At 39.6% G+C, this 116,722-nt stretch overlaps 2 protein-coding genes across 6 annotated transcripts; both read left to right on the forward strand.

The window, feature by feature from the left end:
* The first annotated feature begins 5,776 nt into the window (after window positions 1–5,776).
* On the forward strand, window positions 5,777–19,114 carry LOC135707153 (zinc finger E-box-binding homeobox 2-like). Its single transcript, XM_065228891.1, has 4 exons — window positions 5,777–6,329; window positions 15,373–16,314; window positions 16,378–17,172; window positions 18,698–19,114. The coding sequence occupies exons 1-4, from the start codon at window positions 6,195–6,197 to the stop codon at window positions 18,863–18,865; spliced, it is 2,040 nt and encodes a 679-aa protein (XP_065084963.1). The 5' UTR covers window positions 5,777–6,194; the 3' UTR covers window positions 18,866–19,114.
* Window positions 19,115–27,796: 8,682 nt separating this feature from the next.
* On the forward strand, window positions 27,797–116,444 carry Naprt (nicotinate phosphoribosyltransferase). 5 transcript variants are annotated; one of them, XM_065229230.1, is made up of 11 exons: window positions 27,797–28,363; window positions 62,335–62,505; window positions 62,565–62,691; window positions 62,753–62,836; window positions 62,914–63,041; window positions 79,186–79,326; window positions 79,392–79,563; window positions 88,039–88,623; window positions 103,591–103,856; window positions 103,929–104,338; window positions 115,636–116,444. In XM_065229230.1, the coding sequence occupies exons 1-11, from the start codon at window positions 28,252–28,254 to the stop codon at window positions 115,711–115,713; spliced, it is 2,274 nt and encodes a 757-aa protein (XP_065085302.1). In that variant the 5' UTR covers window positions 27,797–28,251; the 3' UTR covers window positions 115,714–116,444. The 5 variants fall into 5 exon arrangements, with proteins under 5 accessions (XP_065085302.1, XP_065085310.1, XP_065085320.1 ...); XM_065229238.1 differs by having other exon boundaries at window positions 27,799–28,363; window positions 79,392–79,609; window positions 88,352–88,623; XM_065229248.1 differs by having other exon boundaries at window positions 27,799–28,363; window positions 79,392–79,609; window positions 88,355–88,623.
* The last annotated feature ends 278 nt before the right edge of the window (window positions 116,445–116,722 follow it).

Here is a 116,722-nt window from a genome sequence, read left to right on the forward strand (position 1 = left end):
AAACGTGATGCATCATGTTTGCAGGCATCAGAAGAGATGTCGCTATCTGCGTTGTTTGTTTTTTTTCTTCGCTTGTGCTCCCGGTACAGAAATTTGTGGTGTCGCGAGTGATGGTTTTTGATTTCAGTTTGTTTACGCGTTGTATGATTTTGTGAGCGATCGCTTCGTGTTCGCGTCATGGAGCAATCGACTACATTCCACCAGAGGATTGATCCTCGTAGGGCGGGTCTATGATCGGAGCTACTACACCAAGCGTGACATAGCTGCTTGCAAAGGATTCAGTTGGACTGATTTGGTGAGATTGTTCCTTTTTTCTACTTTTGTCTATTTAAACTTAATTTCTATGAATGCGTATCGTTTGGAATCATTTGATTCGGATGAGACTCTTAACTTTTATTTTTTTACATTGTGTTTCAATCGGTATTCTTAAGAAATTCACAAAATAAGGTCCCAATATTTAAATTGAGCAGCTCGACTAGCCTGGTGGCTGCCGCTTTTGCTTACTGAGTAGAAGACCGTGGAGGATCCACATTGTAAAGATTCCCTATTTTCAGCATTTCTACAGGCTGGAGTTGTTGTTTGAACCATTTAGTTTATTAATTTAATTTATCTGTATAAGAATTATTAACAAGCATTCTTCCAGGTTGATTCAAGAATAGTTTGATGATGATAAATCTTCCTAATATTCACATTACAGTTATGACCCGATCCTGTCAACCTTTCAGCGCATAAGACTGTTATTTTTATATAATTCCACATAATTGTAATTTCATACCTTCCTCCTTCAAGATGAATGTTTAAGGTACACATACTTTGCTAGCTGACAAAATGGGGTCATTGCTGTATAATTATTCTCTTTTTGCAGCCTTCATTCAGACTGGATCTATTGATTTAAATTATTTGAGTTTTCTTCCAGCTCTTTGATGACGGAACATCATTAGATTTATACTGTAATGATTCACTCTTACAGCTTTCACCCTAGTTTTGTCTGTTGATTTGATTTGTTTGAATTGGTTTTCAGCTCTTTGGTGTTGGCAGTCGCGGGCGATCAATTTTGCTCATGCTCATGCTCTAAGTTCATTTTCAGCATTTCGATGATGGAACGTCTTCAGATTTATATTATAATGGGGCTTATTACGGATGTCACATCACGGTGAAAAGTTGTCACTTGTCGTCACGGTGAAGTGATTCCCATTTGATTTGTACGGTAATCACGGCTCTTATTCTGAGTATCACTTGCTTATCACCGTGTAGTGACACCCGTAATAAGGTCCAATGATATACCATTTGGTTTTGGCTTCGGGGAAATTCAAGTATAATGCATGATAACACTGATTCATTTAAAACCATGGTCGCATCACTTATCAAGGTGAATCCTGATCCAACGAACCCAACTTACTAACAAAATCTCCTTTCCTGTGTCTTTTGTTGGGGTGCAGAGGTAAACACGGCCCACAAACAACAAAGGTCACTCTTCCCTACTCCCACCTGTTTGCAAGGACGTGGCCGGCGCCGTATCATATAGAGTCACTGAAACTTGTACAATGAGAATGGACAGTCACTCCCAGGCCCATTCAGTTGATTCATTGTACAATTTCACTGATTCTGATCAATCACGGAGTAGCAACCATTGATATGTGCAGTCAATCTAAGCTAAGCTAGCTATTGGTTATCGTATATGTTTAGTGTTTATAGTAGTTATTGTTATTGACTTTACATCATTTAATATTATTGTAAATTACATTTTATATACTTAATTCTTAATGTTAGCTATTATGAGCGACTCCAGGGAAGCATAGTGCCAGCTTGAAAAGAAATCTGAATCGTTCATTATCTGTTTTGTAAAAATCTTGTGTTTATTGTATCTTGTTACATGGCATTATAACGCATTTTCAATATTATATTACATTTAAATAAGTATTAACCCGGTAACACACATTTCAGGTTATCCAGGTCTTAAATAATATGGGATCCGTTCCTTTTATCAACAGTTGTGATATTGTATCATATGCTGAAACTATATGAATTATCGCGTATTTCTGTTGTTCATTACAGACCAGGTGAGGGCTTAATCATGTTTTGCCGTGGAGTATTTTTGTTTTGAGATGCTCGATGACCTTAGAGGGATCGGTTTTGCTTAATGAGCAGAATATCATGGGTTTAATCCCAAGCTCTCCCACAACATAACACAACACAAAAATATCAAGTATCATTATAGCTAAAAATATTTATTTGCGTAATATAATCTGGAAATTTCAGGGTTACATCTTCCTTATTGGGAGCTGAGGAGACATAGAGCTGCATCATATTGTATGTAAAAAAAATATTATTTTCATTGCAGAATACCAGTTTTTTTTTTATCCATATAATTGTATTTTCATTATTACGCATTTTAATGTTCTGATATATTTCATGTCTCCATTTGGGTATCATGAGGGAGCATCAGATTATCATTTGACCTGGAACTGGACGATTGGAGTGGTATGACAACCGGAGTCTAGGAAGGAATAAACACTATCATTTTCTTTATCCTACCGATTCGATTGTGATGGTGTGAATTCTACTCCAACATTTTCATGGAGATTGACGCGCCCTTCTTAACAAACCATCCTGTAGGAAGCTTAATAAGTATTGCGAATTGCGTTATTCGATTTGTTGGATCGTATCATTGGAAGGAGATTCGTACATTTCGCGTAAGTGCCTCTGCTTACGGGTCCACCCCACCGTTTTTGGCCCTTCATACAGCGATATTGTGAATTCAGATCGGTAGCTCAAATTGATCTTGCTATTAAGTGGAGCTGCATACAAGACAAGATCTTCGAAGGGATGGTGGCTACCTTACATACATACATACAATTGATATTTTAAAGCAATAATCAAAATAAACAGACAATACATGAAAAGGCTAGTTGCCAGTTGCTTTCAAGGCTAGTTGCCTCCCTAACTCTTCTGTTAATCTACTTAATGCTACTAGGCTGTCTAAATTTTCTTATTTAAGTTTGTTTGATGATTATGATATCTCTAGTCTAATTTAATAAATAATTGAAATCTCTAATCTACCTACCATGCTTTATTAAGTACCTGCACTTGTGAATGTAATCTAAAATTTAACGTGTTTCAAGTTGTTTTTGACTTTGACCTATATTTAATATATATTAGTTCGTCCCAGGTGACACCTTCAAGTGACTAAAATGCTTCACTATGAAGTTAGTTTCTTAGCTGATTTTTAAATTACATAGGGTACATGCTTCAACTACGCTCACACGTTTCCACTATGTCGCACCACAAACATACGTATGTCACAATAGAAGCACGCCACAGTGGAAATCCCGAGCCATAGTTCAAACACTTATCCCAAATCAAAATGAAGCACATATAAGATTAGTTGCAATACCATGTACAAAAATGGTGTTTAATATTGTTCCCTGAGCAATACCTCAATGAAAACAACAACGAAAGCTTGTCACGCAAGTAGAAGGAGCACTGTTGGGCACTTTCTGATATATTTCAATAGTATAATTCCCTTGCAAACCCAAATAAATCTATCTGTGTAAAAATAAATAAAATAAGAGTGATTTGCGGCAAAACCCGCCAGTATCGCACCCAACGTCAGTGCCTATACGTAAGCGTACTACAACGCGGCTTTCAAATAAAGGAGTAACAAGTGTGATACTATCACTTCAGGCTAGAACTTTGGTTCTCTTATGCAATGGTTCATCAGAGAGGGGAAGCTCAGTAATCCTCATCGCATGCTCATGACGCTATTTTGTCACGGCATGAGCCAACGATGCCGGACCTAAACCAACAGTCTCCAACGCTCCACTATGAAGCATAAGACTAGGCCCGCCCACCAACGTCCAGGTTAAAAAACTAGCCAAGGGGAGGGAAATCAGTGAAAGATTTAAATATCTGGAAATTTATTCTGAAAATGTACGGACCTAGTTAACCCCATTCAATGATACAAAACAAATTTGTCGATTTGATTGATTTCCTTCGAGTAACGGTCATTTGAAATTTTTCCTATTTTTTCAGCTGTTCAAAACCCTGGAAAAATTTACCGACTTCGGTGATCCGAATTCAGTGTGTAGCCAGTATTTTCTATGCATACAGGTCCAGCAATCGTTTCTGTTTGGACCCGAATGCAAACATTAACTCTAAACACACTTTCTTTCGCTGATCCATGTTTCTTGGGTGGGGAAATTGAGACAAGTAATATTGACTTTAATACATTGATTTTTACATCAACGCTTCTTTTGCCATTAATGTTGTCAATACTCGTATATTGATGATATTGATGGCGAAATTGACGGCTTTTTGTCAATACATTCTGAGTATTAATAAAGTGAAACTAAAATCAGCTTTTTGTCAATACTTGTCATCAATCATCGTCTTCAATATCACCTTTTCAATAATATTGTCGGTATGTCAATATATTGTAAATATATTGATATGTGTAATGGGCGCTTATAGATGCAGCGTGAGTAAATATGAGAATGAGAGAGGGAAAATTAGAGAGAAAGAGAGCGAGTGAAATAAAGGTAAAAATTATTACAGTAAACTCGTTGTACCTTTATCATAACAATTAATGCTGGTTAGTTGCTGTAGTAACTGGAGCACCTAGGTTAATATAAAATGTAATTTATTTTGAATTTGGAACAAATTAAAAAAAAATAAACATGACTCATGGAAAATTTGAACACTAGTTTTTTTTTTTTTTTTTGGGCCAGTCTAATCCGGGTATCCGACGATCCGGAAATCCGGATTTGGTATCCGGATACCGGTTGATCATGATTTTGAATAACTGTCGTAGGGGGCGTGTTCCAGCTATGGCACTAGTGGTCCTCTAATTAGCCATACGGCCTTAATTTTTTCATAAAATCAAAATTTCTTCCACAGGAAGTTAGTCTACGTTGAAAAAATATCGAAAAACTTATTTTGAGCATGAGTAAGGCCGTTAGAGGAGCACTAGGGAGAACTTATATTTGTATTCGGATATCCGGATAGCTGCAGCACAAATGGTATCACTGTGCTTGCCACACAATACACAAATACAAAAAAAAGCTTTCAATTATCAACTGTGCCAGTGCTCGTTCAGTGAACACAAAGCTGAGAGCAGGGAGTAAACCGATTGGGTAAAATTGAGATGATCTAGCCAACTGGCTAAACATATCAATAATAAAAAAATGGGTAAAACAATGTCCCAAAAAATATGAAGGGGAATATCGGTTCGTTTCCAAATTACATAATAATAACCATAGCAATCATGCATGCATTCAAATACCAATGCATAGAGCAACAACATAGCAAAGTTACAATGGAGACCCACTATCCACCAACACGTGTTAAGAACCATGCGCTCCGTCAGCAGAAAAACAAATCTCACCACCAACATCCAGCGCTGCTTGCTATCGTTCATTACATCGATTACTTACATCGAAACGGATGACACGTTGCTCTGTTATTGCGAGTGTAGCTCTTTGTGTAGCGGCCAGCCCCAAACCTCTGCTCCCATCACCAACACCAACATCCACCCCGAAACCTACCCCGTTGTTGTAGGTGGTTCTCAATCTCGCATTCAACGGTAGTATTATTTGCCTCCATCACATTCACTACCAACGTAAATTGCAATTTTACATTGTAAGTTGCACACTAAACGGTGAGTGAGAGACTTTCAATCCACTGCGAACGAAATGAGAAAAGAGTGAATCTCATCGCACACAGCAGAGCTGATCCCCTTTTGTAGAAATTTACCCCACACATTCGAATCGTGCTCAATCGTTTGCTCACTCTCGCAGCAGCAGCAACAACAAACTGGGGGCGCAATTTTCATCAACGATTTCGGTGCATATTCTGTAGGACCATTTTTTGGCGGACATTTGTGGTCAGTGTCAAGTGACTAAATGCTTGGAAAATATCATTCGTGGAAGTGTACAGGTCTAAACAATTGTAAAATCGAAGAAGTTTCGTGAAATTTTCCTTCTAGGATACGAATCATAGTGATTTTCTGTGCAACGAGCAAAAACCTTGAACTATAGAAGAGCAGTGGGATACCAACAAAGCAAGCACGAAGAAAGCAGCATGGTGGTGCAAGCAGCACTCTAGCAATAGTGATAAGGCCTGCTGTGATGTAATAGAAGAAGTAGTGTTGTTGTTACACCCTTGGATTATAAGGTTCAAACAATTCGCATAGAATCATGAGTTTGGCGCTAAATTTCGAGCGCAAGTGTCGCACCTGTGGTACGGACATCTTGGAGCTAACGTGCGGCATACCAATCTTCGGCAGCGGACTTCAGCTGGATCATAAAATTCATCGCTATCTGGGCTTGAATGTAAGTAGCCTAGAATGGAAGGACGAGGAAAACGATGCCATTTCGAACTGCGTCATTGGAAAAGCGCACTTCTTGTGCCACTTACATTCACTTGCTGTGGGGTTTGCTATAGTCTGTATGTACGATCTTCTTGGGGAGTGCTACTAGTGAGAGAAAGAGAGAGAGGAACATGCTGAATCCTCACTCAGTTAAACGTGCACTTGGTGGTGTGTTGGTGGTGTTAGTGTGGGTGGCCTTGATTCAAAATACCAGTCGCAATGTAAATTTGATTCCATATCATTCGAGAGAAGTCATAGCGTTTGCGAGAATGTCATGCAATTTTTTCTTATGTTAGTGTATTGATATGCTTCAGTGAAATGTTTTGGACATCGTCAGGTGACGTACACTCGCAAAGCAAATAGTTGTTCACAGCATAAGCCCACTATGACCTCCACTAGCATAGTTCTCTCTCGTTCTCTGGTAAACAAGGTAGGCATTGCTCGAAATGCAATCAAACGAACGAACGAACAAACGAACGTGCGCCAATGTTTACTCTCACGTTTCGTATTGTCGTTATTGTTGTTGTATTCTACTATACACGCTTTAGTAAGAAAATGTTTCTTTGCACGTGTGCTAGCTGTTGCTCCTTGAGCGCGAGGGATACCAATACCACTACAAAACTTCGTCAAGATCGTGGACCAGTTTTTCATAACAACTTTTAAACACAGCACCCACCTATGGCTACTCTCCAACTGCGCGTTATCATGAGTTTTGCACTGACGAACGACGATGACGACGACGACAGTTTATACTGAGAGAGGTATTCAGCATGTTGTCCTCTATGCAAATGCCATAACTAGAGAACTGAGCGGAATGCTCGTAAGCCCTGGTCCATGTGATTAGAGGTGAATAGAGCATGCTTGCATTTTGAAGTCTTAGCAGCCCATGATTTCAAATTACTAAATGAAAGTTCATTAATTGTTAAACGGACAGCAAGCTACTGAAGCAAAAAACGGCTACTGTTGTCCTGTCCTTATTGTATTTCCAATCAGTTCTACGCAATTCTTCTAGGATTACTATCATTCAACTTTGATTCCCGAATTTACTTTTATCTTAGGTCAATCAGCAACTGCCGAAAAAACCAATCTATAGGGAAAAGCGCTATTTCGTCGTAATCGTCCATTTCCGTTATATCGAGCAGAAATAATCAATAATATCAATGATTTAACTGTGCACAAATCGATAAAACGTTTGTCCCGATCCGTTAGTTGATAAGCCACAACATAAACCCTATTATAGCGCATTGTATGAATATTTACACTCATTATTGCGTCGCTTTTCAAATACACTAATGTAACATATCCACCATTTTGAGAAAATCGAAATTTAAGTTCGACAGATTATTATTTTAACTGTTCAGAAACAATACATTTCGCAATACTTTTTTTTAATTTAGTCAGTTAATAATAACGTTGAAAATTCAGTAGAAACGGTAAAATCACAATTTTACTTTGAATTCCATGCTACAATATAGAAAAAAAACTACATACGACGTTTTGACAAGTCGAGTTGTATATCAGACATGCTACATTGGACGATTTTTCTAAATGACATAATCAATGATTGTTATATTGGACGTTTTGTCTACATGATACTAGATTCCCTTTCACAGATTTCAGAGTAGAGTACCTAACTTTAGATTGGCCCCGCCTTTGGAAAATGAGCACCAATCATGTTAGTAACAATCATGTACCCATCAATTGTACATTGGACAATTTTTAATCTATGAAGATAATCAGTAAATATATATCTATGAAGATAATCATAATAAATGAAAATAAATTTGGATGGATGTTTTTGTATCACATACAATGATAGAAGAGCAATAGTTTGAATCGGTTAACTCGATTTGTTTACATTTGTTACTTAGGACCTTTTGAAAAAGGACGCGAGCATTGTTCTCAAAACAAAAGAAGCGCTGGCAAATCCACTTTTTCTCCCATCATCAGTAGAACGAAGAAAATCCAATGGCGTTTCAATGCGTTAGTACGGAATTGAAACTCGTAGGACGAATTTAGAATCAAGAAGCAGTGTTAGATTTTTTTAATAATATCTCAAAATCGTTTACTCTTTATCAAATGGAAAGGCATGGAAAGGTGAATAAATTTAGAAGTTATCTTTGGTGAAAACATTCCATGTTTTGTTCAAACCCTTTAAAAAAGATGTAAAGGACGGGATGTGCTTAGTAGGGCGGAAATTAATTCAAAAACCCTATTATGAAAAAAAAAATGCTTATGGAGTTTTAATAAGGTACACCGGGGCGTAGGGAATTTGAAACGGGTAGCTTATCTTAAAGCGGAGTGAATATTCACTTTGACCAGTGATGCCAACATTCCAGTCGCTTCGCAAATTTTAACATGACTTTATCTCATCGTTCACAACCATCACAAATGGTTTTTATGATGCAAAGTAGACGTAATAATTATTTAAAAATTAAATTTCGGGTTTAACGGACCGTCCGGTATTCGAAACATTGCGATATCTTGAACATTTTCGTAAGTAAGCCCAAAATGTATGAAAATTAGTCTTTGTGCACTTTGCCATGATTCAGGTAGAAATTTTATTAAAAAAAATCATTGTTCTAGAATTAAATTTCCATTCCTATGCCTGAGATAGAACTGATCGTTAAATATTAAAGATCTCAAAAAAGTATTTCGATTCCATCTAGCTCTGCTGTCATAAATTTTTTCTTAAGTTTGAGATCCTTAAAATTCCGAGTGCTATGTGATTTCATTACAAAAACCTTGAACAAACGATCATGGCTTAGTTGGAGATGCTTAACGTCAAATATCAGACTTAATGTGGTCATTTTATACGATAAATAGATAAGGAGATGAAAGTATAGAATTGCCGTTAGAGTACGGCAATGTGAAAATTGTGTATAGAGATTAAAAATCGAGCAAAGGACAATTTTGAGGAAGGTACGAATCGGGTTGATCGTCCCCTTTATCAAACTCGCTCGTTGGATATCATTGCTTGTTCAAAATCAGTTTGCTTTTAAGGCTACCATTATCGAGGTAGCAAGCGTTGTAATGAATTAAATATAATAAAATTGAATGTTTCACCATTAAAATAATAGTTAGCCTCACTATAATAGGTTAACCGTAGTTTAACAAAACAAAAAATGCAACAGGCCTCCCTTAGGCCCCTCCAGTAAAATTTTCAAACTACGCCAATGATCTTCATCTCCTCATTTTGCTTAGTAGAATTCCCTCAGTTTTCCAGGATTTTCTGAACTTTTACGGAAAATTTCCAGGTTTATAAGAAAGCTGTTTTCTAATTGCGTTAAAAAATATGTAATTTTTGATAGTTCAACAACTTTTTTCCACACACGATTTTAAGGCATGGCAATCAATTTTTAGAGAAAAAAATTACTATCAAAACTTAATATTTACTTATGATTAACATTAAACATTTACTTAAGTTTACAAAGTCAAACATCTCATAACAAATCAAAGCCTTGAAGTTTTGAACACCAAGTTCAAGATTTTGAAAATTTTCAGAATCCCAGAACTAGAAGAATGAAGTCTCAGACATTTGATTAATTTCAAGTTCGCATATCAAATATGTATGCTTTTAGTTTTGGATCATGAAAACTTCTCATGTTGTCTTATCCTGGGAATTTCCGAGGGGGACTACTCTATCTACGATGCAGAAAAGATTGTGTTTTGCTGTTGCTAGCTGCACGCACGCTGAGTAGATAGAAGGAAGATTTATGTCGATTTTGAAGATTTCCTGCAAAAAGATGAAGCACGATGCAAGTAGATGCGAGAAATGAAAGATGATTTTTCGAAGATTGATTCGCTAGTGTGAGATTTTTTGAGCATCTGGAATTGAGATTTAGATGTGTCGCCCCCCTCGGGAATTTCTTCATATCCGGAATATTTCATTTTAAATAAAACTATCTTGAATGCTGGATCATTCTATTTTCAAAACATCAATCTAAAAAAAATCGAAACAAATTGACAGCTTTGTCCCATACAAAGTCCCACCGAAGGGCGCTAAGATGGCGATTTTTGCTAATGTAATCGCATTTATTTAAAATAGTTCTAATGCATCAAAAATTATGAAATTTTGGATTTGATCAGATCCACGCCTAACAGATCTTAAAGCTTACCAGAAAGTCTGAACTTTTTTTTATTGTTCCTGGAACATCGCTGAAATTATTGGACCCACCCTTAGGATCTCTAAAAAAATTCCCAAAAAATCCCAAGACCTAGCTTCTCGAAGATACTTGGAACTTCTTTAAAGTTTCAAAAAAATACCTCAAGTACTCTCCTCTCAGATGTTCTCTTGATTTCCCTGAAGTTATCTGGATATCTCTGAAGTTCTCATAACTTCTTAACACTTCGAATACGGTGGGTAAAAAACTTTACGCCGACTATGAAGCATCCGAAAAACGTGTAACGGCAAATTAACAATATTATTATTATTATTATTATAGTCACTTTAACACTCTTGGGTCATTCGTGACTTGTCCGGGGGTGAGATTTGAGCTCGTGACTTTGGCGTGAGAGGTATGGATGTTAACCACTACGCCGGGATCGCCTGTCATTTTTGCCTGTGGACTTGGAGACATACTTCAAGTCCCCGCGTACATCGTACGGGTTAGGCAAAAATGTGCGTCTATCTTGAAAAACTGTCGCTTTAATGGCCCTTCGCTCATTTTCAACTTCTATTCAATTTTCATACTGCCGTACTCTAACGGAACTATCCACCTACCCTCTTCTAAAGATCATTCTCTAGCTAATAAATCATCACACTAAAGCTTCATGTTAGCATTTCCAACCAACTCTGAAAATCGTTAACTTCGCGTATGAAGTAACATAAAAAACACTTTGAATGTAATCAATAAATGGCTAAGCTATGCCATTGCAAACTTGCCGTTACACATTTTTCGGAGGCATCGTATTTGGAGTGTTAAAAGATCCTGCAGTTTTACTGAAACTAATGGAACCGCCTTAGAATTCTTAGATTTTCCAAAAAAAAACCGGATCTTCCTTTATGTATGTTCTCGCAGGTTGTTTCTGAAACTTCTATTAAATTCTCGACATTTCCTTTCATTCCACAGAGCGTTTTTAAAGTTCCTACAATCTTAGAGAGGATAATGGGACAGTTCTGAAGATCTCTTATCTTTCCTGAAGCTCAGGGAACTTCCCTGAAGTTCTCACAATTCTCCAATTCATGTTCCTGCAAATACCCTGAAATAAATGGAACTGCCCAAAAGATTCTTCAACTATCCTGAAGTTTTCTGGACTTTCATGAATACCTTGGATCTTCCGAGGCGGACGACTCTATCTAAGATGCAGAAAAGATTGTGTTTTGCTGTGGCTAGTTGCGCGCACGCTGAGTAGGTAGAAAGAAGATTGCTGATGATTCTGAAGATTTCCTGCAAAAAGATGATGTGCGATGCAGATGCGAGAAATGAAAGAAGATTTTTCGAAGATAGCTAGTGTGAGATTTGTTGAGCATCTAGACTTGAGATTTAGATGTGTCGCCCTCCTCGGGATCTTCTGTGAAGTTCTCGATTTTTTCTTAAGTTCACTAAACTTCTCTCAAGATACTTGGACTATCAATAAATGATCGGAATTCTTAAAGGTTTCCGCTCCTATTATCCTGAAATCATGTAACTGCCCTGAAGTTTTCAGAATTGCCATGAAGCTCACTGAAAAAATCTTGCAATTTTCCTGAAGTTACCAGAACTGCACATTGGTCTTTTTTTTCCATTGGTTTGTTTTCCGTCGATCTTGTTTTCCGTGCTGTGCCACGCCAGGGATGCAGCTCCCACACCTGAACCCTACCTATCGACCCATCAACTCATGAACCGGGGACGGCTTTACTTACCTAGGAAGGCGCCTTATCTAGGAAGGCGTGATCAGAGATGTTATGCCTCAGAACATCACGCTTACCACTACACCACCGGCGCCGTTACACATTGGTCTTAACTGAAGAGAAAAAAAAATCCCCAGAATGAACCATTCCCTATTATTTTTTGGATGAATAGTTGTTATCCGCTTATAATGATTTTTGCATCATATTTTGGCTTTGTAGGCTCAGAAAACATTGAAAATTAGTTGTTTGAGTCAAAGTTTTTCCCGTCAATGGATGGCAATCGATGTCCGTCGGTGATTGGCACTAGATTGCGGAACAGAGACCGACGTTAAATAAAAGAAAGAAGAAAAAGAAGAGTTTTGTTTACCTCGTCCTCCTCCTCCTCCTTCTCCTCCTCATCCTCGGTGGTGTGTACGAATTCAAATACTTGCGACTGTGACACTTAAAGTTTGACAGCTCTTTACTGAGTGTCCAGTACTGTTTATGTTAGCTGAATTTTTCGATAAAATATCGTTTGCTGTTTTTCAGTAAAGCATTTTTGTTTTGCTGATCATGACCCAGCAAACCGTTTAACTGATATTGAACTCTAAAATTTGGTGTGTAAGTCTCATTATTCTTAAGGTACAAATCAGATTGGATTCACCCTTTGTATATATTAGTATGCTTTAGCGATTTGAGCTTATGTATTGGTTATGGTGCAAGGATACTAATACAGATACTAAACTCGTGTTTATTTTCTGAAAGGTGGGAAGTATTGTAATCTCGCAGATTTAAATTTAACTATAAGATTATCTGAGAACGTAATGGCATGCGTTAAGTTCAGATTCAAAACAAACTGATACATGTAAGAGGTCGTTCACTTATTATGTAAGGGTTTATATGGGGGAGGGGAGACTAGGATTTTCTTATTTTTAGGATTTGTTTTGACATTTCTCGAATTTGTTAGGAAAAAATCAAATACTGAAATAGTCTTACGTAATTAATGGACGGCCCCTAAATAATAGAAATAAGCTTATTGATACTACACTCAAATAATTTGTCACATAAATTTCACTGGAAAAACACGTAACCTCAGATATTAAAATTTGTCCGTAAAGTACATGACGTTAATAAAATTTATTACAAATCGCATTAAAAGCAATGTAATACGCTTTGAAACTTAGATGAATATATATAAGTTTCAAATGAATTTCATGTAAGATAATTTCACTTAGATTCTACATGAATTTATAGTGTGAAAATTTCTGAGTGGTGATGGCACAAACAAAACCTAACATGCACAGCAAAAAAAAAATGTAATATCGATCAATGTAAATCAAGCTGATGTATGAAATAATGATGTAATAGCAGAAAGCAGATACAATATTACATCAATGGATGTAATTTTGTTCGCAAAATCGATGTACATCGTACAACGTTATATTACACAACCGATGGATCGACCTGGTGCTGAATGCTGTTAAATTGCTGTTGAAGAAACTTATTAAAATTTAAATTAAAACATAATAAAATTTACTTAGAAAGTACCATAAAATCTATGTTGTTTTCTAGTGGATTGGGCAAAGATCTTTTCACTTTGAGTAATTTTCACTTAGATGCTACATTAAAATAAAGTAAAATTTATTTCCAAATCCTATACTACCTATTAGAGTTGTATGTGGATTTAAATTAGAACTTTCAAACCAATCCACATATGCAAAACGTAAAATTTACGTGAAAACTAGATGGAAAAAATCTATATATGTTTTCATGTAACATCTAAGTGAAAAATTTTCTGAGTGTAGTATAGACACATCAAACACCATGGCACAAACTGTAGTCAAAACTGTTATCAGAAACCCTTCACGGTAAGAAAAAAGTACCCAACGGCCAGTTCACTTTTACCTACTTTTGACTAGTTTGTCTCATTTTCTCCTTCTAATGTTGTCAAAAAAGAAGGAGCAAAACCACCCAACAGGGGTAGTAAAGTGTGGGAACCCAACGTTGGGTATAATCATATTTACCTACTGTTGGGTACAACTAACTTACTTTTGGTTAAAAAGCTAGTGGAAAATTCCATACGAACTGCACACAAGTAAATCAAAATTACTTTGACCCGCTTTACCTACTTTTGGGTTCCTGCACTATAGTGCCGAGATGAGTGAAAAGAACTTAATTTTTGGTACTTTTTTCTAACCGTGTTCGAGCTTCTCCTCACTTCTGATTTTTTTTTTAAACTTTCCTTTTAATTTCTTTAAATTCTGTTATGCATCATCCTTAGTATTATTTCGAAACTATCTTCTTATGTATTATGTTTGTAAGTCTCTTTTAACCTTCATCTGAACTCTCGGAATATTGATTGACATTAATCATCTATTCTCCTCACAACCAACAACTTTTTTAGAAGCAGCTATAAATTCAGCTTGAGGTTCCCAACAATCAAATTGAGCTAATTAAAAGCTGAATAAGCTATTTTTTTAGCAGGATCACTATGCTTTATTCTATCCCCATTGCTAATATAAATCTGCCAGCAACGTTTACCGAACGTATAGCTTTACCCTCCCCACTAACAAACCTCCATACTCCTAGGGCCCTGCATTAATCATGTCACGCTAAATCGAGGAGAAATTCCCCCCCCCCCCCCCTATCGTGACGTTTTTTTCTATACCTAATGCATTGCTTGTCACAAAATCTTAGACAACCTAATCCCCCCCACCCCACCCTAGAGCGTGACACAATATATGCATCAACCCCTATGACAATTATGAGATCGTAGAGTTCTCTGCATCAATACATTGATAGTGTTGGTAAAAGATCATATGACGTGGTAGTAATTATCAAAGCATTAACTCTAAACATCATTTTTCAGGTTTTATCTTGAAGAGAATTTCTCAGCTTGATAACTCCTTCCGTTTTTTGGCTTTTCATCTGTGCCAATTATTCCTTTTATTGTAGGGGAAATGTAGGTAATGTCGGCCTACATGTCCCCAATTTGGGCCCATCGCTAAAAGTTTGCTATTTATCAATTTTATCTAGATGAACGCGTTATAGGGACGTTACTAATTGATATTTTTGGTTGCTATTGAAAATTAAGTTGATTGCTGAATTTATGTATGGGTCCAAATTAGGGACACTTAGGCCGACATTACCTGCATTTCCCCTATTAAATCATATGTGTACCCATCTCTTCCAGGTCACCCTGCACGACGATCTCCCGAAATTCCTTTGCGCCACCTGCTTCATCAAAGTCGAAAGCATAGACAAATTTGCCATCCTTGCCAAGAAGACCGAGGAAGCCTATCTCGGGTGGTTCAAATGCATCCGTGCCAATCTGGCCAGGCACGTCAATCCCATCCCTCCACCGCTAGCACCGGTGCAGCAGCTTACCCATATACCACCTCCTAGTTCCCCCAGGTCATCGCTTCACATCCCTCCGAAGATCGATTTCAGCGCCCTGAAGCAAGCCGTCGACGAACAGATCAATCAGAAGGATGCGCCGCTGGGTACGGCTCTCAATCCGATTAGGTTGATCAAACCGGAGATTTCGATCGTTTCCTACAGCGATCTGAAACTGGGCCTGTTGATCAAGGATCAGGAACTACTCAAATTGATACTGAAGGCCCTGCGGTGGGCTGAACATGATCAAAAAGCGACGTTTGAAGTGCTGATTCAACGTTTGAAGAATACAACATTTAGGGAGATTTTGTCCAATCCGAACCTTTTGAGGGACAGTGATCTCACGCAGCTCCTGAAGTCCTACATTGGACAGGAGGCGTTCAATAAATTTACCGGTTCCAACAGTAATAGCCATAATGGTGGTAGTAGTATTGATCTCGGTAATAGAGGTGTCACGATCAAACCGATAGTGCACATTTCTTCCGTGAAATCTAATCTTAGCCCGTCGGATATGGGAAGTGTTTCATGTTCCAGGGCTATGCCGATGCTGAAGAAGGAGCATTTTTCGTTCAGTGAAGATAGTGTCACGCAAATGGAAGTAGGTGTCGATCCCAGTTTGTTCTTCGATGACGAAGAAACGCAGACCAAGCCGAAGCCTGAAAGTACACAGAAAATGGATAGCGTTGTCACTATCCAACTCGTTCCGGTAAACCTAGCCAACAAGAAATCTAGCGATAAGGTGGGTATGCTTCGTAGATTTTAACGAGATATTTACTTATTCCTACTTACACTTGTTACTTAGATGATCCCCGCAATTCTCAAGTGTGACGTTCGAAGCAACGGAAGTCAAGTTTGCTCAAGCTGTCCCAAATCCTTCACTACCAGCACTGAACTGCAAAATCATGTCGTAACGAAGCACTTGATCAAACCTAAAAAATCTCTGTCAGAAGCTCCAGCCGAGAAGAAAGTCATTAAAATCAGAGTGAAGAAAAACAAAGACAAAACGCAACTTGAACCCTCAAAACCTCCCATCCCACTCAGTGCTGCGTCGATCCCTATCACCATTCCACCAACGACGACCATTACCGTGATCCCGGCCGCAACGAAACCGTCTGAATCCAAAATACAAATCCCAACGACAAGTGTTCCCAGCAGCAACTTGCAGAAACCAACCGCACCTACAAAAGTGCAAACCGTGAAACCCAAACGGAAGCGTGACGTCAAATGGACGCTCAAGATCGATGCCAGCCTTGCCAAGCGAACCCGCAGTCAGGTCAGCTTGGCGAAGCATTCCAAGCTGTCGTGCACGGTTTGCCGAAAACGTTTCCCCTCCAAGAGTAAGCTCAGCACTCACATGGAATCGCACGGCCCAAAGGATAACTACACCTGTGAAAAGTGCGATCGGGTGTTTCGAACCGCTTCCAACCTGGCCAAGCATAGGCAATTTCATGGTGGAGAGAAGTTTTCCTGCGATCGCTGCCGAAGGGTTTATGCGACCAGCAGTATGCTGAAGGCTCACAAGATTACCCACAGCGATGCCAGACCGCACCGGTGCACGATTTGCGAGAAAACGTTCAAGCGGAATCAGGATTTGAAGGTGGGTATTTTGCTCCTTGGGAGTACTAATTTCGCATTGTTGCTCTTGGGGATGATCGGTTGTCTGAAAGTCTCGGAACTACCAATTATTACTGTGACCTTGTATAATTTCTTAACAACTTGATGGACAGCTCTGAACATCACATGAAAATCCTCTGGGCATCTACTTCAAGTCCTCTTCGTAGAAGTCGTCTTAGCATATCTTCCAAGTTTTTTGGAAGCCTTCTAAATAACTTTCTGGACATTTTGTACAAGAAAATTGCTGAATCTACCTGTAGTACGTTAAACCTTTCATCAAGCTTCGTAGCTTCGTCTGATTATCTGTATATCCTGTTTATATCAGAAGTCTCAGGGAACACCTCATCTGACCTATTATTTTAAATGTTTTCGGTTGCAAATTCATCCATGGTTATGTTCAGTGCTGTTATGGTAAATATAGAGCTGGTTACTATTGTCGCACTCATGTTAAATTCTCATTTGGTGACGGTCGAAGCACGCCGCTCATAAGCGCGCTGCAACCCCGCCCATATGGATTCTACACAGGTGTGTAACTTAGATAGTATTTTATGGCAGCGGCTTGAGGAGGGAATCCTGGATAACGAGCCACCGTGTGTTAAATCAATGAGCGCAGTCGTACGGCTGTAGACCGTCATCAAATTAGAATTTAACATAAGCGCGACAATATAATCCCATTTTGAGAAATTATCCTGCCACACACAATAACTAAATCCCAATTGAGTGCCCCCACCCAACCACAAATCCATGTGCTCCTTTTAAAAAGAGCCCACAATGAATCATATCTTCAGGCCATTTTCCACAAAGATGGCGCTGTTCCACTGGTAGAAAGTAATAAGAATTCGGATATTGTGTGTGGCAGGATAATTTCTCAAATTAGTGTGAGAAATGAACGAGCATCTTTTGAAAGAAGGAAAACTAATGTGATGGCATATTTTATTCGTCATGTCAAAATTCACGAAACCCGTACAACTCGAAAGAACTGCTCATGTTTGAAGGAAATAACAATACTTTAAAATATTGCAGTTTTGCAATTATTGCTTACCAATTTGAATCTTTTAAATTTTAGTGTTATGTATTAAATTTCTTCTATTCCGGATAAACCAAAAATTGCAGTCCTAGATCTCAAAAGGTTTTACAAGTATGAATAGTCTCGAAAAATATCTTAGTGTTGAAAAGCTCAAAAACATAACTATGTCAAAATGTATTAACAGCTGGGTAAGCTGGAAACCAAAGACCAAAATTTACCGGACTCCGTCATTAACAACCCTATTTGGCTTGAAACTGCTCAATAGACTATTTGAGCCCCCACTTAGAACATCAACATTCTAAACAAGATTCACAGTAATTTTGCTAACTAAAATTTGAATAAAGAACTCGCAGCAATTTTTTATTTAAGATAAGAAATCATTAAATGATTTTTTAATCAATTTCCGTAGCCTTTGATTTCATTAAATCCAGCTCTTCAACTTCAGTTGGAAAAACAAAAATAACGATTTCCATTCTTCCAGTTTCACCTAAACCAGCATACAGGAGCGCGCCCATTCAAGTGCCCCCAGTGTCCGAAGTCCTTCGCCAGTTCGGGAAACTGTTTCGCCCATCGCAAGCGCATGCACCCCGCCGAGCTCTCAGCAGCTGAGGAAAAGGACGCCCAAAATTCCAAACCCGGAAGAAAGTAATTAGCACCTTGGTGCCCCGTACCTTAGCCATTCAATCTCAAAAGTTGGTAACCGCAAAATCCCCATCCTCTGTGATACAATAAGTACAATACAACGGTAACAACCCGCAAAATTTCGAAAATGTACAAAGCAAGATTGAAAATTGATTCGTTTAAAACATATATATTATATTGCTAAAAATATGTTCTATTTCTAGCTTTAGCATAACGAAGCGTGAAATGTGTTGAACTTTTTTTTTGTAAATAAGGAATAAACGGAATTTGAAACAGCTCTCCTGGCGCCACTGGCGTTATTTTTCCGAAACCATCTCCCTGCACGGCAAATGAAGCTATTAATATTTGAACCCAGTTCACTCGAATTCGTACAAGTATACACGGTAAGAATAAAATACCCAGCGGGTCAGCTCACTATTACCTACTTTTGACTTGTTTGCCTCCTTTTCTCTCTTTTTTTGGAGTACAGAAAAATCAGTGCCAATATTTCAAAGGGGCGTAATTGCATTTGTAAACAATGGCTTTAGCCATAGATTTCTCGCAAATAAAAGCTCACTCATGAAAAATAATAACACCACCAGGTAGAGGAATGTTATGCATTGTAATTTTGGAGAGGTAAGATATCATTCGCGAGAAATTGACGGCTAAAGTCATTGTTTACAAAAGCAATTACGCCCCTTTGAAATGTTGACACTGAAATAATAAAAGCAAGTACGGGAACAGACCTACTAGGTTGGTTTTAAAATAATAAAGTAGGTGTCTCGACTAAAAAATAATAAACATTGCCACTGAGAATAACTCAGAAAGAGAGTCACTTTTACTCAGTTGTATGAGAAAATTTCTAAAAACTGCAGGTACTCAGAGCTAAGTTCCTGTAGTTTTTAGGAATTTCTCTATACCTTTGAGTAGAAGTGACTCTCTCTATTCGAGGTATTCTTAGTGGTCGGTAGTAGGGTAGGGTATTTTCTATTTAAGATTTAACTATCTTTATTTTTGCATATTTGAAATACTTTTATGATCAGCCATGACTGAACTCAAATTTGGGATGATCTCATTGGCCGTGTACAATGAGATCATCCCAAATTTGAGTTCAGTTTACTCATAAATCGCAAAAAGTGCAGGAACTCAGCGATGAGTAAAGGCCGGCGGACAATAGACGAGTGCACGGATGGATTTGAGTTCACTCGCTCGACAAAAAGTTACACAACAGCGGGGCCCTGTTTACTTAAAATGAACACATGAATAATACTCGCGTAACGTTTGAAACGGGCCTATCAACTTTTGTACACAAAACTTGTTAAGCCCTCTTCGCGCGAACCGAATACGCCCACGCAAATTAACAACACCAGCGGGTAGGAGAAATTCTCCCCTTCCCGATAGTGCTCTTGGTTTACGTAAGCATACTTCGGTTCTCGTGAAAAGGACATTGCAAGTTGTTCAGAAAAATTGATAATCTATTTTCAAATGTTATGCGAGCATTATTCATGTGTTCAATTTTAGAAAACAGGGCCCCGCTGTTGTGTCACTTTTTGTCGAGTGAGTGAACTCGCAAATTCATCAGTGCACTCACGGAAAGATGGAACAACTCAATATCGAGATAGAAAAGTACTGCAAAATAAGTACTCCGCTATCACTGGTCTTTTGGATGAAATTTCGTTCTCATTGATGGATACTTTTAACTTACTCTGAAGTATAACCAGAACACTTACTTTTCGTTAATTTTACTCAAACACTAGTCTGAAGAGAGATCTTATTTATGAGGACATTTTATCTCGATTTTGAGTTAATTTTTTTTCTTCGCTTCGAAAGTATCCAAAATCAAGTGTTGCGATTGCTCTTAATTTTGGATGAAAATTCGCAGCGTACGCCATATTTATTTCGTTTTCGATTTATATTCTGGCGGAAGCAACAGAATTTCGTGACCTATAATCGGTAGTGCATAAGGTAGTTAATTTACGTTACCATTGAACTGACATACTGTTCGATGGGGTAAGTTTTCAACATTCATGTGAATTGATCGAAGTGTCCAGTTGTGGAATACCTCAGTCTGGACAACGAACATCCACACATGGTCAATATGGAGCACAAAATGGGTATCTACAGCACCAGCTAGGACGCACCGTGACGAAAAAGGAAAAGTTGGTTAGAAGAAGAAAATTTCCAAAGAAAATATCAATGTTAAATTTATGTATCGATCCTTAATTGTGTACAAATTGATAGTAATTAATAAAAATTAAGTTTTATTTATAAGAATGCTTAATTTAAATATTGAAGAGAAATAATTTCATCCAAATTCTTGCGATAAAAAATCCTGAGATAAAAACCCAACTTTAAGTATTTTTTACCTAATAGTCACTCTTTATGCAACAGATACCTTTTAAGCAAGCATCACACGGGCAAAAATATTGTCAATACTCAAAAGTATTGACAATCATATTGATACAAATATTGACGACGGAAATATTGATGAACATATTGACGTAAAATTAGAAAAGTTTGATTTCATGTTTCAATATTTCCCCTCATTATCTCCTTCTGTTTGACTACAGCAGCAGATGGTGCTTGTTTCTTGGCAACTTTTGTCAAGGTGGTTGTGATTTGACTCGCAATATTCCATCGGATACATAAATGTTAGTGAGGAGCGACCCTGTATTGATGAACCCCAGAAAATATAGTAGAAAATATTGACATAAAATTATTGATGGAAACATTGACAAAACATCTGTCGTGTGGGGTGCACTTTACTCAAAACGTTGTCTTTGCAAAATACTTAAAATTGGATACTTGGCAAAGAACTCAATTTTTTCTGGTTTTCTTGACACCTAAGATGAGTGCAAAAGACTTAATTTTGAGTTGTTCCGTCTTTCCGTGCTAGTCTATGGATACGTTTTTAGGTTTTTTGACAGTTGCATTATCTGTCAAAAACCCGAAAACGTATGCATTGTGGGCCGGCCTTAACTTTGCCTCATGTTTTCTTGTGTAAAAACTTGAAAATCTGTCGGAAAATTCGGAAAATTGACGAAAATTTTCCCCAGTCTAGGAGTAGAATGAGCTAAGCCAATCTTGACTTTTCTCATATTCGGGATTTTTTCCTGGAAAAAAAAACTGGAAAAACTCAGGAAAATTTACTCAATGCTGAGTTCCTGTCTTTTATGTGATTTATGAGCAAACTGAACTCAAATTTGGGTCGATATCATAGGCCTTTTGTCTAAATTAACTTTAACTTTTGAAATGTCTTCGTCATCACTTCTTCTGGTGCCGTCTCTATAGTCGCTATATTCATAGCCTGGCGGATACAATCTCGGAAACCAATTAACCACTTTATTCGAGCACTTAAAATGACGTTTACTACCACTCGAACTTTGAAATAAAACATTATTTTGAGATTTTCTCTTCTAGAACCTCGAGAAAAGTAGCCAATATTTGTGCGTTTAATAAAAAAATATAGAAATTATTTGGTCCAGTTTTGTGAAATCGCTGGTAGAAAGTCATGCTAAAACTGATTGACAAAGTGGTCAATTGAGCTGATTAATAATAGTGGAACCAATCGAGCAAATCACGACCAACATCAGAAAAGAGCACATAAGCTATTGCGAACAAAACTTCGGAACCCCTTTCTCGTGATTCAAGGCTCGCCTACGCAAACTAAGAACATCTTTGGGCTGGGGAAGTTTTCCTTATCCTATGATGCTAGCAATTTGCGTACGATTGGCGAGGAAAGAATAATCAACGCTTTGTTTATAAAAGTTGGTTGCACCTTTTCAATTGTTTGGCTACAATATATTGGATTGATTCCGCTTTCTGATAGATCGAAATTCTATCCGCCAGACTATAAAATAGCGACTAGAGTTCGTGAAATCAAATTTATTTGATCACTGGTGCAGAAAACTTGTGAGTATTTTAAAGTTCATTGCATGCATTTTGTCAAATGTAAAATTTACCGAATTTTAAATGGGTTAATTTTATTCGTTTAAATATACCTGTCAAATCATTGATTTCAGGGTTGCTTCCACTCACTTGCTATAAAATAATGATTTTCTGAATTTTGAAATTATTAGATGTTATAATGATACTTTGTCTTTGTTAGATACAGTGTTCGGAAAATCATTCTCAAATCTCATTCATTGAGCCTCCCTACGAGAATAAACTCGCGTGCGAATGCGGCAAACAAAAGTCACGCTTGAGATTCGCATGCATATTCACGCACTCACACTCATAACACCGAAAATTCATTCCAGCTTTAAACTCATAAAAACCACTCAAACGTCAATTTATATCATGCCTATGCATGTTGTGTTAGTTTTTCAACCCCTGATGCACAAACAATAGTAATGATGATGAATAACGCCAACATATAAAGCAATGAATTTTTGAACCTAAAAACTCATCGGTGATTTTTGCGACGTTGAATTTTGCAAGGCAAAACTCATACGCACATAAACTCATGCTTGACATTTGAGTTTTTGAGTTTTTCCGAACACTGGTTAGATACAAGAAGAGGCTGAAAGGCAAGTGTTTGACACATGAAACCAGTCAATTTCACTTCCAGAGTGTTAAAGTCAGCAATTTTATGATTCGTGAGCGCTCACTCAGAGTGAGCGCTCGCGAGTCGTCAAATCGCTATTAGTGATTATTTGAAAGCAAATTTGACAGGTTTTATGTGTCAAACACTTTCCTTTCAGCCTCTGTTTGTATCTAACAAGTACAAAATAATGAGATAGAGAAGGATTAGTATTTTCCATTTAATTCCACTACTTTATTTGCTTATCCTTGACAGATACGCGTATTTCGTCTACAATGTGCAGACTTCTTCAGTGTCTTGTACTAAAGTTCGACTCGAGTATTAGTACAAGACACTGAAGAAGTCTGCACATTGTAGACGAAATACGCGTATCTGTCAAGGATAAGCAAATAAAGTAGTGGAATTAAATGGAAAATACTAATCCTTCTCTTTCTCTCATAATACAGGTATTCCACTAAGACGCCCACATTCATCAGGAAGTACAAAATATCATTATAACATCTAATGGTTTCAATAATCAAAAAAATCATTTTTTTATAGCGAGTAAGTGGAAGCAAGCCTGATTGATTTTCAAGTTGTCCTGTTGTGCTTGTTGTTGTGCTTGTTCCATGAACAACTTGCGAGTGTTATGTCTGTTTGTCTGTGATGAAAATATGACATATAATACCGATATTTTTATTTGCAAGATACAAGAAGGGGAGGTAAAGTTTTTGCATGAGACAAAAACTTATCAATTTGACTTCCAGAGTGTCACAATAAGTGATTAGCTACCCGAAAAAAATAACCATACAATTAGCATAACATAAAATTTACTCACAACAAAATAAATTGCCAACAATCGATCTTATTGCATGTATATCATACAAGTAAATTGAAAATATTTTTATTACAATAGATCTACAATACATGAAATAGTAAAAAGGCTCAAGTTTGTTCGCGAAAATTGATTTTTTGTACGGGTAAGATACATAACAACCCCTTGTTCTATTGTATATGTTCCCGTTTACCATAGATTCTACTGTGGTCCACAGTCTGTGGAAACAATAAATTCTTTAATCATTTTATCGTTGTGAACCATACGATTTAATTTAAATTCAATAAATGATATTGTATGGTTACAATACATTTAATCAAGCTTGCAAATGCTCATTACATCTAAAATGCTATTTTTCGGGTTTATGAAGCTATGAAATATTTTATTGGTAATTCTTATTTACAAGATGCGAAAACAGAAGGTAAAGTATGTGTATGACACATAAAACATGTCAATTTTGCTTTCAGAGGGTCATCACAATAGCGATTAGCTATAAAGGGCCACCCACAATAGTCCGTCACCGTCACCGTCAGTGTCAACTGACAGCTTGGTTTGAGCCAACGCTATTCAGTTTAGCAACCCACAAAGATGCGTTGCGCTCACTGCGCGCTAGTACTAAAACGCTGACGCTGTGCTAAATTTTGAAAATTTTCAAAATTGACGCAGCGTCATGTTGCTGTTTTGTCACATCAGCGTAATCAGAAGCGTATGTTGTGCCGTGTTGCTTTGAACACGTCATGGAAAACATTGTTAGTAGGAATTTGCATTTGTAAGAAGAACCAACCCCAATTCCCATTTTTTTTTTTTTTTTATAAAATACAACTAGTGAAATAGCTTTGTATACAATTTAAACTATTGCAATGTTTTATGTATCCTTTAACAATATTGCGTGAATAAATGTTTGGCCATCACATTTCGGTTAACATATGCAGATCGTGTCACATTGTTGCCTCTCTGAAGGGCCGCAGAGGATCAACTACTATAATGTACGTCATTCACCAGGTTGACTGACGTTCCCATCACCATCCCTCCTGGCTCTGGACAGCCGTTGATTGAAGTAGTCTTGAATTGGAGGTAGGTGGTAGGTGTTGACCGGGATATGGCCGGAGCAAGTTATTCTTAAAAGGAAATGCAGCACCCCCAACAATGAAATACGGCATCACTTCATTTGGTAACCTCTGGTAACTTGCCCGGTACTGGCAAATCCAACTCGCTATTCACCAATCGCCTCCCAAATTTCGAATGCTCGGATTTTTTTTTTAAATATTAAATCTTCTACCAAAACAATACTGCGTCAATGCGCCCGTCAGCATTTTTAGTGCATGACGGATGCGTTGAAGCTGAAGGTGACGTTGACGTTGACGGACTATTGTGGGTGGCTCTTAACGATGAGCAACGCGGTGAGCGAGCAATCAGCGATCATAAAATTGACAAATTGTATTAGGGGAAATCTCGGGGGAAATTGCTCTAATGTTGGCCTATGGATCTAAGATTGGGCCCATCGCTAAAAATCTGCTATTTATCAAATTTATCTAGATGCAGGCGTCATTGGGACGGTACTAATGGATATTTTTGGTTGCTATTGAAAATTTAGTCGATTGCTGAATTTATGTATGGGCCCAAATTAGGGACACTTAGGCCGACATCACGATGGAAAATGAACAGGTGGACAGGAACTCACAGTCTCCCAGTGTTGGTGAGTTCTTTGCCGTTAATATTCACGAAAAGTTCACTATTTTGCTATACAGAAATTCAAAACAAAAATTTTATCTGCGGATTTGAACAGTTTTTGACCTGTTTCATACTACCGGAAGGTGTATGCTGGTCACAAATGCCGTGCCAAACTGATTTCCTACTCAATTAATCAATCTTTGATGTGAAATTCGCTAATAAATACGAGGCGCATTTCGTATAGCAAACATGCCATAACAAAATGGGCATGGTTCATTTAAGTAAACAAACTAACACTTCTTCCGACTGTTACACCTATGTATTAGCCGTCTCGGGCCGACATTACATACATTTCCCCTATATCATATTCAAACTTTACCACCTCTTCTTGCATATTACAAATAAAAACGATCATTATACTATCCTATTGTTTCATAATAACGAAAAATAGCATTTTAGCTGTAATGAGCAATTGCAAGCCTGCATTTAATTGTACCTCTATGGTTCTTTTTTATTATTTTTTTGATCTTCTCAAAACGACTCGTGATTTACTAACCTTTCATTACCGGTGGATTTGATTTGCTAAAGAGTACCTAACGAGGGGGAAGTCAGCTTTCATTTGAGTACCTCTGTTACACAGAGTTTCTCAGAGTTACTCTGATTTGCTCCCATTTGCTCTGTTTTGCAACTGAATGATAATTCGTACACGCTATTTCAGAACTACGCAAATTTGGGTAGAATCCACCCAGATTGGTAAAAACTGAACCTACCCAAAAATGGGTAAACTATGTTGGGATTGACAAATGGACAACATCGATTTAATTCCAGTCAACGTTGTGTATTTGTCAACTTGTCACAACATAGTTTACCCATTTTTGGGTAGGTTCAGTTTTAACCGATCTGGGTGGATTCTACCCAAATTTGCGTAGTTTTGAAATAGCGTGTAGGGCATGTAGTCTTGGTACACTCAAAAAATTCCACACATTTTTATTGATGAATTTCCATGTGAGATTCCACATGATTTTCATGTGTCCACACATAAGCAAAATTCACTCAGAAGTACACATGAAATGGATGTGTTAAAGGAATAGTATGTGTGGTCACACATTACTTTTAAGTCTCATTTGTTGATCACATTGCAAAAATCCATGTGTGGGACACATAAAAACAATCGGTACCTAATATATTGTACATGCATATTTTATTAAAAATATATCACGGATTCTTGAATTCAATACGATTCACTTCGTCATGCGGAGGAATGTAAAACGGGATACAAAAATGGATTCCGTAGGAGTGTTTCATTTGTTTTTGAGACTTTCCAATGTTGCTTTTTAAACTTAAGTATCGTATCAAACGTCGGAATAATTGATTTTGTTGATGTTTTCTGATCAATAAAACTTAAATAGACACATATGTCGAAGTGGTTACGTACCCTATTGGCAACACATCCAAGTCGCAAACCAGACAAACTTTGCTTCAAAGTGTGACAGCCCATGAGAAGGGACGTCAGATGTGACCTTCAAAATACCTTCATCGCAAGGCCGTCGTCGCTCCGGAGCGTGGTGGAATACTTTCATGCATTCTAGCAAATAACTGTTATTTGTTTGGGCACTTTGTGCAATGGATGAAAATCAAATTCGTTAAATTTAAAATGCTTGGAACTTCCCAGCAAAATCGCTAACAATCACCATTTTGATCCGAATTTTACGAGACTTTTAATCCAGCCCAGCCTACTGCTGTCATCACACACGCTTCCCAAGCACGTTCGGCAGCCGTCCGTAGGAATCTTGAGCTCGGTCGTCGCCAACGTCGCACTCATACAAACATAACAGAGCGCGTAGTAAAACAACGGTGTTTGTGCACACATAAACCAAATTTGCAACTTTCATTGACATTCAGTCGTGCTTTCGATTTCGTTCGGTTCGGTTCGCCAAAACATAATCATCTTCTCCGGAGCGCAGAGTGCTGCAGGCAAGGACACTCGAGCAAAAAAGGAAGCAACAAAAAAACTAGCCATACATTCCTGATAGTGGCCACTATCAGTGCTCGTCATTAGGCGTTTGATTTTGCGAATTCCAAATCTCTTTGCTGGTGTTTCGCGTTTAATTTTAGTTTGGTGATTTTTTTTTCTTGTGCTTTTTTTTATTTATTTCGTCTGCCGTGGGCAAGAGAAAAGTGTTAGTAGGTGTGTAGCGTGATTCGATCAATTCGCGAATTTGGGAAGCTGATTGTGATTGTGGAAGGTGAAGGTTGATAAATTGGCGGCAGTGTTGGTGGATCTCGGTGAAACAGTGACACAGTGTCCCAAAGGTCGTAGATTTGCAAAATCGGTAGAACTAGACATTATCAACTACTACTGTCAGCTGTTGAGCGGTGAAATTCCATGATGTCAGCCAACAACAGCGTCGATCTGTTGGAGGACGGCGCCTTCGCCTCCAGCAAAAACAGTTGGAATCGCTACTACCATAACAGCGTTGTCCAGCCACTGCTTACAGGTGAGTCCTACTTTCATCGCACTACTAAATCGTTATAATTAACTTGCTCTCTCAATGAAAGGCTAGGAGTGTAGTACTCTCCTATCAGCTTGCACTTATAGTACAGTGCCTGGCGTTCGAATGATGGTGCCCTATATTTGTCGGTTATAAAATGATTAATACGCTTAAATCTCATCAATTATAAGGGCAAAAGGAAAACTGGTATTGCATAGAGGTAAAAGAGGCTTGTCTCATTAGGCTCTATTTAGCATGTTAAACTTAAAAAAAAAACATAAATTGCAAACCTAATTTTAACAGGGTGTCTACTACCTTGAAACTCCTGGAAAACCGGGAATCCTCAGGGAATTTATTTTATCTGATTCAGAAGTTAAGTTGTCTTTATTAGGGAGGCGTTCAGCCTGAAGGTTGCCTTCAATTTATGTCATCAATATTTTTGACAATATATCTCCTAATTGTTTTATCAATATATTGATAAGTGTAACAGGTACTTTAAATCTTGGTCTATACATCATCCTCATTCTTACAATCTCTATCAGAACTGGTACATCATGAATTGGATTGAAACATTCATGTTGCTTATTTTACTAACCAGGCTAAGGCCCGGTAACTTTTTTGTGGCGGTCGCAATTTTAGATTTTTAATTTACCCCCTCTACCTTCCCGTAAGACGTAGTCTACGTCAAAATATCGGGAATTTCATTGAGGTTCATGAATATTTGGAAAATCATAACAACTTTACAGAAGATCCAAGAACATCTAGGAATTTTTTCGAATCTTCTGCTAAATCCAAGAAATTTCAAAAAAGATTGGGTGATTTTTAGGGAAAATCCGTTAGCATACTTCAGGGAAGATCAAATCAAATAAATAAGGAAAATCGTGAGAAGTTTCCTGTGGAATTCAGGGAAGTCCAGGGAATTTCTGAAAGTCCAGAGAAGTTGAAATGAATTTCAGGGAAATCCAGAGAGCATCGAAAAGTCGATAAAAAAATCACAAAAGCTTCAAAATCTTTACAGAAGTTACGTGAAGTTCGGCGAAGTTCCGAGATTTAAAGGGAAATTGCGGGAACTTTAACTCTGATCCTTAAAATTTTGGGATTTTATGAGAAGTTCCGACAACTTTAGAATAATTCTCACCAATTGGTATGTGATTTGCAAAGATGGAAATGGAAAAATGGAATTGTGCGGACAATTCCAGGTGAATTTTAACGTGAAGCAGTGAAGATGATTTTCTATTAAAAAAATTACTCTAACTAGATTTTCTAAATATTTATGGGACAAATATCAAGTTTTTCTTTTGTCACCCCCCCCCCCCCCCCCCCTTCAAAATTTTGGAATATCACCAAGGGGGAAATAAAATAAAACTTTCAGTGTATATTTTCAGTTGTTGAAAACGGATTTCATCGAACATCATTCCTAATCTTGTTTGGCAACTCACTAGGTAAGCCGCCTTCAATCTGATCGATCCCTCTTGTTCGTTGCGCACATCTTCGTCTTGTTCCAGTCGGATCACTCCAAGAACCCTTTTCATTGGGTCGTTATCCGACATTATTACGTGCCCAGCCCACCGTAGTCGCCAGATTTTTGCATTCGATCTACATTTCTTAACTTACAAACCTTCTGCAATGATACTTAAGGGGGTATTTTTTTTCAAAAAATCAAATTTTTTTTTTCACGTTTTTTTGTACTTTAGACTACATACTTTCATCCCCCCAAGCCGTTTTCCGATAAGCGAATTCGGTGTCCAGGCATAGCTGACTAATGGTAAGAACCCCCCCAAATGGTTTTAACTAAAGTCAAAACTTTAAACGCGTTTTTCTCGAAACCACATTTTTTTATCGGGCGAAGATTTTTCTCAGAAACTATAAGAGATATTGACTTGAATCTTTGCGCATTTTGTTCCTTATTAAATTCTTTGGAGCTTCTCCCACTTTCAGCCAAAAATATTAACATTTAACATTGTTTGAAGCACCTTAAAGTTGCAAAAAAGCGGGCTAAAAATCGCCTGTTTTTTCATATGGCCGCCATTTTGTTAATTTGCAAGATTTTTTGCTGCCAACGGGAGAAGCTCCAGAGAATCTTATGCAGATTATTAATTTCATCACGAAATCTGTTTCAGATGAAGCCGTTCCAGAGAAAAGTCTTCGCCCGTCCAGGCGTTTGCGGCGAACAGGGGTCTGTTTGTCGCCATTTTGTGACGTCAATAATGTCTTTTTTTATGTCGAAAAAAATTTATTTGTAAACTTTAATGTTCAATAAACAAGAATCCCAAAGAGTTAGGCGCATTACTATTCATTTTCCTTGAAAAAAAAATAATTGAAAAACAGGCCGAAAAAAGGCAAAAGATTGGGAATACCCCCTTAATGATTTACTTCTTTTCTACAGTGATTCAACAATTTCCGAGCTAAATCCAATCTTTTCAAAATTGGTTTAAAATTTTTAGAAGTGAGACCAAATTAGAAACGATTCAGGAAATTCCTAACTGAGGTGACACTTTTCAAAGCAGATTCAAAACTGAACTTTTTTGAAGTGAGTTCAAACTTTCGAATAAGTCATCAATATTTTTCTAACTGAGCCTAAACTTTTCTGTTATGTTATTCAATCCTTTGTTAAGTTGTCAAAGCTTTCCTGAAGTGATTCAACATATACCGACTCCAAGCTTTGAATAATTAGTTTTGCTTTTTCTGAAGTTAGGCAACATTAGCTGATTAATCCTTTTCCTAAATGAATCCAACGTTTCCTGCATTGATTCAAATTTTTCCGAACTAAAACCAAACTTGTCAGAGCGGGTTTGACATTTTCCTAAGTGAGCTCCAGATTTTTGTTAACTGCTTTGGCATTTGGCAAGGACACAGTCTTGCTTAGTGAAAGTGTAGAAAGTTTTCCGAAGTGAAGCCTAAATTTCCAAATGGTGTCCAACCTTTTCTGAAGTGGTTCAAAACCTTCCTTAGGGAGTCCAAACTTTTCTGTTGAGTGATTGAATTATATTGAATGTTAGTCTGAGCTTTCCTGAAGTGATTCACCTAACTTTTAACGTAGATTCCGCTCCCTTAGATCCCTTCCTCGTTCTTGTGAGATTCACATCCTTTGAAAATTAGGCTGAGATTTTAAAGAATGGACTTTCGTGTGTTCATACCTGATGGTAGATTTTTTTAAGTAAACACAATTGTTGAGAAAATTGGGTTTACATTCACAAAAAGTACGTACATATTTTTATAGAAATTTGGATTTTATCAGCCAAGTTGGATTTTGGCTCCGTCCTTTGAAAAACAGGCTTGGATGTTATAGAATAGACCTTTGTGATGGTGATGGTGGATTTTTTTGAAGCCAGGTTGGATTTCGGTTCAATCTTTTGAAATTTGTGCTTGGATTTTATAAAATGGAACTTGCTGAATACCGGAAGGACGCACCTGGTTAATATTCACAAAGGAAGGTATTTTCATAGAAAATTAATTTTTCTGTTTTGCCGAACTGAATTTTGGCTTCTATCTTTGAAAAATAAGCCTGTATTTTAATAGATGTTGCTAAATCCATACGTGAGGGTTGAATTTCTTCAAGTTTTGAGAATACCGAGTTTAAATTCACAAAAGTACGTACTTTCACAAAAACATTGATTTTCTGTTTTGCCAAGTTGAATTTCGGCTCCGATCCTTGAAAACAGACTTGAATTTTATAGAACGAACTTTGCTGAATCAATACGTGATGGTAAATTTTTTGAAGCATGCACAATTTTTTAGAAAACTGGGTTTGAATTCTCAAAAGTAAGTATTTTCATAGAAATTTGGGTTTAGCCAAGGTAAATTTCGGAGTGGATTTTACCGAATTGCTGAATCCATACGTATTTTCATAGAAATTTGGTTTTTCGGTTCTGCCAAATCTCATATCTTTGAAAAATAGGCTTGTAGTTTTTAGAATGGACCTTGCTGAATCCATACGTGAAGGTTGAACCGGGTTTGTAATTCGAAAATGTTTTTTTTTTTTGTTTTCCTTTTCTGCTAAGTTGGATTTTGACACATACAAAGCCAGGTTTAAATTGACAAAACTACGTATTTTTATTAAAATTTGGTTTTTATGTTCAGCCAAGATGGATTTTGACTCCTTCCTCTGAATATTACGCTTGAATTGTTGAGAAAACTATAACTGGGTAGGGAGGAAGTATCGAAAACAGAACGTTTTTTTTTCATAAGAACTGTTACGTTTGTGGTATTCCGCTTGATGGTTTATCCGGAATTTATCAATACCCAAAAATCAATTACTTTGATCCTTTTCATCTACATTATTGAAAGGATACAAAAACTTATGCGCGAAATGTCTTGATGATAACTCGAGTGTTACACATAATAAAGTCAACATTTGTGGCCTTAGTGTCAACAATCACGGCTTCAAAGAAGTATAAGGCTAAAGCGAAGGCTAAGAAAAATGTTAGCGTTTGAAATATACGGTTTGGATATAATGTAAAACGATTTTCAAATTTTTTTTTTTTCTTGGTTTATTTTTTATCCTCCCCCCCCCCTCGACTGGTGCTGCAAGCCCCGAGTGACAAAAGAAAAACTTGTGATTTGTTCCGGCCTAATTATTCAGCGAAGTCTAATGTGGATTTCAAGATAGTTCTGAGTAAAATTCCAGGCCAATTCCGAGGAGTGTTCGATGGTAGTAAATCTGAGGAGAGTTTGTACAAGAGTTTCAAAACATTTTTCGTGAATTATTCCTATGCAATTCCTTGCAGAATTTCAAGGCAACTCATACGAGAATTATTTGAGAATTTAGCAGAGAATTTCGCAGTTATTTAAAGCATTGATAAGACACCTTAAAATAATTTAAGAATGACTTTCAAGAGTTACCTGTAGATAATTCCCACAACAATGTGAAGAAAATGAAGGAAATTCCATAGCGCGAAACAGTCTCCAGCAATAGTTTATTCCAAAACTTAGAGAACCTACCGGTTCATATTGATGGTTTGCGATGGCGGACTTCGGTTCGCGACAAAATGGCCTTACAAAATTTGTTTACAAAATAAAGTTGAGGCCTTTTCAATTGTTGGTCTTGATATATTCAAAATGTTAGAATTATTCCAGGCCGCACATTTACTTAACTTGTTTGTTTTAGAGATCTCCATTAAGTCCCAGCATTGAAAAATTGGTCCAATCTTTCAAATTTATCCCGGAAATAATTTGTAATCCCAACAGCTCTACTTTCAATTACCATAGAGCTGATTGAGAGCAGTATCGAACATTTATGGAATATAACTTCGATCCAAACATTCCTTTGCAAACCAAAGATGAAATTAATTATGCTCTTGAATCTCTGACTACTTCTATAGTTGAAGCAAGAGCTGCCTCAGTACCAAAATACGAGGTTAAATTCGATTCAATTATAATAGACGATGATCTTCAGCTATTGATCCGTCTTAAAAATGTCCGTAGAAGACAATTTCAAAGAACACGCGATCCTGCCATGAAAGTTATCTGGCGGGATTTGCAAAAACAAATTAAAAAACGATTCTCTGCCCTGAGGAACAAAACTTTTGAAAATAATGTCACATCTCACCAACTTCGCATTTGTGGAAATTTTTACAAATCATTGATTCCTGTGACCTACGTTTTTGTGAATTTACGTGAACGTGGTTCTCATATTTTATTTATTTGTCGTGTATGTCCACGGCCTTTCCATTTTGGAAAATTTTCATCCTTCTAGGATAATGAGATTTTTTCTTGGACTACTATCTATAAAAGTTGTGTAGATCCCAGAGTTATGAAAATTTGAGGTGTTTCAAAAGTTTCTATATCCGAGTTTGATTTCTAAAAATTGCCAACATTTGTCTTGATCGCAGACTTTGAACATTTTTCTCTGTGCCTCAATTTTTCGTTCTAATCACCACAACTGAACCTAAAATCATCTTAGTAAAAATGAGCAGCGTGAGGAAATGGACAATGCACTTGAATTAATAAAATTATTTTTTGATTGCCTTGAATATGGCTGATGCAAATAATATTTTCATTTTATGTCCGACATCAGGGGTATATATTCAAAAACAAGGGAAGAACAATTTTCAAATTTTCGTTTGCAGCGGGTTTTCCCGTAATTTTGGTGATTTTACCGGTTGTTTTGAGCCAGGAAAATTTCTGCTTGCTAAATTATAACTAATTTATCCGAGTGATCTCTTGGGCTCAATCGCATCTGGTTACATGCTTAACTTAAATGTTTGTTTCTCATCAAGAAGTCATCAAGCTTCATCGAGGTTTGAAGTATCTTGCAGAAGTACAGGATTTTTATGAAATGTTCTCAAATTTCCTTTGAATCATTTGCCATCACAGAGCTATTTTCAGAGTTTCTCTAAAATTTATATGAGATTCTCTTCGAGAGACACTTGAAAATACACCATTTCAGAACACTTCGAAAAATTCGAGAAATTGATCCTAAGATTCGCTTCGAAAGAATTCACTGAAGCTTCCTTGCATGATTCTATTTAAAATTAGCCAGGATTCTCCTTATGATTTCCATGCAATTTTTCTCAGAATTGTCATACAATTTTGCTCATAATTATCTTGGAACATTTTTTCTGAAAATTTTTTTGAAATTCTTCTCGAGATGCTATTGGAATTATTCTCGGGATTCTTATAAAACTCATTTCAGAATTCTTTTGGAATTGTTCCCTCAAAATTCGATCCCCATTGGTATTTATCGTGAGATCCTTGTAGCTCTCTTTAGAATTCACTTGAAACTATCTTTAAATTTTCTAAGAATTTCCTTCGTAAAATTCTTCTAAGAACTTATTTTGAATATTCATTAGAAATCCGCTTCACAATGGTCATGAATTTTCCAAAAGATCTACCTAAGCATTCTAATCTGAACGCTTGAGGTCCCACAAATGACTTGGAGTTCTAGTCAAATCTCTCTTATGGTGGTAAGCTCCAATCGGTCTTATCCTCGGATTAAATTCCGATCAAGAATTTCCGGCTGCTTTGATGTCGACATCAGCTTTAATCAACACGACTCTAAGCAAACGTTTTGCAGATTATCGAAACAGAGACGGTATTTAAAGTTATTCCGAGTTGGAGCTTACTATCTTCAAAAAAATATGTTGGTATCTTTTTAAAAAAAAAATCATTCTAAAATCTCTTAAAAATTATGATAATATTCGAAATCCTCGATCAAGGCAAATAGAAGCGACGGTTGTCCAATTGTCCATCCATGCAACGAATCAGCATGCATCGAAAGTTGGCATTAGTATCATGCAATATAAGCTTCGACTAGACATATACCGAACTAATGAGTATTTACCTGCAAAAACAGTTACTCCGACTGATTCGGTGCTCCAGTATAAGCGGTGAGGTCCTCCAACAATGGGCGATATATTCCAAACTCAGCCCTGATGATGGTGGTTTTGGCGCAATGCAGCTGTACAAAGCCGTTATTGTCCTCGGTGAATGGCGATCCTTAACAAAACCTTGTTCCGTGCAGTCTAGAGAACTTTAAAGAAACTCAGAAACGTTTATTCAGGAACATCAGGAAAGTCTACATTATTGAAGAAGTATTAAATTAGTGTCGATAATTTAATAGAAGTTTCATGAACATTAGAAACATCTTGAAAACTTCAGTGAAAATCATAGAACTATATTAATTATTTCGTTCTAAATCCATAAAAATTGCGGGAGCACAAAAGTTCCACAAATTTAGAAAAACTTCGAAAACTTCACTGAACGACAGTGGTCTTCAGAAACATTTCGAGAACTTCATAGAAATCTATGGAGCTTAAGGAGAGATTCGCGAACTTAAGGAATTTTTATGAACATTAGCAAAATGCGGGAGCATTTGAAAGAAGTGAAGAAAGCTCCGAAAATTGGAGGAATTTCGAGCGGAGTTCAGTTTCATTAGTTTCAGAATTTCAAAATTTAAAGCAGTTCCCAGATTTGAGAAGTTCACGGAAGCTTAAACATTTTTAGGACGGTGCAATTAAATTCAGCGCAGTACAACAAGCTTCATGAGAACTGCAAAAACTTTAGAGAAGTTTTGAGAATTTCAGAAAAGAACAGAGAACCTCAGAGCAGTTCCGTTAACATTAGAGAAGTCTCATAAATTTTTAAGAAGATTAGAGAACTTCAGCGAATTGTTAAACCTTTAGAGGAGATCCATGATCATGATCATTAGAAAAAAAAATAGTAAACTTTAGGAAGTCCTGAAAAGTTCAGGGAAGTTTAAGAATTTGATGAGAAGTATTGTGAGGCTCAGGCTAGTTTCTCAAACTACAAAAGAAGTTCAAGGCAGTTTCATTAACTTCAGGTTAAATTTGGGAACTTTCAGGTAGTTCCTTCAGAATAGTCCATTCCATATTCAACGGAGATTTTCATTGAAATATTCCTCAAATTTTTGATGAAGCTATCCTCCGATTTTCTTTAGTTTTCCTCGGAACTACCTTGAAATTCTCCACAATATGAACCCTTTGGAAAGATTCTCCGAATATTCATTGAATTCATTTCCGATTTCCTTTTGAATCTCACTCCTTCCCTTGGTATTCTACTCACATTGATTCGATTTCTTTTCATAATTTTGGCAAACTCTCCTGAATTTAATTTCCGAATTCCTTTGAAGATGTCCTGCAGTTGTTCTCAGATTTAATTGTAATCCTACTTTTAGTATTAAAAAAACTTATGTTCCGAATTTGTTTTCTCCCACAAACTTTATGAAATTATACTTGGAATTTTCTTTTGAAGTTCGCTAGAGTTGTGCTCCTCAGAGATTCCTACGAGTTTTCATAAAAATTTACTTTTAATTCAATTCAGGGTTTCTTAAAATTCTACTCAAAACTATCAGGCTTCAATTGAAATCTAAAATTCCTCAGTATCTTGAAAGCAGATGTTTTTCTCCAAGATTTTTTTTTTCCCAGAACTCCCTTGCAATGAGGTCCTTAGAAATTATAATAAAATTCCACGAGCCTTTAAAACTGTGCATGGAATTTGACTCTAGATTCTTGAAAATTTCTTGAAGTATCATAGCTTTTAAGTCCAGAACTAGTTCAAATTTAAAATTTCTGGGAAATATGCATGTTCCAAAACAAAAAAAAAAAGCATTTCAAGCTTCTGTTTTCTTTTTAAAGCTATTTGTTACTTGTTTTTTTTTCTGAGACTAAGGATTCCCGGTTTTCCAGGTTTTTGAAGTTAGTAGACACCCTGACTAATACCGTGGGTTTGGCTATAAACTTTCTATAGAATCTTTCACTTTGAAGGTTCATATCGTACATAAGTGTTTCAATATACTAAATAAATATACCAGTGAATAAGTCTAAAACATCAAACATTTATTTGGTGGCCATCATAACGACTACTTTTCTTCTCTTAGGTCACTTTTTAGTCACTATTTTTAGAACCAGAAGTCACTATTTGGTCACTTATAACATGGTCACTAAAATCACTATTTTTAACAGCAGTGATTGCTACCAACCCTGAACTATAGAATCATGAAATAAGCTGTAGTTCAGCATTTGAGATTGGAAAGAAAATTTATCGGAAATTGTTGCTCCGTTTTCAGATTTAAAAAAAAAAACAGTGTGCGTTCATGCGAATGCCAACCACTGTAATGTGTACCGACCGCGACCCAGCCGAGGATGGTGTGCAAAAAAAAGTGTGTATTCTGTCTAAGCATGTTATTAGTATTAGTCCCACCACCCGAGCAAAGCCGGTTAACAAAATGAAAGCACATCGATATTAAAGATTGCAGTTCCTATCATAATGAATACTCATTTTGATTACAATTGTCACGACATTAGTCTGATATCATATTGTGCTTTCATTATGCAGTCAAGACATTTTAAATGAAAGCAACTTAACTTGAAGTTCTGCTGTTAACGTCTTGTTTAAAATTTAAGTTAAGCTTATCTGTCGTTGAACTAATGATTATTGTTTAATTGTTTTGTTTAACACATTTTAGGTCATTCGTAACCAACCCGAGGTGACATTTGAGCTCAAGTCTTTCAGCGTGAGAAGCTTGGATGCTAACCATTTACACCAGGCCCGTATTCAGTCAAACATTATGAATGCAAAATCAGTAATCAAATTGATTTCATTGAAAGCAGGATTAGTTTTCCGTTTGATTCAACAGTGTAAAATTTTGCTCTCATTTTTGATGTGTTAACCGTTAAGTCAACCAAAATGAGATCAAATGGAGTATTCAAAATAAGTTACATCATAACAGCAAATTCTGATTTCAATTTGATCTCTAACTTTGCTCGGGCATCGTCATCGCCAGTGATCGACAACTAACAACAATATTGCCACTTTGTAGCAGTGATGTTACAAAAACAGATTTTATCTGTAATGATACAGATTTTCTGGAAAATAAATATGTAATTACAGATACAGATTTTTGAAAAAGGAAACAGACAGATTCATCGGAAAAATGTAGTTTATTGAGCTTTTTCTACAGTTGAAAAAGATTTTTGAAACTCAAAATACAGATGAGGACTCGGACGAATGTGGCAGCACTGCTTTGTAGTCGGCAAGCCGAATTGTTTGTAAACATCTTTTGGCACTATGATTTCTGACCATTCTTAAACTGGTGCAGGCTTGTAACGCGGGAGCCAATCTATGCATCTGCTGATATTTTCCAAACAAAGATTTTTTTGTTAGCAGGTCAATGTGCAGTGTCATGTCAATAGCAAGCGTTATTTATCTTATCGCTAGTTTACCGTCAGCGGCGTGCTGCTCCTCGCTGGAGTGCTCATTTACAAATCAGAGACCGTCATGTGTCAAGATTACACATTTTGATTAGCGCCGATTCATATTGTTGGTAGAGCATTACACTTGTTTGACATTTAATGACTGTTGCCGACCGGCTAAAGCAAAATTGATGCTGACTTTCGTCACTAATAGGTAGCTGTAACCGAATTTGAGCCGGTTTGAAGACGGCTCTGTTATCAGCAGTTTATAGCCGGTGCACTGAATGCTGTAGGTATAATGAGAATATATTTCCTTGTCCCTGATAGAGTGTAGACACAGACGTGCTGTAAATCTCCATGAGATAAAAGATGATGCACTTCTGTCATGATCCGGGTGGTAAGTTTATCTCGTGAGCGAGATTATTCTAGGAGATGTATTTAATAAACTTAAACATTTCTTCATCCAAATGATCTTTGTTGTTGCTTAAATAAAATTAAATTGTCTTTTGTGAAGACATAATCTATTATAACATGACTTTATGATGGATATATTCCACCGTTCATGAAGCTTCTGTTGTGCAAGATAAGGTGTGTACCCAATACACTTGAAAGGTCAAACATAATAAATATTATTTCAACTCACCTGGTTTTGAAATGCTAATCAACAGAATCAGTGGCGCCCAGCCTATTGAAACACGCGAGCCGTTTAGCTCTTTCTCGATAAAGCACGGTTCAAATGCATGTTGAATAGTATTTTATACCAATTCAAACCCAGTTGTTTTATTGGAAGAGTTTAATTGATTTTACAACATTTTGACGTAGGATTACGTCTTTCGGCAACATATTGGGGTGCAATTAAAAAAAAAAACCAAAATCGACCGCGTTACGAAAAGCGGTTAGGTTTTGACCATTTTTAACTCAGTCAATAGCGGCTAAATTTTAATTCTAAACAAGCCAACCGATTGGTAATTTTTCTACAAATCTGCTACAACAAACACTTTATTAATGAAAATTACACAAATGTCCAACTGTTGCAATGGCGATCAAAATTATCACCAATTGCCTGCAGAAAGCAGCAGCAGCAGGAGTGCTTTCGGTGCGTGGCTTTGAACATTGTCCTCCAGCAGTGAGCTGCAGCCCACATAAACGTAAATTCACCGAAGAAGGAGGAAAAAGCCGCACCGCTACTGATCGGATTCAGTTGCTTGTCGTGAGCCGCTGTGGACCATCTATGCCAAGCGCGTCACTCTCGTTCCAAACAACATACAGCTCGCCAGCCTCATCTGTGTTGAACACCCTAAATACTCAACCATCACGACAAAACGGTTCTATTCAGGACCACAAATCATTATTGTTGTTTAAGAGTTAATTTCCCTTAAACGTTCGCTCGTCTTGCTACCAGCCACACCATGTTGATGGTGATATGATGATATGGAATTACCACTCACTGTAATAAGACAACTGTCGGTAGATGCCCGAAAATCACGCCATTTGATACAGCAAAAAATAGCTGGAAAGGCTAGAAGGCGAAGGAAACAAAACTTGCTCAACAACAACAACAAAAACAACAATAACAACAACCACAACAACCACAACAACAACCACAACAACAACAACAACAACAACAACAGCAAAAATAACAACAACAACAATTTTGGCAACAACAACAACAACAATAACATATCTAACAATCATCGAAACAACAACACTAACCGTAACAGTTTCCGCAGCAGTGTTAGTCAGAATAGAAACAACCTACTGACACCTGATCGTGAGCTTCTTGCGGCAGCGAAAGATCGGTTTTCCAGACCGCCGCAGGCCAACTATCGACCCACAATGCAATTCAAACGAGGGGAAATCTTAAACCCCTACCCGGCGTGCGATGTTTACCCACGTACCGTTCCAGCGCACTTGCATAACGGGATGGCTGCAACTGCATCATGCGAGGCGTGTGTATGCAGGAATTCGTGTTTTGTACGAAATTGACGCACCCCTTGGAGGAAGACAATGATCCGGCAGACCCCGACATTATCCAGGACTTGACGACTTCTCTACATCAAGGAGAGGCACTCGTGTTTTCTACAAAACTGACACGCCCCATAGAGGAAAAAAATAACGAAGATCACGACACTTTACAGAACAAAACAAATTCGGAACTCTGTCATAATGGCTAATGAAACAAGTTGGGATGATAGTGTGAGAAGTGAAGAAGTTTTTGGTAACAATTATAACGTTTATAGAGACGACCGCAATTTTCAATGGTCTGGAAAAAAAATCGGGAGGTGGAGTATTAACTGACATAACCCCAAGGCTGCAAAATGCGTGTCGATGCATGTTGACATGACTGGTTCTCAGCAATACAATCACCAATCGTTATGATTCAGCCACCAATCGAAAGATATGGCTATCTAATTTTATTTTGAACAGATAGAAAACCAATTGGACCTGTGGTTGGCCAGCCGGAACGGAAAAACCCGGAAAAGTCCCGAGCAAAATGCGTGTCGATTGAAGTTGACATGACTGGTTCTCGGTGATTTGGTTACCAAATTTCAAGATTGAGCAACTATTTGAAAGGTATAACTATCTACTTTCGAACGGAACAGACAACGAACTGATTGCACTTGTGGTTGGCAAATCGGAACGGGAACACCCGCGAAAGGTGGCTCTGTGGATTCACCGATAAAATGGTCAATTCCTGAAAGTAGACCTAGAGATCCGCGATTTTTTCTAAATTGCAAACAATTATTAGCAGAGAAGAAATATACCATCAACATATCGATTCTGCAACCAAGTGGCCAGAAAACGGTCCTCTGGATATCCGGAATCACCGGAAAAATAGCCAATTCCTGAAAGTAAAACTAGAGATCCGCGATTTTTTCTAAATTGCTTACAATCATGAGCATAGAAGAAATAAACTATCAACATATCGATTCTGCAACCAAGTGGCCAGAAAACGGTCCTCTGGATATCCGGAATCACCGGAAAAATAGCCAATTCCTGAAAGTAAAACTAGAGATCCGCGATTTTTTCAAAATTGCTTACAATCATGAGCATAGAGGAAATAAACCATCAACATATGGATTCTGCAACCAAGTGGCCAGAAAACGGTCCTCTGGATATCCGGAATCACCGGAAAAATAGCCAATTCCTGAAAGTAAAACTAGAGATCCGCGATTTTTTCAAAATTGCTTACAATCATGAGCATAGAGGAAATAAACCATCAACATATGGATTCTGCAACCAAGTGGCCAGAAAACGGTCCTCTGGATATCCGGAATCACCGGAAAAATAGTAAATTCTTGAAAGTAGACCTAGAGATCTGCGATTTTTTCTAAATTGCTTACAATCATGAGCATAGAAGAAATAAACCATCAACATATCGATTCTGCAACCAAGTGGCCAGAAAACGGTCCTCTGGATATCCGGAATCACCGGAAAAATAGTAAATTCTTGAAAGTAGACCTAGAGATCCGCGATTTTTTCTAAATTGCATACAATCATGAGCATAGAAGAAATAAACTATCAACATATTGATTCTGCAACCAAGTGGTCAGAAAACGGTCCTCTGGATATCCGGAATCACCGGAAAAATAGTAAATTCTTGAAAGTAGACCTAGAGATCCGCGATTTTTTCTAAATTGCTTACAATCATGAGCATAGAAGAAATAAACCATCAACATATCGATTCTGCAACCAAGTGGCCAGAAAACGGTCCTCTGGATATCCGGAATCACCGGAAAAATAGTAAATTCTTGAAAGTAGACCTAGAGATCCGCGATTTTTTCTAAATTGCTTACAATCATGAGCATAGAAGAAATAAACCATCAACATATCGATTCTGCAACCAAGTGGCCAGAAAACGGTCCTCTGGATATCCGGAATCACCGGAAAAATAGTAAATTCTTGAAAGTAGACCTAGAGATCCGCGATTTTTTCTAAATTGCATACAATCATGAGCATAGAAGAAATAAACTATCAACATATCGATTCTGCAACCAAGTGGCCAGAAAACGGTCCTCTGGATATCCGGAATCACCGGAAAAATAGCCAATTCCTGAAAGTAAAACTAGAGATCCGCGATTTTTTCAAAATTGCTTACAATCATGAGCATAGAGGAAATAAACCATCAACATATGGATTCTGCAACCAAGTGGCCAGAAAACGGTCCTCTGGATATCCGGAATCACCGGAAAAATAGTAAATTCTTGAAAGTAGACCTAGAGATCTGCGATTTTTTCTAAATTGCTTACAATCATGAGCATAGAAGAAATAAACCATCAACATATCGATTCTGCAACCAAGTGGCCAGAAAACGGTCCTCTGGATATCCGGAATCACCGGAAAAATAGTAAATTCTTGAAAGTAGACCTAGAGATCCGCGATTTTTTCTAAATTGCATACAATCATGAGCATAGAAGAAATAAACTATCAACATATTGATTCTGCAACCAAGTGGTCAGAAAACGGTCCTCTGGATATCCGGAATCACCGGAAAAATAGTAAATTCTTGAAAGTAGACCTAGAGATCCGCGATTTTTTCTAAATTGCTTACAATCATGAGCATAGAAGAAATAAACCATCAACATATCGATTCTGCAACCAAGTGGCCAGAAAACGGTCCTCTGGATATCCGGAATCACCGGAAAAATAGTAAATTCTTGAAAGTAGACCTAGAGATCCGCGATTTTTTCTAAATTGCTTACAATCATGAGCATAGAAGAAATAAACTATCAACATATTGATTCTGCAACCAAGTGGTCAGAAAACGGTCCTCTGGATATCCGGAATCACCGGAAAAATAGTAAATTCTTGAAAGTAGACCTAGAGATCCGCGATTTTTTCTAAATTGCTTACAATCATGAGCATAGAAGAAATAAACTATCAACATATTGATTCTGCAACCAAGTGGTCAGAAAACGGTCCTCTGGATATCCGGAATCACCGGAAAAATAGTAAATTCTTGAAAGTAGACCTAGAGATCTGCGATTTTTTCTAAATTGCTTACAATCATGAGCATAGAAGAAATAAACCATCAACATATCGATTCTGCAACCAAGTGGCCAGAAAACGGTCCTCTGGATATCCGGAATCACCGGAAAAATAGTAAATTCTTGAAAGTAGACCTAGAGATCCGCGATTTTTTCTAAATTGCATACAATCATGAGCATAGAAGAAATAAACTATCAACATATTGATTCTGCAACCAAGTGGTCAGAAAACGGTCCTCTGGATATCCGGAATCACCGGAAAAATAGTAAATTCTTGAAAGTAGACCTAGAGATCCGCGATTTTTTCTAAATTGCTTACAATCATGAGCATAGAAGAAATAAACTATCAACATATTGATTCTGCAACCAAGTGGTCAGAAAACGGTCCTCTGGATATCCGGAATCACCGGAAAAATAGCCAATTCCTGAAAGTAAAACTAGAGATCCGCGATTTTTTCTAAATTGCTTACAATCATGAGCATAGAGGAAATAAACCATCAACATATGGATTCTGCAACCAAGTGGCCAGAAAACGGTCCTCTGGATATCCGGAATCACCGGAAAAATAGTAAATTCTTGAAAGTAGACCTAGAGATCTGCGATTTTTTCTAAATTGCTTACAATCATGAGCATAGAAGAAATAAACTATCAACATATCGATTCTGCAACCAAGTGGCCAGAAAACGGTCCTCTGGATATCCGGAATCACCGGAAAAATAGCCAATTCCTGAAAGTAAAACTAGAGATCCGCGATTTTTTCAAAATTGCTTACAATCATGAGCATAGAGGAAATAAACCATCAACATATCGATTCTGCAACCAAGTGGCCAGAAAACGGTCCTCTGGATATCCGGAATCACCGGAAAAATAGTAAATTCTTGAAAGTAGACCTAGAGATCCGCGATTTTTTCTAAATTGCATACAATCATGAGCATAGAGGAAATATGACATCAAAATATTGATACTGCTACCGGGTGGCCGGAATATGGTGCTCTGGATATCCGGAATTACCGGAAAAATAGCCAATTTTTAAAAGTAAACCTAGAGATCCGTGATTTTTTAGAACATGTGAAGAACCCTTAGTTGAGAAGAAATATCTCAGTGCCATACACGGAAACAAATCTGATTCCGTTTTCATGAATAAAAAATCATGAAATCAAAAAACTTGCCATCCCATGAAATCGTAACAATGATTCATGATTTCGTCATAGAAATTCATGATTTCATAATGCAGTGAAATCAAGACCACTACAAGCGTTACACGTACTTGGCAAACCGTGTTCATAAACCACACTACATAGGTATCTTTTATACGCCTTTTGTCTTCCATTTTATACAAGTACTGATAGTCTAGTGGTCTAAGTATGGGTTTAATGATCTCAAGGTTCTTGGTTCGAATCCAGTATGATGCTTTATTTTATTCTTTTCAAATTTTTTGGTTAAAAGTTAAACCCATGAATTTAGCTCATGATTTCAACTCGGATGATTCATGATTTTGGGAATGTTTGCTGCGCTACGGAAAAGTTGGTCATGATATCATGAATATTATTCATGGTGTATTTTCATAACATGAAAATACGCTGTGCTCATGAAATCATGAGTCATTTTTCTCATTTCGGAGATCGAATTTTTCCCGTGTAGTGATTCGGTCCCCCGGTGGCCATAAAACGCCCTTCTGGATATCCGGATTCACCAGAAAAATGTTCAATTCCTAAAAGTAGTCCTAGAGATTCGCGATTTTTTCTAAATTGCATAGCATCATGAGCATAAAGAAAATATGCTGTCACCATATCGATTATGCTACCGAGGGGCCAGAAAACGGTCCTCTAGATGGCCGGAATAATCGGTAAAATTATTCATTCCTGAAAGTAGCCTAGAGTTCCGCGATTTTTTTCTAAATTGCATAACATCTTGAGCTTAGAGGAAATATGCCATCGCTGAATCGATTTTACTGCCGGGTGTCCATAAAACACCCTAGTGGATATCCGGATTCACTGAGAAAATGGCCAATTCCTAAAAGTGATCCTAGAGTTCCGCGATTTTTTTCATAAATTGCACACAATAATAATCATAGAGGAAATAAGCTATCACTATATCTATGCGGCTGCTAGGTGACCAGAAAACGGTCCTCTGGATATCCGTAATCACTGTGATCAAGGGCAATTCCTGAATGTAGACCTAGAAATCCGTGATTTTTTAGAACGTGTGAAGAACGTTCAGTTGAGATGAAATACCTCAGTGCCATATTGATTCGATCCCCCGCTGGCCATAGAACGCCCTTCTGGTTATCGGGATTCACCGGGAAATTGGTTAATTACTAAAAGTAGTCCCTGAGATCCGTGATTTTTTATAAATTGCATACAATATTGAGTGAAGAGGAAATATGCCATCACCATATCAATTCTCATTCAGGGTGGCCAGAAAACGTTCCTCAGGATATTCGGATACATCGGAAAAGTAGTAATTTTTACAAAGTGGTTCTAATGCTCGGTGAATTTTTAGTAAATGTATTGATCCTTAAGTTAAGTGGAGATATCTCAGTGAAATATTAATTCGTTCACCCGGTGGCCATAAAACCCCTTTCTGAATTTGGAATCACCAGGAAAATGGTCAATTAAATTAAAAGTGGTCCTAGCGATCCGCAATTTTTGCAAAATTGCATACAATCTTCATCATAGAGGAAATATTCAATCACCATATCGATTCTGCTTCACGGTGACCACGAAACGGTCAGCTAGATATCCAGAATCACCAGGAAAATGAGCAACTCATAAAAGTAGACCTAGAGATCCACGTTTCTTTTTTAAATGTGAAAAACCCTCATTTGAGGAGAGATATCTCTGCTCCATATTGATTCAATCCCCCGGTGGTCATAACACAGAATCGATATGTTGATGGTTTATTTCTTCTATGCTCATGATTGTAAGCAGTTTAGAAAAAATCGCGGATCTCTAGGTCTACTTTCAAGAATTTACTATTTTTCCGGTGATTCCGGATATCCAGAGGACCGTTTTCTGGCCACTTGGTTGCAGAATCGATATGTTGATGGTTTATTTCTTCTATGCTCATGATTGTAAGCAATTTAGAAAAAATCGCGGATCTCTAGGTCTACTTTCAAGAATTTACTATTTTTCCGGTGATTCCGGATATCCAGAGGACCGTTTTCTGGCCACTTGGTTGCAGAATCGATATGTTGATGGTTTATTTCTTCTATGCTCATGATTGTAAGCAATTTAGAAAAAATCGCGGATCTCTAGTTTTACTTTCAGGAATTGGCTATTTTCCCGGTGATTCCAGATATTCAGGGGACCGTTTTCTGGCCACTTGGTTGCAGAATCGATATGTTGATGGTTTATTTCTTCTATGCTCATGATTGTAAGCAATTTAGAAAAAATCGCGGATCTCTAGGTCTACTTTCAAAAATTTACTATTTTTCCGGTGATTCCGGATATCCAGAGGACCGTTTTCTGGCCACTTGGTTGCAGAATCGATATGTTGATGGTTTATTTCTTCTATGCTCATGATTGTAAGCAATTTAGAAAAAATCGCAGATCTCTAGGTCTACTTTCAAGAATTTACTATTTTTCCGGTGATTCCGGATATCCAGAGGACCATTTTCTGGCCACTTGGTTGCAGAATCGATATGTTGATGGTTTATTTCCTCTATGCTCATGATTGTAAGCAATTTAGAAAAAATCGCGGATCTCTAGTTTTACTTTCAGGAATTGGCTATTTTTCCGGTGATTCCGGATATCCAGAGGACCGTTTTCTGGCCACTTGGTTGCAGAATCGATATGTTGATGGTATATTTCTTCTCTGCTAATAATTGTTTGCAATTTAGAAAAAATCGCGGATCTCTAGGTCTACTTTCAGGAATTGACCATTTTATCGGTGAATCCACAGAGCCACCTTTCGCGGGTGTTCCCGTTCCGATTTGCCAACCACAAGTGCAATCAGTTCGTTGTCTGTTCCGTTCGAAAGTAGATAGTTATACCTTTCAAATAGTGGCTCAATCTTGAAATTTGGTAACCAAATCACCGAGAACCAGTCATGTCAACTTCAATCGACACGCATTTTGCTCGGAACTTTTCCGGGTTTTTCCGTTCCGGATGGCCAATCACAGGTCCAATCGGGTATCTACCTGTATTAAATGAAAGACGATAGCCATACCTTTCGAATGGTGGCTAAATCATGAAGATTGATCATCGCATTATTGAGAACCAACCATGTCAACCATGAATCGACACGCATTTTGCAGCCTTGGGGCTTTGAGGAAGTTTTTATGGCTTGGGGTTATGTCAGTTAATAGCGATTTCGACCCAATTGAATTCAGAAATCATTATGGCTACTAAATTTAAAGAATTCGAGTAGCAGACGAAACACATGTCTTTGCTTCGGTATACTTTCCTCCAAACAATGCTCATAAGGACACGTAAAGGGTGTCCACGATGAAATTGCCACACACAAAATTGATTCGCAAAATTCGAGTTTTCATCCGATTGCCATCAAATTTTCAGGGATTGAGAAATAACTATTAAACTTCATTTTACCATTTTACTCGTATTTTATTTACAGTCCATACTCAAATGCCCGCACCTTGGCCTTAACCCCGGCCATAAGATTCTGCACAACCTGTGAATCAACCGTTTTTTGCATGTAAACCCATACTTTCTTCAGTTCCTCGACTGTCTTCACTACCTTAGGTCGTTTAAGAAGGTGCTGCTTCATAATCGCCCAGTACTTCTCGATGGGGCGGAGCTCCGGAGTGTTGGGAGGGTTGAACATTTTCGGCACGAAATTGACCTTATTGTCCGCATACCACTTCAGCACGTCCTTGGAGTAGTGGCATGAGGCCAAATCCGGCCAGAAGATTGTTGGGACGTTGTGGGCCTTCAGGAGAGGAAGCAGCCGCTTCTGGAGGCACTCTTTTATGTACACCTGTCCGTTCATCGTGTCCTGGGTCACGAAAGGTGCACTCCGCTTCCCGCACGTGCAGATAGCTTGCCAAACCAGGAATTTCTTCGCAAATTTGGACATCTTCTGAGTGCGGACATGCTCCGGAACGCTGAACTTATCCTTGGCCGTGAAAAACAGGTTGCCGGGGATCTGTTTGAAGTCGGCCTTCACATATGTTTCGTCGTCCATGATGCAGCATTCAACTTTCGTCAGCATGTTGAGGTACAACTTCCTGGCACGGGTTTTGGCGGACTTGTTCTGCTTCTCGTCGCGATTAGGGGCCTTTTGTACCTTGAACGTTCGAATCCCAGCCTTAGTTTTTGCCTTCTGGACAAAACTTCGGCGTAGGTGCAGCTTCTTAGCCACATCCCTAACGGAGGCGTTCGGATTTCGGTTGAAGGCCCCAACTACGCGGTTGTGATTTTTGTTGTTGTACGGAATACTTTTTCCTTCACTTCTGGGCTTCCGATCGGTGGTCAACCGTTCCTCGAACCGCTTAATCACTCGCGACACCGTGGAATTCGCGATTCCCAACGTTTTAGCGATGGAACGATGCGAGAGATCCTTGTTCTCGTGATGAATGCGCAAGATTTTATCACTCACGAGCTGTTCTTTCGACTCCATTTCCGCGAGTTTTGATCACAGGACTTTAAAACTTGCAGGATGTAAATAATGCACTATGAACTAAATCCACCCAAATTTTCATTAAATTCTACCCAACGGTTAAAAAGTTAGAGCAATTTCATAGTGTGGCAATTTCATCGTGGACACCCTTTATGATAAGTTTTTTGGAAAAGCGGAAGAAATTTTGTCTAATTTACCCCCTGAAGTAAAAGTTCATATATATTAGACCTGTTCATTTTAAACGAAATGTTCGGAATGTAACGGGTCAACCGTGATTACTGTTCGTCATGTTAATTTGAACTTCTGTGCAAATTTTCAGCAAAATCGGTGATGATTTAGAGGTGCTTCAAGTTAATTTTATGTTTTTAAGGTAATTTACGGCTTACAATATTTGTATCTCGAGACTGAAACAACGAAAGCTGCTGTAACAACTTTCATAGCAAAGTTTAATGTGTTATGTATCAACTTTGTAACCAAAGGTTGACTATTCGAAGTGATTTTATTGAAGTTTGACTTAGTTTCATGCTCGAAGATATCTTAAAAAGTGAAGAATTTTAAAGTATTTGTTCTATGAATTTTCCATCCATATGATATAAAAATGTGTAGTGTACGGCATAATGTTCCTCATATTGTTCTAAAAGTTTCGTTCCAACATAGTTTTCGTGTATATTTCATAGATTGAGAGATAAAAATCAGAAAAGAGGCCGTTTTAGCTAAAATTCACAAGACAAGATTCATAAATATGAATCCTCAGTAGACGTGTTTTTTTATCAAAGGCAAGTGTCACTCGAACCATTCAAATGTTCGTAATTTTATAAATTGCTGGTATGGTTCGAGTGACACTTGCCTTTGATAAAAAAACACGTCTACTGAGGATTCATATTTATGAAAAAATCATATATCAATGAAACAGTCATCGGTCGTCATTGAAAAGCAATGCAACTATGTTCTGTCAATCTAATTGACTTTTATTGGTTCTGTTGTCTTGTGAATTTTAGCTAAAACGGCCTCTTTTCTGATTTTTATCTCTCAATCTATGAAATATACACGAAAACTATGTTGGAACGAAACTTCTAGAACAATATGAGGAACATTATGCCGTACACTACACATTTTTATATCATATGGATGGAAAATTCGTAGAACAAATACTTTAAAATTCTTCACTTTTTAAGATATCTTCGAGCATGAAACTAAGTCAAACTTCAATAAAATCACTTCGAATAGTCAACCTTTGGTTACAAAGTTGATACATAACACATTAAACTTTGCTATGAAAGTTGTTACAGCAGCTTTCGTTGTTTCAGTCTCGAGATACAAATATTGTAAGCCGTAAATTACCTTAAAAACATAAAATTAACTTGAAGCACCTCTAAATCATCACCGATTTTGCTGAAAATTTGCACAGAAGTTCAAATTAACATGACGAACAGTAATCACGGTTGACCCGTTACATTCCGAACATTTCGTTTAAAATGAACAGGTCTAATATATATGGGGACTTTAACCAACGCTATGTTGACTTTATTTCTGATATGGACAATGAAAGCATCTTACTTCCAGTCGTTGGGGAAAATGAAACACTCCATTTCATTTTTGACAAAATTGCAAATTTAGGACTCAATCAAATTAACCATGTGAAAAATCAACAAAATTGTTATTTAGACCTTTTATTAACAAATACTTATGAAGATTTCTGTGTGACTGAATCGTTAAGTCCCATATGGAGAAATGAAATGTTTCACACAGCAATATAATATTCTCTATTCGTTCACATAAATGAAAGAACCAACGACTGCGAATTTGATGAAATCTTTGATTACAATTCAGCAAATTATGATAACATTAGAAATAGGTTGAACATTGTCGATTGGCAAGCAATATTAAGAACTGCAGGAAATGTTGAATGTGCAGTTGACGTATTCTACAATGTGTTGCTTGAAATAATACTTGAAGAAGTGCCAACTAAAAAAAGAAGACGTCAGAGTCATGCAAAACATCCAGTTTGGTACAACAGGGAACTGAAAAATTTAAAAAATCGACAGCAAAAAGCGCACAAATTTTATAAAAAATATCTTAGTGAAGAAACTTTGGCATACTATTTAGACATTTGCGATCAGTTAAATTTGGCCGTGAATATGGCATTTGAGGAGTATAATTTAAAAACTGAACTTGAAATAAAATCTTGTCCTAGGCACTTCTTCAATTATGTGAAAACCAAATTAAAATCTGATAATTTTCCCTCAAAGATGCATTTGGACGATAGGATAGGTGAGAACTCGGATGATATATGCAATTTGTTTGCAAATTTCTTCCAAGAGATATATACTACGTTTTCAGAAGAGGACCGTGACCGTGAATATTTTGAATCTTATCCAGAATTTTCAAGTGACATCAGCGTAAGTCAAATCAAGGTTCATGATATCTTAAAGGGTTTAAACAATTTAGATGCATCTAAAGGTGTTCCGCCAGTTTTTATGAAAACTTTAGCAATTGAACTTACTGCTCCATTATTTTGGATTTTCAATATGTCACTGGAATCCGGAAACTTCCCTAAAATATGGAAAAAAAAACTCGTTTTTAGTGCCTATCTTTAAATCGGGCAAAAAATCCGACATACGTAATTATCGTGGTATAGCTATTATCTCTTGCATTCCGAAACTTTTCGAGGCGATTGTGAATGAAAAACTCTTTCTTCAAATTAAAAACAGAATAACTACTATGCGACATGGCTTCTTTAAAGGCCGTTCAACAACTACGAATTTGCTCGAATTAAATAATTATTCCTTGAATGCAATGGATAACGGAAACCACGTAGAAGTGTTGTATACAGATTTCAGCAAAGCGTTTGATCGAATTGACATACCCATGCTTCTTTTTAAACTTCAAAAAAATGGGAATTCATTACGCACTCCTCAAGTGGCTTGAATCATATTTAACTGACCGCCATCAAATAGTAAGATACAAAGGAAAGATATCAAATCCCGTTGATGTCACTTCAGGAGTTCCTCAAGGCTCCCATTTAGGACCACTTTTATTTATTCTCTTCGTCAATGACATATCTTTCATTATTAAGAAATTGAAAGTTTTAATATATGCTAACGACATTAAACTTTTTTTGGAAATAAAAGATGCCAAAGACATCATAACATTCAAAGAGGAAATTCAGATATCCAAAAAGCCTGCTACAATTAAATGTAAAAAAATGTAACTCAATTACCATTAGTAGAAAACAAATCCTACCCGATATAACAATCACTTTAGGAAACCAGATCGTAGAAAAGTGTGACAGAGTCAGGGATCTAGGTGTTATTTTGGACTCAAAACTTACTTTCACCGATCATTATAACACAATTATTAACAGAGCTAACAACATGCTTGTTTTCATAAAACGTTTCTGCTATAACTTTCACGATCCGTATACGATAAAAACATTGTAAATTGCTTATGTAAGATCGATATTAGAATATTGCAGCATAGTTTGGTCTCCTTTTTCAATCACACACGAAGAAAGAATAGAGTCCGTTCAAAAGCAGTTTCTATTGTATGCACTCCGCAAGTTAGGTTGGACTGTATTTCCTCTGCCATCTTACACAGCTCGGTGTAAGCTCTTAAATATCCAAACATTAAAAGAGCGTCGTGAATTTGCTATGATTTCTTTCGTAAAAGATATCGTATCACATCGAATTGATTCAATAGAACTATTGCCATCCTTAAATTTATATACACCATCTAGGCATTTTTAACGGCGCCGGTGGTGTAGTGGTAAGCGTGATTACCTCTCACCCCAACAGGCCTGGGTTCAATCACAGTCGGCGCCGCCGGGATGTTCTGAGGCATAACATCTCTGATCACGTCTTCCTTCGGATGGGAAGTAAAGCCGTTGGTCCCCGGTTCATGAGTTGATGGGTCGATAGGTAGGGTCCAGGTGTGGGAGCTGCCTTCCTGGCACGTCGGTAGCATTGGTGCTCAGCACGGAAAACAAGATCGACGGAAAACAAACCAAAGGAAAAAAAAAATCTAGGCATTTACGCAATAGAAATATATTTGCTACAAATCGTCATCGTACGAATTATGCCAAATTTGGACCCTTGAACCAAATGATGGATACATATAATAAGCACTGCGATAACATTGACTTTACAATGACAAAAACCAAATTAAAGCAATATTTTAATTCCTCGCAGTAACGTCATCTAAAAGTAATGTTTAACTTGTTCTTAAGACATATTATAAAAAATATAAACAAAGACAAAATTGTAAAAATAGCACTTAAGACAACAATTGTAAAACGGTCTACACTGATTGACGACAAATAAATATATAAATAGACTGTGGACCATCCTCTCTGTTCGACTTGATCATGTTTAATAACCTCTAATTGAACTCCACTTGCCATTGTATGAAGGGCCAAAACCGGGTTAGGTGAATCCGTGGGCAACATCGCCCACGTGCATCCACGGGATAAATGAGAATCTTCTTCCAACAACAAAGTCATACAACCGGTTAAAAAACAGGCCACCCAACAGGAGGATGTCCCAATTAGTGGGAAGAAGAACCCGCCTTCTTTCCACGAAATGTTAAAAACATGGAGTTGACATTTACACTCTCCCCATCCATTTCGCTTCAATCAAGGCATCAAGGCTATTTGCAGGGCTGGTAGCGTGTCACTTTTTTGTGATTTGGTCACTTTTTTCAAGCCAGTCACTAAAAAGTCTCCTCTAAAGTCACTTTTTCTTGTAATCAGTCACTATTTTCAACTTTTTTAGCGTGAATTTATTTCAAGATTGATCATTCTAAGGCTTGTACTCGAAAAAAAATGCACCATTTTTATCCGTGTGTAACTTTTTTATCCGTGGGTAAAAATTGATGAAAATCTGGGTATAACTAGTTTGGAGTGAATTGTTTACATGTGCAAAATTTCATAACAATCGGTTCAGTGGTTATTGAGATGTCATTGAAACAAGAAGAAAATAGCCGGAGAATTTTGCGCGCCGTCATGGAAAATCCGACTGCGGCCATGAGATGGATCGGAAGACAACTGGGAATCACCCATACAACGAACCTTTCGATTCGCGACGCGGCTCTGAAGGCAAAGTGTTCCGCCTGGTTCGTTCAGCAAACCATGAAACGAGCTGGGATTCGTCAGCAAACAGCAAAATTTACCGCACCGAGTGCCTCCAGAAGCGTCTGTTGCCCTTCCTGCAGTTCATTATTTTGGCCGGTCCTGGCATCATGCCATTACGCGCGATCGACGTTGGATTAGTACAGAGACAATAACGTTGTTTTTGTACCAAAAACCGCCAACACCCCCATTCACCAGAGATTCATCCGGTGGAAAGATTTTGGGCCATAATGAAGGACAAAGTTCGAAAATCGTTCAAGGTGTTTAAGAACGAGCTGGAGTTGAAGAAATAATGGATGAAAGTGACCAAAAAGGTCGGCTCCACCATTGCACAAAATGTAATGAGGGGTCTTACGGGAAAGGTGCGGGCTTTCAGCGATGGAAAGGAAATTGAATAAAGTAATTATGCCGAAACATAATCCATATGTATTAGTTCATTCCCTGAAAGTTTCAAGAAAATCCGACTTAAAATAAATTTTTGGCGAACACTTTTGTCTGGTGCATTTTTTTCGAGTACAGGCCTTATGCTTTGTGACGTTTAATCGTCTTTATCTGTCTACAGGGTGTCTATTCGATTTTCTAAATAAAATTACCTGAGTTTTCCAGGTTTTTTTTTTTTAGAACTTTAACGGATAAATTCATGTAATAAGAATGCAAAAATATGTTTTTTTGGTAGATCAAAAATAACACCAATTAACCCAAACGTTTTTAAAACATAGCAATCAGTTTTGAAGAAACAGCTCTACAATCAAATCCATTGAATTTTAACACTTACTTAATTTCTCACTTTCATAAAGTAATATAAATAATAAAAAAAACTTACTTAATTTGAGTAAGTCCAAGATCTAAAAATATTCAATGTCTTGAAGTTTCGTATTCCATGTACAAGTTCAAGATATGTAGTGAAAAAAAAAAAATCATAGTGCCAGAATTCAGGAAAAAAAAATATTTCATGTTCGTAATTAACTTTATGAAAGATTAGAGATCGTCATTGCAGTCCCATTAACTTCACAACAATTGTAGGAGCTTTCAAGAAGTTCTGAGGAATGAAAGAAAATGCTGAGAATTTCACTGATGCTCCATCAACAAACCACAGGAACATAAGGGAAGTTAACACGCTGAAAATATGGGGAACTTACTGGAAGCTTTAAGAACCTCAAAGCTGTTCTTTTAGCATCAAAAAAATTCCAGGAACTTTTATGAAGTTCCTAGAATGTCAGAGAACTTTGCAAGTGTCAAACGAACCTGAATAATATAGAAAACTTGAGGGGTATTGTGTAATTTTTCAAGAAGTTAGATCTAGAGATCTTTGGGTAATTTCAGAACTTAATAGCAGTTAACGTAACTTTTGGAACAGTTTAAAGATGTATAATCGTAAATTTAGAAAAAAAAATCAGGATGGTTCAAGAACTCTTAAGATGTTCCGAGAATTTCCGGGAAGTACAGAGACCTTCAGAGAATTTATGAAAACTTCAGAAATATTTCAGTAACTTCACAGATAATTTCAGGGAAACTTAAATATGTTTACGGGAATTCCATTTTTTGCCGATCAGAACCGAGATCTTCAATAGAATTGAGAGCTTTAGGGGAGCTTTGAGAACATCAAGAAAGATCAGAGAATCAAAGGGCAGTTCAAATAATTTCAAGGAAATTGTGAAAACCGTATAGAAGTTTCGAGAAAATCAGGGAATTTCCGGAAACTTCAGCAAAGCTCCGAGAGAATTCAGTGCCAACATTTCAATGGGGCGTAATTGCATTTGTAAACAATGGGTAAAGACCCGTTGTTTTCTCGCGAATAAAAGCTCACTCATGAACAATAATGACACCAACAGGTAGATGAATGTTTCCTCTACTAACTAGCATTGTTACTTTAAAGTGGCGAGCTTTTAGTTGCGAGAAATCGACGGCTAGAGCCATTGTTTACAAAAGCAATTACGCCCCGTTGAAATGTTGGCACTGAATTTCTGGAACGTGATAAAAATTATATGAATATCCGGAAAATGTGAGAGTATTTTAAGGGTGTTATATCATGGAGATTTCAAGAACTTAAAAAAATGCGAAAATTTAGCTACAAGAATTTTGATACGAGAACATCAACAAAGTGCCATTAACACTAGTTTACAGCATTTTTGAACTCGGTAAGGTGTTGATCATTTCCAATGCAAAATCCTACGCTGAATTCAATGCCGTGGTCAGAAAAAATTAAAGTAGAGCCATTTTTGAGATACACAAAAATTTTGATTTTTTGAATTTTGGACAAAAGTACGATTACTAATCGTGAAATATCTTTGGAACTAGTGCACCAATTTTAAATCTTTTTTTATGAAAATGAAGCTAAATAAATTTGCTATCGTTCACTAGAATATTATGTCTTAATTAAAAATTTATTTTGAAGTAATTTAAAAATTTACAGCATTTTTTTTTAATTTTTCCTGCGAATTTTCCATAAAAATCTTGTTTTAATCAACATTTTTAATGGGATAAAAAGATTCAAAAAATCATTCCATAATTTATTCTTGAAGTCCATTCAAAACCGGAGAAAATGAGCCTTTAATGGATGAAATCGGTTGGAAATTGTCGAAGTTATAAGCATTTTTGTAAAACATTTAAAAATGTTGCTGAAATACAACAGCTTTAGAGTTTCTAAAGTTTTCATGGGAGATTCTTTTCTCTACATATCAATTTGATTAAGGCATATCAGGATTTAAAACCGAGTTGATACAAAAGAAATTTATTTAGGTTTTATTAAAAATGATTGAGAATCGAATGACTTTGTCTTCGATGTTTTGAACTTGTTTCTCGAATCAGAAACCAACAATAGTCACCCATCATTGCTTCATCCCAAAACCCTTGGTAACGACGTTCCATCATCTTCATTTGTTGGTGAAAACGTTCGCCGTGCTCATCACTCTCGTCACCAAGATTTTCCGGGAAAAAATCCATGTGAGAATGTAGGAAATGTATCTTCAAAGACATATTCACACCTGTGTTCAGTGAAATAAAAGGATTTGAAATTAATTATATGTAACAAACACAACTGGAACGATTTCCACGCTTCTTCCTCATCTGGTGTCAAAACTGTACTGAATGCGGAATCATTGAGCAGTTTTTTGATTTGTGGGCCAACAAATACACCTTCCTTTATCTTTGCGTCAGATAAATTTGGAAATACTGATTTCAAGTACCTACTGGAATGCCGGCCCTTCTTTTTGCAACGCTTTGACGAAATTTTTGAATAGCCCAAGTTTTATATGTAGTGGTGGAAGTATTATGCGTTCTTTTACCACAAGAGGATCATTTTTAACGTTGTCTTTACCAATTGTGAAATTATCCCGTTTTGGCCAATCTTTTCGGACGTAGTGTTCCTTACGAGCTCGACTGTCCCATTTACACAAAAAACACATATATTTTGTGTATCCCTGTTGCAATCCAGTCAACATGGCAACCACTTTAAGATCGGAACAAATTTTCCAATTGTGCTGATTGTAATTTATCAAATTGAGCAATAGAGCCATTGATTCATACGTTTCCTTCATATTAACGGCATGAGCTAATGGAATAGAAGGTTTCTCATTCCCTTGATGCAGTAAAACGGCTTTCAAGCTCAACTTGCTGCTATCGATGAATAAACGCCATTCAGCTGGATCATATGGCTCACCAAATTTTCAAACAAGCCGTTTACGTCATGGCAAAAACATGCCTTGTCTTGCCTTTGTAGAATAATATTTGTCAAATTTCTTGTGACGATTCCTGTGACAAGAAATTTTGACCTCCTTGCTCAGCATGTTGTGTTCTTTCAAGCGTGATGCCAGCAATTCGGATTTCTCCTTCGATAAGTCGAGATCTCGCACCAAATCATTAAATTCGGATTGTGTAAACAGTTTTGGGTTTCTTTCCAATTCCACCTCGAAGTCTTCCTCGCATTCCTCCTTGAATTCCTCCTCACTTTTTGTAACGGTCGATTCAACAGAGGGCGCTCGTTTCCGCTTTGGATAAACAGGATACGGGACCGAACTTGAATGTGGAACAGGTTTTGTCATAGAAGCCACTTGTGGATACTCAACTGTTTGTGACGTCCTTGTTGCTTAACTTTTGTCAAGCAGAAATAACAATCCGTTGCATGACAAAACGGTCGACGCCATATGGTGGGCATGTCAAAGGACAAATAGCGACTGACAGATAACAAATAAGTGAGTTAGTAAGTAAGACATTAACACTTATCAAAAATAGATGAAGTAAGATAATGTCGATCAGGAAAGAACAAAGCACTACCATGCTGTACATAAATTGTTTATATGAAAGTTATTCAAAACATCAATTTACCTTGCGCCTGACATCCACCTAGCCAAGCACGTTTTGCACGAACTACATAATACTTTTGGAATCCACGGTTCGTCAAAGTCTCCAGGATCAATTTTAAAATAAAGCCTGTATGCAGTTTGCAACGAAGCAGTGAAATTGACCGATTTTGTAAATATATAGTTGCCACACGCGTAACAAAACTTTTGAGGATCATTTTTACACTTGAATTCACGTTTTGTCGTATACATCGTTAAGCAATGTTAAAGAAAGAAAGCTGTCAAATTGAGTTGGTTGCGTTAGGTTCTCGCCGAGCGGTCTCACAAACACTAGCGTAAATTATATTGTTGAAAATATCCCATTTAATTTTGCGTGACAGCTGGTAGTGTTAGTGAAATGCACCGTATGCGTACACGTCCGCAGAAAGGCTTACTGGAAGTGGTGCATGAACCTAGGAGCGGGACAACGGCCAATCTTGGAACATTCAATTTCCATGATTTTACAAAAAAATTCATAACTTCGACAATTTCCAACCGATTTCATCCATTAAAGGCTCATTTTCTCCAGTTTTTAATGGACTTTAAGAATAAATTATGGAATGATTTTTGAATCTTTTTATCCCATTAAAAATGTTGATTAAAACAAGATTTTTATGTAAAATTCGCAGGAAAAATAAAAAAAAAATGCTGTAAATTTTTAAATGACTTCAAAATTAAATTTTTAATTAAGACATAATATTCTAGTGAACGATATCAAATTTATTTAGCTTCACTTTCATAAAAAAAAAATTTAAAATTGGTGCACTAGTTCCAAAGATATTGACATTTTAGTAATCGTAGTTTTGTCCAAAATTCAAAAAATCAAAATTTTTGTATATCTCAAAAATGGCTCTACTTTAATTTTTTCTGACCACGGCATTGAATTCAGCGTAGGATTTTGCATTAGAAACGTTGGTCAACCACTAAAGTTCACACTTTTTATGTTGTTTTGTAAACTAGTGTAATTAAAGAAAAATGTTGGAACTTTTAGCAAGCAGCGATATCTTCAAGAAATTCCAGAGAACTTCTAATAAATTTAGATATTTTAAGTTTCACAAGGTGGCAAGTGAACCAGGAAAAGCAGGAAACCTGGGAAAAGTTGGAAATTTATTTTCACCAGGAAAACCGGGAAAAAACCAGGAATTTCATAAGTCCACCAGGAAAATAATCTTGATTGTATAATTCAAATAGGTTTTAAATTTTATGTAGGGGAAAAGTTGGCTTCGGCAATACCTTAACTTATTATCGTCAGGGGTCCTAGAGTCCTAGAGCACTCAAGTTTGGCCAATAGTTGCTCTGAAACACAATGTATCCACATGCCAAAATTGAGCTCTCAAAGACGTTGTTTACCCCGCTGACGATAATAGGTTAAGGTATTGCCGAAGCCAACTTTTCCCCTATGTCAAAGTTTCTTTTTATAATCAGGTCAAAACTAACCATTTTGTTCAATCTAAATCTTTCACACAACTAAACATTGATGAACAAAATTTACCCTGAGAATTTAGTAAATATATTTTGTATTTATTTTTAATTTAATTTTTCTCTCGAATCAATTGCATGTATGATTTGTGCTTAATTGATAGCAGACTTAAGCAGTGCCGATGCGTAACTTCTTTGAAGTACTTGTTCAACATGTTCAATAAAAAAGTTCTATTTCTAAAAACTTCAGATAATGCCTTCGAACTTCATGCAAGTTCTACAAAATTCGGGAAAGCCTTACAAGTTTCAGGAAAATCCTGTAAACTACTGTGATCACCTACGACGGTCAGGAGATCTCTCCGAACCTTCAGAGAAGTTCTACAAATTTCAGAGAAGTCTTGCGAACTTCAGGGAAGTCCTTTAATCTTTGGGGAATAACTACGAATTTTACAGAATTTTCTACAGATTTAATGTAACTTCTTCGACATTTAGCCATTGCTTAAAACTTAAGGATAATCCTATGACACTTATGGATTTTCTCCGAGCTTCAGAGAAGTCTTCAATACTCTTGGGAAGTCCTCTGAACTTAACATAGTTCTAAAAGCTCAAAAAAGTTCCTAGAACTTCCGAGAAGTCGATTGAACTACTGGTAGTCCCGCGCAATTCATGGGAGCTCTCCAAACTTCAGGGAATTTCCAAGAAATAAAGGAAAGACCCACACACTTTTGGAAAACCCTTCGATATTTAAAGCCTTATGAACTTCAGGGAAGCTCTTCTAAATTTAGGGTCCTCATATATTCAGTTAAGTCCTTCAAACTTCAGGGAAGTCCTCAGATCTTCGAGAAAGTTATCCGAACTTGAAAGAAGTCTAACGAACTTCTGAGAATTTCTACGAACTTCGTGGTACTTCTACGATATTTAAGAAATTCCTATGAATTTCAAAGATCTTAAAAAAAAAGTCCTTCGAACTTAGGTCCCATGAAATTCAGGCAATATAAACTTCTATGAACGCTTCAGGAAAGACCTTAACGCTTCAGGGAAGTTCTACGAACTTTAGGGAGTTTCATGAACTTCAGCAGTCAGTCTTTTTAATAATAAGAGTTATTAAACCAGCGTTGTTTATGAAATCTTTTAAAATCATATTGAAATCAAGTTGTAATCAAAATTGCGCTAAATAAGATCCTTAGTTGTTGACAATTTGCGGAAAATTTAAACAAACTGGAAATACGTAAAATTGTTAGAAGCGAAGGTTTGTTTAAAGAGTCCTCATTTATATCACACTTCGCAATTTCACCTTGAGATAAACTAGCCCGTTGGCTAAAAATCTCTAAAGTTAAAAAAAAATCGCAGTTTCAAAAACAGAAATCTCAAGATTTAGGGGCTTATAGATTTCTAAATTTCAGACATTAGATAGCGCTCCGCGCTAGTCCGTTGTATTTCAGCCTTTCTTCGTCATACACCCCCAAAATCGCTCATTTTACTTCAGGTAAGTATAGAAAGAGCGGCGCCGGTGGTGTAGTGGTAAGCGTGATTACCTCTCACCCCAGCAGGCCTGGGTTCAATCCCAGCCGGCGCCGCCGGGATGTTCTGAGGCATAACATCTCTGATCACGCCTTCCTTCGGAAGGGAAGTAAAGCCGTTGGTCCCCGGTTCATGAGTTGATGGGTCGATAGGTAGGGTCCAGGTGTGGGAGCTGCTTCCCTGGCGTCGCTAGGATTGGTGCTCAGCACGGAAAACAAAATCAAGGAGAAAAAAAAGGAAGACTCACCAAATTTGTTAATGGCATCGTCTGAATAAAGCGAAGAGCTTTAACCATAAACGAAGTTTTAATCCACAATCCATTTTGTTTCATTTACACCATTTTCTCCCATTTCAGATCTCTATCAGATTACGATGGCGTACGCCTATTGGAAGTCCGGCAAAATTGACGACCACGCGGTGTTTGATCTCTTCTTCCGATCGAACCCCTTCCACGGCGAGTTTACGATTTTTGCCGGATTGGAGGAATGTCTTAAATTTATGGAAAATTTCCACTATTCGGAAACGGGTAAGTACGATCAAAAGGAGACTAAAGTTTGTCAATTTAGACCTGTTTTCATTCGCTAGATATCCAATACCTGAAGCATGCCCTGCCGCAAGGAATTGAGGAGGAATTTTTCGAATACTTGGGCCAGCTAACTGCAAAAGATATCACACTGTACGCCATCAAGGAGGGTTCGGTTGCATTTCCAAGGTACGGGGAAAAAAGCGTTTCCCGTGGTAAAATTATTTAATTGTGCTAATTACTCTTCCAGAGTCCCGCTCATCAAAGTGGCTGGTCCACTGATTATTGCGCAATTGTTGGAAACGACCCTGTTGACCTTAGTAAATTACGCTAGGTATGAATGACACGCCGTTGTCGCAAAATAGATCGGAAAATAATTCAAGTTCACCTTCTGTCTCACCCTCACAACAGCTTGATGGCCACCAACGCGGCCCGGTATCGCATGGTTGCCGGGCGGCACATCAATCTGCTCGAGTTTGGCCTCCGACGAGCTCAAGGGCCTGACGGAGGTCTTTCCGCATCCAAGTACGCCTACATCGGTAAGTCGTTACCGCTGCTCTTAACACACATCGTAAAATACACTTTTCCGGAGCGAAACCAACCGGATAACAATCGAAAACAATGTCAGCCGGGGGGTGTTCGGTTCGTTCCGTCTGTCGTTCTGAAGCGAAATTTGTGAAAAATGAATATCGATTTATTCGTGTTGTATCACTCTGATGAGAACCGAGTGCGGAATATCACGCGATACAAATCCAACCGCTTGAGTCCGGATCGGTTCCAGTGGCATGCTCAGGGTTAAATCAACTGAACCACACTGTGCCAATTACCCTTAACACGTCACTGATCTAAGCCAACTATGCCCCAACATGCCGATCAACCACCCATGGGGAGGAGGAACTTGAAAACCCTCCACATTTTCCGTGAAGGGCGTCAAAACTGTCAAAGATTCTGAGGATAACCTTGGCTATAGTTTTCGGACCTCACCCGCCCCCACCCCCCATTTGGGAACGGTGCAAATTGTGCTTAAATGTGTGCAGAAATGCAGTTTAAATCGAAAATAAATAACTCAACATTTGATGTGACTTAACACCCCGACCATCAGGAAGTGCCTTGACAGTGCTGTTGTTTATTCCGATCGGTTAGAGTTAGAAGGAAGGGGCGGGGGACCAAACACACTCATCGGTTTCCATGCGATGGCTTGACTGTTCGGGCCTTGTGTCGGAAGATGTTCCTCCTTCGTGTATAACTCTCTGCCAATGGCAAGGATATTTCATTCGAAAGAAGTCGATAGCTGTCATTTCGGAAATTTATGGCGCATTTTTTTGAAGCTTTGAATTGTACGAATTCATGGAGACGCTTCATCTATACTACAATGAGACGCTCCCACCTTAGGCACTTCATTTAATTCCGATTTGCCTTCCTGCATGAAGCATGAAGCAACGGGGAAGTAATTTACATAGCAAAAGTTTTGATTGCATACTTCGTGTTGCAGTTTCTGCATCACATGCATGTTGAAACTCATCAAAACATGCTCCATTGTCGGAAATACCGTTCCATATTATGAACTTATTTGAACAATTTCCTATTTCGTAGCAGTCGGATGAATTGCATGAAGTTTTTGCGTGCTGGTGTCACACACTGCAAATTATGTCCATCAATTACAAACTTCTCGGGAGAAGAATCTTTCTCTTAAATTTGTCAGTTGCAGCAGGGCACGTAATGGGTACTGAAATTGATAAAACGTTATTAACCGCCTAAGGGTTTACTCGTTCTCTTTTTTTATGATACATGCATAGATCGTGTTCGGTTACGCTTACACGACTGCTGCTTGTAAATTGGTCAAGTTTATGGTACAATGTCAAAGCGATTTGTTCTTGAATCGTAATCGAACATATTTGCATGCAACAATTTATGATATGGCTATTGGCTGTGTATGAAAACAATTTTTTGGTGCACGATTTATGAAACTTCGTGTGTCATGACATGTCGCAGAAAGAAAATTAATGTCAATAACAATGAGGAGCATACAGTGTGGAGCAGTATGGTATGCGGAAGTTTCATACATAAGTAGCGCGCTCTTTTATTCCGATTTCTCCAAAGAGTGAAATGTCGTTGATGTCTACAGAGTTTTTCGTTGCAAAAAATGTTTTGTAATAGATATACAATTTTGCCAATCATTGTTCCTTATTTGGACCGTTCGCTAAAGTCCAGAATTGAGACAACTTTTCTCTAATATTCTATGGAAAAGACATTATGCCTTTCTGTAGAGCCATTTACCTAGAGCTTGCTACAATTCTGAATTTAAGTAATAAAGGCAAATAGGGAGCATTGGCCTAATCTTAAATCCCGGTACCCTATTAAATTTATTTTTATTTAAATGCTACAAGTTCTGATTGATTTATACACTTCGTCCAATCTACATCCACACCAAACTAGTAGAAGCATCTCGGTTCTTTGAATACTTGTAATTTCTGCTCCTGGGCATCACTTGCATTCTGTTCACAGTTTTCCGAGGCATATACCTCCACCTCTTTTTCCGCCACCATCTTGTTACTGTCCAATGATGTACACACCAGCGTACGTACTGCCACCGCTGTGCTCGTCGTCTTATTTTTGTTTTGGCATTTCTGGCTGCATCCAAACCTTTCGCTTGGGTCAGCAGCGGTGCACAAGAAACACTTGTTCTTGATCCCGTCGTAGAATATGTTTCCCTTCCGATTGAGGAAATGAAGCGTGGATGGTATCTCCTTCTTCACGTCCATGTATACACCTCACCACTCGGAGGCAATGACTAGCTAATATATCAGTAAACACCATTTTCCCACATCGCATATAAATGCAGCAAATAATAACACCATTCTAATTCACTCCACATAGTTGCAGAAAAAAAAATCAAGACCTACTTTTATCAAATTGACGCAGCAATAAATGTTGCGGATGTTCCGCATCTTTCGGCTGTTCATGTGATAACCACTCGGAATCAATGACCAGCTAATATATCATAAATCACAATTTTACATCATTTAATATAGTTTTTTTAAATTACTTTATTTGTACAGGCTCAATCGACTAAACTGTACAGAGCCAAGTTATCATTTGCGTTATACCTTATTAATGTCTTGAATATAAAGTTAAAGGAATTGAACCGAATACTCACGATCTTCTCAAGGTTAATGGATGACAATTTTATGGATGGGGAGAGGGAGAAGGAGATTTGAAATTGATGGCGGGCTCATACGAAGGTTTCGTGATCGCCAAAATCAATGAAATCTATGTATGTAGTTGCTACGCACCCCCCAAGATGGACAATTGAGCAGTTCCACCAGATGCTAGATAGGCTCACCGGAGAGCTCATTGGACGGAAACCAGTCGTCATCGCAGGAGATTTCAATGCTTGGGCAGTGGATTGGGGGAGCAGGTGTTCCACCGCAAGAGGGTATAGCCTGCTGGAAGCTCTGGCACAGTTGAACGTCAGTCTGGCCAACTTAGGAACCATAAGCACCTTCCGCAAAGATAGTAAGGAATCCATTATCGACGTCACTTTATGCAGTACGTCGCTAGTGGCAAATATGAACTGGAGAGTGTGCGAAGAGTACACCCATAGTGACCATCAGGTGATCCGGTACAGTATCGGCGAACGGACACCGGTGGAAATGCGGAGGACGAAAGTAAGCGAGCGGAAGTGGAAGACGAAGGCTTCATCGAAGCTCTAAGGGTAGACAGCAGCATCCCGGGTCTAAGCGCGAACGAGTTGACCGAATCATTAGCAAGGGCATGTGACACAACTATGCCGAGAAAACTGGAACCAACGAACAGGCGGCGTCCACCTTACTAGTGGAACAAGGAAATTAGCACCCTCCGTGCTAGTTGTCTTCTAGCCAGAAGGCGCGTTCAGAGAGCAAGAACGGAAGCAGACAGAGAAGAGCGCAGGGTGGTGTTCCGAGAGGCCAGAGCTGCACTTATACGAAAGATAAAGCTGAGCAAGTCAAACAGTTTCAAGGAGCTTTGCCGCGATGCCGATGCCAACCCCTGGGGCAATGCATACCGAGTCGCGATGGTGCAGATCAGAGGTCCAACAATGCCGGTTGAAATGTGTCCCAACAAGGTGAAAGTCATCATGTAGGGACTTTTCCCACAGCATGACCCAACGACCTGGCCACCTACACCATATGGCGAGGACAATGGAGATAATGTTGAACAAGTCTCCAACGAGGAACTCCTAGCAGCAGCGAAAGGATTGAAGGCGAAGAAAGCTCCTGGCCCGGATGGAATTCCCAAGGTAGCGTTGAAGGTGGCGATCCAGACGTTCCCGGACATGTTCAGGGTGGTGCTGCAGAAATGTCTGGACGAGGCGAGGGTCAGTTCCCTGATAGGTGGAAGGTACACATGCTTGTGCTGTTACCGAAGCCCGGAAAACCGCCGGGAGATCCAGCATCGTATAGGCCAATATGCTTGCTGGATACTGTCGGAGAGGCTGGACGGGTTTTCGGAAATCGCTTAGAATCACGGCGGGAGTTCCACAAGGCTCCATTCTACGTCCCACGCTGTGGAATGGAATTACAATGGCGTGCTGACGCTCAAGCTGACCAAAGGAGTCGAGTTCGTTGGCTTTGCGGACGTCTTGACGGTAACCGGTAAGACGCTGGAAGAAGTGGCAATGCTGGCGGCCGAGGCGATATATACGATTGGTAACTGGATGCAAGGAGCGAAGCTGCAGATAGCCCACCACAAAACAGAAGTGATCAGTAACTGCAAAGCAGTCCAGCGGGCAGAAATCACCGTTGGAGAGCACACCATTGTTTCGAAGCGCGTGCTGAAGTATCTGGGAGTGATGATCGATGACCGGCTAAACTTTAACAGCCACATCGAATATGCTTGCGAGAAGGCGGCGAAGGTCATCAACGTAATAGCCAGAATCATGTCGAACAATTCTGGTCCAAGCAGCAGCAAGTCGCGTCTTCTGGCCAGTGTGTCCTCATCGATACTAAGGTACAGAGGTCCAGCCTGGATTGAAGCGCTGGAAACGAAACAGTCGACCCCTTTGGACCCTGTGACAGACACTTCGCCGTCATCTGCAAGTTGTCTGAACGTGCAGTTGTCACTAAGACTATTATCAATTTCTCTGACGTAGAAATTATACAAAACATGAGCCTTGGGGGAGACCCATATAGCTAAATCGTGAAGATGTAGAGTTTCCATGAGAAAAGCTCAATGTTCATTGACAGCAAATTGTACGAAAAGTTATTGATTAATGGAGAAAGCCCACAAGCGTGGAGTTTGCCTGAAAGGACTTCAATCGAAACTAAATCAAAAGCCCCCTCTATATCCAAGAAAAACAGAAACCATTTGCTCTTTTTCAGCAAAAGCCAACTCAATTTCTGCGGATATCAACGCGAGACAGTCGTTCGTTCCCTTACCCCTCGGAAACCAAATTGAGTATCTGAGAGTAGGCGGTTCGTCTCAACTCATTTATCCAGGCGAAAAAGGAACATTTTCTCCAACAATTTTCGTATGCACGATAACATTGCAATCTGTCGCGAATTTGCCAGGCCTTTTAATGGCTATAGCCCTCACCCGCCTCCAATCATCCGGAACAATATTGAGCTCCATGAACTGACCAAACAAGTTCAACATGCGCCTCTTAGCGACGTCTGGGAGGTTCTTCAACAAGTTGAACTTGGTCCTATCAGCCGAATTGCCTCACGAAAGGAGCGCTAGTGAGAGCTCCAGTATTGCAACGCTGGCTGATCTCGTCTACCGAATTCGTCGTTTCGCGAGGAATCAGGGCATACTGTTCGCGCGAACTTAAGAATTCAACGATCCGAGTACTCCTCGCCCTCGTTGTTTGAAGACCGCGATTCACGAATTGCCGCCAGTATCCGCGTTTCTTGGCTTTGATGAGGCTCTTGAGTTCGCGTTCAAGAGCCGAGTACGCTTCGAAATGCTCGTGTGTTTTTTTGACAGATACGCGTATTTCGTCTACTACTTCCAGACTTCATCAGTGCCAAGTACTCAACACCACTGAAGAATCCATATTTTATCTACGAGTTATAGGTACAAAAAATCAGCAGGTATCCACTGCCATGTCACAATTTACCCAACCAGGTACCTAAATTTAGTCTACAACAGGTAGATGTATGCTACGATGTGTGGTTTTAGGTAGCATGCTAAAGAGTCTCGAGTATCCGTTTCCTTGATCTCTATTACGCAATGTTGATGGATTATGTTTAAATATTTCTAAACTTTCAGCTACGTCTAGTTTCCAAGGCGAAGATTCACTCCGCAGGATATTAATGTTATCCTTTGTCAAATTGTGCCCCTTTGTAACGATATGTTCTGCAACCTTGGATTTAAATTTCTAAAATTGAGCTGATTTGTCCTGTTGCTGAATACTAAATCTAGGCCAAAACTTCTAAACTTCGGAATCGATGGTTTGGTAATGTTGTTGTCGAAAGTTACTGGTGTAAGAGTTGTCGAAATACGCCTAAAATGATCCCTTGTTCTTTTATCGTTTACTGTTTTTTCTTGATACCCATTAAGTCTAGCGATTTAAAAAATGTGAGCTATTTCCTTTGATTTGCCTGTATCGCTAAGAGGAAGAGTTTGCATCTTGTGAACCATGTGGAGAAAAGCGGCCAGGAAGAGGAAGTTATATTTCTCCAAAGGTGAAAGCCCTTCTACCGACGTTAGGGCGTCATCTATCACAGTCTTGAACTTTGTTCAATCGATATTACAGGTAAGATCGTACGCGACGCTAACGGGTTCCCACAGGCAATTGAAACTTTGATCGGCAAGTGATCGCTACCATGGGGATCTTGGATCACACTCCGCGTGCAATCCAACGATAATGTATATATATACGGTTGTCATCGTACAGTTCCCCCCAGCCTGTATCGTGGGAAATAAAATCTCACGTAATCAACCGTGGAGTAGGAAGAACTGAACAGATATCTGAAAGTTATTTTCGACTTCAATGTCAATTGCTTAAAGAGGGTCTTCACAGTAGGAAGCATTGCCAGAAAAAATTCTTTTGAGAGGATCAGAAATATCGAGTTATTTGAGGATACCGTCCACAATGTTATCAAATGAGAACAACCCAGATGAAGAAGGGGCTTCTGTTCTTAAAAATGGGCCATCAGGGGCTTTGAATGTCCACGGGAGAGATGGAAAATCCTGGTGATAGTCAGTTCTACGGAAATCTCCTTTTTTTCAACCACTTCTTTATTTGGGCAAGCTGATTTGTTGATCTTGATTTGCAACTTTCTGTGAACGGATGCGTTTTCGTTCCCATGCAAAATATTTGGGAAGAAAAAAAAACTACAAGGGACAGCCCTATGGGGTCACAACGTCAAGATCATCATAGGAGACCTAAACGCTCAGGTAGGCCAGGAGGAGGAATTCAGACCGACGATTGGAAAGTTCAGCGCCCACCAGCTGACGAACGGGAACGCCCTACGACTCATCGATTTTGCCGCCTCCAAGAACATGGCCATACGTAGCACCTTCTTCCAACACCACCTCCCCTATCGTTACACCTGGAGATCACCACAGCAGACGGAATCGCAAATCGACCACGTTCTGATTGATGGACGGCACTTCTCCGACATTATCGACGGCAGGACCTATCGTGGCGCTAACATCGACTCTAACCACTACCTGGTGATGGTCAAACTGCGCCCAAAACTTTCCATCATCAACAATGTACGGTACCGACGCCCGCCACAGTACAACCTAGAGCGACTGAAGCAACCGGATGTCGCCTTAGCATACGCACAGAATCTCGAGGCAGCGTTGCCAGAGGAGGGCGAGCTCGATGTGCCCCCTCTAGAGGACTGCTGGAGTACAGTAAAAGCAGCCATCACCGACGCAGCCGAGAGCACCATCGGGTACGTGGAAAGAAGTCGACGAAATGAATGGTTCGACGAGGAGTGCAGAGCGATTTTGAGGGAGAAGAACGCAACACGGGCGGTAATGCTGGAGCATGGAACCCGACAGAACGTGGAACGGTATAAACAGAAGCGGAAACAGCAGACCCGCATCTTTCGGGAGAAAAAACGCCGCCTGGAAGAAGCGGAGTGCGAGGAAATGGAACTGCTGTGCCGTTCCCAAGAAACACGGAAGTTCTACCAGAAGCTCAACGCATCCCGCAACGGCTTCGTGCCGTGAGCCGAAATGTGCAAGGATAAGGACGTGAGGTGATTGAAAGGTGGAAGCAGCACTTCGATGCGCACCTGAATGGCGAGGAGAACGTAGGCACGGGAGACCAGCGCAATGGAGGAAACGACTACATCAGTGCAGCAGAGGACAGAACTGACCCAACTCCCACGCTGAGGGAAGTTAAGGACTCCATTCAGCAGCTCAAAAACAACAAAGCAGCTGGTAAGGATGGTATCGCAGCCGAACTCATCAAGAGGGGCCCAGAAAAGTTGGCCACCTGCCTGCACCGGATGATAGTCAGGATCTGGGAAACAGAACAGCTACCGGAGGAGTGGAAGGAGGGGGTAATCTGCCCCATTCACAAGAAAGGCGACCATTTGGAATGTGAGAACTTCAGAGCGATCACCATTTTGAATGCCGCCTACAAAGTGCTATATACGACAGTATCGACCGCACAGAGCTATGGAAAATCATGGACGAGAACGGCTTTCCTAGGAAGCTGATCAGACTGATCAAAGCAACGATGGACGGTGTGCAAAACTGCGTTAGGGTTTCGGGTGAACTATCCAGTTCATTCGAATCTCGCCGGGGACTGCGACAAGGTGACGGACTCTCATGCCTAGTCTTCAACATCGCTCTAGAAGGTGTAATGCGACGAGCCGGGCTCAACAGCCGGGGTACGATTTTCACGAAATCCGGTCAATTGGTGTGCTTTGCGGACGACATGGACATTATCGCAAGAACATTTGGAACGGTGGCAGAACTATACACCCGCCTGAAACACGAAGCAGCAAAGGTCGGACTGGTGGTGAGTGCGTCAAAAACAAAGTACATGCTAGTTGGCGGAACCGAACATGACAGGATTCGTCTAGGAAGTAATGTCACGATAGACGGGGATACTACTTACCTTGGATCCTTAATGACGGCTGACAACAATGTGAGTCGTGAAATACGAAGGCGCATCATCAGTGGAAGTCGTGCCTACTACGGGCTCTAGAAGAAACTACGGTCAAAAAAGATTCACCCTCGCACCAAATGTACCATGTACAGAACGCTAACGGTGGTCCTCTATGGACACGAGACATGGACTATGCTCGGATCTGCAAGCACTCGGAGTTTTCGAGCGACGTGTGCTAAGGACGATCTTCGGCGGTGTGCAGGAGAACGGTGAGTGGCGGCGAAGAATGAACCACGAGCTCGCTGCACTCTACGGCGAAGCCAGCATCCAGAAGGTGGCCAAAGCCGGAAGGATGCGGTGGGCAGGGCATGTTGCAAGAATGCCGGATAACAACCCTGCAAAGTTGGTGTTCGCTACTGATCCGGTTGGCACAAGAAGGCGTGGAGCGCAGAGAGCACGATGGGCGGACCAGGTAGAGCGCGATCTAGCGAGCATTGGGCATGACCGAGGATGGAGAGCGGCAGCCGCAAACCGAGCATTGTGGCGTACTATTGTTGATTATGTCTTATCTTAAATGTGATGTTGTACAAATAAATGTATGTATTGTAAGTAGGCCCTTTTGAACGCTCACTGTCGTATTTCAGAACCTAGCACTGAAAATAAACTGACTTTTGACTTTAAATGATCTATATTTCTTGAATTTGTGTGGTTTACATGTATAACTTATCAAGTGACACAGATGCGTCTTTTCAACTTTAGTTCCTGTGAAATTTCAATTATTATTAATTACAGTTCCTAGTCCTATCAGGCCTGTTTTAGAGAATGACCACCTTGGTGGGATTGGTTTGTTTGAAAATTTGAAAAAGGAGACTACTTATAACTACTATTTACAACTACAACTAACCTACAACTACTATGTACACCTAACCAACTATATACAAATTGCTTATCAAAGCATGTTCTGATAAATTACATTTTTGTGCAAATTTAGTCTTAATTTCGTTAATTCTGGAATCTATTTTGGCAATGCCTGCCTCTTCGTGTAAATTTGTTATTCTAGTGTCAAAAGGACGATCAAGTACCATCCTCAGCACTCTATTCTGAGCGACCTGGATTTTGTTCCTGTGAGTCTGTGCACATGATTCCCACACCGGAGCTGCGTAGAGGATCGCAGGTGCTATGATTTGTTTGTAGACGGCCAGTTTGTTCACCCTTGAGAGGCGGGATCTGCGGCAAATCAGCGGAAACAGACACCTAACCAAGGCAGAACACTTGACTACTGTTTTCTCTACATGCGAACGGAAGAGGAGCTTTTCATCGAACAACATCCCGAGATAGGTTACTTCGGCGGACCACTCAACCCTTGTGCCATCCATGATTACAGTACAAGATGGAGCCGGTTTCAGTTTGGGCGATTGCCGATGGAGGAACATGATCGCTTGTGTTTTGGTGGCATTGATTTTGATTTTCCACGTGGTGGCATAATCAGCAAAGGCGTTAAGGCATCGTTGAAGTTTGTTCGTTATTTCGCGAGGCATCCTTCCTTTGACGGCTATTGCGGTATCATCTGCGAACAGGAAAAACACGCAACCGTCACCGAGGGGAGGAATGTCGGAAGTGTAAATGCTGTAAAGCAAGGGGCCCAGCAGACTACCTTGCGGGACTCCTGCTGGGATGGAAAACGTGTCGGAAAGACAACCATTCAACGATACCTTAAACGACCTTTGCTGGAGGTAGTTACGGGTGATTTTAATAAGATGTAAAGGAAAGTTGAAGTTACAAAGCTTGTACACAAGTCCATCATGCCAAACATTGTCAAACGCCTTTTCAACGTCTAACAAGGCCATGGCTGTGGACTTGGATACAGCTTTGTTACTTCGGATGTTATTCATCACCCGTACTAGCTGATGATTGGTGGAGTGCCCCTTTCTGAATCCAAACTGTTCCGGAAGGAGAATGTTATTTTCCTCGACAAACTTGAGCAAACGATTGAGAATGAGTTTCTCGAACAATTTGCTCAGCGCTGAAAGGAGGCTGATTGGTCTGTAGCTTGAAGGCAATGTTGGATCCTTACCGGGCTTGCGGATTGGTATGATTTTTGCTACTTTCCAGATGCTTGGAAAGTAGTGCAGTTCCAAGCATCTGTTGAAGATAGCGGTTAGAAGAGACTGCACTTTCATGCTGAGTCTCTTCAAGATCAAGTTGAATATACCGTCAAACCCGGGAGCCTTCATGTTCTTGGTGCATTTCAGCGCTGAGCAAATTTGTTGTACTGTAATCATATCCGCCGGAGGCACGACACAAGGGGAGGCATCTAGGTTTTGAACGCATTGCGCAACCTGATCATCGAGCGGACTTTGGATAGTCGAGCCAAGCAAATGCGATGAAGCGACATGTTTGCCGATCGCATTTGCTTTCTCCTGTGGGGTAATTAAAAGCCGATCGTCATTATTTTCGACTTTGAGAGGTGGAACGGGTTTGGGATGATTTTTCAGGACCTTGGCTACCTTCCAGAATGGTCTGGAGCGGTCGTCCAGATTCTGGACAACACGCCCGAAACTTTCATTTCGGAGTGAGTCCATTCTGGAAGCAATCTGCCTGTTCAGATCGGCCATTTCACGTTTTTTGCCCAGGTCTCCAGTCCTCTGAAACTGGCGTCTACGCACATTTCTCAATCGAATCAATAATTGGGTGTGGGAATCAATAGCAACAAACTTACCCCTCACAGGAACTTGTCGAACGCATGTCTCGTCAGCCTCGGATATGGCCTGTTGGAGTCCTTCCAACGTCCGGTCGATGTCATCTACGGTGTCGAGTAGTGGATTTTCATCGATGTTGCTGTCCACCATTCGACCGTACTGCACCCAGTTGACATGGTGGTAGTCTTTACGCAGGCAGCCTCTAGCAGGAACCACGTTGACACCGACTTCAGTCACCACCGGTTGGTGGTCGGAGCTGAGATCGTTGTGCGCCTCCGGCTTGGATAGTCCGATGTTTGACAGGAAAAAGTCTAGCGTGGAGGGATTTCCCGCTGGAGAGATGAAAGTTGGCTCGTCCGGAAATTGCACTGTGTACAGTCCATGTTGTGCGTGGTCGAACAATAGACATCCGTTTCGATTCCTCTGGTAGTTCCGCCAAGCTTCATGGCGGGCGTTCAGGTCGCCCCCAACGATGAATCGGGAGCTAGTACGGGTGATGGCGGTCAGGTCCTTCTTGAATTGGATTCCTAATCCGTTGCTTGCGGTACACTGGCGTGGGCAGTAAACAGCGATGAACCGGACGTTTCCAGTTGGTGATTCCACCTCCACACTAATGGCCTCGATGATAGAAGTGCGGATGTGGGGCAGAGTGCAAAACTTGATTCCCTTTCTGACGATGACCGCTACACCACCCCCCCTGGAGCTGGTGCGATCAAGCCGGATAATGTTGTGGTCAGGCAACCAGAAGCTGTCACCGAACTTTAGGTGGGTTTCGGTTAGAAGACCCACGTCGATGCTATGCTTGCGGAGGAAGTCGGCAAGCTCAATCTGTTTAGCTCTTACAGAGCAAGCGTTCCAGGTAGCGATGGTTAGCGGTTTAGACACCATATTGGATGATGAACTTACCGAGCACTTGGATCTGTTCGGGCTTATTGCGGCACTTACGTAGAGCACCGGTCATGTTGATAAAAATCTCCATCAGTTCGTCTGCTGAGAACAGATCGGGATTGTTTGTTTGAGCTGTTGGTTGCCTCCAGAATCCAGGGGGGGATGGAGAGCTTTGTCCAGCAGAAGATCCAGACGTTTCTTGAGGGGGCGCGGATCGCACCCTGGGATTCGCTTGTCCACGAAGAGGTGGAAAGTCCTCTGTCCTGAAAGCCGGGGCCTTATCCTTCCTTCGTGCTGGTTGTTTGTTGGTGGACGCTTGATTTCGGATGCGCTTGAAATCCTCGCGTTTAGGGCACTGCTTGTTGGATCCTTGGTGAGCACCACCACAGTTGGCGCATTTGGACGCCACAGCTTCATCCGCAGCACATTCGGAGGTGGCATGGTCTTGAGCGCAATTTCCGAAGTTCAGACACCGCTGGCACTGAGTCACATCGCGATGGCCGCCACGGTATGGCTCCCAGCGAACGATGATGGAATTGATGGACCGGATGGCTTTGAGTGCGTTGAGCGTCACCGTTCCCTTCTGGAAGTGTACCAGGAAAAGGCTATCCGGATACGCCTTCACATTCTCGTCTCTTCTTGTCATTCGATACACGGCACTTGGGGCCAGCTTGTACCGGTCCCTGATTTCTGATTCGATAAACTTCGGGTCGAAGTTTGGTAGGCCCCTGATGACGACCTTGAACGGCTTCTCACCGGGAATGTCGTGGGTAAAGAATTCCACCTTGGAAGTCCTCAGGTGGGCGACGACCACGTCAAACTCCGTTTTGGTACGGAGCATCACTTTAGTGCCGACTCTGCCCAACTTGTATTCGGCTTTAACACCCAGCGTCGCTAGATCCGCAATGAGCACATTAAGATGGGCATTTTTCACTACCAATGGAAGTAGCTTCACTTTTGCCGTGCTCATTTCGGCAGTATTCACGGTTTCGGCAGCGTCACCGAAATCTCCAACATCGCTGTTGTTCGTCGCAGTGACATCGGACTGGCCTCGATTCTTCTTCCTCTTCTTACTGCGTTTTTCCAACACAGCTGGCTGGATATTCCCATCCATGGGGAGAACAGCAAACCTGTTCGAGGTAGGCACACCGGAGCTTCCTTCTCCGGGGTTCTGGACCTTCGCCGGGCTTCGTGACCGATGCTTCCCCATTACGGGGCACACACACACGCACGACAAACCGCGAAGGAGAGAACACGAACACTATCGCAATGAACTTTTCAAACAACTCGAGAGAGCGAGCTAACACCGAACTGAACTGCTTGACGATCAAGCAGAGAATGACTGACTGAAAATAAACTCGACGGTACCTCTATTTATGCTAAGAGATAAGCATTGCAAGTCCCTCCTACTTGAAGAATTATGCAAAAAAAAAAACAGGGGTTGTATAAACCGTTCTATAGCATAATTTTCCAAGTAGGAGGGACTTTCATAGCTAATCTAAAAGCATAAATAGAGGTGCCGTCTTATAATTTATCACATTTATCCTTTTTATCACCACAGAAACACCCCGTTTCCATTTTCTTATGCAAAATAATGAATGTGCGTTCACAAAACGCACGAAATCTTAAAAAAAAATATTATGATTTTTTTAATTCAATCAATAGATTAAAGACGTACCAAGAATTAAATGGAGGGATTTCAAGCTAAAATGTTCTGATCGCGAAATATTGACTATCAATACCGAAATTTCGCATAAATGTCCAACCCATTTTGTGTGGTGTGTGCTGCTGTCTTTCAGTGTTGCACAATGATTAGGGAACTTTCATAAATAACGTAGTAGTTGAGGGAGGAGAGGGGTTTCAGAAGTTGGGACCGGCCATGTATTAGGTGTATTGCAAAACATGCTCCGAGGAGGAAGGGAGGTTAATTGGTCAAAAATATACGTAATTTATGGATGGCCCTAATGTTACTGCCAAGGCTGTTACAGATGAGTTATCGAATAACCCTGCTATCCGAGCGTGGTTATTTCGGACCGACTAGAAGTTAAATTTTGGTAACCGTGCCTGAGTTCTGTTTGAAAACTGATCAATTTCCGGAATTTTCGAACATTGAAAATAACTTACGAAATGTCACGTTTAATCACGAGCTAAATTTAACTCGGCAATTGGTACACAGTCCAATAAGTATTTCTCGATTACTTTTTCGAAGGAACGTATCAGCTTTTGTAAACAACGCATTTGATCGTCCACTGGTAGCTCGCCTACGCATGCTAGTCGAGGCGACGCCGCTACCAGAAGCCAATGATCTCGACGGGAACGACGCGCAAAGTTCGAGGTGCAAAACTTGAACTCTGCGCGCTTGACAGGAACCGCCTTCCTACCGCTGCTACTGCTACTGCTGTTTCTACCTGCTTACTCGCCGTCCGAAGCGAAAATGAGTTGAGGCTCATTAGCAGCGCTGTTTTATAACTTTTCTGATTCAAGCAGCACGATGTGCAACCAAATTGTACTTGATTATGAGGCCTGGGTTTAGGGAGAACGTTTATTTCATGAAAACAGTGATAAAATTATCACTTTTTATTTGTCTATTTTCAAAGTTTATTATGAAAAATTAAAAAAAAAAGTTTATTGCAACACCTTACGAAAGGTATTTCCTATCGATTGGTGTATTCGGATTTTAATTTCATCTATAAATAACAAAGCTTATAGCGTTCAAAAAATTACACCTTTTCGTGACGGTCGCAATTTTAGATTTTCGATTTACCCCCAGTACCTTTCCGTAAGACGTAGTCTACGTCAAAAGATTTTGCAGTAGTGGTGAACGTTTCAGTTGATACCAAATAACCATACAACAACCTGTCAATACTTTGACCACTAGACCTATTTGTGTATGTAGGAATCATTTGACGTTTAATCCCTTCTAATGTTCCGTCTAAATCCATGTTAATTAATTTCAATGTCGCTAATATTTATGATTGACACCAATTCGTACTCCCGTGTCACAATCAATTTTATGTAACAGAACGGAACGGAATGGAAACCACCTAATGAGCTTCATGATTTTGCACCATTTTTCGTACATTTCCTCTGCAGCCGACAATATCAAAACAAACTAAAAGTGATGATTCGTACATGAGAAATCACCTCATGCATATCCGATATCCGTTTAATTTTTTGTTCGCCCTTAGTTCGCCGTTGTAAATGCTGACTAATGTCGAGGCACGAGCACGATGAAACGTGACGACAACGATGACGACGACGCCGGCTGCGGCGGCGGCGTGAGACGCGAAGAAAAGAAATAATTGCAAAACAGCTCACATTTGATTCCCGCGCTGCTAGGAGGCACCTTTATTTTCACCTGCAGGTGAATTTCCGCCCGGTTTTATTCTCTATTTAACAAAGATTGATCAATAATTCGAGTGAATATCGCTGTTGTTATATCGTGTCAGCCTATGGTGTGGTTTTTGCTTTGCTTTCCGTTCAACATACTGTTTTCGAAGGGCGGGTAGGGCGGAAGGTAGAAAAGTATGTGCATAAGCACTCTCTCATCGTTGGATATGTGTTGGAAGGGTAAATATGTGGTGACTTCAACGGATGGTTCGAAGGCGAAACTTTTTTTTTTCTGTGATACTAAATTTGTTTATAGCTGGGAAAATGATCGTTAAGCGAATTTTCATGGCGAAATGAATTACCTACAAGGTCATCCCAGAAGCGAATTCATATTCATTTATGCTTTACTACGTTCGCAATCTGATCACTCTTAGTGTGGTTATAAATCATGATTTAACGTACACCAGTTCAATGTCATTATGGAATTGAATTTTCTATTCCTGCAAATAACTATCAGATGAGGAATATCGCATTATTCAGACACCAAAAGTGTCCCATCTTCACACCACATCGGAGTGCTTCGCGATCAATTTACCCACCCGGCTGCTTTCAAGACGGCAAAACTTTTCCTTCATTTTCAGGCAAGATTAGAACACTAGAAGTATAATTTGTTTGAGCGTTTTCTTATTCTCTCCCGAAACAAAAAAAAAGGTGGTTTCGATGGAACGTCCAACGTGCTGGCAGGCAAACTTTTCAACATTCCGGTGAAGGGTACCCACGCCCACGCGTACATCACCTCCTTTACCGGCATCGAAGAGCTGAAGACACGTGTACTGGCGCACAAGGAAACCGGTAAGTAGCTACCCGGAACCCTTTTTGAATACCGATCATGAAACTTTTTTTTCCACTCTAAAAAGGGGACAAACGCGACCTGCTGGAACTGGCCATCCAGCACCGGATTCAGCTGTCCAAGATCCTGGACATTTCAACGAGCGAATCGAGCGAGGGCGAACTGGCCGCGATGGTTTCCTTTGCGATTGCCTTCCCCGACGGCTTTATGGCACTAGTCGACACGTACGATGTTAAGAGGTATTCCGCTTTTAGGCTACACTCTCTCGGATATCTACCTGTATTGGTGTGCATATTTTTATTTTCCTTTCTATTACTATTGTTTACTGATTGTGAGGTTTGGCATTGTTTTTCAAAAGTGATTTTAAATTTAGTTTTTATCGTTTCGGTTGGAACTTTTCTTTCCACTATTCTTCCTTCTGTTCTCGGTTTACTGACATTTCGTCCTACTGTATACACTATGGATTTGGCTTTGGTTTTGTGCACTTTGAGACGTTGATTGGTTCTTATGATTATCATTAGTATTATTAGTTCCCCATAACTGATCAATTCGGATCGACTCCTTGCAAAATTAATGACGAATGAGGTTCCTTTTGCGATGTGGATACGTCAAAAATTTCAAGCAGTTTTCCATTGGTTTGCAAAATAAAATCGATCGACTCCGCAGGGTAGTGCGGACTGAATCGATTTTATGTTGTAATCCAATCAAAAACTGTCAGCTGAGTCATCAACACAGTGCTGGTTTTTAATCTTTCAGAGCCTTTTCGTTTCTGCGGATGAGCTTACAATTAATAATGTGTTACTAAAAAGTATGGTTAATTTCTTCAAAATGACTATTTGACGATAGATAAGAAGAGCAACTACATTTGTGGCTTCTGAATGTTTGGTTCCCGTTTAACAGTTCACATTGGCTCCCAGATGACTTTCATATGGAGTGAGTCTGAAGTACCCAGATGTTTCTCAGACAGACCGCGAGGTGTACTTACGGAGAAGTTTTGCAAAGGATTATCTCAGAACTGCCCTGGCATTTTTTAATCAGAATTGTCATGGAATTATCCTCAAATTTACCTTGAAAATATTTCTTAAAATTTCCATCAGAATTTGATAGCCTTCGCAATGACGTAGTGAGGATATGGAGAAAACCAAGGTGACAAGGCAATGGGTTTCTTCCCTGCGAAAGTTGTCATTCAATCCTTTGTCTGTATCTTGGGGTCAATATGACCCCCGACAATTTTTGCAATCTAGATTATTCATCAAAACGATTTTTTCTCTGACATTGTTGCAAGCTAAAGTCTTCTTGATATGCCTGCCTCTTAGTTGAGACATATTTCGAGTTTTCCGTTTTTCCTTTTTGAAAGATTTTCGCAATGAATTTAGCTTTATTTTAGATGTACAGACAAAAGGTTAATCAATGGGCGTAATTCCAAGGACATTCTGCAGAGAACTCCCAGGGAATTCTGGAAAGTATTCTCAAGGATTTCCGTGCAGAAATTCAAGGTAATTCTGAAAAGAATTCAATGGGCTTAGTGAGGAGAACTTCAGATTAATGCTTTTCATAGTAAAAGTACAGGGTAATTATGATGAAAATTCCATTAGGATTGTAAGCCCAGGAGTATTTCAAAGAAATTCTGAGGACAATTCAACTTCCATGGGATTTCTGGCCAAAAGTCCAAGACAATTATGACAAGAGCTCAAAAAAAAAAACTCCTGCCATGAATTCCAAGAGAATTGCGATAGTGATTACAGGGAAATCTGAATCAGAGAACAGTTCCAACTGAGCTCTAAGGAGCAAAATTAACTTTTGGAGAACATACCAAGGCGAGAAGTTCAGGTGAATTATTTTCACAATAAAATTGCATGGTAGGATAACATAAATGGGTTCTTTAATTTTGAAAAATGTATCGGTTTTTATACATCATCTGAAAGTGCTTCGTTTTCTGAGCACAGCGATATTTTTTTCGAACCCACACACTTTCATCTTGATTGTTAAATCAAGATTGAAAACAATAATAACTTCACTGTTTGACACTAAATTAACAAACTGACAGCTCGCTCACATATAAAGTGACACTTACTTACTTACTTGAGGGTCCTGTGCACCACCAGCGGTCCAAAGGGCCAACGTGAAAGACTTCCATCCTGGGCGGCTGCTCACTTTTGCCTTGACCTGGGCCCAGGTCAGATTCCTATCGACTAGCTTAATTTCCTTATTGAGGCTCCGCCGTCATGAGCCCCTGGGTCTGCCTCTGCTGCGATGTCCTGCCGGATTCCAATCCAGCGCTTGCTTGCAGATTTCGTTTCCGCCCCGTCGAAGTGTGTGGCCGACCCACCTCCACTTTCGCTCTCGAATTTCTATTGCTATCGGCTTCTGATGACATCGACGATGGAGCTCGGCATTCGAGATCCAGTTGTGAGGCCACCAGGCACGAATTATATACCGCAGGCATCGGTTGATGAAGACCTGCAGCTTTTGAGTGTTCTCCGCTGATACCGCTACCGTAAAGTTGGAAGGGTTGCCCGTGTTGATATCCGACGATTTGGTCTTGTTGACGTTGATGGTGAGACCCGCCGCAGAGGAGCGTTCGGATAAGTCATTGAGCTTACTCTGCATATCAGAGCGCCGTTGTGCTAGTAGAGCAACATCATCAGCCAAATCGAAGTCGTTGAGATGCTCCATGGTGATAGGCTGCCAAAGCAGCCCACGGTTCGGTACACGGTCAATTGCACCTACCATGATCTCGTCGATTACGATGAGAAACAGTAGCGGTGATAGTATACATCCTTGTCTCACACAAGCGACTACCCGGATAGGGTCGGACAAGGCTCCGTTATGCAGAACTCTGCACGTGAGAGCCTCATACTGCGCTTCGTTGAGGTTGACGATTTTATCCGGGACTCCCTTGCGTCTCAGAGCGCCCTACAGATTCTCGTGATTGAAACGGTTGAAAGCTTTTTCGTAGTCAATGAATACCAAATAAAGGGACTCTTGGAATTCATTGACCTGCTCCAGGATGATGCGGAGCGTGACAATATGGTCCACACAAGATCTTCCGGCACGGAATCCTGCCTGCTGCCGTCGGAGGGTCGCGTCGATCTTTTCCTGTATCCGATTCAGGATAACTTTGCACAGAACTTCGAGAACAATGCACAGTAACATGATGCCTCGCCAATTGTCGCACACAGTCAGATCCCCCTTCTTTGGGACGTTCACTAAGATGCCCTGCATCCAGTCGGCCGGAAAAGTCGCGGTGTCCCAGATATTACAGAATAGTTGATGCAACATTTGTGCGGATAGCATGGGGTCAGCTTTGAGCATCTCTGCTGATATGCGATCGACCCCTGGAGCCTTGTTGGATTTCATGCTTCGGATAGCTGCTTCAATCTCCTGCAGTGATGGGGCCTCGGAATTGACGCGAGTGATGCGCCGCACCCTAGGCGGATCATGCTGAGATGTTGATGGCTGGTTGGCCGTCGAAACTTGAAGAAGTTGTTCGAAGTGCTCAAACCAGCGTTTCAGCTGGTCAGTGGAGTCGGTGAGCAATTCCCAACAAACATTGAATGTTAAATAAGAGCTTAAACATTCAGGCAAAACTAAGCTTCTTCAGCTAAAAAATGGCTTATTCAGTTGTTAATCAACTCAAATTGTTTGTTGGGTTGTCCAGTCGTGTCCTCACTGGCATCCTCGGGTACATCCTTGCTCCACTCAGGCGTCCTGAGATATCGTAGAGGAGGCGTATATCGCCAGTGTTTGCGGCTTTCTCCCCTTCGTCGGCCAGAGAGATCACCCACGCTCGCTTGTCCCGTCTGCAAGAGCACTTGACTTCCTTCTCTTGACGGGCTTCGTTCTTGGCTCCTCTGGTTCTCGCCCGCTCTATCGCGGCTTTTGCTTCTCTACGCTCCTCAATCTTCCGCCAGGTTTCATCAGTGATCCATTCTTTCCTCTGGGTGCGCAGCTCACCCAAGTTGTTCTCACTTGTTTCTATAAAGGCATTCTTGATGGCCGTCCATTGTTCTTCTACGCTGCCACCTTCTGGAACGTCCGCAGCTCGAGTCTCAAGTTCTTCAACAAAAGACCTTTTTACCGCTGGATCTTCAAGTCGGCGTGTGTTGAACCGCCACCCGAGTCTCTCCTCCCGTCGCTGGATCCGCGCCATGTGATGTCGGCGCTGCGTTTATTCCGGACATCAAGAAGGCTCCGTCTCCATTTTCGACTGATGCAGATGTGGTCGATCTGATTTTCGGTATGTCCATCATGGGAAACCCACGTGACTTTGTGCACTGGCCGATGGGGGAAGAGCGAGCCCCCGATCACCATGTCGTTATTGCCACAAAATTCTGCAAACAGCTCACCGTTCTCGCTCATTTCGCCGAGACCATGGCGTCCCATGACACGCTCATAGTCCGTGTTGTCGGAGCCGATCTTCGCATTGAAGTCTCCAGTGTAGATCTTGATGTCACCCTTTGGAAACTTATCCACGGCGGCATTCAGTTGACTGTAAAAATTCTCCTTGTCCTGTAGCTCGGCAGCATCGGTTGGCGCATAACATTGGATTATGGTAAGGTTACGAACCCGTGTTCTAAATCTGGCAACGATTATCCTCTCATTAACAGGCTCCCACGTGATGAGCGCAGCACTTGCCTGGACGCTAAGTAGGAGACCAACTCCACGATGGCGGGGAGCTTTTTCACCTCGAATACCAGAGTATAGTAGTACCTGTCCCGACGGCAGTTTGTGTTCTCCAAAGTTTGGCCAACGAACTTCACTCAGTCCCAGGATTTCTAGCTTCATGCGTCGCGCCTCGTTGGCGAGTTGTGCCAGTTTACCCTGCTGACGTGGGCTAACGTCAATACATTCCATGATCCAATTCGTGTCCGTTGTTTTGCGCTAAAAGTCGTTGCCGTTATATCAGTTCGATGTCTTTCTCTGTTGGTTTCTGTAACAATTGTAAAGGTTTCAGAGACAGTAGGTGGTTGGCCTAAGGTCTCCTATCCGCCGTGATGCGGCTGCCATCTTAGGTGTAGCTTCCGGGGAAGAGCATTTCTTATTCAGCCGCTGGATGCCAGTCAGACGCTGTTTGAGCCGCACCTCCATGGTGAACAGCTATGGTTACCGCGCCAGTGTTCGCGTCGCACCTCCTCACTCTGCTATTGTCGGATTGATAACATTGCCCAGGCTACGCCAACCAGCTGTGTCCATGTTTCAGCTGGCAGTCTTTTGTGATCATATGGCTCGTGGAGGCGTGAGGTAGGAACTTGTGCGGACCGGAGCTAGGTATATCGCTCCTTCCAGATTGTCACTCACCATTTTGTAGCCCATAAAGTGACACTGGGGGGCGCTAATAAGGTGATTTTTGCAAATGTAATCGTGCTTATTTAAAATAGTTTCAGTGTTCCAAAATTGATGAAATATTGGATTAAGGTTCCACTTTTAATGCAAATTACGAATATGCATTTACCTCAATACCCTTACAGAACCCAATTATAAAAATTCAATATCGCTGAAACACCCACCAAACGAAATCTTATGTACCCCTCTTTTGTTTGAGGCTAGTTTCAGAATGTCGGCGTCATTTTTCCATTGATTTTTTGGGCTTCAATGATCGAAGGAGTTAATTTTCGGACGTGATTTACACTGAAAATACGAAAAAAATAAAATTTGTTCTGGACCCTCCGATAGAACATTTCCCTTCTAGTCTCATATGAAAGAAGTGACCCTTGCTTTCGTTTGGTGGGTGTTTTAGTGTTACTGATTTTTTCAAATAAGTTTGAGGAAACTTCCATTGAGATTGCAAGTCCAGGAGTATTCCAAATGAAATTCTGAGCAAAATTTCAAAGGAACCCTGATGACAATTCATTTCTAATCAAAATTCCAAGACAATTCTGGCAATAGCTCCAGAAAACTCCTGATGTGAATTACAAGAGATAAGGAGTTCAAAGAAATCTGATTTTGAAAACAGTTCCAAAAGAACTCTAAGGAGCATATTAATTTTTGGAGATCATACCTAGGTGAGATTAATTAGGGAATGCTTTGAAATAATTCCTAAGGAATAATTGTAACGGTAGTTATGAATATAATTCGACGGTAGTTCAAAAAACTCCACGGGGGAAGTAAACCTGTGAAGATTTGCATCTAATTTGTTAAGTTAAGGCTGATGTAGTTAAATTTTTTTCTTATTTTTGAGTAACCTTAACAATTTTGCTGCGAGGGAAATTAAAGCTTACACTTATCTTCAATATTTTAGGACAGGTTTTTTATTTCAAAATTCTGGGGCTTGTGTGATTTCAAACTTGCCAAATTTTCGATGCACTAGACATAGGAAAAAAATAAAAATAACAATGAAAAGGAAAAAAAAATTGTATTATTCAGAAACAAACAAAAACATTCACAATCTCCATCATTTTTTGGTGTCTGACATTTTTGAAAAATATTGAAGATTTCTCACTGAGAAACAATCAGTTTGAGACTTTAAAAAAAATGCTTTTGAAAAATTAATTTTGTGTCAGAACCCTAAAATCTAGGACAATTCACATGAAGATCAAATTTTTCAGGAGGGATCATAATTATAGAACCAAAATTATCATCGGATTAATTTAAATTTAAAATTTAAGAAATGAAGACATATTGTGGATGTAAGGCCCTTCCTATTTAGAAACTTTACCCTAGATTTTGAATCCCTCACCACATGGGCCGAGACCAACGACGAATCTATGACAAAAGGTCGATGGACAAATGGTCGAATGGACTAATGTCGAATTGAACCTAGAGAGACATAAGGTCAAAAGGAATAAAGTTGAATTAGACTTAGAGGACCAAAGGGTCGAGTGGACAAACAGTCGAATTGAACTTAGAAGGACGCAAGGTCGAATAGGAAAAAGTCGATTGGATAAACGGTCGTATTTAACTTAGAGGGACAAAAGGTCGAACGGAAAAAGGTCAAATTGAACTTATAGGGACAAAAGGTCAAATAGAAAAAAAAGTTTAATTGAACTTGAGGACCAAAGGGTCGACCCTAGTGGCCAAAAGGTCGACCCTAGTGGCCAAACGGTCGAATTGAACTTAGAAGAACAAAAGGTCGAATTGGTCCAACGTACAATAGGCCGAAAAGGGACAAAAGTTGAATTGAACTTAGAGGACCAAAGGGTCGAGTGGACAAACGGTCGAATTGAACGAGGACACAAGGTCAGATAGAAAAAAAATCGAAAGGACAAACGGTTAGACTAAAGATCGAACGGACAAAAGGTCGAATTGAACTTAGAAGGACAAAAGGTCGAAATGAACAAAATGTTAAATTTTAAATAAACCTAAAAAAAATAAACTCCATAAAAACTGGACATGATTAAAGAAGGAACATATTACATTAATTTTCCCTAGAAATGCCCATGATTTTAAGAAGGAAATATATTCATTTCCATTTCTATTTCGACGTTTTGTCCATTCCGAACTTTTTTCTCTCTAAGTTCAATTTAACCTTTTGTCTCTCTAAATTCAATTCTTTCTGGCTGGAGTGAGAAAACAGTTACGCTTACCACTCAACGTCAAAACTTAGCACTTGATTTTGGTTTATCAATAAGGAAAGGGGCGTAATTTTGCAATAATGCAATTGTAGTATCGAAATTCTCATGGAAAGTTCGTCAAAACCATTTTTAATTGAATCCAAAGTTCAAGGGCTCGCTAGCTTTGAACGTCACACTAAAAGAATTTTGTAAATTTGATGCGATCTATTCCGATTTTCATGAAATTTTGTTATGGGCATTCACTCTTATTTTTGCAGTAAAATACTTGTAGAATTTTGGACTTGACATTATGAGATTCCGAAGTAGATAAAGTTCCTATGATGCAGGACAAAATTGTTCATTAAATTTCAGATTTTAAAAAGCTGTTTCAAGACTGCCGACTAAGAATGTAGTTATTTGATCGTTAACTTCTTGGGGCCTCAGATAGCCTAGCCGGTTAAGACACGATATTACCAACTCGGAGGCGGTGGCTTCGATTCCCGGCGAGGACAACTTCCCTGGGCAATACACAAAATCGTAAGAAAGTTGGCATAGAAATCTCTCAATTAATGACTATACAAGTGCTCTTGTTAGTTGAGAGCTGTCAAAATGCTCGCGAAATAATATTTCGTCCAATGACTTTTGACATTGAAACTTTCATATTCGTGTTTTCAATTGAAGTATCAATTTAGATGATATTGTCCTGTACACATGTTAAAGATATTTCATGGCAATTCTTAATGAAAAAATAGTTTTAAAGTCTAGGGTTTTCATGATTTTATCTCAAGCAACACACATGTTCTACAACAGTTTATAAAACCTTTGTGTGCCTTTTTTTGTTTGTATAGCAGTTTACTCAACATAATTCTATGAATTTGTGTTACTTGGGCTGTAGTATCTAGAACTAGATATTCGGGAAATTCTTTTCATTCTGAAATTGAAAGCATTGGAAATTTGCCTTGAATATGCTTTCAAAAGTTCAAGGTATTGCTTTGAAAATAAAGAAGATTCAATATGGCTGTAAAAATACCAATTCGATATTTCGGTCATCACAGTAAACCTTAGTTACCGCATAGACGCATCCACATCACAAGGCAAAGAATTCCGCAAACAAATTCCACTGTTCCACACTATCAAACTGACTGTCTAAAACAAGTGTCCCCCTCCTCCCGTCTCTTTACTAACCACCTCAACCCTCTCCACAATTGTGCCCCCCGGTAGCGAAAAGAACGACACAAAAAGTACGCTCCCAGGTGACAACAGTTGTTTGCTAGATACGTCCAACTGTGACCCATGTTGTCCCCTGATCGGTTTCGACTCTAACCAGACGACGACTGCGACGACGACAATGGTGACCGACGAACTCGACGCCGACACGGCCCCGGCCGAAGACGGCACCGAGGCACAGTCAACCGAACCGAACGAAACGGAAGAGCAGGAAGACTCTGGTGGTCCAATCGATAGTAGTACTTGTTATTATTGTTCTGGTGGCATGGCACGTGTTAACGACTACTGTGAGAACGGTAATCTTCAGCAGGGTGATGATACTAATGAAAATGATGATGCTGCTAGTGCTACCAGCCCACCAGAGGCTACCGATGCCACCGGCGCCGAGAATGAAGGTGACACGGCCGTCGATGATGATGGAGGACTGTCCAATGGGAACGGGATGTCTACCGAGAACGGCAACGGGAATGAGGACGATGAGATGACGCCGCTGCCGATGTGTGCCAACTGTGAGGCCAACGCACGAAATGCCAGAGGCTGCGTCGTCCGTCATCTCAAGTCTGTCGGGAAGTGCTTCAGGTAAAGCGTTATTCCATGCCCCTGATGAGCGAACTAAAACTCAAAGCCGCTAGCTGATCTTAGAGTAACCATTCCTCCCCTCTATCAGTGAACCATTCCTTTTTTTATTCGCTTTGTTTACGTTTGAATCCTACTCCCTATCTAACCACCCTGTGCGTAAAATCTGGGATATTGTGGAAATTAATTGTGCCAAAAGAAAAGATACACCCATGCGCATGGCGCTAACGAATCCTAGGTTTTCTGTGTCAGGGTAGTCATCGCTGGTTCACATTAATTTATCGTGTTATTGATTCTAATTGCAAACACCCCACAGCCAACACTAATTCTAACATATTTTAGTTTCGGATGTGGCTGCTCGTGATCCGTTCCGTTTTATGTTTCGTCAACTCAGTGGTGCATGTTAAGGCCGAGCGCGTACACTTCCAACATACATTTTCACGCTGCAACATAAGACCGAACCCTTGTCACAAATTCAACTACAGACCGACACTTACACCACATCTCTATCATCGGTTCACCCGTTCTCCTTAGGAGTTCACCATTGGCATCCCAAAATTCTAGCAGCAACTCTAACTCGGACTCCACATGCTATAAATGACACTTTTTAACAGTAGATTTAGGCCTGCTAGTGAAGAACGTTTCTTTATCCGAAAACTTCAATTTTGTTACTTTCAACTTATGTTACTTGTAAGCTTTTCTTTTATTCAACAACTATGAAGCAGTCTGTTCCAACCGTGCCAGCAATGCAAGCGAAAACATGGGTCTCAAGCCGTTGTTGCTTCAATTGAGACGGAATGATAGCATCCAACTGGGCTCATCTAGGATCGTACTTTTTGTGTGACCGTCCAGTCTAAAGCGTACCGAAACAGAAACAGTAATCATTTTCCTTTTGGTTTATGTAGTTGGGTTTCGGTTCATTCGTTTGATTGTTATATTTGTTAGACTTAGGAAAACTAAAGTATCGGTAATATCGGTTCTGCATCTGTATGACATCGTCCGGCGCCGAAGTAACACTTTAGCACATCTGGTATAGATCTCTAGCTGATTGATTGAAATCTCGTTGTTCGGTATTTCGTTAAAAGTATACTTATTCACTTATTAGGTTAACCGTACACATTCTGTCCGAGAGAGCACTGCATGGCTTGAGATGGTGTGGTTTTTTTTCCAGTAGATTCGCTTTCTTTTACTTACTTTCATCTATCTACTAACCGATAAACGATTTGATACTTGTGGAGAACATTATGCAATTGTTACACAATTCATTTCGATTCTGCAAAACTGGCTATTCGTCGTTCCTATTCGAATGAAAACTAACAAACAAGATCAAAATGATACGTCATTTCTCGCGTCACTTTTCAAATAGACCAATGTAACATATCCACCATTTTAAGAAAATCGAAGTTGAAGTTCGACAGTTTATTATTTTAACTGTTTAGAAGCAATACATTTTGCAATACTATTTTTATTGTAGTCAGTGAATAATAACGTTGAAAATACAGTAGAAACTGACGCATTTCGCGCCAAATCGAATCGAACCTGGCAGCACCCTCTCAGATTTCAATAAAATTTTCTGGATGTGTAGACTTTGACTAAATAAGCACTTTTGCATACTCAGTTTTTCCAAAATTTATCTAGACTAACATTTGAGAAGGGCCAAACTTTTTCTGCCGATTTTTTTCAAAAAAATATTATGAAAAAATGACAACTCCAACAAAAATATGTTGTATGGCTACTTTTAGGAAATTGACCAAATTATCGAAAAAAATACTGAAAAAAAAATTTCATTTGTGACCTACACTGAAAAAAATCGATTTTAAAAATTTAAAGTCGATTTAAAAAAAATGGCCATGTTTGATTTGGATGAAACTTGCCTCAAGATAGGTAATTATGTTTACTACCAACCGTCGATACATCGCGAGATGGGCACTTTTAAGGAAAAAAAGTTTTTCTTACAAAAACTTTTTCAAGTCTGAACTGATTTTTTTTTTTGATTTGCCATTTTTACACAAAACTAAACCAGTGAAGCTCAAAATCATCTCAGAATCCAATGAAGCTCAATTTGCGATTCAATTTTGTCTAATCAGCACTTAAGTTCACTTTGATTAATCGAGAATTTCATATGAAAAGGGCTCATGATGCATTTCTCGCCAAATCAACATCTTGTTTGTCATTTGATTCTAATAGCAAAGTAAGTTCCTCTTCAATATGTTCATTGGAAGCACACTTTTCGCAAGCACGGAAAAAGCAATCAGTTGTTCTAGTAGAAATATTACAAAGCATTTTTCTATTATTGAATCTTGTGACATAATTCTTAAACTGTTGATCATTATCAATTATCAAAAATGATCAATTAAGCGGCAAAAAGGTATTCTAATTCAGAAGATGAACCAAAAATATTTAACTTGATTGGAAAAAGGAAAAAATAACATGTATAAAAATAGGTTTAAATCATTGAAAATATATAAATAAATGATATATGAAAAATCTTGTTTTTTTCTCTCGCATATTATCAAATTTTGCATCAGTAGTAGAATAAGGGAATGATATTTTTTTGACAAGGTCTACATGTCCAAATAGTTTTATTGAACTCTGAGAGGGTGCTGCCAATTCCAAATACGATTTGGCGAGAAATGCATCATGAGCCCTTTTCATATGAAATTCTCGATTAATCAAAGTGAACTTAAGTGCTGATTAGACAAAATTGAATCGCAAATTGAGCTTCATTGGATTCTGAGATGATTTTGAGCTTCACTGGTTTAGTTTTGTGTAAAAATGGCAAATCAAAAAAAATCAGTTCAGTCATGAAACAGTTTTTGTAAGAAAAACTTTTTTTTCCTTAAAAGTGCCCATCTTGCAATGTATGGACGGTTGGTAGTAAACATAATTACCTATCTTGAGGCAAAGTTTCATGCAAATCAAACATGGCCATTTTTTTTAAATCGTCTTTAAATTTTAAAAATCGATTTTTTTCAGTGTAGGTCTTAAATGAAATTTTTTCCAGTATTTTTTTTCGATAACTTGGATAACTTATAATAATATTTTTTTGTAAAAAATCGACAGAAAAAGTTTGGCCCTTCTCAAATGTTAGTCTAGATAAATTTTGGAGTGGCATATTTAGTCAAGGTCCACACATCCAGAAAGTTTAATTGAAATCTGAGTGGGTGCTGCCTGCTCCGAATACGATTTGGCGCGAAATGCGTCAACTGTAAAATCACAATTTTACTTTGAATTTCAAGCTACAATGTAGGAAAAAAGCACATAAAGGGTGATACGGTCAAAATTTGGTCAAGGGAAAACGCGTGTAAATCGGTGAAATCGTTTATTTAAAAAATCAAATTAAATTTCTTTTTCAAGTTCAATTAGTATAAAATTCAGGAAAAATATTCAGTTTGGCTTCCGCTTTTCCAAATCCGAATTGCCGGGCCTTACGCTTGACCCCTGCCATCAGATTTTGTACAGCCACCTTGTCCACCTTCTTCGCCGCAGAAAGCCAGTTTGCCTTGAACTGCTGCTCGCCCTTAGCAGTTTTTTTGGTCTTCTTTAGGTTCCGCTTGACAATAGCCCAGTATTTCTCAATTGGGCGGAGCTCTGGCGTGATGGGAGGGTTCTTGTCCTTGGGAACCACCTGCACGTTGTTGGCGGCGTACCACTCCATGGCCTTTTTACCGTAATGACAAGATGCCAAATCCGGCCAAAACAGTACGGAACAACCGTGTTTCTTCAAGAAAGGCAGCAAACGTTTATTCAAACACTCTTTCACGTAAATTTCTTGGTTGACAGTCCCGGAAGCTATGAAAATGCTGCTTTTCAAGCCACAGGTACAGATGGCTTGCCAAACCAGATATTTCTTTGCGAACTTTGACAGTTTCATGTGCTTGAAAACATCTGCTACCTTTCCCCTTCCTTTTGCCGTATAAAACTCCTGTCCCGGAAGCTGCTTGTAGTCGGCTTTGACGTAGGTTTCGTCGTCCATTACCACGCAGTCAAACTTCGTCAGCATCGTCGTGTACAGCCTCCGGGATCGCGCTTTGGCCGTCGTATTTTGTTTATCATCGCGATTTGGAGTCACTACCTTCTTGTAAGTCGATAGTCCGGCTCGTTTTTTGGCTCGATGCACGGTTGTAGACGATACACCCAGCTTATTTGCGGAATCTCGGAGAGAGAGGTTAGGGTTTCGCTTGAAACTACCGGCAACTCTCTTTGTCGTCTCAGCGGCTTCCGGTTTTCGATTTCCCCCCCATCCAGACTTCCTGGCTGTCGACAAACGTTCCCCAAACACTTTAATTACATTTGTAACGGTTGATTTTGCAACTTTTAGCGATTTTGCCAACTTTGCGTGCGAGTAGCTCGGATTTTCGCGATGCGCGAGCAAAATTTTGATACGCTGCTCTTCTTGCTTGGACGGCATTTTGACAACTGAAGAGTGAATTCCAAAATCAAAATAGGAGCAACATTCTACACACACACACCTTCAAAATGAGGAGTGTTCAGGTTTTTTAAATGCAAAATTGAAAGAAATACGTCAAGTTGATATTGACCCAATTTTGACCGTATAACCCTTTAGAACGTTTTAACTAGTTGTACATCGGACTTGTTACATTGGAAGATTTTTCTCCATGACATAATCAATGAGTATTACATTGGACGTTTTGTTCTACACGATATTAGATTCCCTTTCACAGATTTCAGAGTAGAATACCTTACTTTAGATTGGTCCCGCGTTTAGAAAATGAGCACCAATCATGTTGGGCAGTTCAAATGACCGAAGTAACAATCATGTACCCATCATTTCAAACTGCACATTGGACAATTTTTGACCTATGATTATCTTAAATAAATGAAAGTAAGTTTGGATGGGTGTTTTTGTATCTTAACAATGATACTCAACTCGATTTGTTTGTATTTTTTTACTGAGGACCTTTTGAAAAGTGACGCGAGAATTTCATTCGACTAGCGAAAAATCAGGTGCCATATAAAAATTGATTTCCTTATTGTTGAGGTAGGATGTACTTTAGGGTGAGTTAACTTTCCAACCCTTGTTCCCCACTGCTCTTTCAATGCGTATAAAGGTCCCAAGAGCTAAATTTGAACGTATTTGGTTATAATTTCGATTTACAGGAGAATTTTAAATGTTTTAAATCTGGGTTACACGGCAAAAAAATAATTTTGATATCACATCAAAGTGGATGCACTACAATCATGTCGAAAATTTCATGTAATTTTTATGACCACTTAAATAAACAAATGCAGTAAAAGCAGCGTAATGTTAGTTCATGCATTGTATTAATGATAATTTTGTCCTTTTTAGCAAGTAATATTACACCATACTTTCGACTGAAATCCCATGAGGGATTGAGATCCTCACAAACAGAGGCCGCTTCAAACGGTCCTAAGCGAAAGTTGATGCTAACCGTCGTTCTACCGAAACACAACAACTCCACTCACATTTCTCGCGTAACATTTGAAAAGGGCCAATCCTCGCTGATCGATTCTCTTCGTCGACTTTCTCTTTGGTTTACCACGGCAACATAAACGAATTTCTTGCTAATATCGCAGCACAGTTTGACAGAAGATGATGTTAGCTTGCGCCGGAAATAACACACTGAATGGGAAATTCATAGGCCATTTTAACATGTTGCGCGAAATTTGAGGGGGTTAGAAGTATAGTCGCTATATTCATAGTCTGGCGGATAGAATTTCGGGAGCCAATTGAGCTGTCAAATAGCGGAACCAATCGAGTAAATCACGACCAACAACATAAAAGAGCACATCAGCTATTGCGAACAAAATTTCGGGAACCGTTTTCTCGTGACTCAAGACTCGCCTACACAAACTAAAGCCATCTTTAGGTTGTAGAAAGTTTCCCCTAACCGATGATGCTGGTAATTTACCTTCGATTAGCGATTAAAGAATAATCAAAGTTTTGTTTATACAAGATGATAGTACCTTTTCAATTGTTGATCTAAACGGTTCCGCTTTTTGATAAATCGAAATGCTATCCGCCAGACAATGAATATAGCGACTATAGGTTAGAAGGAAAGGGGTATAAGTGACTTTGATCGATTCTCTTCATCGACTTTCTCTTTTGATAGCCACAGGTTTAAAAACAGATTTTGCGCTATTTCCAGGGCTGTTACAACAGGCGCGGATTTCGCGAATTTCACGGATTTCGCGATTTTCGCGGATTTGTCGCGGATTTGAACTTTCAGTCGCGAAAATCGCGGAAACATTAAATGATGTCGTGAAAATCGCGAAGGAACTGATGTGCTGTCACAAAAATTGTGGAATTGTCCCGGATTATTTTGCTGTCATCAATTGTGTTGTTCATTTGGCTCTCAATTTTTTACCGGTTCAAAGCAAACACCATGCAGATAATCGAGAAATGATCTCAATTCCATAAGTCACACCGGATTTACACGGAAAATTCCCTGAGATCTGTCCAACGTGAGACATTTTCATGTTTTTTTTAATTTTATTTCCAATATGAACATAGCACTTTTCGTTGTCAAATCATAAACGAATCGTATGCATGCGAATAATTGCCATGTATACCGGATATTCTAGGTTCTTCAAATCGTCCAGGAGTTCAGTTGATTTGTTCTACTATATCAACCAAGACTGCAATAATGTCTGTAGTATCGAAATATGTCCAAACAGATTCAAAGTGTTCAATGTGGATCGTGCCTGACCTATTGCTACGTATACAAGATGTTACAGGTTCTGAAATCATTCTGGAGATCAGATTATTTTTCTACTACATCACCCAACACTAATTCAATATATGTAGTATCGAAATATGCCCAAACAAATTTGCAATGTCTATGTGGATCATGTCAATCTATTTCCGTGTATGCCAAATGTTCTAAGACCGGAAATGAACCAGCGTCTGGCTGAAAATCTCCTTCATAAAGACAACCAACCAACCAACCATGTTCTAAGATTTAAAAATCGATATGTCGATACTACAGATATTATACCAGTCTTTGTTGATCTAGTAAAACAAATCATCTGAACTGCAGGACGATTTGGAGAACCTAGATCGTCTGGTATACGTGGAAATAATTAAACATTATCCATATAGACACTATGAATCTGTTTGCACATATTTCGATACTACAGACTTTATCCCAGTCATGGTTGATTTAGACAGAATGATTTAGAGATCTTATAACATCTGGTATACATAGCAATAGTTCATGCTTGATCCACATAGACACTGTGCATCTGTCTGGAAATATTTCGATACTAAAGACATTGTCCCAATCTCGGTTGATCTAGTAGATCAAATTGTCTGAACTCCAGGACGATTTGACGAACCTGCAACATCTGGATTACTCGGAAATCGATCATTAAATGATCCACATATACACTTTGAATCTGATTGGACATTTTTCGATACTACAGACATTATTGCAGTCTTGGTTGATCTAGTAGAACAAATCAACTGATGTCCAGGACGATTTGGAAAACATATAATTTCCGGTATACATAGTAATAAGTCGTGCATGATCCTAAAAGTCACATATATACGATTCGATTATGATTTGACATCGAAAAGGTTCATATTCGAAATAAAAAATATCATGAAAATGTCTCAACATTGGACAGACCCCAAGGAATGTAAATACAAAACCGCGACGTGACATACAAGTGTGACTTATGAAACTCTGGTAATTTCTCGATTATGTGCAGGGTGTTTGGTTTGAATCAGTAAAAAAATTAGAAAACTAGAGCCAAATTAACTACAACATTTAGGACAGCAAAATACGTCAGAGACGCAAAGGTTAATTTTCAAAAAAATAATTGCATTTCAAATGAAAATGCATTATTTTTTTAATAATCTTTCATCAAATCTAGGCCGGTATTATTCAATTAAATCTCATAATGTAAGGGTGTTTTATTATGTTCACTAATAAGTCAGAATTTAAACTATACATAAATAACTGAAGATGATACAATGTTTTTCTTTTATTTTAAATTCAAAGGTTACAAACGATTCTCCTTTAGCTCTGTCGGTAAAGGCGCAGCTACAAAGCAAGTCCATGCTGGAGGCGACTGAGTCCTATTCCCGTCCGGTCTATTAATTTTTCGGGTTGGAAAATTTCTCTACTTCCTTGGGCGTAGGATGGTACAGCCATAGAAAGCTCTCAATTAAAATGTGAAAGTACTTTAAAGAACACTAAGGCAAAAATCTAATATGCTATAAGCAATTAGCTTGAAATGCCATGTAGTAGTATACAAATGCTATTTTTAAGCAATGAAAACAGTTTTTTTTTTGTCGCGGATTAGTATTTGAAGTCGCGGATTTCTTTTGTGAAATCGCGGATTTCGCGGATCAAATTTATAAAATCTTGTAACAGCCCTGTAATTTCTGCCTCATCGATTGATAGAAGAGGTTCTCATCTAGCATCCAGAATGGCACACGAATCAAGGAATGTGTTTGCAGCTGAATTATAAACGAAAGATAAAGTCGATGAAGATAATCGATCAAAGTCACTTACACCGCTTTCTTTCTAACTCCCTCATTTATCATCACTGGAGGAACATTCCCTTGCTGATTTCCTCCACCGATCCTGACACGTGAGTGCGGAGTCTGTTTTTCCACGCAGTCCAACCTGGAGTAAGTTAAGCTACAACAAAAAAAAAATACTACAGAAAATAATAACGCAAAATAGAACGACTCCAAAATGTGAAGAATCTAGCCAACTAAAATTAACATTACGGGGAAAGCTTTTACTTTACGAAAACAACATTTATTTCAGGGCTGACCATGATTGCCGTCGCTGCTTTATCCGTATCGGCACAGAAGCATCCCTTTGTCGGAGTGAGGTCGGCAAAGTAGCACCCTATTTAACGTAGAAACACTGGAATAAGAGACCAGCGGAGACACTGTTATGATTCCAATCGACCTGTCAAAAGCGGTTCCAATCTGCAATGTTTATAAATGATTAGCTTCAACTAGGGAGAAGTATTAAAATCGTTTAACAATCACTCATGAACTTGCTCGTCGGTTCATTGTCGAAGTCACTCGCAAGTAGTTACAAATGCAAGTGATGCCAGGATTGCTTTGATGTTTATCTTGTTGCCAAATTCATGTTTTTCTTTCTCCGCTGGTCTCTTATTCCAGTGTTTCTAATTTAACGGTGGTTGTGTTGCGCATTGAAACGCTCCCTTCCGAATTCTCCCCGAACCGGGAATCTTGACATTGAAGCGTTGGGTCTAGAGAGCACGATTTAATTCCTTGGTTGCTGTGTGCCGAGCAAAGCCATCTATCGCTATGCGGTGCAAACTCCAATCTGCACAAAAAAAACGATCCTGCACAAAAAAGCTGTCGAACATCTCCACACAAAACACATTATTCGCCTTATCTTTCTACGAACTTTGCACACACAATAAGTTGACCGCACGTAACATTTAACGAAGATAACAAATCAAGAAGACTGGCAACTTTGCCTGAATCCAAGCGACAGATACAATGGCGCTGCGCTTGAGTGAAGGTAGAAGGAACGCATAGAAAAATAGCAAATACACAAACCCTTCTTCTGAGAATGTAATCTTTGCTATCAAATTCGTTCGAAGCATTTACCTTTGAGCGGCAGATGACGCGATTGTACCTGTCTCATGGCGTTCGTATCAGAAAATGGAAGAGTTGCCAGTCTTCTTGATTTGTTGTCTTCGCTTTTAATCTAAAGTTTGAACTCTGACTAACACATACGAGCGCTGCCTTTGATTATTGTTTAAATTATTAAAGATGCAAAATTCAGCTTCGAAACAATTTTGGAAATAATTCCAATATAATTGATAGAAGAGCTCTATGTGCATTATAACGATGTATTTTCTGATGATTGGATGAGGATTCTAGGTCCAATTCTAATAAGAATTCAAAACAGGTTCTGATTTTTTAAGGGAGCTTTGAGAGATGATCTCTGGTGATAGTTCTAAAAGAATTCTGGGGTGAGGATATTTTCAAGAGAACTCTAAAGAGTTCGAAATAAATTACGAGAAGAATTCCAATGGAATCCAATGTGGAGGGTTCAATCTCAAAGGAACTCTAAGCAGAGTTTCAAGAGTATTCTGAGATGAATGTTGGTTTTGAGAATTCTCAGAAAATACCATGGGAATTCTGAGGGAAATACGAATTGATTATTCTAGACAAAAAATTATTAAATTTGTAACCGTTCACGAATTTTCGTTGAGGTTTTCGTAGAACTCAGTGGCTTAAGCGCCACTCTCGATTAGGAGAGACCACTGGTCATGTTCGAATTTTGCCCGATTTATGAGACCTTATCTCAGAGAACCTCTTGAACGGTTTCCGATTACTAATGGCACAACTAGCTTTAATATCAAAAGTAAAACGCCAAGTCCCGTAGAACCGCAGATATTATCGGAACGAAAGAATTACTCTGACTTACCCAGAACATGAACGAAACGGAAAGAGAAAGAAGGAATTATTACTCAACTGAGCGGTAATCGAAGGAAAAACTGAACGTAAGATAGCGAGTGCCTTTTATTCCAGGGAAAAAACATTCTAAAGCATAAAAAACTAATTTTCAATTTTCATTAAACACTATTATTGAGTTCGTTTATTCGGGTTGGATTTCTGGATGAGTGTACGGAAAAAGAGCAAATCATGGCCATGATTAAAAACATGCTCTAACAAACCTGCGCAGGTTTTTCGAAGCGAAGAACGACGGCTCGATGATGGCTGACGGTGGGGACTCGACGACTCGATGATGCCGACGGAAGGCGACCTTCCAGCTAGCGTGGCGATGGCGGCGAGGCGTTATGGCGCCGCACATGAGCTGCTGTATGGCGAGCAGCGATGAAGGTGACCCGTGCGCAGTATGGCCGAACTAGAGTTGCGGAGAGAGTGGCGGCTGGACGGAAGGCTTCCGATTTAATACGTCGAGAGCTGAGCCTCGACCGTAGTCGTGCTTTCCCGGGAGATTCGCCCCTCAGAGAAAAGCGGGCCAACTTACCGCCGCACGGCTTCGCGTACTAATCTTCCGCTATGACCGCCCGGGATGGAATGAAACCCACCCTTCTCCTTGGATTGAATCCGGACCGTGGTACGCTCTTGGCTACGCACTCAAACGGTCCGCGCTCTCGGAAAGAATGGTCCACAAGAGGTTGCAGCGGAAAAAGGACCTCGTCGACGGTTGATTGGCGACCGTCGGAAAACTTTCGCTCCGACGAATAGCGAACTTCACTCTTCTCCGTTTAGCTACCTTTGAACAGGCGGGCCTTCGCTTGGCGCACGAGTCTGATGATCCGTTTCATACGGACGACGGAATAGATGCCACTTAACAGAACCCCTTGTCCGACCTTGCGATAGCCGAACCAAAGATAAAAATCCAACCCGTACAAAAAAAGCACAAAGCGCTGGAAATCCAACGCGAACTCGCATTAATTAAATAATTACAATATAAACTAAAATCAATTATTACCTTTTTTGTACAAAATTCACTGAAACAAAACGAACAGACTACGCGGAATTTAAAACTACCTTAGCTACACTGTACAAAGAAAGGAAACGTCTTAGTAAAACTTCTGAAAATAAAACTCACTCACTAAAGTTTAACTACCTGTTAAGGCAATTCAAATGCACAAACGACTTTTAACGAGAATCTTATTCGTGCACTTCTGTTCACCAGCCGATTCGAAAGCGAAATGGACTAGTCAGAGTACCTTTCGCGGGGAAGAAAGTTCCTAACGACATTCTTCTTTAGAAATTAAGGTTGTCTTTTAAAAAACGATTCTTTTATTCAAAAATTGCGCCAAACTAATCGAATGGCGAAGTATTTCATGGCGCCTTCCGAAAGCATGTGCAATAAAAGCTACTATCTATAAAGATGAGCTTTTTATAGCAAAATGTTTATCCAGGACACCTAACCATAAACAACGCGTAACTTCGATATGAAACGCACGAAATATTTCACTACTGAATGAAATCTAAATGAAAATTTAAATAATGCAATGAATTTTATTTTAAACTAGCTGAGAGTGCCCGGCCTTGCTCGGGATTCAATATTAGCTTGGGTTCATGCGCCAATTAAAAAAAGCATGCTATATTGTACGTAGCCCCCTCCCCTTTATCTAACGGGCTACCCCCTATGACCTCCACATGCCAGATTTGGTTCCATTTGCTTGATTAGTTCTCGAGTTATGCAGAAATTTCTGTTTCATTTGTATGGGAGCCCCTCTTTACAGAGGAGGGAGGGGTCTCGAACCATCATAAGAACCTTTCCTTGCTCCAAAAACCCCTGCATACAAATTTTCACGCCGATCTGTTCAGTAGCTTCCGAGTCTATAAGGGTCAGACAGACAGACAGACAGACAGACAGACAGACAGACAGACAGACAGACAGACAGACAGACAGACAGACAGACAGACAGACAGACAGACAGAAATTCATTTTTATATATATAGATTTAGTTCGATAAAATATTTAGAGAAAAAAAAGAAAACCGCACAGCGTTACAATTTCTGTGGTTAATTGCATGGGCATTCTAAGGAGATTTCAACTAAATTTAAAATGGATTAATGGAAGGAACCTTCAAGGAATTCTTGGGAGAGCCATTACAAAATCAAAAGTACTCTACTTTAACTAATCATGTTTCATTACTTCATGAGTGAAGTTATCGATATCAGACTTAAAAGGAACATTTTTTACGATGGCTGAGGAGATGAAAGTATAGAGTTCATAGTTCTATAACGGCTGTGTGAAAATTGTATATAGAAAGTAGGAAACGAGATCCCCCGATTGAGGAGATCGGGTAGATGCATGTCAGATGGCGACTTGAGTGTGAAACAATCTCCCTTTTGCCAGTGGTGGCGGGAAGAAATACCCCTCACCATCCATCAACGGGGGAGTTTGGTAAAAGGAATGCTCGATCCGATTCGTGCCTTCATCAAAATTGATTTTTGCTCGAATTTTACTTTCTTTATACAATTTTCACATTGCCGTACTCTAACTGAACTATCAACTCTATACTTTCATCTCCTCAACTATCGTATAAAATGTCCACTTTAAGTCTGATTTTTGACGTTAATCATCTCCAACTACGAACATAATCTATTTACAAGAATATTGTTAATTGTTCTGCAAAGGATTTCAAGAGTGCAATATTATTTTTTTATTAAGCTTATTTTAGAGGCAAGTTCAAGAGAAGGGGAATGATTCTATAAAAGTTCTTGAGATTTTCCGAAGAAATTTTGTGAAAAAACTTAGCGAAATATCAAAATTATCTACCTCTAATTTTAAATATTTTCAACGTAACTGTCGTTGTACTGATTTATTGAACCCTATTTAAGCTATCGGTTTCATTGGTTTATACATTAATGCAAACGTACCTATATCAAACAACCAGTAAAATTTAAAAAAAAATCCGAGAAGATCCGGAAATTGCTTTTTGTTAGTCATCATGTGTAACGTAATCAAAATTATTCAAATCACTTACAATGCTGTTTATAGGAGTTATTCAAATCACTTCCAATGCTGTTTATAGGAGATTCCTTGAATTAATTTCAATATCAAATCAAATGTCGCTGTTGGTTACTTATTTATTATTTAAAAGTCGCTATTTGGTCACTATTTCCGTAATTTTAGTATTGCCGTTTCGTTTTGTGTTTGCCTCAATGTGAATGTGTTTTCATAAAGCAGTGCAATCGTTCTCCTCAGTGTGATAAGCTGTAAGTGTGCTCGTTGCGCTCAATGTGTAAGGAAATAACAAGCCTGCTCTGGCATTTTCCGGGTGCCCCCGAGGAAGTGGCCAGAATTAAACTTTAGTCAAGTCTCATGATGCAATTTATTGAATAATATATTTGTAAGAAGTGTTCGATCTCACCAAATCTGAAGCCTAAGGCAACATTATGCAGCTCGAAATGAAACATTTTTTTGTGCGAACGCTTGTATGATAAAGTTTTTCGTTTCGAGTTGCGAAATGTGGCCTCTGAATCTCAAATAAAGCCCATGAAAATGTGCATGTCCTAGTTTTTTAAGTTCCAAAATGGGAAACCCAAAACCCCAAAGTATAAAAACTCGACTACTTTTTTTCCCATAATCTCAAAAAACTTAACAAGTGGCATTTGGTTACTTTAGGCATTTTAACACATTTTAGGTTATTCAAGACTTTGTAAGGAGATGAGATTTGCACTCGTGCCCATTAGCGTGAAAGGCATAGATTCGAACCACTACGCCGGCGTCGTCCCCAAGTGACACATTATTGATATGAATACATGTAATCCAGTGGTTTTATTCATTTGGGAAACGAGCAAGATCTCGAATACACAAATAAAGCCACGCATTAAATATAGTTTGTAAATTCTCATAAGTGGTTAAGTTATCTGTATCCTTGAAGGTTCAATGTTCATAGCAAATTAAAAACAAATTCACCTCCGCCGCAAGCACTTCGATTCGAAATACTTATAGTAATCTACTAAGCCAACATTCCGATGCACTGTTTCTTTTCTTTCTGTTCTTCTTTAACAAACTTCTTATAGTTGGCTTCCGCACCAATCGGCAGTCAATATCTATCCACTGTATCAGTACAATCATCTGCGTAGTAAGAAAATCGACTGCAAGCATAAAACCAGTAACGGTAGCTCAAATTGGCATCCATTTGAAAATTACTATCCCGATTCGGTTACCATTTTGCAGAGGTTAGCAAGTCACTTTACAAAAGTTTCCTCGTTACTAGTTCACTATTTTGTTTTTATTACTACCTAGCCTTAATTCATGGTATAAGAAAACACACATTTCACCACCACATTGCTGGCCGTTCACATGTTTCCCTTCTTGTTTCGTTCAATAACCATTCAACTAACCAACTACTTTTTTCCGCTAAATATTTCAAATTCCTTCGATGTTTGCCCTCTGGACTGTTGTGCGAGATCGTTTGCAAAACTGATCTGATCTAATCCGAAACTTTTCTGCTGTCGTTTTTGGCCCGGAATTTCCCCCTCAGGAGCGGCTTGTTGAACTTTTGCGCCGTGGCATTGGCCCTCAACGACCAGGGCTACCGGGCGGTGGGAATCCGCATCGATTCCGGCGACTTGGCCTACCTGAGCTGCCTGTCACGGGAAACCTTCGAGCGGATCAGCGAGCGCTTCAAGCTGCCGTGGTTCAGCAAACTGACCATCGTGGCGTCGAACGACATCAATGAGGAGACGATTCTGAGCTTGAACGAGCAGGGCCACAAGATCGATTGCTTCGGAATTGGAACCCATTTGGGTGAGTTGGTTCTTTGGGTTTTGAGTCGGTTGATAAAATTTTGAACGGTTTGTTTGTTTGTTTGTTTTTCAGTGACCTGTCAGCGACAGCCGGCCCTCGGATGCGTCTACAAGATGGTGGAAATCAATACTCAGCCGCGGATCAAGTTGAGCCAGGACGTCGGCAAGGTGACGATGCCGGGCAACAAGAACGTTTTCCGCCTGTACGGTGCCGATGGGCACGCTCTGATCGATTTGCTTCAGCGGGTAGACGAAAGCCCTCCGGAAGTTGGCCAGAAGGTGCTCTGCCGCCATCCATTCCAAGAATCGAAGCGAGCCTACGTCATTCCCACGCACGTCGAGGCCCTGTACGACGTGTACTGGGCCGACGGGCGAGTGACGCAGGCGATGCCCTCGCTGGATGAGGTGCGCGACCGTGTGCAGAACTCGCTCAAGACGCTCCGGCAGGATCACAAGCGTACGCTGAATCCAACGCCGTACAAGGTAATGGATTGCAATATGTTCTATGACCAATGACTAGTGATTTTCCGACTTTTCCCCGCAAAATCTTGATACAGTCAACTCTCCACGTTTTTCTATATGTCGATGGTTATCTCGGTCCCTAGTTGGTCAATGTTGTTCTATAACTCGATCTCTTCATATCTCGGAAGGGACCATCAATATCAAGATATGGAGAGTTGACTGTATTTACCATTTCTTCGAAAATTATTGCTTGGACAGCAATATTTCTTATGTACCACCTACTTAAGCTTGCTTTTCGATGAACTGTGGAGGCAAAACTGGTTCATTCGGAGAAGCCTCTGCAGTTGGGATAGCGGGTATTTTCCAGGTCCATTGCGGTTAGCAAGGGAAGCGAATGGCTTCTTTTGCATTTAAGTACCTAAGTAATCTAGACGGTATCAAGGCAGTGATGGGCAAAACACCGGTACGGATTTCTAAATCATAACCAATGTGCTGATCTGTTGTACCGAGTGTTTGGTGCTGCTGTCGGTTCGGTTTGATAGTTGCAAGCAACACCGCACCGTGTTCACCAGTTCGCTGCACACGGTGCGGTTCTGATTTTCCAGTACCGGTGTTCGTGCTCACAAGGATGATGTTTTGAATTCATGAACCGATCCGGTACTGTTTTATGTTTATGTGCATGATGCGTGTTATTTAGAACTGCCAGTGCACAGTGGTCCAGAATGCAGATTTAGGTGGAATGATATGTTTTGAGCCTGAAATTGAAAGTTTAGGCTAAAAGTCTCTTGTACAAAGTTGTTCCTTATAGTTATGCCCTCATTTTTATGACAATGAATTCTAGGTTGGTTCCTATTATCATTAAAATCAAAAATCTAACTTATTTGTTTGAATAAATTAAGGTATACATTCTTCGACAAATTTATAGCTGAGCTAATTTCAAGCAACTTTGTAGAAAACAACTTTTTTGTATCTCTTAAATTGGCCGATTTAGAGCTATTTTCTTGAATTGAGTTAGGGTGGCTCTAAAAAACACAGTTGTTTTGATCTAGTTTTCTTATTTCGAATTTCTCAGCAAAGGTGTCTTCAAATAACTTTTAGATCTTAAGAAGGTGCAAATTTTTGCCCTAGCAACTTCTATTCAATTTTCATACTGCCGTACTCTAACGGAACTATCCACCTACCCTCTTCTAAAGATCATTCTCTAGCTAATAAATCATCACACTAAAGCTTCATGTTAGCATTTCCAACCAACTCTGAAAATCGTTAACTTCGCGTATGAAGTAACATAAAAAAAACACTTTGAACAAAAAAGTTGTTTTCTACAAAGTTGCTCGAAATTAGCTCAGCTATAAATTTGTCGAAGAATGTATACCTTAATTTATTCAAACAAATAAGTTAGATTTCTGATTTTAATGATAATAGGAACCAACCTAGAATTCATTGTCATAAAAATGAGGGCATAACTATAAGGAACAACTTTGTAGAAGAGACTTTTAGCCTAAAGTTTCAATTTCATGCTCAAAACATATCATTCCACCTAAATCTGCATTCTGGACCACTGTGCAGTGATGGCAGATAACTGAACAGAATTTGTATTTGATGAATAAAATTATGCAGTGTCAAGTCGAAAAAGGGGTTTTCGAATACGGTGGCCACATTGCGCATCTCGAAACGAAAAACTTTTTCATACAAGCGTTCGTACAAATAGTCGAGATTCGCAATTTGACCCTAGAAAAACTGTGAATTCAAATGATGTATTACGTAATGTGGGTATTTCCAGAATCGGGGTGACGTGGAGACCGGAAATCGTTGACCAACGACATCTTGAAATCCAAGATGGCGGCTTCCGGTTATAGAAAAAAATGAAACAATGACAAATATCTTTCGATATGGGTATTTCCGGAATCAGAGTGATGTCTTGAGTACGGAAATCAATGTCTGATGCCATCTTGAAACCCAAGATGGCGGTTTCCGGTTGTAGGAAAACTGAGAAATACTAGCAAATATCCTTCAATATGGGTATGTTTAGAATCAGGATGACGTATATATACCGAAAATCAATGTCTAACGCCATTTTGAAACCCAAGATGGCGGTTTCCGGTTATAGAAAAACTGGTAAATAATGTTAAATATCCTTCAATATGGGTATTTTTGGAATCAGGATGACGTATATATACCGGAAATCAATGTATGAAACATTTTGAAATCCAAGATGGCGGCTTGCTGTTAAAGAAAAAAACTGGGAAATACTGTCAAATTCCCTTCAATATGGGTATTTCCGGAAACGGGATAACGTCTATAGACCAGAAATCAATGTCAAACGCCATCTTGAAACCCAATATAGCGGCTTCCGGTTGCAGATAAACTGGGAAATAATCTCAAATACCCTTAGATATGGGTATTTCTGGAATCGGGGTGATGTCTCGAGAGCAGAAATCAATGTCCGACGCCATTTTGGCAACTCCCACACCTGGACCCTACCTATCGACCGATCAACTCATGAACCGGGACCAACGGCTTTACTTCCCTTGCGAAGAAAGGCGTGATCAATTTTATGCCTCAGAAAATATCGGCGGCGCCGACTGGGATTGGACCCAGGCCTTTTGGGGTGAGAGGCAACCACATTCTAATCGACGGGAAATTCTTCTCCGACATTATCAACGTCCGCACGTACCGCAGTGCGAACATAGATTCGGACCACTACCTAGTTGCAGTATGCATGCGCTCAAAACTCTCGACGGTGCATAACACACGTCGTAGTCGAACGCCACGACCCAACATTGAGCAACTACGGGACACCGGAGTTGCCCAGGACTACGCGCAGCAGCTGGAAGTTGCACTACCCACGGAAGAGCAGCTTGGCGCAGCTTCTCTTGAAGATGGCTGGAGGGACATCCGTTCAGCCATAGATAGTACTGCTGCAGCGGCACTAGGTACTGCAATCCCGGACCGAAGAAATGACTGGTTTGACGGCGAATGCAAACTGTTAGTAGAGGAGAAGAATGCAGCACGGGCGAGAATGCTTCAACACCGCACGAGATTGAATGTGAATACAGACAAGCGCGGAACAGACAAAACTCGGTTTTCCGAAGGAAGAAGCGTCAGCAGGAAGACCGAGATCGCGAGGCGATGGAAAATCTGTACCGCGTAAACGACACACGGAAGTTCTACGAGAAACTAAATAGTTCGCGCAAAGGCTACGTGCCGCAAGCCGATGTGTGCAAGGACTTGGACGGTAACCTTCTCACGAACGAGTGTGAGGTGATTGAGAGGTGGAAGCAGTACTATGACGAGCACATCAACGGTGAAGCAGCAGAAAACGAAGGTGGCACGGCAACAGACCTTGGAGCACGCGCAGAAGACGACAGGCTACCGGCCCCTGATCTTCAAGAAGTTGAGGAGGAGATCGGTCGGCTGAAGAACAACAAAGCAACTGGTGTAGATCAACTACCAAGTGAGCTATTGAAATACGGTGGTGAAGCACTGGCAAGAGCGCTGCACTGGGTAATTGCCCAGATTTGGGAGGAGGAGATATTACCGGAGGAGTGGATGGAAGGTGTCGTATGCCCAATCTACAAAAAGGGCGACAAGTTGGATTGCTGCAACTACCGCGCGATCACACTGCTGAGCGCCGCCTACAAGGTACTCTCCCAAATTCTATGCCGCCGTCTGTCACCATATGCAAGAGAGTTCGTGGGGCAATACCAGGCGGGATTCATGGGTGCCCGCGCTACCACGGACCAAATTTTCGCGATTCGGCAGGTTCTGCAGAAATGCCGCGAATACAACGTGCCCACACATCATTTGTTCATCGATTTCAAATCCGCATACGACACAATCGATCGAGATCAGCTATGGCAGATTATGCACGAGTACGGATTTCCGGATAAACTGACGCGATTGGTCAAGTCGACGATGGATCGAGTGATGTGCGTCGTCCGTGTATCGGGGACACTCTCAAGTCCCTTTGAATCTCGAAGGGGGTTACGGCAAGGTGATGGACTTTCGTGTCTGCTGTTCAACATCGCGTTAGAAGATGTGATCAGAAGAGCTGGGATAGACACGAGTGGCACGATATTCAGAAAGTCCATCCAGCTCCTTGGCTTCGCCGATGACATTGACATTATGGCACGGAACTTTGAGATGATGGCGGAAACGTACATCAGACTGAAGGCTGAAGCTAGACGGATTGGACTTGCCATCAACGCATCAAAAACAAAATACATGAAAGCAAGAGGTTCTAGGGAAGACAATGTTAGCCTCCCACCCCGAGTTCAGATTGACGGTGACGAAATCGAGGTGGTCGATGAGTTCGTGTATTTGGGCTCACTGGTGACCGCCCAAAATGATACCAGCAGAGAAATTCAAAGACGCATTATGGCAGGAAATCGTGCCTACTTTGGACTCCGTGACCCAACAGGAACAAGAAGAAGAGGCGCGCAGCGGGCAAGGTGGATCGACCAAGTAGAAGGTGACCTGCGGACCCTTCGCAGACTACGAGGCTGGCGAACTGTGGCCATGGATCGATTAGAGTGGAGACGACTTCTTCGGACAGCAGAGGACAACAAGGCCAAAATTGATCAAGGCTGATAACTAAATAAGTTATGCGATAACAACTGAAAACAAAATGATATCTGGGATAACAAGACTTGTTATCTAGATGATATCGGGTTGTTATTCTACTTTGCTCAGGATGCCAAAACAGATTCCGCAAGGGTCTCGTTAGGGGCAATTAATCATTTAGACAAGCTTCTGCGTTCATTTTTCATCAGATGTCACCACTGTTGTTTGCGGTAACACATATCAGAAATAAGGCATAATCTGTTTTCCGTTAGTTATTCATAGAAGACAGTGCAGTCAAAAAACCTATAAATTCCTTCCACAGATTATACACTGCAAAACATGTCTAGCACCTCTATATGTATATGCATTTAGATTCACATCCAAAATTCATCCTTTTTATCATTCGCAACACAAAAAATGCTTCTTAAGCCCCGCCCGAGGGGGACGACTCTATCTACGCTGCAGGAAAGATTGTGTTCTGCTGGGGCTAGCTGATCGCACGCTGAGTATATAGAAAGAAGATTGATGACGATTCTGAAGATTTCCTGTAAAAAGGTGATGCGCGATGCAAGTAGATGCGAGAAATGCAAGAAGATTTTTCGAACATTGATTCGCCAGTGTGAGATTTTTTGAGCATCTAAAATTGAGATTTAGATGTGTCGCTCCCCTCGGACCCGCCCAGTTAAAGAAAAATCGCGAAGCTTTGAAAGTATTGTTTGTGTCGAGTAGGCTTAGAAGGAGGGACTTCGGATATTAATCAGTGCCAGGTACTCTATTAAAAATCCTGTGAGGAGGAAACCACAAATCGTATATTATTCAAAGACATGGCATATTGAGTGATTGCACTCGTGAGAGACAATTTTCTCCCTCAACTTTGAATGTGTTGGCTCTCTGGGGACTGTTAGGAAAGCGGCTGAAACATGTATGGGAGAAAAATTGTTTTATTAAGGTATAGCTTGCTTAATAATAATTTCCTGGAAATATCTGAACGACATAGTCCATGAATCATTCCTATAGGTTTCAAAATGTCTATATGGGCATTTTTATATCTTCCTACCAGTGAAACAGCGCCATCTGTGTGAAAATAGCTTTTACTAAATGGTTAATTTTTGCCAGCACCATAAAATGCCATAATGGTTTTGGACGATCTTTTTTCTTCTTCTTCTTTCCTTTATTTAACGTCGGTCTCTGTTCCGCAATCTAGTGCCAATCACCGACAGACATCAATTGCCATCCACTGATGGCAATCGAATGTGCAGGAAGGCAGCTTCCACACCTGCGTAGGATATCGCACCCATTCAAACACACATGTGCCGGGACCAACAGCATTACTTCCCTTCCGAAGGAAGACGTGAGCAGAGATTTTTATGCCTCAGAAAAATCCCACCCAGGATTGAACCCAGACTCATTGGGGTGAGAAAGCAGTCACGCTTACCACTACACCACCGGCGCCGGCTTTGGAAGATCTTGCCAAGAGACATAGATTGATCACTGTACATACTGATGTGGCTTCTTTTGAACATCTGGAACAAGTTCAACCAGAGCCTTTTTGGGGACAATACATTTTTATCACCGAAACATGCTCTTGCGGCCTACCGAACTTCATGATCGTTTATGGGCTTCATCTACCCCCTAGCGGTCATCCGAACTTACCTATAGAACTTACCTATGAACTCCTGAAACTACAACTGCAAAGCCCCCATATTCAGAGCATAACCCGATACAGAAGTTCATTGAGACTTGGATATTCTGAATTTCCCTTGGAAGTCTTCTGAATTCTTTCAAATAAACTTCAAGTTCACAAAACAAAAACTAGGAAGCTTGCTGTTTAATAAACACTACCAAGCATATCTTCCTGGCTCTTGCTTCTGCGTTGTATTCAAGACGCACAAGCAGCGAAGACCGAAGACTTACATTTCTTTTAATTCTAAAAATATCTCGGAAAAATCCTAAATCTTTTCTACGAATATTCGTGAATAGCTGGGAAGTTTCCTAAATTGTAACGATTTTTCTCCAGGGTCTAAGTCACTCTGGCACCTTGTGACTGTGCTGATAGTGTTTTTGTGTGTTTTGGGGTGTTTCTGTGTCGAACGAGCTGTCAAAACGTTAAGCGGCACCAGACAATGTTTACTGGCAACCATGATTTCCACAAAGCTGAAAATGACAGATCCCTCTGCGATCGTGGTTGTTTATTGGCGTTGACGGGGACTCTGTAGCTCTTTACTCCTATGGTAAAATCCAATAAGCAAACGTCAGACTGTGCGAGATACAGAGTGGACTGTGTACCATCCTTTCACTGCAACGAAAATTCCCATAAGAAACTGTCAATCTTTGCAAGAAGAGACGATGTTTTGACGATGCCATCATCGCCAATTATACGGAACAAATCTTTGGGGAAAACGGGTTCAACGGCAACTGGGGAGCGGTTCTTTGTAGATCATGACCTGCGTAGACAATTGTCCGTACAAAAAAATTGTATGAGCCATGGATAATTTCACTCATCTCCCATGTTCCGTACGATAAGCCAAATTTGGGTAAACCGGCTCAAAGTAGTTTGCATTTAAGGACGGCAAAAAAAATTACCCATCGCTAAGTTATTTTCAATTTTTTCTACCCAAAATTAAGTTCAATTAACTCAAATTTGGGTATATCGTATATTACTCAATTTTGGCTTCTCGTACGGAACTAGACGGTTGAGTCGAATCTTTCGTTCTATTTTTGACAACAATAGCGAGAGGAAATGAAACGGGCAGAGGTCAAATAACTCAAATTTGAGTTTAAAAAACCCAAGCGGTGGGTAGTTTTGTTTTTCTGTGCAGATCATAAAAGGTGAATGATAAAATCAGATTAGATGGATTGATAGATTGGTCTATTATAAACAACATAATATGTAAAAATTCTTGGAAGTGGTGCCAGAATTGATGAAAAATCATCTTTTATCGGGTGGCAGCCTGCATGACAAGGTGTTTGGAGTATGTCACAGTGTGGTTTTGTGGGTTTTAACACAAGGTAGCAGAGTGACTTACCCCCTGATGTTCCCCAAACTTATAGGAAGTTCAATGAGTTTTTTTGAAGCAAGATCTCTGACAAACTGCTACGAAGTTCCTCCAACATATTCGAAGATCCCTGCAATAAGGTGATCCAAGAGACGCTTCTCAGTGGAACTGACAGCTAGAAATCAAGAGTGTGTGAGTGATCTGGTGTTAATGGTGCTGAATGTAAACATAAACAAAGCAGAAATTCATATGAGAGTGAACTGTCAGTTCTACTGTGATCTGTCAAAAGTTATTGGCAAACAAAAAAGTCAGCTGATCGCAACTGTCTCGTGGACAGCCTTATTCTAAACGGCATGCTGAACTTTTAAGAAGTTTGTTTGAGCTACTATACGATATTGTCTGAATTTATAGTTTGCCGTACTTCTTCGAAGATCTCTGAACTTTAACAAAACTCCCTGCACTTCTATGAAGTTTTATGAAGTTCCACGAATTGCTTCGTAATTTGCTACAAAGTTCGCTTCGCTTCTACGTTTCTCGTTGATTTTCGGCAAAGTTTACTAAGGTCCCTGAACTTGTACGGAATTCCAAGAACTATTTCATAAAGAAAGAGAGGATTAGTAATTTTCATTTAATTACACTACCTTATTTACTTATCCTTGATGCGTATTTCGTCTACAATGTGCAGACTTCTTGAGTGTGTTGTACTAGTACTCGACTATTTCATGTCCATCCATTTTTCAACGAATTGTCCTGAAATTAATAAAAGGTCCTCAAACTTTTATGAGGTTCTCTCTATTTAAATATTGTTCTCTTAACTTCTACGAAGTTCCCAAAACTTGAGCAATGTTTTCGTATCCACGAAGTTTCTTGATTCTTTCTCTCCGAAGCTATACGAAGTTCTCAGAATTTCTACGAAACTTCCTGAATTTCAACGAGTTAGAGTCAGAGCGTAAAATTATTGACTGCCTAGGCTGAGTGTGAAAGTACTGCACTATTCAATCCATTGCTCTGTGCAGACCGTTTGTACCAAACGGTAAAGGACGAGGCAAAGAAAGAGCCAACAAAAACATTCAGTCACTCACGAGCAGGCGACGCACACCGCTTGCCTTCGCTCTCACAGCATGTAATTGAGTCATTTTTCCATAGAAAATGTACGCTCAGTCATTCAAAACAAATATTGGGTACCATCACGACAGAATAAACGTGTTGACTGAGCTACTGAGTGCTCGGCTGTCAGTGATTCGTTAACCTCTCAATCATTCAGACTCTCACGAGACAGTGAATGATGAGGCAGATGTCGACTGAACAATCTTCAAAATTTTCGGAACTTCTACAACATTCTCTGAACTCCTACGTATTTTACTAAGGTTCAACGAAGTTGGCTAAGCTTCTGCAAAGTTAACTGGGTTCTTTAATTGAAAAGATATATGTAGGTTATTATACATCATCTGAAAGAGCTCCATTTTCTGAGCACAATGAATTTTTTTTTTTGAACGCAAAGACTTTCATCTCGATTTTAAATCAAAATTTGAAGCAATATTATAAATAAGGTCTGTATCCACATTAATCCGGACACCTTCAAATCATTGTAACTTTTGAAATATTGCACGTAGGAGTGAAAAATTTCGCTGAGGCTTTGCTGGGAGTCATTGATTAAAAAGACTATGATTGGTGTTTACATTTCATGTTAACTGTTCAAGATGACGACGACACTTGTGCGAGTGGATTTTGTACGGACGTAATGCAAATCCTGACTTGTCAATACGGGAACTTGCAAAAAATAGGATTTACCTAAATCCACTGTTCACGGTGTGCTCAAATAATTTTCCGAACGTTTAACGGTCGAGAGGAAACCAAGAAGTGATAAAAACATTGATCCAGTCATGGACCGAAACGTGAAGAGGATTTTGAAGGAAAACCCAAATCTCTCTGTTCGAACGGTGGCTCGTAAAATAGGAATGTCACCTGGTTTTGCCCAAAAATCAAAACAGCGTTTGGGGCTGAAGGCGTATAAAGTAAAATCAGTTTCAAATCGCAACGACAAACAGAATTTGACAGCAAAATCACGCGCTCGACGTTTGTACTGCGAATATTTGACGAAGTTTTCATGCGTTGTCATGGACGATGAAACTTATGTCCTTGAAAATTTCAAGCAGCTTCCAGGGCTGGCTTTCTATTCTGCTATGGCCAAAGATGCTACAGCTGGGTATTTCAGGACGAAGAAGGCATCGAATTTTCCCTAAAAATACTTTATATGGCAAGCAATTTGCACGTGTGGCCGAAAGAGTAAATCTGTCGTCACTACAGGCACAACCAACGTGGAGATTTAACAGAAAGAGAGCCTGCAGAAGCGATTGCTACCCATCATCAAAAACCACAAAGAAAACACCTTTGTTCAGGTCTGATTTGGCATCATGCCGTTATGATAAAACTGTGATGGAGTGGTACGAAGCAAATCAAGTGAATATTTTAATAAAAACCGCAAACCCGCCAAATTGTCCAGAGTTATGTCCAATTGAGAGATATTGGGCTCTGATGAAGCGGAAAGAAACAAGGAATCAGAGATATCAAACACTTCCAACAAATTTGGACAAAGACGGCCACCACCGTATCTGAGGAGTCTGTACATTTTGTAATTTGTTGTCTTGCGTGACAGTCTATTAATATTCGTGCACTCGTGACTCTACCGTCGTCTTTCTCCCACAACACGAACGGTAGAACAACGTTCGAGCAAAAAGAAAATTATCACACAACTGTCATATGACAATGTGTGATTTCGTTCTAATTCCTCAATTTTGTGTAAATCAATCCATTTCTGATCAGACTAGGGCTACTAGGACATCGTTGCTTGCTATTTTCAGAATTCACACAAGCACAACGTGAGCAGCTCTTGTTATGAGAAAAACTAAAATACATACATTCGTGACGGGCTTCGGCGACAGTGTCGTATGACAAAGACTGTCATATGACATTTCAGTATGGTACTGACTTTGATAGCTTGTTTTGCAAGTGTCGGAAGCAGGGGTTGAAACAGTTGACGTTTTTTACCACACTCGCTTCGTTGTCGTGCGCGACAGTCTGTTTGTATTCGAACACTCATGCTCTACCGTCGTCTCTCTCACGCAACACGAGCTGTAGAATAACATTCGAGCTAAAAGGAAATTATCAAAATAGCTATCATATGACATGTGCGATTTCGTTGTAATTCCTCAATGTGGTGTAAATCAAACCATTTCTGATCAGAAATATTATTTCTAGAACATCATTACTTGCTATTTTCAGAATTCACACAAGTACAACATCAGCAGCTCTTCTTATGAGAAAAACTAAAATACATACCTACATGACGGTCTTCGGCGACAGTGTCGTATGACAGAGCCTGTCATATTACATTTTAGTTTGGTACTGTACTATGATAGCCTGTTTTGCAAATGTCGGAGGCAAAGGCAGTCAATTATCACAGAAAATGTGTCGACTACCGTGACCGCTTACAAGACTGGTCGGAAGCGAAGGTAGCCGATTATCACAGAAAATCCGTCGACTGCAGTGACCGCTTACAGCACTGGTCACAACACGTGCTTGGTATTGTTGTTTCCAGCACCTACTTGCAGTTTTAATGAAATAATGGTCTTAGCGCGTGAAATGATTCTCGGGGACAATCGAGCAATCCTAGATAGTAGTAGTCAGCAACAAAATAATATCCGAAAAACCGCTTCCATGACTAATTTCTTATCATCCTATATTTGTCCATCATTCCAGGTCGCCGTGAGTGATAATTTGTACAACTTCATCCATGACCTCTGGTTACAGAACGCTCCGATCGGGGAACTGTCATGATAAGCTGGTACGTGCAACGAATTACCGAGGCAACTCTGTCCCGTTTTAGTCATTCTCAATATCCAGTACACACTAACTTTGTATTTGAGTAATATATTTGTTATGCATCGCATTCAAAATGCGACGGGTTTTTAAGCTTCTCAGTGTGAAGTCAAAACCATAAAATTTTACAATTTGTTAAAACAGAAACGTAAGTTATTACGTGCACAAACCGAGTGCTGAACCAACCAATATCGATGGAGGTGATTTTTGCAGGATAGTTAACAGGCTAACGAGTGATGAGGCGGCAATGGATCAAAGACGGTGGCTATTTTGGAGGAGGTATTTTGGAGCAAAGAATGGAAAGCGCAGAAAAGAAGCAATTCCGAATGGAAGCTTATTTTTAGAAATGAATCACTATTCCTACACGGAGACAGATTTAGATCATTCCGAACACAAACTGCAAGCCGTTCAATATTGTTGATTACAGAGATAGTCATAGAGTGCACAGAAAGTACAACCGAATTAAAGCGTAGTATTTATTTGTCCTCTGGGTTAGAATCCTAGAGTTGTTTTTTTATTCGAAATTGCAAATCCAGTGTCATTTACAAAAGTTTAGTAACAATTTTCATATACCAATCATGCAAATACAAATAGCTATACAAATTGAACCTTTCAGGAATTTGATTCAATTTTAAAACACAAGTAATGTGCCTTAAAGAGGGTTCACCTGAGTAAAAGTCATACACACACAATTGTTACAAATATTATCTAGCAATACCTTAGCTGTATCGTAAAACTAGTAAACCCCTTCTTATTTCACTTCTAAAAAATAAGCTTTCATTTCAAACACACTGGTAGCTAATATAGTTTTCCTTGTTCCACCCGATTTCCAACACCACAACTGCGTCATTCTTGTTTCCCAGTCTTTTCACTTTATCCGAAATTGATCGTAGAAGATCTCAGATAAACTTAACCTTGAAGATGCCCCTTATTAATATCATTGGCAAACTAAGTGATGGTTTAAATT

Source organism: Ochlerotatus camptorhynchus, unplaced genomic scaffold (assembly GCF_037179485.1).
Source record: "Ochlerotatus camptorhynchus isolate MF236.1 unplaced genomic scaffold, CSIRO-AGI_Acam_v1.1 ptg000024l, whole genome shotgun sequence".
Lineage (NCBI taxonomy): Eukaryota > Metazoa > Arthropoda > Insecta > Diptera > Culicidae > Ochlerotatus > Ochlerotatus camptorhynchus.

Bases quoted from the DNA above. Each gene is read 5' to 3' on its own strand.
- LOC135707153 (XM_065228891.1), top strand. From the start codon at position 6,195: ATGAGTTTGGCGCTAAATTTCGAGCGCAAGTGTCGCACCTGTGGTACG. The intron at 16,315-16,377 runs GTGGGTATGCTT...CTTGTTACTTAG, and splicing joins ACAAGAAATCTAGCGATAAG to ATGATCCCCGCAATTCTCAA. The intron at 17,173-18,697 runs GTGGGTATTTTG...CCATTCTTCCAG, and splicing joins AGCGGAATCAGGATTTGAAG to TTTCACCTAAACCAGCATAC.
- Naprt (XM_065229230.1), top strand. From the start codon at position 28,252: ATGATGTCAGCCAACAACAGCGTCGATCTGTTGGAGGACGGCGCCTTC. The intron at 62,506-62,564 runs GTAAGTACGATC...TTCATTCGCTAG, and splicing joins TTTCCACTATTCGGAAACGG to ATATCCAATACCTGAAGCAT. The intron at 62,837-62,913 runs GTATGAATGACA...CCCTCACAACAG, and splicing joins ACCTTAGTAAATTACGCTAG to CTTGATGGCCACCAACGCGG.